We start from the raw sequence: 144,179 nt of genomic DNA on the forward strand, positions 1-144,179 counted from the left end.
TCAAACATTTGAACTCTATCAACTTTAAAGCGGCACCTTGGTGTAATCGTAGTTTTTTTTTCTCTCTGTGTCTTTGCATTCACTATCATATGATTTAAAAAACAAAATGAACCGGTTTCGTTGAGTTTCAGCTGAGAAGTTCTGCAACATCAAACCACTCCCAAATTGCCGACCCTATTTTTCTTGGGGATTTTTCCATTTTCCTATTTCAAATACATTTTATTTAAAGATTCTAAATATAAATCATAAATATCTTAGCAACAGAACTATGGATGAAACATGTAAACACTTCTATTATAGAGTAGAAAGTATACATTTTTAGTTTCGTTTATTCATTTTGAGGGTCAAGAAATACTAAAGTTTGATCATGACTTTTTTCAATGAAATATTCCGCTTTCATATCACTATTTCACAAGGTTGCAGCTTGAACATTGTTACAGATAAAGGCATTCTGTAAAATAGACGATTTTTCATTGTGACCCACATTTTGGGATCGGAGTAAAAATGCTCATCTAATTTGTATATTACAACTTGACACACAGTGAATTACATTGCTTTTTTTAAATGTTTATATGAGGTACTGAGATACTTTTCCTCATCGCTCAAGTAGAAGTCAGACTTGCATTCCAGGTGTTTTGCTCCTACACTACCAGCTGCCTCGTCTCCTCCACCAGGGGCGAGTTTTTAATATGAATTTACTCCAAACTTGGATAAAAACACGCCCTTAAGTGCTGCTCAGATCGAAGGTACAGGTGTCGCCATCTCTTTGTGTAAAGTAGTAACCACTTCAGGCTCCATATTAGCACCTTGACTTGCCTAAATATCACCATGCTGCCTGTCGCAGTTTTGCAATGGTAGAACAGAAAGGGTTCGTTTCAATGAAAAAAGAAAATTTGACATGAAATGGGAGCAAAGAAAACAAAGACTTATAACTAGTATTGAGAATTCAAATGCTTAAAAATGTTTAAAAGTGATATTTTCTTTGGTAGTTCCGCACAAATCGGCCGCGTGTGGCCGTACTTTGCGACGTCAGGAGGAGGTGTGGCGTGTTAGTGTCCGTTTAAATGCGAGACAGAACCATGACAATCACATGATCGTGTTGTCTGACATTGCAATTACGATCGCGATACTAAAAATACTATAAATGGTTGTAGAGTTCCAGAATTGAGGTCAAAAAAAGCAGGACGTGAAGAAGAAAGTACAGAGCTTGGGCTGCATTTTAGTCTCAGTTGAATCCTTTAAGGCTTTGTAGCTGACAATGGAACTCTGGAACACCATCAGTTCATTGGTCCATTTCCTATATTCCCTGAAAATATCACTGAGATCTGTACTTTTGTGTTCAAAACCTTCCTAGCGGACATTAAAAATAGGGCCTTGTCCACTTGGTCAAAAATGAAACATCTGCAATGATAAAATAAACAAGAACCACAATTCTTTTTATGACACAACTCAATATCTACAATCTCCTAAATGTTTTACAGATAAACTGTAAAAAAAAAAAAAGGTTGGTAGTAATATAAATACATAATGAATCCAGGCCAACAACACACATTCCTTCAGCTAACACCATGTAGAACACAAACACAATCTCAGGACGTCAGGATTCATTCGCTTGTTCTGGAGCACAATGTCACAGGCGACTTGTTAGGTTACCTCATGTTCCTCAGTTTTATCAGCCACCATGTGGCGCTGAGATGAGAGCTGCTCTGTGGAAGTGGTGCTGCGGCTGTTTATTGTCCTGTTAAACCACATGGGTCCCACTGCATGGTTGACTTAAGGATCTTTTCAAGAGAAACAGGAAGACATGTCTTCCCCTGCAGAGTGGAGTTTGATGCTTGTAAATGATCAGAGAAAGACGAGAACGGTGGAAGATGAATTATTTTGATTCAATGATGCAGTGTCTGTTTAGGCATTTTTATTTTAACAACTTGCAAAAATAAATCATGAATAATTGTATTTACATTTGTTTGAAGCAATGGCATTAGCATTCGGGCAAAATTTTAGTTTAGTTAAACACAAAATAAAAATGTCATGGTTATTTAGTAAATCAACAATAATAATAATCTACTACGCACATTGAACAACAAATTAAGCATATTTAAATAGTTATTTAACTTCACTTGTGGAATGTGAGTTGTCATCAGTATGCTGTAAAAATATTAGTCCAGTCAACATGAAATATATTTAGTCAACATAAAGTGCGTAGCTCGCGTCAGACGGATGTTTTTGTGCCAGAAATCACCAAAATTAAGTGATATTCTTTCAGTGTTACCACTTACTTACTGCTCCGTACTTATTTATTAGCTCTGGCTCTTTGAACAGCTTCGACTCCTACAGTGCATCATGGGACCTGCAGTTGGAGTGCTCCATTAATAATAGACATTATGAATATATGGCCTTGAGTTTGACACTGCTGGTCACCTCTTGGACTTTCAGGGTTTTGTTCAGAATGGTCTGGGGTCAACACCTAATTTCCTCTCTGCTCTGACCTTCATGTGTGGTCAAGCTCAGCTTTTTCTTGCAGCCCACCAATAATCCGGCCGAGGTAGGGGGGATGTAGGCAATTCCACTGAGGTCAGAGGTCAAGTTTGGCCCCCGAAATGGAAAGTTTTCCTTCGAGCTGCGAATCACACTCAGCCAATCACAACATCCTGCCTCTCCCACTGGAAATCGCACACAATTGTGGCGTGAGTGATGTCATGACGACAGAGAGAGGAGGAATGTGTAGGATGCAATATTGAATTATGGCAGTCTTACAGGCAGCGGACAGAGCGCCCAAGTGACGGCTGATATAAAATAACAGGTATGGTCAGTTATTTATTGAGCTTTTATTCGTGTGCATTCAATCTCAGCTGCACATTCTTTGACTTAAGCCTCTTACTCAGAGAGCCGCAACCCTCATGTTAAATCTTAAACTCAGCGGGGGTCTTTATAACAAAAGATAGGTTCAGCACCGGCATCAAGCATGTGGGATTAAGTTTCAGTAAAAGCAGCAGCATGGCGGGCCAAATATGTGACTCGCTGGTCTCATGTGTGTACGTGAGCAAATGTATCTCGCTTGTAAGAGAAGGCATCCTCCGAGGAGCCGAGATGGGAGTGAATTATCTGCTGCCAAATGATAACTCAATATTGCTTGGTTACGTTTGGAGCTAAAGTTTAGCATAATGTAAACAGGAGAGGGCCAGGGCCTTCTGCGATCGAGGGCCGGGGTGGAATATATTTGACAGAAAGTGTTGTTGAAACAGTATCTATTAGACTGGGGTTGAGTTCAGGGGTCACCTACATGTGAGATGCATAACAAGTGAAGAGGTTCGGAATTCTGTGCTGGGATCTTTCACGCTCAGACAGAGGGTTTCTCCCTCTCCTGAAAAGATCCAGCATCATGACACGCAGCAGGGATCTCAACAGTTGATCTGTATTTAATGATGACTCCAAAGCTGAAACTGGAGAAGCACCTGGAAAATCTAAGTGGAAGAGTGGGCTCCACCTGACTGTGGCGCGTGTGGGGCTTCACGAGTGTATACGCAGTGGAGGGAGCACTCGTGTCACACGCAGCGGTTCATATGGAAGTAATTGTCCTTAACCTGTGTCTCTTTAGAAGCCAAGATTTCCATTTATGATGATTTATAGCCCCTGATGGCGTCTTCCAATGACCCCCAACAGGAAAAGTACATTCATATAAATGCATGTAATAGAGGCGAAATTATGGTCAGAGAAATGTGTGCATTAGCTGTCTGGTTTGCATCAGGGACAATTGATTTGTGATATGTTTCAAGTGTTCTCTGTAATCTGGAGTGGAAGTGAGGAGCTGGTTATTAAGATTTAAACAGAGAAATGAACTAGAAAACTAGTACTGTGGCCCATCTCAAAGAAATTTCTGCCTAGCTTGTTCATTTGCTTTGGAAAATCAAATACATTTAAAGAATTTCTCTTAAAGCATCACAATATGAATCTTTAAACATGGAAAAACAAACTTTTTTGGAAGAGCAAATACATTCTGTAGTAGTAGTAAATAATTGAATAATGAATTATTATATATTATATAAGGCAATATATTTGGTCTTTCAAAAGTACAAATATGTCCCGACAAGCACTTAGAAGAAGACTTGGAACTCAATAGTGGGGAAATGAAATCCAGATTAAATAAGAGAAAAATGAAGAAGTATAGATTAAAGCAAAGTGGACCTTGTTGGACCCGAGACGCCAAAGTCTGTCTGCACCGCAGAGCTAACAAAACTTTATTGACACTCATGGACTGTCAGAGTTTGCTTTGTGGTTTAAAAGTTGGCAAAAAGCTATATGCACAACAACATAAATGTGCTCCAAAATGTGAAGAGAGAAAGAATAACTGCAAGTTCAGGCAAAGATTGCTAAGGATTTGTCTGGAAACTCAAAAACTACAATAAAATCAAAAGAGAAGTGAAATCATCGAAACAGTAAGTAGATAAATAAATAAATCATGATATATTTTGGCATCTTGCCCGCCCTTTTCTGAAGTCATTTGAAACAAATAGATTTTCTGCTATTTGTTTCTGCAACAAACAGCATGGCAAAATAGCAACGAGTGTCAGTAGCTACAGTTTTTCACAAATAAATAGGGATTTTCTAAAGGACTTTAAGCACAAGTGCGCTTTGGCTGAGGTTCTGTGGTGGTGTGACCCGGGATTTTTTCAATGAACCAGGGGTGCCATGGCTAGAAAAAGGTTGATAAACACTGGATTAAAGTAACATGTTCTCACAAACATGGATGAATTTAAACATATTTAAATGACAGTAAAATGTGCAAATACAAACCAAAAATGTTTAATAAAAATAGGGGATTAAATTCACTAACACTGCATCCATGTATGCATTCTTCAATGTTCTAACGGTTAATGTTTCCTGGGAGGAGAAAATGTGAATTAAAATCCCATGCACAATCTGAGTATCCAATTTTTGTCCATCTAGAAATTAAATCAACATGGTCTAACCACTCCGGTCCCCCTGGCCTGATATGTGGTCATTACATTTTTGCCTTTCAGCACCATGGTATTCAGCCAGAATTCAGGGACATAATGTGTCTTCATATGATGGGAATCTGCATTAGTTAATGTAGCATTATTATTAATAACTGTAGTCATAATAGTCCATATAAAAGGACGTTTTTTTATGAAAAAACAACTTTCCTTACAAGAAGTTACTAGCCCAAATTGCAAAAACTCAAACTCTAACACTTGGGGCTGAAGAGAGTAAATATTATATATGCATGACTGTGTGAGGTGAGGTGTCGTCACGTGTTTTTGGGGTTTAAATTCTGTTGATTCTGTTGCATCTCACCCTGCAGGAACAGTGACACTCCCAGTCTCTGATTTAAAGCTCCATCGATTTGTGCACCGTCTGTAGCCGTCATTTTAGGAGGTTTTCTGATCCAGTGGTCCGATCCACACCTTCACCTGCATTTTTGGCCATGGTTTACTCAGTAGATAAAGAGAATTAAAGCAGATGACTCCAATCATTTTGCACTCACAGTATGGTTTCATGATCAACCCTCCCTAAAGATAAGCACCTCACCTGCCATAATATTGTGAATGCTCCGGGTCTGTGATGGATTGTGGATCTATATACTGGTCATCCGTCCACACTGTCCATCGCCTCTCGCCTGCAGAAGTTGGGACAGACTCCAGCCCTCCTCAACCCCGGAGTACTGGGTGGAAATTTTATGTGGGGGCTCCCGAAAATAAATCCTCTTGTGTCCTGAGTTTCCTCCTCCGGTGCCAGCACTTGGTGTCATCGTGCCAGAAATGTATCAAACAGGTTATTGTGTTCTCTTTTTTCTTACCTGCCCTCGGACTTTCCCTCGGGATTTTGGATACACTCTCTCTGGACGCTGATCTGCTTTTGCCCGAGTCCAAGTCCTCCAGGTTCTAGACATGTTGGTCCCAGGCCCACTCGAAGACCATTAAAAGTCTCAGTATCTATTTAAAAAATATCACTCGGGGTCGATGGAAGGTCACCGCCACCCAGCTACACCGAACCTCCACCGCTCTTGTGTGTCTAGAAATGATGACAGATTGAAGGGTGGGGACGTGCGCACCACAACATTCACCCTCGATTACCATCTATCACTCTTACATTTGCTCAGAAAGTGGCTGTAAAATAAATAATTGGGAGAGGGAAAACCACCTCAGTTCCACTCCAGCGCCTCCAGATCTCCAGCTAACACGGGCGCCATCTGCTCACTCTGATTAAAACTGATGCTGATTTTATAGGAGCCAGCACTGGAACTGTTTGTCTCCCTCAATACTTAAACACAGGCAGGAAACTCAGCTTTTAATAGATACAGTTAAGGAATGCAACTGCAGAGGACTTTTACTGGGCGCGAATGCATTCAATCAAAAAGACAGGATTGCCAGCTTCAATATGAAGTCACTGCTTAAAATCTTATACTATATAAGGGCCACTATTTTCTTTTTTTATTTCAGATTTCAATCAATATTTAATCTTGATATTGTATGAGGAAGTCTGGAGTGGCAGAGAAGTATGTTGGAGTGGTGCAGGACATGTTTGCCAGGTGTGAGACGGTGGTGAGGTGTGCTGCAGGTGTAACAGAGGAGTTCAAGGTGGAGGTGGGACTATACCAAGGCTCAGCTCTGAGCCCCTTCTTGTTTGCCATGGTGATGGACAGGTTGACAGATGAGGTTAGACAAGAAGCCCCTTGGACCATGATGTTTGCACATGACATTGTGATCTGTGGTGAGAGCAGGGAGCAAGTGGAAGATAAGCTAGAAAGGGGAAGAATGAGGTTTAGCCGCAGTAAGACGGAATACATGTGTGTGAATGAGAGGGAGCCAAGTGGACAGGTGAAGTTACAGGATGCAGAGATAAAGAAGGTGGGGGGGGTTTAAGTACTTAGGCTCAACTGTCCAGGGTGATGGAGAGTGTGAGAAAGAGGTGAAGAAGAGGGTGCAGGCAGGATGGAATCATTGGAGAAAAGTGTCAGGTGTGACAAAAGGGTGTTGGCAAGGATGAAAGGGAAGGTGTCCAAAAGGGTGGTGAGGTCAGCAATGTTGTATGGTTTGGAAACAGTGGCACTGAGGAAAAGACAGGAGGCAGAGCTGGAGGTAGCAGAGATGAAGATGCTGAGCTTCTCTCTGGGAATGAACAGGATGGATAGATAGATAGATCAGAGGGACAGCACATGTGGTCAGGTGTTTAGGAGACAAAGTCAGAGAGGCTAGATGGAGATGGTTTGGACATGTACAGAGGAGAGAGAGCCAGTACATTGGTAGGAAGATGTTGAGGTTGGAACTGCCAGGCAGAAGGTGGAGAGGAAGGTCAAAGAGGAGGTTTATGGAGGCGGTGAAGGAGGACATGAGGTTTGTAGGTTTGAGAGAAGAGGAAGCAGAGGACAGGATGAGATGGAGGAAGATGATCTGCTGTGGCCACCCCTGAAGGGAGAAGCCGAAAGAAGAAAGAAGATTTTTTTTTTTATCTGAGTGACAGCAGCATACCTCAAGGGTCAATTTTAGGTTCATTTATTGTTGCCTATGCTCACCTCATACACACTGGTGCCAACTCTGCACAGGTTCACGTCACCATCTCTCCCTCAGCTCTGAACATGATCCTGGGAACAAAAAAAATGACTATGACATTGAATATTTTTAATACACCTCCCAGAACTGAAGTGCACAGTCGGATACCTACAGTATATCTTGTCCTGTTGTTTCCGGATGCAGAGCAGTAAAACCCTGTGAGAGAGAGCAGAGATGGGACCTGCTGCAGACGCTCATTCATCACCACTGCAGAAACATCATCTCCGTGTAGCTCAGAGTTGAAGTGGAGGTCTCTGGATACTGTTGGACCAACATACCAGCTGGTATTTGAAAGCACCAACTAAAAAAAAAAAAACCCTAGCGCTCTACAAATTTAATCATTGGTGCTCAGTGTCAATTGAAAAATAGAAAACAGGCAAGATGGAAACCAAATGCCCCTTAGGAGAAGGTCCCCGCTGGTGTGGCCTCCACTCTGACTCAGTCCAGATCTTTAAATAGTGTTCAGCGGCTCAAGCATGTTCATTCTGTTGGAACACTGATGAGCAGGATGCTTCATGTCATTATTGCTGCTGCACAGGAACAGTTTGTTTGTCAAGCTGCAGAACATTGTTTGGAGTCATTGTCTTGTGAGTCAATCCAACTCAAGATATCCATATTAAATGGTTGTCAACAAGGTAATATTTCAATTGACTTCAATGAAATATTTAATAATAACATATAAAAATATAAAACAAAAACATAAAAAAATATTTATATTTTTTAAATACATTTTAATAAAACCTAAAACTAATCCATGTGTCACTACAGTTACTGAGTAGATTCAGCACAGGCTGTTCTCCTTTCCTCAAGATTTCTCCTCTCAACCTCATGACGCTGCAGGCTCACCTGATAAACATGATCTGTCGTCTGCTGTCCACACACAGGATGACGTTAAGGTGGAAAACACTGACGGTTTTCCTCCGTCATCTCTCTCACCAAACAATCTGAATTGTAGTTTCTGGTGAGGCTACTTTTTCATTGGTGTATGACTGACAAAAAAGACAGGAAGCCTAGCTAGTAGTGTCTGAAATGAAGGTAGTGTGCTGGAAAGAAGAAGTTCGGAGACGGTGGATGGTGGATATGGCTGGCGGAGAGACAGGGGAAGACTGTTGGGGAAGATACCAGGTAAAAAGTGAAGGATAAAACAAACTGGCTTTGGTGTCACTGATTCATGTAGGCCATGCTGAAATGAAACTCATGATATATGGGACTTTTAAACTGCTGTAAGTAACTCATGTGGAGACACAAAGGAAAGGCTTGTGTTTCTCCTTCGATAGCAGCAGCGCTCTCTCATCGCTCATGAAGCTTCTCCGTCCAGGGAGTGTTGTTTATCAATCCCCCTACTTATTTACACAGAGGCTACAAAAACATCATGTGGTTCGGTGTGTGTAGTTCAAGTTTTATTTTCAGCGTCTATCAACTTCTGGACATCAGAGATTGTTTTCTCAATGGACCCGACGATCACAATTACACTTGTGCAATAATAGCCGCTCCTCCGTTTATTGCTGGCAGCCAAAGGTTTATGTGAGTTGTAAAGATCCGACGGAGCAGGGAGCTCAGCTGGTTTCCATTTTTCTGTCATCATGGTTTGGGGTTTGAACACAAAAGGCTACAGACGACAGCCAAATCAATACCTCATGACGGAACGCCGCGTCGGTTAATGGTTCTGTTTCTTTGTGCCGGTGACGGATACAAGATGGCCACTACGCTCCGGAGGGGACAATCTCCTGAGTGTGATTTCTGGATGTTGTGATATGAGTGTTACCATGGAGACGACATGATACTATAGTAGCCCACCCCGAGGACCAGTGAGTCCGACGAGCGCTTCACATTAATGTTATGAACGTTTATTTAATCGTACTAACAGATGAAAAACAGAGTTATGGTTCTGGATATGGCAGCCTCCATCTTGTTTTCATTTTGCTTAAACTTTTAGAGGAGAGTGAGGCACAACTCCAAAAGTCCAAAAGAGAGAAAGTTCTCTCTCTCTCTTTAAAACAATAGGGAGAGGGAACTAAACACAGGAATTAACAGCCCAAAAAAAGAAAGATAACATTATTTTTTTTAAAAAGATAAAATTCTCTTCATTTCATGTGAACCAGAAAACACTGAAAGTATGAGGTTGTTGATTATATTGTATAGATTTGGAGAAAACACCTCGGAAAAAAACATTATTTTAAATAAAGAAACTAAATATAATGGTTTATTTATAAAATCTAAAGTGTCTGGTCTCTCCCCTCTGGTGACAAATATATCAAAATAGGCGACGCAAGGGTTATAGATTCTACTGTAGTGGTAGATGGCTGTGTGAGAGTGAGATGCTGGAATACCAACCTGGTCTCAAGGCAATTTGTTCATGTGGTCACGAACATTTAATCTATTGAATCGTGCATGGGGTTGCGAGAAACGGCTTTTTTACGTGCTAGCGTATGAATGAGTCGCAATTTGAGCCCCATTCATTTTTTCGTGGTCCTCAGCACGTTAAAAAGGCGTTTTTCGTAACCCCCATGCGTGATTCAGTAGATTAAATATTCGTGACCACATGAACGATTCGCCTTGAGACCGGGTTGGGGATACTGTGCTGCCGTAACTGTACACATTGCCGGGCTGCTACGTGCTGCGGTGCCAGACATTGGATAAAAAAAAAAAAGCATCTGCTGGCCGTGGTCGTAAGTACGGGTGAACGTGAGTCGAGGAGGTCATAAGTTGGATGTTACTTGTAATAATATGCTAACAGAAACGTCATCTTTTTTGTAAGTTTGTTGTAGTTTTTTATTATATTAGAATATTGTTTTAACTACTTGGCTCTGCCTTGACCACTTGATGCCTAGCAACACCTTGCCTTACACCATAATAGCTTTTCATCCCTAAAAAAAAGGCTCTAATATGGTAGATAACTCTCCAAATCCCTGTACGATAAAATACATAAAATGTGTATAAACACTTCAATCTTGAATTTAATATTAATATTAATGTATACAAAACACATTTTGATGTTTTGATGTTTTCCAAAATCTCATGCAAATCTGGGATCTCTCTCTTCATGTTATTAAATTCAGCACAGTGTCATATATTGTGAAGTGTAAACGTTGTGTTGTGTGAGTGTAGCACACTCAGTGTCGGAGGGTCACCTCTCTCTCATCCTGCTCTCTTTAATCGATCACGTTTCCTCACCAACTCCTTCTATCTTGGGCCAGTTGTTTACGGCAGAGACTAATTTTGCCAAAGACATTCATCTCTGACCTTTTTACTTTTAAATATGACATTTGGCTGCCGCTGCAGGCTGCAGCGATGGAATTCAGACCACATTCCTCACCTTGTCAGCAAACAATGAAAGCAGGTCTGCACCGTCTCAGAACCCTTTTACAATGCTGTTTAAAAATAGAGCTCCTCCACAACAGCCATTAAAATGTAAGTCACATTTAGGTTGGTTCACGTACACCTGCCATCTCATGACCTATCAGCCTGTAAATACAGACTCGGTCCTCGTGATGACTGCTGCCCCACATGTGCAATTGATCCATGTAAGCTAAGACTTTCTATAAAGAATTGGTGGATATAACAAACAAGGAAGTCTGTCACTTATCAGTCTGATTTATTCACAGAACTTTAGCAGTGAACAAAAATCTTGTAGATATAAGTCATCTTCAGCAGCAGCCTCCAACTCAGCTTACGTGGGGGTCACTCGAGCTAGTGTCTGTGAGGCGGGGCTTCATCCACAAAACAAAGTTTCAGGTATTTGAGACTTCCCTGCACGCTCTGCTTCAACACCCTGTGGAGCTCAGGGCAAACCAACTGAGCATGTCAATAAACGCCGCTGGCAGCTGCCAAGAGTCTGAGTCTATAAACTATTTTTCTTATGGTGAAAAGAACGGTCTGCACCACGCTCGCGCCAAACTTTGATGGGGGCTGCAAAATAATGCCCACTGGGGCCACAGGGTCGAGTCCCTCAGATTAGAAAGAAGAAGAACAGTTTTGCCTGGGAGTAACTTTTAAGCAGGATATTTTGAGAATGTGGAGAGGGGTTGGTTTTGAGCATCTGACTCCATCAGGGTTGTTCAGCTCCATGTCAACATTGGGCCACAGTTCATATCTTCAAACTCAAAGCTTCTTTGAGGCCCTATCTGCAGCCACTTGGCTGGGGACCAAAGCAGAGGCCATAATGATCAAGGGCCTTGACTTGGCTGGACATTTGGACGTGTCTATAGAGCATGTAAACAACTGAAGCGTCTCTTCAACTGCCATAGTTTTGTAGGCTGAAAATGCTGTCAATATTGTTGAGGATAGAGCATATGAGTATGTTATCATAAATAAACCACTTATTCATATGTGTATCAACCAGTAAGTACTCATCATACAGTTCTATAAGCCTCTTATTTAGCTTTTACCCTGGAATAGTCACCAGATTTTACTCTAAATAACTATAATTTATGATTATTAACAGTAAACAGTCAAGTAATCCACTGCAGTTCACAAGTCACATGACCACACCAGGCCCGTCCAGGACCTCTCTTGTCCGCGGCTGCTTTTTTCACCCGTATATTCCCCGCCTGTCATCACGTCCCAGCGATTCTATAGTGACTTCATCCCTCACAGACATGTATAGCAACAGGATAAGCCGCCCATTGTAACGGTTTCTGACCGCTTCCTCCACTCGAACAATTACGCTCATAAAACTGTAGCCACCTTAGAGATTGTTGTCTGACATCATGGCTTTATCCTTCCAACAATTTCCTCCGTCCACAGCCTGATTGTTCACGCGGAGGCAGCAGGCCAGATGGAAACAACTTGTTAAGAGAATGAGGAAAAACATCGTGGTATATGAAGTGGGGCGTATTTGTTAAGGACATTCAGCCGCAGCCAAGCTTTGATAACCAGAACTGTGTTTGGGTGTAATGTAATATTCCCCTACACACACTCAGTGGAGAGGTTTTTATTCTATTGGAAATGTATCTTCACCACCGCAGACTCACTTGCCCTCATCTACATGCAGCTTTTCAAGACTTTTTCTCCTGTTTTGATTAATGACTGAGTTTAAATGATTTTGTTAGAACAGGCTGAGGCAAAGTGTGGGCAAATGCGGCCCTATATGTGGCCCTCCAGGAGTAAAACTATAAAAGTGACATTGTCTCTGACATTTTTTGTCTTTTGCATTGTTTTAAGGAGTATTTCTTGTCCTTTGTAATACATCAGAATCGAAAGTAGATTTGGAAATGTGTGCGACACATCGAGAATCTTTTGAAGTTAGACGCAGGTGCAATGAGCGCTGGACGACAGAAGGCGCAGAGTCCAGATTAAATTAATGATTTAATGGACAAAGACGAGGTTATACACAGACGAACAGGAACGAAGAACGAAAGACGCCGGAACCAGAACACGTCAGTTACACGTAAGGGCCGGGGAAAAACCTGGAACATAAAAGAGGCGAATTATAATCAAGCCTTAAAGACGGAGAGAACGAAAACGCACTCAAAAGTTACTTGCAAGACCCAATTAACATAAAACGCTCGGCGGTGGAAAACACACACGCACGAGGAAGTAAGTATATCAATGAGAAAACAAAAAGTGAGATCTACAAAATACTGACACGCGGAAGGAAAGTGAAAGGAAAGGAGAGTGAAAAGATGAGATCTTAGGAAGCGGCTGAAAAGAAAATCAAGCGTGCACAGACTTTAGAATATTCAGAAACACGAGAGGAGCGAGGGTCGAGAGAGTTTACCATGAGGACTCGAAGCAACCATCTGGCGACACAAGCTGGCGTCCAGGAGTTGATATCCGTGGACGTCCGATTATCAAATGCACATCAGCTGTGTCGCTCGTAAAGCTGGAGAGAGAACAGCAAATGGAAACGAAGGAACAACCTGGAATCACAAAAATGAAAGCATGGAAAAACGCGGACATGACCTCTTCAAATGGAATGTGGTTACAATTAAATAAATCACAACAAACCAACATTTTCTGTGCATTTTTAAAGTGTGATTTCATTTTGTCATCACTTGATTTCTATTTTCAATGTTCTCATACCCTCCTTTCTTTGGGTGTGACGGCCCCTTTCAACGGTCACAATATATAACCTGGCCCCAGAGGAAATTCAATTGCCCACCTCTGCGTTAGAAGAGTCATGAACAGGAAAAGGTTGTTTGAGTTTGAGGGCCGCTGATACATACATGTGTCAGCATTGACACGATAACCATCGGATAAATAAGAAGGTGACACATTGATGTTTCTCTGTGGTGAACGAAACAATGCATCATTAAGAAGCAGGAACACCCAGGACCGGTCCATTCACTTTCCTGCACGATCACGTGAGGCGTATTGCACTGTTCTACAGCTCATATAAGGCAGGTGACTTAGACTGTGGGAAGAAACCAGTGTTCATAAGCACGGAAACATGGTGCAAAAATGCCCCAGACTCTTAACTCAAACACAGCGTTTGTTTATTTGAATAACCAAACTATTCTGCTGGGTCTCGGTGAAAGCCGTGTCCTGATAAACCTTGGAATTCCAGGATGGATGTGTTTCTCTGGGCTCTCTGTAGGTGGTGACGTGCTGCTCAATTATCCATGAAGACAAATATGAACTCGGCAGATTAATCATCACAGACGCCCTGAAAAAACACTCGGAAAGTCAAATCCTCAGGCGTCTGTGCGACACTGTGGATTTAGTGGCTTTATCTCCAGAAGCTTGTTAAAGCTCCATGATGGCGCTGATGATAAAACTGTCACCAGAAGCCGCTGAGTCAGCAGTTTAGGCTGAAGCAGAACCAGTTATTCTGTCAAAGAAAAGTAAGCTTTTGAGGCAATTCAGCGGAAAGTCAGGGGGTTGATGCTAAACTATCACCTGACATTTTGGGGAAAATATTATAAAATAAAATGCTTTTTGAATATGGAAGTATTTTATACATCCAGAAATATTTTCTGTCACTTTATTAAAGAATATATATTAACTTGATATTCGTATTTTAACTTCAATTTATCAATCTACTACATACTATGCAAAATAATAATAAAGAAAAAAAATGCATGGACACATCTTTATATGGCATTTTTCTTTTTGTGTTATTGCCAGAAAAGAAAGAAGTGTATAAATAAGTTTGTGTAGTTTTGATTTAGGGGCAAAATAGGCAAATTCTGTTGAAAAAAATGCAATTTTGTCCTCAAAGGTCAACATTAAGTTCCGTTCCTCTTTGACTTAGTTCTATTATAAAATAATGAATTCCATCCATCACATGAACAAATGTCAAAATAGTCGATGTGTCAGTGACCTGCAGGGAACGCGGCTTTCCTCAAACACTATATGTTTTTAGTCATCACAGCGCTGCCAGTAATTCGGATCTCCAGAGATGTGAAAACAAAAACCTCCCTCTGTCCATGTTTCCACGCTTGAACGAAACAGACTCACCACTTTAAGAAAGGAAGTGTGTGATTTCAGTTGGACAGCGAGAAACTGGTGTCAAGAATTAAATAATGTCTATGTGAGAGCACATTAAATTTATGGTTTACGGAATAGATTGTGACAAACACCTCTTAAGAAAACAGCTGTGAGGCGTTGAATGACCATTTCATACAAGTAGTTTTCACAGATGTAGCTGGACGCCTTTCAAGTCGTGAGACGTGACATAAGACATATTTACTTGTCGTATAAAAACAAAATCTGCATGTAAAAAAAACTACAAAACAATAGTATTATTCTTTGTTTTCGTCATTATTATTGCCAACTCAGTTAGAACCAGGCAAGCTCATGACTTCCACCACTGTTTTTGCCACTCAGCACTTGTACAGTGTATACTTTAGGGCCTCTCATGAGTGGTGATGGACTCATGGCGCTTCATGAAGCGTCACATTCAGAGCCCACTAGATGGCGCTCTCTGCTCAATAACATTGAAAAACAATTCTCATTACACATCTTCAAAGCAAGCGCGCCTCCTACTGAGCCTCTGAAAATAAGTTTCGTCAGGTCCTCACAACCTCTGAGTACTGTGCTCCGGTCCATTGTTGACATGACTCATAATCCCTGGACATATATCTGAAGCTCCCTGGGGATGAACTCCACAGAAAAACTCTTCGATGGCTCCCAAGCGACGGGCCTGAGCGCCTCCAGTGGGTTCTGTTGCTTGTTTCCCGGGCTCCACTTCTAAAAACAAACATTGGGAAACCGCTCGTGTCGTCTCGTGTTAAAACTCTGGATGTATTTTGGGGCTCAACTGTGTCCCACACAAACTCATTTCCTCCAGGGGGATGAGGTTTTTCTTTTTTCCACAAGTCATCGCATGCATGAACAACTGTTTTTGGCAAGTTAGAAGGTCACACACTGATGGTAGTTTGTCAGGACAGAAGACTGTGTTCTACATTTTTAATCATAGTGTAGTGTAAAGAAATTCCACACACCGCACAGGAGATCACTTGTTGCTTCTGGCACATGATTCCGGAGCTTCTCCCTGGTTACTGAAGACTGAGCGCAGTCTGATCTCAGTTTTTCGGGAACAGAGCTGGAGCACAGTCCAGTGAAGCTTTAAAAATAATCAATAACTGTTCACTGGGTGAGCCAATGCAAAGAGTAAGAACAGCTGCTTTGTCATCGGTTTTGGGCTTCTTGGGTTCACCGCAGTTTCGTGAAGCTTTGTTTCAGATGGGGAAAGAAGCTGGTGATATTTCAGGATTTGGTCCCGTGACATGACAGCAGTGAGCCCACCATCTGTGTGTGTTCTTGAGAGAGTCCACGACGCAGCGACAGAGGGAAAAAAATCATGAGGGAGTTCAAGATATTGACATAGCACATTACAACTGCTTCTGCAGCGACATATAAAAACAGACGTGGGCAAAGTGCACTGTTAACTTGTTGTTCCTCATGCAGCTTCTTAATTTCTACCAATACTTGTGCTCTGACTTGGATCATTTCCGATTTCTTCCACTGCTGCTCAGAGTTTCAGAGAACTCATGTTTTGTGTGATGGAACTGTGGATCCAAGCACGACAATCTCCATGTTTGTTTAGCTGGCTTGACGTTGTTTGTCTGCACAAACAGAAAGAATGGAGCACTCGAGAGCAAAAAAGTGTGCCGGCTGAAAACTATAAACTTGTTTAGATGGGCCGCTCTGAAATGCAGCTCATTTGTTGGCGTGTTCTCTCAAACTGAGGGATCACGTCGGGGTTGTTGTTTTAGCTTCATATGCCGAGCAGATCTAGAGAACCCTGGAGGAGGAGAAGTCTCCGCAGGGTTGAGAAAAACCATGGTTCCGTGAAGGCACCCATCCTTCACTGAGCCAAAACTGTTTTGCTGCTCAGATAAGTGATCATGTGACCACATTAGGAGAGCATTTTAAAATAAACACAGACTTCTCCTTTGACTGAGATCAACAGAGCCACGGGAACATGGTGGGCTGGACACCAACAACCGCTGTTAGAAGACCTGCTATAGAGGGTTGACAGTTGTTGACAGCATATATGGACAGTAAATTAGCATTAGCACATTAGCACGCCGTAGGTGTGAATGGCGGTTGGTCTCTTCGGGCCCTGTGATAGACCAGATGTCCCTTGCCTCTCGCCCGAGGTAGCTGGGATAGGTCCAGACCCCATAAGCCCCAGGTAGAAGATGAACGAATGAGTGAATGGATGGATGGATTTATGAATGAATGACTTAAAAAAAAACATCCTCACATTCCAGAAAAATACATCCTGAAATTATGAACAATAAACAAAAAAAGCAGGACATCTTTATACATTTACTACATTTTTATTAAATCAGTTATCACCATTAATGGCAATACATGTTAAAATATTTTATTAAATTATAATAAAATAAGTCTTTTCATGATATTTTATCTTCCCTGTCGGGACATTTCTGGGTTTTATTTCTCGCAGTCATTGTCCAGCCAGAGATTGTTCTCTATTATTGTTTGATATTGGAGTGAAAATTCAGATCTAAGTCCCTTTCTTTGGATTATTCATGAGCCAGTAAAGGTTTTTTCTAAAATAAGAATAGAGACAATGTAAATGAAGCAAGTTAGTATCAATGTGTGAATGTCGCTCTTAGACATTGATTCTAATTATTTTCTTTAAAAAATAGAATTAAAATGTATTTAAAAAAAAAAAAACATTTTCAACTTTTGGAATTTTTTAAATCTCAACTCCCTTTCTTTAGATTATTTACAAGTTAACCACTAAAGGGTTTATCTAAAATAAGAATAGAGACAATGTAAATGTACCTAGCTAGAATCAATGTGTGAATGTCGTTTTTACACGTTGATTCTAATTATTTACTTTAAAAAATAGAATCGAAATATATATATTTTTTTTTTAAATTGGAACTTTTGGAATTTTTAAATCTCATTTATTCAATAGTTTATTTATTTAAATTGGAAGGAAAGTAAAGTTAACTGGGTCATTCATGAATAATCTGAAGAGTTTGGACCATTGAATCTCCTGGAGGCCTTTTACATTACAGCAAACTGTCACAGTGTTAAACCAGTTCCAACACAGAGCACTTTGATTCACTGTTGGTTCCAAGCCAAACGTCCATTTTAAAACCCCCAAACTTTAATGATCCTATCTTGCTCGGCTGTTTTCTTGAATTGGTGATGATTAATGCCCTGTCCGACCGGCAATGCCACATGTTGAACATAGTCTGAAACTAATGCGGTGTTAGCTTGGGTTAACACCAGATTCTGGCTTTTAAAAAAACACTACTCTATTATGTGTCTTTCCACAAAAGTGTCTGCTTGGGCTCAGCGCTCTGTTTTGGCGTCTCCTGTTCCTGGCCTGCAGAAACTTTGGCAACAGGAGGATATTTTTGCAGAAACCGTTTGGCTCGCTTGGTCACACACACACACACACACACACACACACACACACACACACACACACACACACACACACACACACACACACACACACACACACGCTCACACACACAGCAAGATGAATTGATACCTGATGGATAGATAAGGTGGAATTTCAGGAACTTTTTGGTGCATGAATACTTTCACTCTGGTATAGGCAGTGCTCAGCTCAGCAGGAAAGTACCTTTAAAATTATTTTATTACATGAACAAAAGCTGTGACACTTATACTTTTCCTTGTGTGACCTTGTGACTGAAGTTGCTGTTGCATGTTTCTGCCACTAGGAGGATTCGTAACTCACTGACCCCTCAATTTAGACTTGTACCAACAGTTCTACACTTGAATTTCTATAATATATAATAATGAATATTTATTTAAATCCCACATCAAACATACATACAACAACAACTCTTTCATCATCAACGTGATCTGAGGGATCGAAAAGGAACAATGAAAAGAACAGTCCTTATAATTCCTGCCCTTATTTGTATTTTCTTTTCCTAGACAGGTTTAGGTGTCTATTATTCCTAAAATGACAGTTAAAATTATCACAAATACTCCAACAAATATATATATATATATATATATATATATATATATATATATATATATATATATATATATATATATATATATATATATATATATATATATATATATATATATATCTGAATTATTATTTGTGCCACTTCTAAGTTCCTGGAAACATCTTGAGTACTGCATATGTGGGCCATAAATGTGATTCCAAAAAAAGATCTGAGCTTTTGTAGTGCTTCTTTGGTCAGCTGGAGCAAGATGAAAAGGCTTGGTCGAGAAGAAACAGAGTAGAGAAGGGAAAACATTTCATCAGGGTTTCCTCAGTGACATTGGTCAGCGCGTGCAGATGATTCTCATTTTAAAGCGTCATTGATGTTCCACACCATGTGTCAAACTGGCTTGACGTAGAGATGGTTGGTTTCTCAACCAATATAAGGTGTTCAATGTAATTCATTGCATTTGATATCTGTTTGGTGCATTGGACTGTGTTTTAAGTTTGAGTTGAGTTTTTGGTCCTTTTTTAAATTCTATATTTACATTTTCTGTTTTCTTCTCATCTCAATGGAGTACAAAATACATTTTCACGGCTCAATTACCTTTACCATGATTAGACACAGGTCTGTACTTTCTCCTCTCATATTCTTGATGTTGGTTTCAGATCCAACTTGGTGCCGTTTAAATTTGCCTGAGGTTATCCAGTGTCTCCATTCGACACAGTTAATGCTTTGTTTAAAGAAAGTGTAAGTAAGTAAGTGTGCGTGTGTGTTTAAGCATATCTGTCCTAGTGAGGACCAATTGTGGGGAAAACAAAGCACTTATGGCTTTGTGGGGCCCTTTTGTCGGACCCCACAAGGTTAAGACTCAATATGAGGATGAAGACTTCAAAATAACTGGGTCCTGGTTAAGGTGAGCCATGTGTTTTGGATGGTTTCGGTAAGGGTGAGAGGCTGGGGAAATCACTCAGGTGTCCTCATAAAAATAGCAATACAAACATGTGCGTGTGAGTGTGCACCTTGTTTAAAAGAATTCTTGGAAGCCCACCTTGCATAGTTAGGACTGTTGTGCCGCTCCAAACAAGTTCAACCCTGGTTACATGGATGGAGACTTCAAAATAACCGGCTCATTATAAAAGGTTCTATGTTTGGTTCATAGTCCTGGTCAAGGTGTTTTGGTTGGTTCTGTTTTGCATTACGTCAATGAGAAACCTCTGAAAGTCCTCACCAGGTTAGAAATACAAACTGGTTCTGCAGAGTTTCTTTGTTTTATGTCATATACAAACATACGTAAATACAGAATGGAATCTGCCTTCGATACATATAATCAACGAATGAAAGTACATCCAACCGCAGGAACGCATATTTACACACACAATGATCGGGAATTGTTTTTGTAAATATACAGAGGCTAGTCTGTCAGGCTCAGGTTCAATGTGAGGCTTCTCTTGAATGATCGATGGGAGATCGTGCTCTATACACAATGTTATTTTAAGTAAGCATTTATAGCTTCATTCACACAGCACACACATTATAACAATGGCTAGTTTCAGTTGTCTCACGCTCTGACCAGGTGGAAGAGTCAAACCAATCTGGAGAAACCCAGTCCTGACCAGGCTTTTAGCGAGGGGGCGTCTGGGCGTCCCATGGACTGCAAAATGTGAAAAATTGGACCCATTTCTCTTTCAGACAGACGCCCCAAATTTTTCATCCCTGCCTGCGTAATGGCCCAGTCGTAGTCTCATCATATTTCCGTCATAAATTCGCTGCGTCTCAACCATGCACCGGCACCGGAACCTTGGCCACCGCTGACGCCATATTTGTTCACGGGCCAAATCTTGCTGTTATTCACATCTCGCGATTTGCGACAGGTAAGGTCAAATCTTTTAACAATCGTTTACAAAACTAACTATAAGTCTTTTCATTGGTCGAGCGACATGGCGACAGCTTGAACTCCACAGCTGTGTGAGAACCGCGCTGGAGAGTTCATGCAGCATTTGTCGAACAATGCATGAACAATGTATGCATATTTTATATAGAAATATTTACAGTTGTTGCTGTACTTTTTTCATGTAAAGGCTATAAAACATTTTCCAAACCAAAGCTTTGTGTGAAAAATGAAAAACACAAGACAGACAACACGCTTCTTCCTGAAGGAAAAACAGGTCAGAATCATTGTTTTTGTTTGAATGTTTAAATGTGTGAAAGTTCAGAAAACCATCAGAGATTCACAGCTGATACAACTCTGTGCTTGTCTTGCACAACTACACGAAAGAAGATGAACAAAACTGTTGTTGAAATAGCATACAGTAAGAGTAATAATAATAATATTTTTTTTTTTTTACACAGCAAGTTATGTTTGTGGACAACATTCGTCCTGGTGTGTTGTGGAGGGGAATGGCCGGGGTTATGGGTTGGGGGCGGGGCATGTGGGCGTGGCTATGGACACCCTGTTTCAAAATCCTCGCTAAAAGCCTGGTCCTAACTGTGTGAAGTCTGTGTCACCTGTCTAAACACGTACAGAGGCTGATGGATGACTAAACTGTCTGCAGGTGTGAATATGTGCGAAGGTCTGTTTGCCTGTACGTGGCCCTGCCTCTCACCTCAGGTGACTGAGCCCTCCTGGCTCCATGGAGGGGGGACACTCAGAGAAGGACAGCTATTTTTACCTGAAAACATCAAGGGCAGCGATGAAGAGAGTGCAGGCAGGGCGGAACATGTAGAGACAACTGCCATGACGCATGTTGTCGACTGACCAAATGACAGGAAGCAGGTGGATACTGAAGGGGAATGAGCGATAGAGAGGATGAGAAATATGTCAGAGAGGAAGAGAAGATGCATTATTAAAGGAAACTGTCGTCTCATATGTCAACAGGCTTCAGTTGGAGCCTCTGAGATTTCAAATCGTCACAATGAAGTCCCTAGACTCAAATGTTCCAACCAGAGTTTATTTCCATCCAGTCTATTAATCTCATCGCTGATAAGCCGAGAGAGAGCGGGCCCCCCCCACACCTTTAATGTGTTTACACAGAGGTTGGTGAGGAATTAATGTCCTGGTGGGAAACATTTATCCTGATGTGGTTCAGCAGCGAGGTCCGGCTTTGATTTATGACACTTGTCAAGGAAGCAAGTCCACATCTGGGCCAGCACACCTCCGTCGGGTGCCTTGTTTTGGTTTGTTTGGTGTTTTTTCTGTCTTTTTTTTCCCCCTGACACCTGGTCATCGATATTGCTGTGTCACTGGATAACATCCAGGTCAGGTAGACTTGTCACTCTGGACCCGTTTCATTGATATAAACCCTTAAATTTGCTGATCACACTCACCAAGCCATTACAACAGAATTTACATGTCAGAATCCGCAGTATTATATGTTCAGACCGGATCAGGATTTGCATGAAAGAAGTTGAATTTCTTGTCATATGTTTCAGTTACTTTGCTGTAAAAATGCTTTGTATTTTCCCTGCAGAATTATTGCATAATTTATACAAAAATGATATGAGTTTACTTAAAAACAAAATACAAACACAATACTTACATGGCCTTTTTACTGCTGAAACGGGAAAAAACAAAAGAAAATTCTCGTTCAAAATGATCAACTTCAGCGAGCAATAATCGTTAGCCATTGTAAATAACAATGGATGCATTTCAGTGGAAAGCAAATTGAGACGAATGGGTCTTGTTCACCACTCAGCTAAGTTGTTGGTTGAACTTCGAGCAATTGGAAGATGAAGCCGCTACATGACGCGTTATCATGGACCGAGCCACGGATAACTCAGGTGAGTGCTGACACCTGGTGGTCAAAGAGCGCACCTACAGTCACGGACTCACGGCTATATCTCAATTCAGATTAAATTTGAAGTGCCGTTATTGATGTTCTCATTTTAAACTCTAAAAATGTAGACTAAAAACACTCCAAAATGAACGCTAAAACATACGTTTGTCCATTTTAAAATTCTCAAACCACTAAAATGAAATCCCATTTCTTAGTTTCACCTGTTCAGTGTCAGTAAAAGGCAGAAAGCGATTACTTTAAAGTGAAGTTCAATTATTGAATATGGGACATTTCTGTCAGTTATTGCTTTAATGTAGTGACAGGGAGCTGCAGCTGAAGGGACACCAAAGGAATCCGAGTTCATCCATAACCCAGCGTTGCCTCGGGCTCAACTTGACCCACGACCTTCTCGTTGCGCAGACTCTTATCTGGATTAAACCTCTCACTCACCAGTGGATTTGAACCCCTGACCCAAAGATGTGTCACCAAGTTTATCATCTCAGTCTGCTCGCCAGTTCCCTAGGATCAGCTTGACAGTATATTTCAGATTGACGCCTCAAAGGCGATGATGAGAACCTCCGATTTCGGGGCAAACTCCATTAGACTGAAGTAATTGGAAATTGTGTCCAGAGGGAAGCGGGGCGAGGCGAGGACGCAGAATGTGGTCTTTGTGTGAATGTTTTTGAGAGTCAATGGAGAGTCATTTGACGCACTGGTGAACCTAAAAAAAACCTCAATGGCAGCAGAATATGAAGGACTGAGTCGGTACAGTTGAACCATTGATGAGTGCGTCCAATCTTGTGTCATCAAGTGCAGTTTGCTCCTCTCATGTGGAGCTTCCCCTCGCTGGAGTTGCAGACATCCCTCATGCTTGAGTGTCGCCACAAAACAGAATAATGAGCAGTAAACAAGAGAGGGTGAGGGGGGGCGCCCAACTTGAAATAAGGGGGTGACAAAAGAGGGGGCGTCTCCACGGCGACCGAGACCAGCAGTTTGAGTCACATGACACAAGTTTCTGTTGGAGCCAATGACAGAAGCCTTGGCTTTTAGTTCAGTTTTTTTTTCGGGCGATGATGGTTGCAGCATGAGTGCTGAGCAAGATCACCGAGAAATGTCCCCGGACCAGCTCCCTCTGAACCAGACTTTGGAGGGAGCGCAGGAGCAGATCGACACGGCGTTTGGTATGATCTCATTCACCAGCTCTTCATCGCCGCTCGTAAATAACTGCCCCATCTCTCACGCAGAAGTCCGAGTCTTCAACATCGTCATCATCTCCCTGGCCTTGTGCGTCCTCACCATCACCGGCGTCTACTGCATCACCGTCTGCTACAGCCGCACCAGGTGAGGCGTCTTTGGCCCACAGAAGGGAATTCTCGGACTCTTTATGATCAAGAATATTGTCATTTGGATCCTTCAACTTTAACAAGAGCTTCAGTTGTTGCAGTGTATTATAGTACGAGTTGTTTTTTAAGGTTCCTTTATGGTTGTTTGAACATTGTCATGAAGACTGGAGCCCAACACAACCACGTAGGCCTGGAGTCTGAGGACACCCTAAACTAATGGTGGCCAGTTAAATGTCTCAAGAGGTTGCATGTCTTTTTTTTTTGTTTTTTTTTTAAGCTAACATAGTGGGTGTTATTTCCTTAAATATATATATAGTTTCACTAGCATGAGCGCATGAGGACAGTCGTGTTTTCCCAGGTGGCCAGTCCCTTACAATGAAGTTACCTATGCATGTAGTTGGACTGAAAACTAACCACCACAGTATTCCACTCACTGGATTGCCTTGGCTCACGGTCACCACCAGCTCTTAAAGTGTAGCTTGTTCCTGACTAGCGTCACCTTCCCCACCAGGCAGTCGAAAAGAGCTCAGGTGTATGAGAGTGCGGTGACCCGGGACGAGCCGGTGAACCCAGTCGCCGTCAAAGCCGTGAAGAGGTCGACCAGCTTCGTCAACCCGTTGGCCTTCTTCAGGAGAGGGGAGGAGGCGAGGGACAACTCCAGGATCTACTACATCTACAGCAACCCCTTACCTGTGGGGGTGAAGGAGGAGGAAGAGGCAGCGAGGCGCCCCGTACTCTCTCCCCCTCTGTCCATCGAGGAGTACGCCAAAGACCCCAACACAGGGATCGTCCTGGACCCTCCGGTTTTTTACATGCAGCTTTAGAAAGCAATAAAAAATGAATAAAATCTGCTGCACAAAATGACTTGTCTTTATGAATATGGTTTCAGTCAACAGTGATTTAATATTTGAAATATTTGGAAACTTTTAAGCATAAATTTGTGCACTTCCATAGTGTCAATGGGTCATATTTATTTCTCAAAATAATGTATTTTCCTCTCATTATTTTGCGTAGATTCTCCTGTGAAATTTGAAATACTTCAATGTTCCTTTTCAAAACTATTTTGCTTTCATGACATTATATTTTGTTGAGTGCGCTCCCACAGGTTACCACAGGGTGGTGACGAAGACTCACTGGCGCCGAGTCCCTGACTCAGGACGGGAACGGTGGGAACAGAGAGGCCCAGGGGAGGAAGATTCTTCATCGAATCATGCATAATTTAATGCAGCCATTTAACTTAGCTTCAAAAATATAATGTGCTGCAAAATTATCTCAGCCAATGTCAAGTATATTTAGTCAAAATAAAATATTTGATTTGTGCAAAGACGACAAGCTTAAACTATGGTTGTATATGGAGAACCAAAAACCGTTCTGTATGTAACAGAGTCAGTTAAAATCCATATTTAACCATGAACTTTAATAAAAGCGCTGACACAATGTGCTTTACAAAATCAAGCATGATACACAAACACGATGAGAGACATACAAATGATTATCACTGCACTGCAATCCGTACTTCCTCCGCCTCCTTCAGTGACAGGGATCGCTCAGGCAGTCCCGCCTCAGACGATGGGCTGCGTTTCCCGCTTCAGCCACTCCAGCGCCTCCATCCTGCCCTGGCGCTCCAGTTCGCCGCCGACCACTTCCAGACACGTTCGGTGGTACTCGTTCACCCAGTTACGCTGCAGCGAACACCAGGATCAGACTTGATCAAAATAAAAAAAAAATGTAAAAAGCCATGCACTGACCTCCTTCTGAGTGAGCAGTTGTGTGTCCATCATCTTCACTTGAATAGGAACCAGTGTGAGGGGCTCAAAAGTCAGACTGCCTCGGTTTCTGTAGTTGTACTGCACAGACAAACACTCGTGTCATAACTGTAAAACATTTCATTGTTCATAATCGTAAACTACCTTGGGCTTAGCAGGTACCACCAGCACCACGTTCTCCAGACGGATTCCAAAAGAGCCGTCCTCATAGTACCCAGGCTCTATCAAGAAATATCCCACAGTGAGCGCCTGAGAGAGTCTGAGTCCAAGTCTGAGTCAACATCTCTAGTACCATCACTGACGATCATGCCGGCTTCCAGGGGTTCATCGGCGAACGTCTTGTAGCTGATGCCGCACGGCCCCTCGTGGACATTGAGGAAGCAGCCAACACCGTGGCCTGTGCCATGAAGGTAGTCCAGGCCTGAATCCCACAGAGCTGCTCGGGCAAAGGAGTCCAAGAGATGACCTGAAAAAGATTGGATCAGAATTCAGCAAGGCTTTTATTAAAGAAGCACTTTGATCACACACAGGTTTGAGCCTATTGGCAGCAGAAGACGGCACTAGTTGGGTTTCATTTTAATGGCTGAAGAAAGTGCCCACGTCTCAATTGTTTATTGAAAGTTACATGAATGACAACCTTTTTTTGTTTAAATAACATCCATAAAATAACACTTGCATTATAAGAAAACCTGCTTCTGATTAGTCATAACTGTAGAACTGTAGAACCAAGTTGAATCTGTACACAAAACCTGCAGCATTATCTGTACATTTCATCATGTGGTGCACCTGGAGTTATGGTGATGAAAAATGTTCCCTGTGAAACAAACTTCAGACACCATCATTTGCATCAATACGTTTTTTTTCCTGTAATAATAAATAAAAACAAACACATTAAAGTCTCAGCCATACTTCGCAGTAATGTTATTTCCCTGACAGCAGCATAATAACGAAAAATGTGAGGAGCTTTGTACATTATTAAGCTACATTCAGTCCCTTTTATGCTCGATTTTAATCATCAGTCAAAGTATAGACAGTACACAATGCAAGTATATATAATATATATATAATGAAAAACTTAGCTAAATAATGTTATATTATCAGCTAAAAAGTTTGTATTGATTTGTTTCATAACTAACATTAAAATACTCCATCTGATGTATCCAAGCCACAACACTCTGCAGTACGAGGGTAGAAACGTACTGAAAGATATTGTAAATATGAGACGTTTATTTTTTTTAATATCTGTGCTCGTTTTACCAGTTAACCACTTGGGTGTGCTCAAGCACCAGTAGAAGTTTGCGAAGTAGCTTCGCAACAACTGCACAGAAAAGATCAAGCGCCAACATCACATAGTCATTTAACACGATCCGGATCAGGAACAGCTTCTTCCCCTCAGCCATCAGACTGTTGAATTCGTGAACAGCCTTTGTTGTTTATTTTATTTTATTTTATTATTTCTGTCAGCACTTCATTCCAAAACACTTTCCGAGTTGGTGGGCTCCGCACTGACCGTGGCAATAAATTTGATTCTGATTCCGACTCCTTTCATCAGTAAGAAATATTAATAATAATTCATATTTAAGAGTCTGATAACAGGGTTTACCTTTGGTTCCGTTGGGGAAAACAGCCGCACTGACGGCGATGTGTCCTTTCAACACATAGGTGAAGCATTCCTGCAGGAGTGCGAGGTTGAAATGATGAACAAATAAAACACGGTGATCTTGTTTCAAAGACTACTTTCTGAGGCTCAAAAACTGAACTTAGAATTGGAAAAATTGAGCGATAAAAACTCACAGCTAAACATTTTGGATTTGCCTTTTTTTATGCATTTACTAGTTAAACTTTACATGAAATGGAAGTCAAATCTTATAAAGTCTGTGAAGGAAAAGGAAAACATTTAATCTCTTTCTCTCAAGTATTACAAAAAATAAAGTGCTAATTGTGCTTTTTTCCTTATGTTTTTGCATGGAAGACTGCAACAACGCTGAAAACATACAACCGTTACAAAATCATCTTTTCCATGTGAAAATAAATCAAGTAAGAGACATCACATTCCTGTGACATACCAAACTCAGAAAAGTACCTTTTCGAACGCAGACGGCGTCCCAAAGTGCACGGTACGCGTGACATCGGTGGTGCCATCGCTGTCCGGGAACAGAGATCATATTTCAATAAAGCACCTGCACTTCCCTGATCATGACATAAAAGGACAAATTCTGTTTTAATCACATGTACTGAGCTCCAGAGTCGATCAGATAAACTTCGTTCACGGTGAGAGTTCTGTTGGTTTCGGGCAGCGGCCTGCAACAAGCAAAGAACACCATCACAATCTCTCTCTCAAGAGCGACATATGACTAAACAGCCCACCTGTAATGTATGATGGCTCCGTTCGGACCGACGCTTGAGATGGTGGGGAAACTCAGGCCGACAAAATTTTTCTGTTGACTGAAAAAAAAATATATATCTTATTATTATTCTTAAAAGTTTTGAAGGATTTGAAGAATACAGGTATAAAGGAAAACCCAAATTTAAAGATATTGGTTCCATTTCTACCCAAACAGGAGGATTTTCTTTTGAAAAATAGAACACGATGATATCTTATTATTATTACATTTACTTTGTAAAGCACATGCACGTTTCAGATGAAGGTTTAATTCTACTGTCATATCTCATAAATGAAGTACAGCAAGCAGGACATAAAGGGTGAACCATTTCATGACATGAATTCCTGGACTGGCACTTAAAAGCAACACACCTTCGAAACTCCTCAGCCTTGTCAGCAGCTGATATTTCTGTGACGTTTCCTTTTGGGATCTAAAACACAAGGAACACTTGATTTGGCAGATCACGTTAGTGAAGCCGAGCCAAGGCTTATACTCAGTTCTGTTTCCTGGTGAGCTACAAAAAGCCATTGTTCGTTACTGATGATCTAAAACATCAGCTGATGTGTAGTTGTAAGTATGAGCTTCGATAAGAAACCAAAATCGAAGAAAGTAGTTCTTTTAGAAGCCACATTTTACCTCCTTTTCCAACCAGGCAAAGAGTTCGCAAAGTGCAACTGCATCCTTGATCTGGTAACAACAAACAGAAGGTCAGTTCCAACATCACAAAATCGTCCGTTACCAATCGATTTGGAAAAACCGGACTCACATGGGCAGCTTTCATGCCCTGAATCTCTGTTGCGTTTTTCACTGCCTTGGCCAGGCAGAGGGGCGTGTAGGGGATTGGACTCCGATGGGCCTAGAACGATGGAAAGTGAAAACAACCGACTCTTTAGTCATCTAGCAGGTCGGATGCTTGACAAAAAAAGCAGCTCTAACAAGCAAAACACTGAGAGCTCAGGTTTCAGAAGCTGAAGACACCTGGGCCTCATTAATACCTGCATGGAAGCCATGTTAATCTGCTGCTGTTTACTGTGCCAAACCCAGATTAAGATAAGAAGATGTGATCTGACATGTTGCTGTCAGATTACTTGCTCGTGAACTCATCAAGATACAGAGGAGGACTGTCTACCCTGGGGATCACTTGTGTGAGGGCACAGCTGGCCTTGTCGCAGATCCACACTTTGTCCTTGGGTCCGAGTCCGGCACAGATGGCCTGGAGTTCCGTGTAGACCGCCTCGTATGGGAACGTCTGGATGCTGTGTTCCGGTTTGCCTGGAGAGTCCAGTTGTAGATGCGCTCGGAGCTCAGGATCAGACAAGCGCTTCAGGTCCACAAAAAGCCTGAGTCAGGGAGGAAAAAAAACAGTTGCAATATCTCCCTTTAGATGTACATGTTTAGCAACTTTGGACATCGTTCTTAAGATAAATAAATAAAAAAAAAGACTGAAGAAAAAGAGAAAAAAATCCAAAAAAGTCACCAGGAAACACAATGAAAAAGGCTGCACTCAGCTGTCGTCCCGGTGTGAGACAAAGAAACTCCTTAGGTAAATGCTCACTGCTGTTATTTATATGTCGTTTTAGGTATCAAAGTCCTCCAAACGAAATATTGAATTAATTACAGTTAATTTCACCTGAAATCATGTGACTTGGGACTAAAGCTACCAAAGTGAAGAAATGCAAGTTTTTAACAACTCAGCAGCTAAAAACAAGCTTTTTTTCGCCCCTGGCTGGAATGAGTTTCCATACTTTTAGTAACAAAAATGATTGACACCAATAGCTTTAAATTCAACGAAAAAAAACAGGTTAAAGCATTTAATTGTTTTAATTAAATTTAATTGAACAGTTTGCTCTCCAGACCACAGGGAACCTTTGTCAGTGCAGGAGTTCCTGGTCCACTGATCCCACTGATGCACAAGACACGTGGCAGCTAGGATGATAACAACAACAACAAACATGGAGGAATCCCTGAACAAAAGCTGGATGGATGGATGGATGGATAGATAGACCAGAAAAGTTTCTATACACATCACCTGATTGTGTTCATCCCCACTACAGCGTACACAAAAAACACTGGGTTGTACTCGATATCCGCACCACGGAGATTGAAGAGCCCTGAAGATAAAGAAATAAACATAAACTACAATAGAGGATAAAACAGTAGACATGGCTTGCAGCTAGAGAGCAAATGATTTGGGTGTAAATGATTATTACTCAAGTGGCCCACTACAACCCTCCAGTCCAAATGTTGGCGGAATTAGAATTCTGGTAATTAGCCCCAGCGCTCGGACTCGACAATCAGAACCGAGAGCTCATCGAGCTAACAAGGTGCTCCAACAGGCGTGGAGAGTCAAGCTCGTGCTGCCCTCGCTCCTTGGAGGCTGATCTCACTACAGAAACATGAGGGGCTTTGCCTTTGTGGAAAAATAATAACAGATATTAGCAATTTATTCAGGTGAGCGTAGAGCAGGCTTGGGTGAACCCCACCTTTTTAGGGGTGCATCACTCTCTCTATTTCAATGTTGCCCACAGGAGACAGGAAAGTCATTGCAGGACAATAAGATGATTCTGTAAACAAGTTCTGCCTTCATAGTCATGCTTCACTACCTCTTAAAACACCTATAAGTAATGAAAGCTTACAAGGAAATGAAACAACCTAAAAGTATTTCACATCTCAAAAAATAGTGCATAAACACTGTATATGTCATCTTCATATCTTAAAGAGGAAGAGGGCTTACATGCGACCTCGTCCAACGCTGTTGCGACAAACCAGGTGATCTTCCTCTCAGCCATCTTCCCTCGCAGCGCGGTGATCTTCTCCTGCCACGACAAACCTTCCAACACAAGATCATCTTTTTAGACGTGTAAACCTGAACATGTAAACGAATGTTAAATGACAAGATTTGTCTGTTATTACATAATTTGACAGACAGATAACTTAAAATGAGGAGAATTAAGGGTAAAATGTATTTTTAAAAAGAGAGAATACTGCTGTAATTGCATTTGCGCTGCTTTATGAAAGCAACTTCCGGAGTTACAAAGACATTTTTGTTCTCAAGTCATTAGTCAAAACAAGAGCACACTGACCAAGACAACATAATAAAAAAAGTAAAGCGTCAAACAGACAACTAGTATCCTTTCTTCTCAGAGTTAAACTCACACATCAGCAATGAGACAAAGTGATTTTACTGTCACAGTTAAACGTCACAGTTACCGGACAGAGTTAGTTATTTGACCCATTTAGCTGGAAGAGAATGTGTCCTGAACAAAAGGAAATAAAGCCCTTAATAACCCTTGCTGCCATTTTAATTGTCACTGTCATTTGCTGGATTCCCTGTTGTTCTTGGATTGTTGATGGACTGAATCAGGCGGGTGGGGCAGTGACCTGAAGCCGTCATTCCGCTTAATAAACAACGCAACAGATTTCGAGGAAACACAACATGAGGTGTCATTAAAGTCATTTGAAAAAAAACCCCAGACTAATGGGTGGCATTCTTATTGACAAAAAAAAAATCAATCAAAATACTAAAAAAAACTTTACAAGAAAACACTTGTCACAAGTGGAAACAGTTTGAAGACAATAACTTGAAATGACAATATGCAATTCCATACTAAAAATAAACGTTATCAATAATAAATCTCTTGCTTCTGGACTCACCGGTGTACTCCAGTCCCAAACTCCGCAGGCGAGTGCTTGGCCTCTCAGGACGGTCCGGCCAGACCGCATCGATCAGGTTGTCCTGCACCGCCACCAGAGAGTGACCGGCGCTGGCCAGAGCATTCGACATGTTCTTCCACTGATCTGAAAGATGAACGACTTATAAAGCAATTCATGAAGGATTTTTTTCAGTTCAATAAACAGTAAAATGTCAGAGCAGCTCAGAGTGAAGCTCTTTAATGCTCTTTCTAATCATCAGACTCACTTTAGTTAAGTTACATCAAGTTAAAGTTTACAAAATGGCTACCTTGCTCAAAATGCTCTTTTACATTGAAAGAGCAAGAGGAACTACTAAAATGGCAGACGTGACGTGCTTATTGCTCCGTTCTGGTTTCAACTGATGAAAACATCAAGCCTTTAGAGCTGCTGAGAGAAATCACTTTGTTCATCGGTTAATTCAGAATATGCCACAGTGACGTTTCATCTTGCTTACACAGCAGCCAACTCTTTAAACATAGGAAGGTTCCTGAACAAGGGAGGTAATTTGTTGGGCGTTTCCTGGAATGGTTCACTAGGCTGGGTTCACTTCTCGGTTATGCCGTTAAAATTAATTCTATGTTTGAGAAGTAACGCAGTTGCACTTCCTTATCTGTTCATTGTGTGTGCGTGTGTGTGTTTGCGTGCGTGTATTAATATTCTAGTGTGGATGAATCTTTGACAAGTCACTGATCTGATGAGGAGATTTTGCTTTGTGCGGACATTATGGCCAGTCCACATAGAGTTTTGAGGGTGACAATATCAAAATAAAGGGGTCACTATAACCGTGTTTCAATTTGTTTCAGAGTCCTGGTTAAGGTCAGCCATTGGTTTTGGATGATTAAGTTAAGGGAGAGAGGCTGAGAGTGTGTCTGTATGCACAGGCTTGTTTATCCTACTTTGGATGGACTAATTCTTGGCAAAACACCATCCTTGTGAGGACTGTAAGACTTTGTGGGGACATTTCAGGTTCAGCATGAATTTGAGGATCAAGACTAAATAATAATAACTATATAATCAAAATAACTCGGTCATTGTATGGTTATATTTCATGCATGCAGAGCAGTAGTCAAAGCGAAGAGTAGGTATCTTGAAAAATCTAAAATATGAAGAATTTCTGGAGTAATTTCATGCTTTTTTGATCACTACATCATTCCATATGTATTGATTCATAGCTTTGATACCTTCATCATGAAAATGGAATCATGGAAATAAAGCAGAACCTTGAAATGAGGAGGTGTGTCCAAACGTTTGAGTGGCAGTGCATCTATGACAGTGACAGAAGTCTGAGTCTACTTTGTTCTGAATGCCATGGCACCTTATGCCACAAATGCTACCTAGTTTAAATGAGCTCTATGGTGTGTCAGGGTTTGTTTGCCCGCGCAGACTGCTGGCATGTGTTTCAGAGATGAAAAAATTGTTGATCCAACAAAATGTTCACTCCATATAATGCTCATACAATTTAAAGTTCACTCTCAGTTGGAGATGTGACACAGAACAAAGGTGTCAATGTTGTTACAAACCTGCTGCAATGATCCACGGGTCGACTCCAACTTTGGAGTTTTCCGGCAGAACGCTGATCAGCCAGTCTTCCTGAGAGGGCGTCTCCTTTAACCCTGGGAGAACATTGGAAAATATGATGATGACTGGAGAGTGCCAGGGAACCAAACATGCCACCCATATATACATCAACTTCTTTACCCATTTTCATGAGAGTCCAGTTGTTGTCCATCTGCTGACTAGCCTGGAGAAAATACCGGCCATCGGTCCACAATGCAGCGTGCTGCTCGGTGACAATAGCCGTACCTGTGTGAAGACCATTCACGCTTAGTGCAAAGTCAGCATCAACAACTCTATTTTTTATTTTATTTTATTTTTTGAGTTCATGAACAACACAATTTAACTACTCATATCGCTAATGCTGGACGCTGGAGAACACTGAGTGTTGGTTCTGCTGGACCTTACTGCTGCTTTTGATACAGTCGATCACAAGATCTTAATTTCAGGCCTCATCCACTCGGTGGGCATCGCTAGGTCGTACTTGTCCAACAGGACCATGAGTGTAAAATTGTTGGACTGTGAATCCTCCACAGCGTCTGTTTCCTGTGGAGTTCCTCAGGGTTCCATCTAGGGCCCACTGCTGTTCTCACTCTACCTTCAGCCACTCGGAGCCATCATCAAGAAACACAGAGTTTCCTTCCACTGATACGTGGACGACTGTCAGCTATATCGCCCTTTGAAAAAGGATGACTGCCTCTCTGTGAATCCGCTTCTGGATTGTCTGACAGACGTTGAAGCATGGATAGCCCTAAACTTCCTGAATTGTAACGATAAAAAGACGGAAGTGATAGTTTTTAGACCCAGTAATGACTGTGATCCTCTGTCTTTTAACTTGGGTCCTCTGTCTGACTCTGTTAAACCCACCTTTTAAACCCATCTTTTATCTCCGTCCAGGCAGCATTTGGAAGCAGTGATTCATGCTTTTATCACGTGCCCACTGGACTACTGCAACTGTCTCCTATTAGGAGACAGAATGCTGCAGCCAGGTTCTTAACGGGGTCACACAAAAGTGAGCACATCACCCCCATTTTAGCTTCTCTCCACTGGCTGCCTGTGACTTTTAGAATTGATTTTATAGTTAGCTTAAAATGGTCTTGCCCCTCAGTACCTAGTGGAGCTTTTAACCCCCTATGTTCCTATGTTTTAAAACACTTCTTAAAACACACTTTTACTCTTTAACTTTTATACAACAGCACAGCTGATCTTTTTAGTATTTTTTAGTGTATCTGCCGTGTTTTTTATTTTTTGTATTTATAGTTTTTAATGTTTGTTTAATCCTGATTTTACTGTTGAACATCACTTAGTGACAATCTCGTGTTGCTTTTTAAGTGCTTTATAAATAAATCTGGTATGGTGTGGTATGGTATCTCTAGAAAAAGGCTGTCATCAACAAACCTCTGATATGAAATCATGAACAAGGGGACAACAGATCTGATCTGGAGTTAATCATTATCTTGTGTTTATGACCAACGTCAGCACATGGATGACAGATGTCAAACAGGATTTGGCAACCTGCAGGTAAGTGTTAAACAGACACCACGCTTCCTGTCATTTTAGTCCTATTTCAAACAGTCATTGTTATATTTCAGTGACACAATAAGTTTGCCTATATGTCAAACAAGAACATACCTGCTGACCCATTGAATCCACAGATGTATTCCCGTCTGCAGTCACACGGTGCGATGTACTCGCTCTGCAAGTCGTGAGGACAGGAGGAAGAAGAGAGTGAAAAGAGGGATCAGGTTCATTAACAATCAGTGGAAAGTGGTTTGTAACAAGTCAGTCCGACACGTAAATGGCACCTTTGCCGCTCTCCTAATGTCGTGACTTGGATATGGGGAGGGGTGGAGGAAGAGCAATAGACTGAGGGCTACAATTAAACATGAAGGTCAGACGGGTAGACTGGAGGTGAACAAACAAGACACCAAAGCAAAAGAGCAGCAGAAACCGACAAGCTTTTTTTGTCAAAAACTTATAGGAACCTTGCGCAAAGGAAGTGATCATGCAAATGTGGGCTAACTTATGAAGGGAAAACCAAGATTACACAACCACCGATAAGCAAACAAATGTAACTTCTTATTTTGACTTGAAATAGTTCAGAAACCTCTATAGAATTCACCTGGTGTGCGTCTCCAGAGGGGACAATGTAGGCCTGAATCGGCTCACAGTAGTATTTGCAATTCTTCATGGCTTGGCGAAGCTGCCGAAGCAGCTCTCCAGTGATTTTTGGAGACATTTCTAGACAAAGGAATGCAGTCATGAAACCTACAGTTTACACATAACAAGGCAAGTTTTCTTGACAGCCAGCTTTCAGCACAAAGGCAAACATATAAAAACGAGTGTACCTGAAGCCATGGTCAGACGCTGTGTGCACAACAGGACTCGGATCTACCTGCGTGCGATATCTCACCTGGATTTTAACCCTCTATGCTGACTACGCAATTTGACCATGGATGCAAGGTAATGATTGAATGAGTGAAATAAACTGCTCTTTGACCAACTTTCATAACTGTGATGACTGGGTAAGAAAGATAGGCAATCGTAACTACGGAAGCCGTAGAACTGGCACCGACCAATCGAAACTCAGCTTTGCCCCCCACTCAACTCTCCGATTGGCTGACCGCAGCTGTTGTTTACAATTTTGGCTTCTACTGAATTAAAAATGGGAAATAAACACTGAATCTAGTATCTGCTCATTTAGAATTGGTAACGTGACATATAAAATGAGTTACGATTCTGAGGAGTGAATTTTAGGGACCTGGTGATTCATTGTTGACAACAGGCCAAAACGATAACTGGTCACCGCTTTCTGAAGTGGGTGTGGTAGCAAGATGTGAATAAACCTGGCGGCGTGATCTTGTTACATTTAAAGCAGTTCCACAACAGCGCTGGCTCGCTACAGCCCAGCTAAGGGAGCTGCAGACTCGGGACGATCCGCCGTCGTCATCAAAACAGACTCAAGATTTCGCTATGTGGCACAGACAAACCGATCAAAGACCCTCCAAAAACGTTTTCACCCGACCAAAAAAGTACTCCGCGTGCAACCAAGGTAACGCCAGATATTCACCAGACAGTTTGGGCTCACAATACGGGTCCGCGGTCGAAGAAAATCAAGCCTTCCTTTTACCAATCGGACCTTGTGTCAATTTACAAAACAGGAGGCTGCCATGTCACATGTGACGTCACAATCACGTGACCACCGTCTCCTCCAGTGGTCGAGGCGGGAAGCAGACGCGCCTCTTTCCTATAAACAATTCATTCTTTTTTTCGCAACACAAAATGAGTCATGATTATTTTTTAATAATATCGAAAGTGTAACTTGTAGCTTGGAATGCGTGGTTAATCATCAAATATAAGGTTATAGTTACATTGCCTGAACAGCAGCAGTTAGAATTTCACACTCTGTTGCAGATCTTAAAGCTTTATGTTCAGTCCTTTGCATGCTCGTACTTCAGGACAACAGACACCAATTCACCTCTGGAAGAAACCCATCCAAGCCTCAAGGGAACCACGTATGAACCCCGTAAACCCAGTGTTTCCTCAACTGGATTCAAGCCTGAAGCTTAGTGCTACAGAAAAGTCGAAAAATTGTCTTGTTTTGAGGTATCACTTAGTACTTGCCTCTTTTCTAAAGTCTGTCCATGTTTATGAAATAATTGTGCACTCCGTACACTTGAACATATGACTTTTAAACTAATACAAACTATTATAAAATTCGAAAATGCGCTCAAATAGAAATTGGATACATAACCTATTAGTCTTAGACTTTTGTTGAACATTGCACTAAAGTCGTCAGTCTTCCTAAGAATATGAATAATCGAACAGAACGTAAGAACACCCTCCCATTAACTGGTTAAGAAAAGGTTTTTATATTTAGTTACTGCCCTCTGTCAGTTGTATAAGAATGTGAAATGATTGGGAATATATCAGACTCTGATGTCACTCAGACTGGATTACAAAACATATTTATTTCAATGACAACATGTTAGATGAAAAACAACACAATTAAAACCAACAGTGCAGTTATACGACCAGAAGTCAAAATACCGGAATGTAAGACAGTGACTTCATGCCACTTTTAAAGATTGTACAACAACAGTTAAGGAGCAGTGAAGCAGTCGAAACCCAATTTTGATTTATACAAAACCCAGAATTTGCACAGGAAAATATAACTTTTAAATTCATATTAAAAAATAAGGATCCATGAACCTTCATCTCATGGTTGCTACAAATGAAGAAGTCATCGGTAGAATGGCACCATGATGGAGATGGCGAACATCAGGCCAATGAGGGAATTTGTTGCCACCATCCGCAGACCTGCGTTTCCTAACAGAATGACAGTTTTCCAAGTTATTACTGGTGCAATAAGACACTACTGAAATGCAAGAGAGTCCATCGGCACAAAGTCTAATTGATGCTATGGACTGTTAACAGTACTCCATGTGAGATACTTACTAGTGCATGAGTCGGACTCCTTGTAGGGCCCCATCTGTTCACTTGTTTTCACTGACCTCAGAAGTTCCTCATTGACGTCCCCTTTAAAAGCAAAGCAAGCATGAAATTGTTTCAGTTTTTGCCTGACAAGTTTCATCAGTAGCAGTGTTTTGTTTGAAAATAAAAAATACTAAATAGGATGTATATTACAAGGCAAGAGAATTCATTGAAGAAACAGACAAATAAATGATTACTGTAAGCACACTAACACTTGAACTAGTCTAGTTTATGTTTGTTTCTTTAGGTCTGGGTACTGTTACAAATACTATTACAACTTGTTATGTTTCCCAGAATTATTAATGTGGTAGAATACAAGTCGGTATGTCGGTATTCTTTATATTTTAGGTATTTAACCTGTGTTTGTATCACTGACTGATTTTTCCTTCATGCCTTTCCTTCAAAGCAATGCGGCAGATAATTATTCGAGGGGTCAGCAGCCAGTGTTAAATTTGTTTGTCTGTTTCTTCTTGAAAATAATGAGTCAAAATTAGGATACAAACACTGAGCGCCATTTGTTTGTGTATTTGATATTAGACTTTAGTTTTTGAAATATGGAGACCTAATATGAACCAATATGAACAATATACTTCTAGGGGCCAGTGGTGATGAGAAATCATGAGCATATTTGTGATAAAAGTTAATTTCATTTTAATGTATTTTCCCAAAATATATTATATATAATATGTATAATAATCATATTCATGTCATAGTATTCCCTAATGTTGTTTTTCTAGGTTCAACAACAGTAGCTTGCATTGCCAGGACGAATGAATTCAGTCCAAGGCCTTCAGCAGCAACAGTGCAGGCGCAGGTGCACTCTGAGTGAACAGGCACATATAGCCGATGGATAGTTGCGATACCCAATCAGATCACAAGTTGGGGACAGCAAGGCCTTGTAGCTGGCAAGGGACACCCTGGACAGCAGTCCATCATTGTGTACAGACAGACAGACAACCACTCACACCTGTGGACAGTTTAGAGTCAAATGTTAACCTCTGTATGCTTGTTTTGTTGGACTTCCTACACCAAATTCAAACAAACACCAATGAAGCCCTTTTTAATTTTTAACAAAACAGTGGGAGTGGAGTCCTGACAAATACTGCTCAAGCAGGTCCTGGCAAACTTAACACAAATGGTGTCATTTGGTTACACTGGTTTTGTGTGACTGACACCACACTCACCTCACCTCACCTCACCGTTCTGTTTACGCATAGTTCCACACACTGGACTGACTGGACTACTAAATCAAAAATTCATCTTTAGTGTTCATCCCATGCCAAGTGGGTGGAACGTCTGAGAAAGACCGGTGACTGAAAGCTTAACAATGTTCTATAAATGCTTCTTTTGGCACGGCCTGTGGACACACAACTTGAATAATGAGGAAGTTTCATTCATGGATGGGAGTCAAGCATTGTTTTGAAAACGTTTTGGAGTGTGCTTGTGGTGACACGAGTAACCAGAATGAACTGACAAATCTAAAGAATATTTCCAAATTATGACGGAACCTGTGGACCTGTGGTTAGGTTAGCATGAATCTGTAAAACTGATTGTTATTTAGCATTTTTATTATTTCTTTCTATTTTCTTTAAATTCTAAATATAACTTGTTAAAGACCAGAGGCTGGGCAGAGAACAGAATGTTCACTTAAATCTCCCAACTCTCCAGTGTGCATCAGGGTCTACAGTGTTTATCTTGATAGCTATAGGAGGCAGTCTGAGTGGATAAAAACACTCCTCTGCTCAGCTGTGTGAAATCTCCACAGGTGCCTCTTTGTTTCAGTCTTGGACACAGGCATGGACTGAAAGCGATACACAGGGACACTCAGGTGCTGCGTCAAATTACTGAGCCATTTTTCTGGTTAGGGGATAAGATTTTCTATGCCTATAGTCATTCATTGTCTTGTGAGCACAACCTGAGCTCACACCACAACCAACTGGGGCGGCGAGTCCGACAAATAAATAACAAGATATGGTTGTTGAATAATAAAATTCAGGCCCCCAAGATTTCTACTGCATATTCACATTGTGATTTCTATAATAACGTTGGGGTGAACTAGAAGGATAGTCATTGATCTTTTATCTTCTTTTTTTTCTGTAGTATAGTGACAGAACCAGGCCGATAGGACGACCACTTTACGTTGTTGTCCGGTCTCTCATCAGCTGCTAACACGATGACTTTTTGTGAAAATTCGCTGTCAAAGGAAACCTGAAACTCTTTCTTCTCTATCTTCCAGTTAGTGAAACGTACCAGATATCATGAAGGTGACCTTTTGGCATGCCCCATTAGCCGCACGCTCAGGGGAATCTCCGAGGATGGTGACTCTTTGCAAATCGACCTGAACGATGTCAGCAACCCTCTTCCGAAAACCATAACTGAAAAAGAAACAGTGGAATTCAGTATGGGCAACAAGGTGTTGCGCCACAGTCCAACGGCACCGGCCGGGCCACGTTCTGCATTTCAAAAGATGGATAACATTGACGACTGTTTCTTTTATATCTTTGACATTTTCATTCCTTTTTTTTTAAACATTTACCTCCTCAAAATGCATTCATTTCCATGTCATACATTGATATTCCTGTCTTCCGCAACAGATCGCAGATAATTCTGATTTTATATTCAAATGTGCAGTATTAAGGGATAGAATACAGTTTTCAAACTGACCACTAGTAGGCGCCTGTTCACCACATATCTTTGAAACAGCTGAATTTGCCCTTCCTAAGGTTTCTTCATAAATGGACAACTTCACAATAAGAAAAAAAAATCCATGTTTTTCTTGTCTAGTTTGTCAAATATCTTCCTCCATCTTGAGAAGGACCCAATGAATGGAAGAAATTTGTAGTTTGCCTTTGTCAATTAACACCTCCAATAATATGTGCTATTTTCATTAGACACTTTCTCTGGGGCACGATCGAGATAGTTTGCACATGAGCAAATATTAAAACACCATGTTTAAGTTGATGTAGTTGAAGCACGTGGAAAAGCCTGTTTAATATTTATATATATTAATAAAACTTGCTCGTCTGTATTCACTTGCCAAGAAAGAATGGACCGACATCCTGTTGCTGAAAATATCCATGACAATATAAGGGATGCCTTACAGCTCTTTGACAGTGATTTCTACAGCTTACCGGCTAAACATGCTCACTGTGGGAAAAGTCTGATCCGCTGATGGAGACTCTGGAACGATGTCAGCACAGGCGATGATGTCGGTGCCATTCTTCAGCACGATGGCTCTGTGGACGACTGCGAACAGACCAGCAAAACCTGTTTATTGTGTGTCCTCTGGGTGCTAAAGAAATAAAATCATGGCTGCCTTCTTAAAATCCTAGATATGAACCAATACAGAAGCGGCTTAAACAGGACACACATCAAATGTACCCAAACAGCTCATTAACTTTTCCAACCTCACAGCAGAAGCATATTCATTTCAATTTGAGAACAGATTACAGTTATTCACTTCCTTCTAGTCTGCCACAACAAAACTGTGAGGCTTCATTTGGGTTCGTGGCTCTGCTTTCTGCGTTGTTTCAGGTTCATTTTAACTCTAATTATTTCAATTTCCAAAGCCTAGACAGTCTACGCAGACATTTAATAACATAGTTTCAAGCATCTTATCGCAGGTGTTTCGAACACTTTGAAACCATTTAGTAATGATGATTCTCAGCTCCATTTTCATTCCTTCCTTCACCATCTATTGTGCCAAAATCACATAAGGACTGCTGCTGTAACCCGAGGATGGAACTGAAATGGTTTCCCCTCTCACTGGTCTCGGCCGCAACTTGACTTCAAAGTCTTGGTCTTGTACCTGGTCTGTGTATGCTTTAGTCTTGGTTTATTTGGTCTTGAATACAACACTCTGCATTGGCATCAAAGAGCTGAGCCAAAAGGCAGTGTTCTTGATTTACTGGTTGCTCTACATTCACCTCTCAGAACCTCTCATCGCATGCTCAAAGATCAAGCTACAAGATGGGAGACGCTGAGATGCTGATGTGTTTCTCTCAAATCATGACTTCTCCATATCAGCCAGACACCATGCGTTTGGAACACCGGTGAAGTGATAAGTGAGTATTTACAAATGGGTGGAGGCCTAGGGCACCACCCATTTGTAAATGGGTGGTGCCCATTTACTGGGGCTGTTTAGGAAAGGGAAGTGTGAGCTTCTTTTCTAAGACTACTCACTTCCTGTATGTGTATGTGAGCTTGTATGTGCGTTTACGTAAGTATGATGAGTCAACATTACGCTTTACTTCTGAATTCAGTTTGAATGATTGACAAACAAACATACTGGTATTATCCCCGATGAGTTGGAGCCTGTTGTCAATAATCAACTGTCTCTGTGTGAGGCTGATGTCGCCATGTCTTCCAGAAAGCTCCCCCAAAATACAGGCGAAGGGCTTCTCCAGTGAACAGGTGAAGTTCTGAAGCGGAAGAGAAATGCAGAAACAGAATTGATCACAACCACTAAAGAAGTCACACCACTGGCAAGTTTTCTTTTCTCCAATGAAATACTTCAGCTTGCTCTTGCTTCTGTATTTTGGGATATATTTCACGTAATATGATACATCAAAATCCATGATAAAGAAAATGTTAATGCTACGTCACCTTTGATGTCATGTTGAAGGGATTGAATGTCTCCGACAGGCCACTGCACGTGCTGCTGTTGCCTACTCTTTGGCTTTGGATGAACAATGTCGCCTCTGCCATCTAAAAGAAATCACATTATTCAGCATGCTAACAAGGCAGGAGGTGGAGTTAGAAAAGTCAAAGGTAAATGTTTCAGATATGAATGTACAGTATAAGGTAGACCGCTCATTTGGACAGGTTTGGAGGCAGAGTTAGGGAAGCTGGGAAGATATTGTACTGCGGTGAAAGAGTGAAATGGGCGTGGTTGTTGGAATGGAGAAGTCAAGCTTTCATAAGTAGGTTAACTTTAATCTTGGTCATGTCTTCTTGTGTCTTTACCTGTCTTGTGGCTGAACGAAGGTCCACCTCCAAGGTTGTGTCGTGGCTGGCCCCTCTGGGAACCATCTGCTGCCGCTGTGAGGTGAAAATGTGTTAGCATGAAGATATATCCAACAGAGTGTGACATCGTATATGGTCATGTTCTCTGCTGGCAAGCTGGGATTGCTGCCTCATCCATTAGGTGGCGACTAGACGTCTAGACTAGTGGGTTAAACCTTTACAAGCGGATCACGTGTGCAGGCTACCATATTTCTCTCAGCTATCCATTCCTTCTCCTGCCGCCCCGTGTTTGAGATAATGAATTCAGTTAGTGTCTGGCCAGCAGAGGTACAGTGTCATGTTTTTGTGGCAGCTTTTGTGGCTGCTCTGCTGATACAAAGGGCATGAAAGGAAAGCAACTGATTCTTATCTCGCCTCTCTGTTGTCTTCAATTTTTCAATTCTGTACTGGGGATAAAATACTGCATTTTGATATGTAATAGATATATAATAGTATATAAAAGCAGCCCTCACCTCAAGCACATTTGACCAGTGTTCAGTATTAGTCACCTTACTATGAATCAGAACTCTCATGTGTAACATGAACCTAAGTTCTGAATGTTCTCAGTTATAAATGAATGAAATGAAACAGATGATTCAAAAAAGCAAAAATGTGTCAGGTCATAATGGGATGTTACTATGGGGTGTGTTGGTTGTAAACGTTTCTTTAAAAATACAGCACACAGTCGAATCAACAAAATAAATAACTTTCAAGTGACTTTCATGAAAGACTGCAACTGCTCTGGAACGTGGCTGTTCTAGCATTGTTCTAGCAAGGTTGGGTGGGTTATGAAAGTTTTTTGAATATAAGAAAATGTGCCATGTGTTTCTTGGCAGAGGTCTGTGCTGCTGTGTTCTGTTTTGTCTGAAAAGTGGAACACAAACACAGGTTCCTCCATTCACCTTTCACCGTCAGCATTTGCATGCCATGACTGCGAGCTACGTGCAACAGATAACGTGTGTTTGTGTAACCCCATTATTTAAGAGACAATTTTCTGCTGTCTTTTTTTTTTTCATTTCAAAATGTGTTTTGGATCCTGATTGGTGTAGCAACATTATCTTGTGCAACTAGCTCGAGCCACCACCAGATTATTGAGGTGGCGGTCGGGATCAGAGGTGTCAGATTGTGCAGTCACTTCTTCTTACCAGGGTAATGTTCCCCTCCACCACGCCGTTGAAAACAGCTTTGGCAAGAGTCCAGTGCCCACCTGGGTTAGTCTGAGCGGAGATGGTCGTACAGCGAATTCTACAGCAAATAATGGACCAGATTAAAGACTCAAATCCTCATGGATCGCATTCTAATCCAGTAATCATATGCATCTCTCTGCCAACAACACAATTCTGTGACACATTCACCACGTGTATCTGTCAAACACAGCATTCAGAACACATGCCGCTAACAATGTTTTTGTTTTCCTCTATGTTGGGTAAATGAGCAACGACACCTAGGAAGTATGAGACACTATATATGAGTTACTGTAGATGCTTCTTTCTTGTTTTATGAATCATTTTGAATAGCCTTGTTTTGGCAACTTTATCAAATCAGAATCAGAATCAGTTAAGCCTAGTCACTCCAGTACTGTCCTTTCACCCACTAAGGTCATGTAGAAAAATTCTGTGAGATACAAGGAATCGACTGATCCATGTCGACAGTCATACCCGACTGGGAATCACGCATGATCCGAGGATATGAACTCAAGACAAAGGCTGTTCTAAGTTTATCTGTGGCCCCGGCTAACCTCTTCTTTCTTTGCATAAATCATACGTGACCCTGGTGGTCCGTTCTACCCTTTTCCCAATGACCAAGTAAATTCATATTTTGTACCATCATGAGTTAAATGCTACAAGGTTGGCAAAACTACCTTCAACAGTAACATTTTAAGAGAGGGTGAACATATCCAGACGTGATATAAAAAACGACTCCTCACCTTGATCCATTTCTGTTGTTAATCACCACGGACCGTCCAGCGATGCTGCGGGGCCCAGTTATAGGTAGGTATTGGTCAACAAACTGTTTAACTATTTGGTCCAAGTCGTTAATCAACCCAAATTTTCCAGCCAGATCTCCAACTTGATACTGGTCAACAGTTCCACTGCCAGGCTCCGGGGACTCTGATATGTTCCAGCCACGGGGATTGTAGCGACCCTGAATCTCCGCACTAGAGCAGGGGTCAGTGCTGCCGGGTTTGAGAGGGAGCACACCAATGTAGTAGCTGTCCGCTGAATTATTCAGATTTGTCAGGGAGACATCTATGATTGTCGGGCCCCCTGGGATCGACTGTGAGAACTGGATTTGTCCGTCGGATTGTCCCGGCCCGTGCCAATTACCTGAGCTCACTTTAGGGATCTGAACCTCAGTTATGTTGGCACACGCAACCCTTGGACCGCCTCCCTCTGCCTCATGAATGACCACAGATCGGCCGATTGCGCCAGATGGAGGTAGCCACAAGAAGACATCAGTGAAGAAGTTCTTTGCTCCAAATCCGCCTACTGCAGTGTCTAGGTTGACTGTGGAATGTTTGTTGGAGAGATCTCCCACCTCACAGGCTAATGGGGAGGAAGGGCCACAGTGACTAGTGTAGTTTGGGTTTGCTGTGTCAACGCTAAAGGGGTTCCAGTGCCCTCTGGCAGTGTTGCAGTGATTTTCCTCATCATCCCGCTCGGAGCTGATGGGGTAAGTGTGAATATGCCAGTTGTGGTTTTTTGTTCCAGCCATTGATGGATTTCCATAGGACAGATCCACGAAGATAGAGACGTCAGACTGCGGGTTGTTTTTCTGCTGTATGAACACAATCTCACCCACCACAAGGTTCTCAAATCTTGCCCGACCAACGACCACTTCGTCGGGGTATCCGATGGAGGCGCACACGTACCTGGATCCATCAGGTCGATGTATCACAACTGAGCGACCGACAATGCTGTTCTTCCCAAAAAGAGGAAGGTTGAAGTCGGTGAACATCTCTGTGGTTCTGTTCTTACCAGCGAGTGACAAATGCTTTGCGCTGAGGTCACCAATTTCATAGCGGTCATGAGTTGATCCAGGCACTTTGGGGTAAGAGGGATCACTAGTGTCAACATTGAAAGGATTCCAGTGTCCTCCTACGTTATCATTTGAACACTCGACGGATGCTAGGGAATACGGAACAGGGAAATGGTGCACATGAAAAGGGCCGACTTTGCTCTGCAGGTTCTCCAACTCCAGCCGGATCTCGGTCACATCAAACGGTGACGCCTGGTGGAAGGTGAATTGTCCTTTGATTCCTTTCATGCTCACGACAGCGCTGACCCGTTTCTCTGGCATGTTATAGACCTGCGCGCACTGGAAACTGGAGTTGCGGCGAAGGAGAAGGAAACTAGTGTTCATGTTGAAGCCAGTCGGTTCAAGGCGGGACTTCTCACGACTTAAAGGTGATCCCACCCGGACAGTGCCAAGATTTGTCAATGCTGAGGCATTCAAGCTGCCAAGAAGAACTTCACAACTGGCGGCCGTGCTTGCTGAGCTGAACAGAGTGGTCTCCTCGTGCGAAGATCTGAGCAGATTGATGGTGAAGAGGTCTGAAAGGATCCTTGTGCTCCCGTTGTTCCGACGAATATAAACATCACCAGCAGTCGGACCTGTGAACCGGGACTGCTGAGTCATCGTTTTCTGACCTTGACTTACAACAGTGCACACCTTAGTGCCGTTGCAGGTCTGCAGGGACAGTGAGAGGTCATCCAGACTTGACCGATCAACAAACAGATGTGATACATTAACATTTGACACTGGGTCGGCGGTGAAGGTGAACATCGTCGAACCGATATTCGACTCTTCACACGGTTGGGCAAAATGGCCGTACATGACCGGAAACCCAGTGACAGTGAAGTTCAGAGCACCACATGATCCAGCGCCTGAGATGTTGACAGAGGCCATTGTAGAGTTGGAGTCAAAGTTCACTTGACCTGTGACCCCTCCCATGTTCAGTGTGGCCAGGAATTGAGTTGAAGATGAGACACCTGAGCGAGAAAATGGTAAAACAATTTACTCTCTATTGGTTTACATTAATGCAAAAGCACAACATGAATCACGAATGCATGAATTAACATAATTCTATGTTAATTCATTAATACATATTTCACATTATTTCACCAGTTCGTTGAAATTTGTTCCAATTTTTGTGTCAAGGTTTCATTTATTTATATGTTAATCATTCACTTCAGATTTTTTTGGCGCAGTACAATTCTAAATTAAAATTTTGATATAGGATATAGTTATGCGCATAAACTTTATTTACATTTTATCTAGTGGGAAAATAATATTTCAAGAATGCTTTTTGCATCTGCTGATTAATTTTAATTTTAACTGAATTTTAATTAGGGTTTTTTACGCTACCATTTCAATGTGTATAGATTATGTCGTTTTCATTTTGAAAATCTTTATACTCTTACGGAGAGATGTCATTGATGTCACGTAATTCATTTTCAGCTCATTCCACCATGAGGTTCAAAGTACAGGTCAGCTATGAAAACCCTGAACGGTCCACAGTGGGACACACAGACGGAAAACCCTCTCATACAGTCAGACTAACAGACAATTTGGAAATCATAAGTTAACCTCCCTTGTTTTTGGACAGTGGGAAGACACAGCACTAACCACAACAACGCTGTGCAACCAAGGGATTAATGAAAAATCCTAAAATGAAACAACAAGTATAGTAACAAGTACAAGTATAGTATAATTTTAAATATATTTTAACATAATATATTAACATTAATATTAACCGTTTATCAAGCGCTGTGAAGGTGCAGCAATTTGTTAGCTTTTTCTTCCCTCATGAATATGCGATTTCTCTGTATAAAGACTGTTAATACTTAACAAATCACTAAATAGTCTGACATGTACGGAACCAAGAATGTTATTTTTATTTATTTCATTGATTTATACACATACAGTGGTTGTTTTCTCGGAAAACCATTCTTTGAATTCAGTTTGGCATGATGATGAAATACAATATTTTACAGGGGAATAAAATGTAAATGAGTTTATCCAGCTTGGAATTTGGAACAGCTGACTCGAGTGACTTTGTGGATATAAAGTCTCAAATGTTTGCATTTGTACTCTCATGGCAGTGAGTGCAGAGAGAAGAAGAACTCTGAGTTGACTCACTGGATTCCTGCTGTGGCAAAACTCTTCCTAAGTTTGCTTTTCTTTTGCTTCTTAAAGCTTTTCACAGCTGAGAGTTGTAACAGCTGGCTGTATACTAATAACACTTGGACGTCTATGACATATCAATACCTTGTTCATTACCATATTTGCCCATTCTGCTGGAGTGATATGAGCCTAAACTCCAAAGCAGCTCCTCAGAACTGACAAAGACTTCTATCCATGGACAGAATGTCAAACGTTCTCCTTGACTGTTGGCTGGTCTGTTTGCCATATTCAAACCTCCACTTTTATGATGACCAGGATAGCTGAGCCCTCTCACAAACATTACTCCATCAGGTCAAATGTCACTTTGCGCCCGCATCTTTCTGAACTCATCATGCTACAAGCCCTGATCAGTTAAGATTTAAAGGTGTTTAGCTTGTCATTAGTTATGATTTCATCCATGGTTCTGCCGTCACAAACATCCAGAGCATACATACAGATCGAAAATGGGACATGACTAGTGAACTGCACCAGCTATTTGAGTTCATGACGGGTGGGAATGCCGAAAGGTCATTCATCAGAGGCAACAGTCACATAAAAATGTTTTTGAGTTTGACATGCCAGACACGTTTCCATATAGCTTTGTTGTGCTGTTTAGGAAGGACCGACAAATACGACTTTGATGTTTGGCATTAACTTACAAACATTACAAAAATCACACTAAAAGAATAAACCACTGATAATACACCACTAAGGTTAAAGCTCTTCTACAATTTAGGTGTGAATGATAAAAAAAGACTTATTTGTAATGTGTTTGCAGAGGGCTAGCATTGGGTAAATAAAAGTTTGAAATTTCCTGTAAAATGCCTGTTCAAACAAGCTCTGTTCTGCCGTATTCAGGGTCAAGTAACCTGCCACATAATACCTTAGTTTCTTACACATAAACTTATTTCACAGCTCGACAGGTTCAACAAAGAACGTGGAGAATGCTTTACTATTCCTGCAGTAGGATGACTGAACTGGATGATTGATGGCGCCTTTGAACATCAACTAGAGTGGAAACGATGTTTAACATCCTGCCTCTCTACATCCAAAGCACATGGTTTAAGACTGTTGGCTGCTAAATGAAGTTACTAGACTGATTAGATTTGAGAATACTCACCAAGCAGGGATGCGAACAGGAGGGCCCTCAGAAGACACATTTTCGCGGCGGGAAACCCCATCACGAAGGCAGGAAACAATCTTCCTCAACCTAAACCGAATGAGCGAGCAAAATCAAGGTCTATTTCAGTTGGAGAGGTAAACAGGAAAGATGGAGTGTGTTGTGTGTGTGTCATGAGTGGCTGGTTTGCAGATGTTATATATCAGCCCTCTGCTTGTTCATCTCCCTGTGATTGGTCAGGGGAGTGACTGGGGCTCGTGTTTGAAAGCAAAGGGGAGGGAAAATCATTTTTGGAGGCTGGCTCGGAGGATGTGGTCAGGAGGAAAAGGTGCAACATGGTGTGTGTGTCATAGCGTTTAGTTAGAAAATCACTCCTCTCAGGAAGCAGGCAAACTTTAGTTGTGAGGAATGTGGACGAAAATAGCCTCAAACATGGAAGCATTGACCACACTGTCTTGTCCTTTCATTTTAGTCTGGAATATTTGGGTTTTTCTCATCTGATTCATCACTGCTTACAGTCACATGAGTTTTGAATCCAAATCCTGTTCATGTTTTATCCTGCCTTCATAGACATATAATAAAATAACAAAGATTGTTTGATGAATTCAGTGATGTAGAGTGGTGTTCGCATTACTGTATCATGTTATTTGTGTACAAAACGTTTAGTTCCTCCAGGCACTCAGGTTTCCTCTAGTACACCATGGTGTGGTTTATCTTAAAATCAAATGAAAAAAAACCAACACAAAAAAGGAAGTACTAAGTTTCGTGATCTTATTATGGTGTCTCCGAGGTACAGCGAATAAACCCATTGGTCAGTGACTACAACCTGGACTCTCTTGAGGTACTACATTAAAACTACAGCAAGAACAGAAACCATCATGGAACATTAAACTAAGAACATAAATGGAGGGAGTATTGAAGGTGTATTACTGTACTCAATAATAACATTTCCGGTATCTCTTAAAGCTAACTATACATGAAAAAATAGGAACATTTGACATGATCGTAAATTAAATATTATACACTGTTTTTGTACAGATTTGTGTTTAAATGAATTGCAGATACTGCAACACATTATGTTCATTATTTATCATTTAAGGTGCCCTTAAAGCCTCAGTTTTAAGTAGAATTTGGAGGTCATATCTTGTGACATTCAAAGGTCACATATTTGGCATTCTAATTTTATATTCCTCTTCCACGCCCCATCATCTTCCCCAGCTGTCCTTGTGACATTGTTGCGACTACAGGGGAAAATAGCTGGCTCTATAAATAGAAAGTCATTCATTGCGGTAATTTTGGTTCTACTACACCGGAGCTGTGAAGTGGCCCAGACCCTTCACCGTTTTTAGATCACTGATTGAAGGAGATGCAGCTGTGAGGTGAAGACAGGTGACGCGTGGATTTTCTATTTGACTCGCTGGTCATGATATCATATCACATCTTCCTTAATTTAACGCTGCTGCATTCAAGCTATTTTGATCAGTATCTCCTCTTGCGTCGGAAGAACTGAAAGTGATAAAAAACCGTGCTCGATTCAGCGCACATGACTGGTGACAGCGGCTCCACCTAGTGACCGAGCAGAGCACTACACGTGACAAGATTTTTAAAAAGTGTTGTTAATGAATAAAAAGAAAAAACATGTAAGGAGAGGCTAGGAAGTCTGGTGGGGAAGCTCAGTTATAGATGTCTTCACTCACCAAGCATATCCAGCACGTAGCGGGCACATGTTGTAATAATGGTAATTGACCTGTAGATGGAAACGTTATACAACGTTGACCGCGTAGTGCCGTCCGCCAGAAGAAGAAAAGTCCACGAAGAAGTTGAATGGTGCCGTAGCAGAAAGCTGTTTACTAGCGTCATGGATCTATGTGTTAACAAATGTGTCACATTTATCCGTGTAGTTTGCAAGCAACACTTTCTCGCTTCCTGCAACATTGTGCACATGCACTTCCGCTTTGATCATAAATCCAGATCTACATAACATCCACACAGACGAGAGCGTTTGCCGTCAAGGGCTTGGCCTATCCGGATTGTTTGAGATCAGTAAAACGTGTTCCGCCTCTGGGAGTTCAAGTTGTGGAATTCGCACGTGAGTAGTAGTGGACAAAATTTGGATTGTTTTCTTTGCGGAGTGCTACGGCTCATCGAAACGCCACCAAAGGTAAACGTATATTTTTATATCTATGTTCCATAGCCGCATATTGACTGAAAGTTGCTGTATTCGTACGTCAGAAGTCACCAATGCGCTCTCACTGTTACAAGGTCATGAACGTGAACTTGGTGGGTACTGCCAAAAATGACACCTGTTAGTTGCTGATTTAGCTCTCAGCAGTGGTCAGTACCCATAGAAACTGGTCCTATTAAAGGAAGTCCAACTGGGCTGCACTTCTCGGGATTGAGAGAGAAACGTCTTAGAATACAGTTTGTCATTTACAGTAGAAACTGTGGCAAGTTTTATGTGTGATTATGGTGTGATTTTGAATAGCTAATGTTGAGAGCCTTTGTGAATACTTGCACCGCAAAGTCGCCCAACAAAAGCATAATGATACGATACAAATCATGACACATATATTGTAGTCATATTCAGTGGAGCTTTATTCTGAAAATACACATTAGAATCAAATGATACTTCCTGTGTGTCTTCATCTGGTCCGCTACTGCAAGTCTGTCTGTTTCATTGCTACCAAACTAAAACTCTGCCCAGGAAAAACATATTATTATACTAGCAATAATGATGCATATGGTCAATGGAGTGTAAGACTCTTTTATGGCTTCCAAACTCTGTTTTATTCACAAAAGTAGGAATTGTCTTTTCAAATCCTTGATAGTGCTTTTATTTTTTAAGTATTCTGCAAGGACCCTGCTGGATATGGTATTACGGTAAGTAGCAACGTATACGCGCAGGATAGAATTCTGCCTCTCCGAGAGGGTGTGGGCTTGACCGAAAAAAAATGATTGCTGCTTCTTTTCCAGCAATGAATAACTTCATGACTTATGTTTCTGTACTCGTTCGGTTGATTTTCGCCCCTCATTGGTCTTGGTCTCAACAGCAACATCACAAAATTCAACTGCTAAATAAATACAAGAAATTCAAATATAGACTCTTGACATCCTTACGTTTTGTCAGCCTTGAGTTTATTCTATATTAATATATGTGGCCATAGAAAAGTATAATATGGCATGCCATTTTAGATATCTATCTGAAATTTACTTTTATACACATATCTGCATCCCAAAGTTGTTCCCTTTAATCTGATCATTAGGGACGAACCTGCCACTCTCACAACTTCAACATCCACACATTTTTAACACACAAAAAGCCTTCGGTTTAGGAAGTCCAGAAACTACCCTTATATGCCTATCATGAGCTGTGAGGTTTGATGGCGTTTTGGTCAATATTCCATTCATTGATGTTGTGTGCCCGAAAATGTTTTGACTGTTCATTTCCCTCAGACTGCTGTTACTCCCAGATGAACTCTTCAGCACCACCTGCTCTTGGACACTTTGCGAATGCTGTTTGTGGATATTAATTTCCTCATGAAAACTTTGCAAATCTCATCACTAACCAAACTTTTTGAGTCTGTAGACCACCCATCATGGCAAGTCTCACTAAAGCGCTGTAAACCTTCTTCCATTTCAATCCACCTTCCTCTGCATCTATCTGTAAACTCCTCATTGTGAAGCAGAGCGAGACGTGTTCGGACACAGCGTGATATTCTACAGCGCCTCCCAAATGAAAATACTCCTTCCAAAAGTCTTCAGGGCATTTTTGGTTGCGCACAGCCCAGAAAACCTGTGCTGAGATGACTTCATCATGACCTCATGCAGCTCTGCTAGTACACTTATCAAAAACATGTGGCTCCACTCCTTCTGCACGCCGCAAAGCGATTGATTCTTGGACTCCAATGTTTTTCTTTTGTTTGTTCTCAAGCTGGAGTCATTTTATTATCTTGGCTTTTTCTCCCCACTCTGAGGGGATGACTTCATCTTTCATTTATTTGCTATGGGGATTTCCTGCCAGCAGTTCTGCATTTAGTCATTTGGGGCAGTCTTGATGTTAAACATGTTGGCTGTCTATTTCTTTAGATCATGGTTCCTGCAATGTAATTGCCATTGTCTTTCCAACATGAGGGCCCCTTCTCGTGATACTATTGAAATGGGGGCAGAGCCTACTGCAGTCTGACTAAATTATAATTACGAATATAAACATTATTGTACACCTTACTGGCCAAATCAGTGAAAATGTATTTAGCTGTCCTGAAATACTGAACACATGTCTTCCACTTTTCTTCTTCTCCTTTTGACAAGCTAGCATAAAGGGTTGTCAACAAGAGTGAACTTGGGAGTCGCACCCTGAAAGGGTCATTGTGTTAATGTGTCTCGTCCAGTGGAGAAACTCAGCCATTGCAAGTGAAAGGTTCCATGGCAGAGGAGTAAAAGTATCTCAGTGTTTTGTTTACCTGTGACAGAAGGATGGGAGATTGACACTGAAGCTGAGCCTGAGTCTTCAGTCATGACAATGCAGTTGCCAGGCTTGTCCTGCTGTGAGGAGATGCAGGACACACTTGAAAGATGTGTCCTTGAAACACATCAGTGTGCCCTCTCATTTTTGCCCGGGCCTCTTTGCTTGGACCTCATATAAGAGGATGACAATTGATAGATGAATTTCTTAGATTAAAAGGACGACCACACAGCACAAACTATGCTGCATTGGCCTCAGAGTCTTCCTTTCAGTCCACTGACTATGAACCTTCCTGAATATATTACCAGTCTTTTATTTTTTTTCTTACTTTGTACAACTTTTCATTGGATGTTTTCCTATATATATCGTCTTGCTTTGACCTTAACTCAATCTTTAAAAATATTTAAGAAACAATGGCTGGATGTAAAACGATTCCAACACGTAGCGGTTTACAGCAGGGTTGTGTCTCGAAATTGAGGATGAGCCTTCTCTTGTTTCATGCTATTGTGCGTCCACAGCGAGAGGGTTGTTTGATGTGATGCATGTGTGGGCCGAGTGTTTGGATTCCACAGTTGTTTGGTTGCCAGAGCCAAAGGTCCCAGCGGGGTGGGGTTAGAATAACTTTTATTATACACTTGAGAGTGGATGAATTACTGAGAGCATCCGGCCCGACAGGGAGAACAGATGACTTCTGTTTATCCGCCTGCATGTGACTTTCTATTTCTATATATAATGCAAATACATCACATTGCCACAATGTCCATTCAGATCAACAGTCAGCTGGAGTGAAGGTTATATTTCTGATGAATAGTCACAGCATGTGTCCAACTGCCAACATTTCAGTGCACAGCAGTAGTATTTTATATTGTCTGCTGCTATTGGCTGTTACTGTGTTGTATTTTGTGACGAGAATCTTCTTTGTGTCTTGGGCGTGTGGCACAGTACCTCTTTGTGTTGAAGTCATTTTCTTAAGTCATTCTATTTTCATTTTTTTATTAGACGCCTGGAGAATGAGCTTCATATTTCTTGTGTTGATTTTTTTGCTGCATTATTTCTTCAAAAATATATAATCTTTTGCTTAATATATTTTCCATTTTATTGTAACACTGTCTTTAGGATACACTAAAATGAGGAATGTAAGCAATATATTTTGATTAATGAATGACAAAAATAATCCATCCAAATGACACAGATTAATCACGGATAAACACACGTCTCTCACATTGACCATTTTTCAGTGCACCAATTCCAGGGTCACTGCATTAAACATAATGATGTCATCACAAAACATCCATGAAGTAGGAGCATGAATTAAGATTGCACTGAAACATAAATTATGCTGTTTTCACACATCTCTGGAGTACTTTCATCCTGATGTTATGCAGCCAGATTTTGTTTTTCATTCAGTTTTCTTTTCAAATGTATGTTGCCTTTGTTGTACTTTAAAAGAGCTATTGTTGCTGACCTGAATTACAATGTAGAATATGAATACGCACAACAGTGTCCAGGGGTTCATGTATTTATTGCCCACACCAGGTGCAGTTTAAAAACTGTGTTCACATATGTCACACCAGAACTCAGCAATTGTCACCTTTTTCATGTGTGTAGTTTGGTGGTGTGTGTGTTAAGATGACCATCAAAGCACCTTATCACTCAGTCAGTCTTTCTAAGCTGCCGGGATCCATTCACACTGATATTGTAGTCACCATGGTAATGAGGTCAGTGTTGGACCAGGCAGAATAGTGCCAGGATTTCAGTCAAATGAGCTTTTGAGGAAGCAGACAGCAGCTCTTTTGATAGCTCCAGTCGTCACCTTGTAGATTTATCTCCCTGAGGCAAGAGCGCTGAAGGTCCTGGCATGTGACAACTGAAATAAAGCAACATGGACCGAACAGCAATAATGCCTTTATTATGTGGTCTGGAAGTTTAGGGGCTGCAGCTGATCTAGTCACTTGAGTTCATGAATGCATAAATAGCAATAACACTGTCATGTGGCAATATCTGTGGTTCAGCACAGTCAGTTGTTTATGATTATATAACCTAAATCTGCAATTTGTTTTCTTCTTGGAAGCTCAATGCTCTGTGGCCAGGGTCAGTTAATAATGGATGTGAATCTTGGTAAACAATGAAATGGGTGGGCTGTGAGATGTCACAGTCGAATCCTGAAGAGAAGCTTTTGTCTTAAGTTAATGCAAGGTTTTGAAATGAAGATTCTTTTCATTACATTTGAAAAAGACTGTAATGCCCTCACAAGGTTGGAAACAAGAGCCTGGATTTCTATGATCAGGACACCAAGACACCAGCTTCTTGAGTCCTTAGGACAAGTCACAGCTCCCAATCTGCATTCCTACAGCCAGCTATGCTCAATAGCGTTTAGTAATGACCCAGAGAACAAGGTCAAGGGTGTCATGCTTGAGAGGCAGAGCTCGGCTCATCACGACTCCAGCACGGGCCCTCTGAGTGCAATTATGTTGCACTCTTGGAGTCAGAGTAAAACTGACCACGTTAAAATGTTTATGAACGTTATGACTCTCTTTGGAAAACAATAGCCACTCAAGTGTATGAAAATGTAAACCCTACTATTAGCAAATTATTATTGTCGCAACATTTGAAGTCTTTATCACTGTCTAATCCACTCCTGAAACATAATTTCTTATGCTGATATACAACATCCTGAGCCAGTCTGTGACTCTGAGGTGGTGGTTTGTTGTGGCAGCGATTGTCAAAGTTTGGGTTTTAGTTAATCTGTGTCAGGATGTAGCCTGTAGTCATGAGGTTCTAAATCTGTCTGGAAGGGAATCCCGCCTCTGGGCCTTCATTAATATGCAGATTGTATTCAGAATCTTCCAGGTCACAAACTTTTAATCAACTGCTCCACTGTCCCTTTCTGTACTGACAAAAGAGAACTGCAGCCTTTTTGTCGGCCGCAGCTCGTGGACCCAGTGGCAGCGCAGTTTAATTCAGCCGGTGCTAGTGGTGCGCTTTCTCATGATGGGGTCATATTGTCACTGTTTATTGCAGGATGCATTGTTGCTCTAAAATATGTCTAATACATCTTGTCAGTCCACTGCAGTCGAAATGTTCTTCCCTTCACTTTATAATGCCATGCTTTATTGCCCTCTGTAAAAGTCCTGCTGCGCTACACACAGACGCACACATAAAACACAAACTTCTCCTCTTGCAGAAGTCCTGTGGGAACATTCTGCGCAACACAGCTACTTGTTTTGGATTGAATCTCACTGTGTTTCAATGCCCTGGTGCTGTGTTTTAGATCAGTGGAACAGGAAGCTTCTCCGTATGTCTTTCTCCATGCTGTAGTGTCATGTATTTTAATGATATGCTTTAGAAAGACAGGTAAGGAGAGCAAAAATTAAGACTTGAGTGATTTTAGACATGTTTAGTTTACTAAAATTGCACACTCTATATCAATAAGATATTCAATACTATGGAGAAAGAAAATGACAAATTGTTAAAAGGGCTTAAAACAAGAAAAAAAAACATAATATGAAAAACAGATTTCTTGTTTTATTTATATTATTTATTTTCAAAGTTTGTGCTTGTATTTCTGGTTTTTTTTTTTAACAGCATAGATTGAGTCGGTTGTAATTTTCAGCATGCGTCCATACATGTTTCGGTGTCGCAGTTCATCATGAAGGCTAGAATCCTGGTGTCTGTTGCTGCACTGAATGGAGAAACTTGTATTAAATGGTTGCAGTGCTGGATCAATACCAGTGCTTTTCCGACTGTTGATATTTTTGTAGACCTGACATTTGCTTAATGCTTGGGTGACAATAATGTCGATCCAAATGTTTATCAAATATTCCTTCACACACCAGTTTTACATCAACCATAAAGGCATTTTGTTTCAGTGTTGAGCAATGCAAGCTTCGATCGAAGTAAAAATATTGAAGCGCATTTTGTGAAAATAAGAAAATGATAGGAAACATGGACATGACTCATCATCGTCAAACTTTTCACGTGTGACTTACCCACTTATTTTTTGATCGTCGGAATGAAAGGTGGAGGCAAGTACAAAAGGCAAATCTAAGCAAAATGTTCTCTTATTGTCATCCTCACTGATGCATGACGAAATGTAAGCAGCTGGTTTCCATATGTGTGTGTGAGTTTGGTCATCCTGCATCACGCTGTAATATTGGATTCCCTGCTGCTTTGGACATTTCTGCCTCACCTAGCCTGTTGATCTGAACTCGGCTGACCACAAGAGGAAACATGCTTTGATGATGCCATATCTACACTTGCAACATCATCAGCCAGTGGCAGACACACCCACACTCCGGTTCCTGTTTGTGGATGCACACTTGTATGTTGTCTCATCAACCTCACAGTGTCAAATCAAAGTTGGCAGCAGCGTGCTTGGCTGAATCCTGGCTTCGCCGTAGGTATGTGTTGTCTGTTCTCTAACTGGGTCACTGCCTGATGGTTCTCACCCTTCCCATCTCTTGACCATTGCGCTGTGTCAGTGATTTAGTGCACAACTGTAATATTTAGTTTCATTGTCTACGGCTGGTTGTTGTTGTTGTGTTGTTGTTCTTTAGGTGCCTATAAGTCACTTTATTTTCATTAGTTTTTTCCATTGGTTGACAGGAGAATGAGCATGAATGCGATTAGCTGTACACATGGTAATGTTAAAGCTTATCTAACTTTGTTTTTCGCTTGCTAGCGCCACCTGCTCCCCAGGTTTCCAAAGAGCATGATTGTATTATGACACAACATACTGTAGCTGTAAGACCAGCGGCCCTTCAACAACAAGTACATTTGTGTGAAACTCAAACTTCTCGACTCATACGTCTGATTTGTCCTTACGTTGGTGAGGCTGCTGCTGTAGGGCCAGCACATGATACCAGCGATACACTCAGCACAGCAACTGCTGTAGACTGTTCCTACACACTCTTCTCAAACAGGGCGTTTTCTTATTAGAGTTTCAACATATCTCTACAATCATCTGACGCAACAACCTCCACAACACATCATGCTGTCACCTTTTCTAACCTTCAATTTTCTGGAAACAGCTTTGATCGTTCACACTGTGAGCATGGCAGATCGTTTTTTTCTTTCTTTCCAGACCTTTCAGGCAGGATATTTCAGGGGTCAAGCTATGTGTAGTGCATGAAGTGCAGTAAAGATGTTTAGAATTTGAGTCAAATACATTGGCAACACAAAAAATGGTCATAAGAGCTACACTCTCTCCATCATCAAGCTGCTTTCTTCTATGTATATACAGTGGTACCTCGGTTTTCGAACGTCCCGGAATTCGAACAAAAATTTCGAGATTTTTTTGCTTTGTATTTCGAATGAAAATCCAGAACCCAAATGCCCCCGAAAAAATCCGGAAAAACATAACGTGCGCGGACCGATCAGCTGACCCACGACGCGCTTTGTTATTGTGTATAATGCAGCCTCTGTATGCAGACGTGTCCCATTAGCTACATTTACTGACTGTTTTTTCTTCATATTGAGGTGTAAAACCTTTCCTGTCTCCACACTGGACCGTGGTAGAGTGTCACTCTCGACACCTCCGAGGCTGGAGCGTGCACTCCAGGGTCTGATGTCCTGTTGTGGGCTGGAGCTGGGACAGGGATGAGGCGAGTCTGGGACAGAGCGTGACTTGGTTTATGACTTTGTCACAGCTAAACTGCACAGAAGCGCACATTCAGAGCTGGACACGCACCGGGCACCTCTTCACTTCTGGAGAGACGTCACTCACTCGGCAACCCCTCCCACATGCAGCGGCCACACACATAGAGGAACAGTGCACCTGCAGCAGACACTCTACATTCACTCCTACAAAAGACTATTTTAAGGCTTGGAACGCATTATTTATTTTTCCATTCATTGTAATGGGAAAAATCGATTCAGATTTCGAACAAATGCCTTCTCGAACGGCCGTCTGGAACGGATTGTGGTCGAGAACCGAGGTACCACTGTATTTCTCAGTGGCTTCCGCTGAGGATGCATCTGGAGGAGGTCAGATGGATGCATGTTCCCAGATGCATAGTGTCCTCACATTACTCGACTACAACGTTTGGAATGGCTGTATTTCCTTTACTTATAGCGTGCGTTGTTCTTTCCCTGAAGAGCAGACACTGATAGGCTTCAGCCAGGAAGTTAGACAAACATGACACATAGCGAAGGGTCATGTGATATCCCCATATGTTGGTGAAGACAAAACAAGCGTGTTATGGAGACAGTTCATGAGAGCTGTCACTGAATGGAATCCAAAAATGATCTAATAAGGTTGGTGGCAAAAGTCAGGGCAGGTTCCTCAATCTCAAGGTCAGGACACTCTGCTGTTAGCCTAAAATGGCTTAAATTCAATTTATTTTCTGGTTTATTGCCCATCTCAATAGCCAGAAATAAGTCTATTGATGAGAGACACTCAAGCTCTTTGTTTTTGTACTCAAACTTTATCGATATTATTGTTGTCAAGTTAGCAGTAGGCCGGTCACGAACATCAGAACAGTGTTATACCGCTGCTCTTTTGTCTAGTTCCTGATGGGATATTGGCTTTTATTTTTACCATATACAGGAAATTATTTATTTTCCACTAAACAAAAATCTTAGATTTTTTTTGCTACCACATGTTTTATTATGTACCTTGTGACAAATGTATCTTGAGAATTTCCTCCAATTAAATGTATGCAAGAGCAATTGGTTCATTTTTTTTCCCCCTCAGTGGCTCCACATAGTTTATTTCTGTGATCTTCAGTGAGACTTGTTGATACAGCTGTTTGGTTAATCCTCTCACTAATGTGCTGTAGTGTGACAGTCATGACTTCATAGAGATCTACATGGTCTGACAGCACAGTGGAGGACTGTCGACTCGCTGTCTGTCAAAACAAGTTTTGGAATTGTGATCGTTGGGGAGTAGGAGGAAGTTGTTCAAGTGGTTTATGCAATAAAAACTGACAAAGTATTAAACTGTTGAAATAAATGTTAGAAGCTCTTTTTATTTCAGCATGCTGCTCATGAAAAATGAATAATAATGGCAATGTCATTCTCCACAAAGTTCTCTGGAAGTGGGCAGTTTGTTTGATTAATGACATTTTAATGATTCAATTTTGCTGGTGTTTGCGATACATAAATCTTTGTAGAAATTACAGTCACTTGAGACTAGAGCCGCAGTCTGACCTCAACTGCTGTTCTTCTTAGTTTACTATGTTGAAGCAAGCTCCAGAACACTGCTTCCACTTGCTGTTGAAATCATGTTAGCACACTTTATTCATCTGCTGTCGCAGCGCTGTTGTAAAGGGCACTCTTCTTAAACACTACAGGTTTTCAGGTACAAAATTTCCTTTTATTTCTGACTACAAGACACACCACAAACCACAGTGAACAATACAAAAACCTATTGTTTCAATACATATATCCGTCCTCCTCCACTTGCCAGCAGCCGTCTGAACATGCTCGCTGGTGTGTTTAGGTGCGTGGGAATGCCTTGTTGGCACTTGTAAATAACAACATTAGTTTCTCACATATCCAATTTTAAATATTGACTTTTGTTGTGTTTGAGTTTCAAGTTCCATATGTATTGTTTATTTGGAATTATGTTGACTGGGAGTTAAGAGTAACCGGACTGCTGCCATCATTTGTTTTTTTTTTATTTTGTTTTGGAAAAAAAACAATAGAAAATAGGAAAAAAAAAAAGGTTTACATGAACTTCTAAATATTTTTAGACCTGACACCATTAGCTAATGTGTATATTACCTTCTTTCTTTACTCAATTTGTTCTTGCAAAATGAAACATGATTAAAGTAGAATAAAAGAGTGTCTTGTGACTTATTGAAATTAATCCACTACAACCCTGTGAGTCATTGAATTGTAATCGTTCGACAGCACTTTTTTTATAATTACACAGAACTATGTTCAATATTTAACTGCTTTGAATGGAGAGAATCTCACTAGAACTGCATCATTTGAGCTCGATTGTGATCTCATGCTTTAAGATATGGATATGATTTCACCTTTGACCTTTTTAGAGGTTGTGCAATGTTGTCAGGCTGCTGAATGTTAGACAGTAGCTGCAATACTGTATTTGTTTATATGTACATCTTCTGGACTAATATTTATCTATTAAATATTAGTCCATATATCTATCCATTTATTTATTTTTGGACGTATAGTTTTGTTTTTGGAAACTGTAGGCCTCAGACCTAAATTTCGTTGCCATCATATAGTGATATGTTTTTGTGCAATGACAATAAAGAAAGTCTAAGTCTAATGTTTTCCTACCAAGAGGCTTTGAGCCAGTCTAGAGTGTTGAACGTTTGAACTCGGATGTCCCTTTGATGTGACGCTAGTCCATCATGTTTGAGTTGAATCGCACTCAGAAATGAAGCACGATTAAACTCAGATGCTGTTGAGATTATGATGAGCTACAAACTTTTTTGGGGGTTAAAATGTAGTAGAAAATGTTTCTATGGCATCAGACTAGCCAGTGCCAACAAGAAATAGTGCTGTGGTTAGCCAGTCTTTTTTGCTCAATCACAACGACTGTCTAACCTGCCACCCACTGCCAAACCTAAAGAAGTGAGAAGAGAGAACTAGCTCCATTGATGAAGCGTGACAGATGTCTATTTGACCTTTCTCTGTCGACCTCCTGCTGTATCTGCCCAAGACCGTCATGACTAATGAGCCAGCGCTGCTCAGATGTTATCTTCATACATCTGGATTAACTTCCATAACAACCATGTGACCCTGCTTGTGCTGTTCTCACACCGTCTCTACCAGCCATTTGACAGAATCAGATTAATGTGATGCTGTTGTGTAACTCACAGCACTGCGGTTGAGTCAAGCTGCTGTGTTGTTTTCCAATTTTATTTAGCTGAGGCGGGGCAGATTTGTTTACTAGCGGATATAAATCTCTGAGTGTTGATCAGAATTTTCTCGTATGAGCTCAGTTATTCTTTCTGAAAGACAGCCGTCGCTTCTTTGAGTTGCTCCGAATTAAGAATAAGGGCAACAGAGAGCATGCTGTGTGCTTAGGCGGTCACATCCAACAAATCGCAGCGGTCATGACAGTGGTCAGCACAAAATGTTGTTATGTAACAGTGTTGGATGCTGCTGATTCAACCACAAAAGAGCTGAGTAGTTTCTCAAGAATGGCTACGGTGACTTTTCACTCACCCACGGTGTCTTTTTTTTTAAGTTTATTTGAGATTATGCCATCAGTTGAAAGGTATACTTTCTTACAGGTTGATGATCGGTCATTCACTGGGAGTGCATTTGCACATTTTCTGCAATAAATAAAGTCATGTATAATTTGCTCAGTCAATATAGTGTGATGTGTAATCTGATTTTAATTTAGCTCAGCTTACATTGACTCCAGTTAAGTTGTGTTTCATCTGAAGAATTTGGAATGGGAAATTTGATTGATGGTGGCCGGGAAAGGTCACAGCAAATGCAAAATGCCGCAACAAATGCACCAAAACACAACAACATTGCAAAAAGCACAAAAACTACATTGATTTATGTAGTTTCTCCTGTTTATCTGTGGCTGGGTTGTGGAGGCAGCAGCCAAGTGATACTTTTAATAGCATGTATTTATGTTGTTATCAACAATCGTTTGCTCCTTGTTATAACTAAAACGGTGCTGAAGACAACAGCAAAATTATTCTTTATTATTCAGTTCTACCCTGACCATGAACGATACCGTGTCTTCATGGCTGATGATGCCGCACCGATCCATCTGTCCATCTCAAGGTCCATTTATACTGTGAACTACACTTCACAAAGATGGTCAGGTTCTGCAGCCAAACAGCAGACTCCCGGCAAACCTACAGCCCCTCCCTTTTAATGGAGTCAGATCTCTGAGAGGTCACCTCAGAATTTATAATCAGCAGGCAGTCAGAGGTAAAGCTGTGGCCATTCAATATTGAACTTAATTCATTATTAAAATGTATGACTAAATGTAAAAACATTAACATTTCATTGCAGTTTCCTTTTGCTCCTTTGTTGTCCTGACAGTGCTTCACATTTCTCTCCTCAGGAAGTTCATTTTGAGTTCTGTAGTTCCTTTTTTTCTTACAGACGAGCTTGATATATTGCTTTTTATAGAATTAAATGCATGGATGCTTTTAAATTACAGAGCAAAAGGATAATAACCATCTTTTATTTTCACTCTGCACTTCTTATCTCGGGTACTTATTCAGGGATGTCTCCTCTGACTTAATCCATTTTTTCAAAAATTTAAATTTGTCCGGATAAATGGATTAAAGGCTCCTTAGAAGATTAATTGTGAGTTCTTCACCTCTTTGCTTAATTTAGAGGCCTTTATGGATCACAAGTCACAAGCTTTTTTTTTTTGGAAAATTCAATGATAAAAATCTGGCAGAGTTTGTCTTCCAGGCAGCTGTGGTGGATGAAGTCATTATTACAGTCTGAATAAACAGCAAGTGAGATCATATTGGATTTCTAATTTCTACCTGCAACTTTGGCAGACAAGGTGAAGGTAGTGAAGGTCATCCCTCACTAGAAGCAGGAGACAAACATGAAATGAGTATGAATATGGTATATGTGTGCATTGGATATTAATGGGCTTCATTGTGTTGCCAAACATGAAAGGTACTTCGAAGGTCAGACAACTTTTTGAAACAAGAATCGACCTCAACAGATTTTTGTTGAACAAAAAAAAAACTAAACAAAAACACACTCAATAATTAGCTATATTTCGGGATTCTAATGAAATGAAACTGCAAAGTTTACGGGAAAATGTGTGTGCATCTTCAGGGCGGGGGGTATGAGTGCGCCATTGAGTGATGCCATGAAAAAGTGAAAAGAAAAAATGCAGATCAAGTACCTCAGTACAGGATGCTCTCTGCAAGTCTGGTGCTTCGATACTAATACGTACTACACGTTATTGTTGTGTTGTGCAGACACTGCCACTGAAAGTTACTCAATGATGACAGCGTTCAGTGTGATGACGTAGGCGTCGACAGCACCTGTGCCATTGCGGAATAGTGTGACCACAGGCCTGATGGGGCTGTGGGGTGATCTCACCCTAAGAAGTGTTCAGACCCCAATAGACTACAGTATATCGACAGAACCAAATCATAAAAGAGTATAGAGTTCCGTGAGGATCACTTCTTGGCCCCAAATTGTTTATCTTACGTCAATGATATCTTTGATTTGTAGATAACATAATTATTTTTAGCTATTCGACCGATCATTAGCTAAGACAACAGGACAAAAAAAATCTGTAAATCGGCTGTTCTAGCTTGCCAAAAAGTCATCAATCGGCCAGAAGACTGCGATTGGTGCTTCACCAGTCATGATAATCTGCCGCTCGCTTTACAGACACACCAAGCCATCTGGCCAAGCCAGTGATGCTCCATTAACAAATTGTGCCACAATAGAAAGTGGATTAACAGCTGTTGATATAATTCCTGTGTTTGTATTGTCCTTTTCTGGTAGCCATGATCACCCTTTGATGTGAGTAAAATTAGGTTTGTAGGTAACAAAGACATCTAATACACACTGCATTAAATAAAACCAATAATGTTGATGTTGTCTGACCTTATTTCTGCATCACTTCCAATAAATTTAACGATAATATTGTATAATGACAGCGTTTATTTAATTTAAAATATTGTTTTATTCCTCCAGGCTTTTAAATGTGACCGTTACCTGGCAACTAAGTCACAATAAGAAAAAGCAGACATTCCAGAAAGCCTCCAGAGTTTTCAGCACAATGAGGAAGGCTGAGAGTTAAAAGAGCTAAAAGAGACTGAGGGAAAAAAAAGGGAAAATACAATTCCAGGAGTCGCTGCTAAAGCGTTCTCCAGGTCTGGTCAAAACTTTCCTCCATTAATTTTCTGGCCTTATTTTTTTTCTGTCTTCCGTTGTCTTTTTTTTTTTTTTTTAAGGCAGTCACCTACTTCTAAAATATTTCCAGGCAGCCTTTTCTCCTTTTGACATTTTCAAATGTTCCAGTAAGCACAATTTGTCTTAACTATATTTAGTTTTAGAATGATGTACGTCACTACGCCAGTCTGCTTCTCATACATCAGAATTAATTCATTTGTTTAGTGTCTTGTGGCACCTCTTCCAGCGAGGAGTGTGTATGTTCTCCCTGTGTCTTGTTAGTGTTTCCTTCTGGCTATCCTCTCACAAACCAAAAGCAAACAAAGGATTATTTATAATTAAATAGTTTGCGGGTGTGGGTGTCGTGCTCTGCGATGGACTACCTCCAGTGCAGGGTGTTTCCACCTTCAAATAGTTCTGACTGGTTTCCCTGCAACCTCGTGAAGAGCCGGAAAACCAATGAGAAGGTGTGTCGCAGATGTATCACACAGCAAAATCATTTTTCTGCTTGTCGTCCTGGCTCTCATCTGGCCACCATGGGGAGACTATTTTGAGTGTCATCAATGATGGGATTGGAGGACTGTAGTTCGCTGCCATGATTACAAAGGATTTCAAAAGTCCACTCACTGTGTGAGAAGTTGCTTTTTGAGATTTAGCCAAAAGCTTTGCACAAAGACTCAACAAGTAAAAGATTTTTTACTCCCCGGTATAATTCATGTTCTATTATGCGCAGTGGCCTGCAGAGCTGCAGTGCTGAAAGGCCACAAACGACAGCTTTGTGTGTTGGCGGACTGGGATAGTTGTGGTGCAACACACACACACATGCACATTCACACACACATTTTGGCAGTGTCAGCCCTGCGCACAAATCTGTCTGCCTCAATAGGCTGATTCATTAGTGACTCACCATGACACGAGAGAAGAAATCTGACTTGCTGGAGAGGGAGGAGGAGCACTGCTGTGGACAAACCACCCGACCGAGTCGCTCTGATCATCTTCATCTTACACTGGACATTTCAGCATCACAGTTGTGCAACGTGTATGGTCCCACAAGTCGCCTGGTTTATGCATTTTGCAAGTGAACTCAGGGGAAAATCTGTGCTTGGTCTGCTTCCCTGGTGACCAGACCTCATGGAAGCAGAAGAAAATGGATAGATGTAGAGAACTGGAGATTAGCAACAGCTGCGCTACATTAAGCAGGACGCCGTTGCACTAATAACTGCTTTCATGTTACAATGCATTTGTAGTTTCCAACTCAATTAATTCAGTTCATGCGATAATTAATGAATGCAATGCAGCAGCTGTTTTTTTTCTTGCTTTACAGCAGCATGATTATTGGTAAATAGCTGAAGAATATATGACCAAACGTGCGTGAAATTCTTACTTAAATCATTGTACAAAATGGTTGTCAGGGTCGCACGGGATGAAATAACTCAGCCATGATCAGTTATCTAGTGGAACTAGTTCCCATAGTTCCAAGCTGGTCGGGGTAGTCTGGGTTTTGAGCCTGCAACCATCCTTCCATTTTCAACCCTATCACATTTCGGCCTCCGTCAATAAAGCAGAAGTTGGTTCTGTCTGGACCCAAATAATTTCATGAGGCACTGGGAGGTCCTTTAATCATACAAAATTCCTCACAAACAAAGAATTCTGTACCTGGCAGCTAACCACGGAAAAAAAAGAAGTTGATGATGTAAATTAATGGTTCCTGGCAGCGTGCTCAGTTTCTGTCACTCAGCTGGAGTCGAGCTTAAAGCAGCGGCCTCCTGCAGCTGAGAAGCTTTGCCAGACAAAATTTATGTCTGGAGCTACTCAAAATATTCGATCGATTTAAAAAAAAAATGTATACCAAATTAGGTTGCATTCAATTGTTTCCCTGGAGACACACTGCTGTATAGAACCCAATTAACATGTCTCACTTTGATCCGGACAGAAAGTCTCATTACGAGAAACACTGTTTTCTTCTGTCACAAGTGCTTACAGTCATTGTCCCCTCCCCCCACAGACCAAAGGGACTGTGCACCCCATATTGCGAAGTGCACTTGCCTCAGGGCATCAGTAGTAAGAAAGAATTCTCATTATTAAGGTGCTTAAAGCCTTTTGTCCCAGTCTTGTCATGTTTAATTACAAAATGTTCGCTGGCCCCTAACTATTGCATTTGTTTTCTATATAAAAATGTGCTGAATGCATGAGGTCGTATTATCAGCAGTGTTTCCTGAGGTCACCGAGTATTTCACGTCTTCATGTGACACTTTTCCCACACGTCCTGGAACGTTTCCTATCGTAAATGAACCTAATCTACTGAGTGTGAAAGTACAAAACTAACCCTGCAGAGACTTCAGATTTCTGTTGTGATCTACATACTGTCTTGGTGTTCATTATGTCAATCCATACATTTGTTTTCAATTATTATTTTTGATGATTCAGTGTATGCTTAACCCTCTACTGCAAGACTTATTGATGTTGCAAGCCATAAACTCCTTTTTTTAAAGGCGTGGTGTGAGGCATAATATTGTGGTGTGTGGCCTCAGGGCAGTGCTACTGTTGCAGTAGAGGGATTACGTGCTTCTAATTTAATGATTTTTTTTATGGTAAATTATGTTAATAATGGACTACCTTGTATTATTATTTGAGTTATATGGTCTATATTAAATGATTTTATCATTTAGTACTTTATTATTAACATTAACATTTTGAAAATAAACTATTTTTTGTTCGGAGTAATGCGTTTAACAAGTAAATCTCTTTTTTACATGTACTGTACAACATGCCCCATTTGAGTGTTGTGTTGAACAAACACTGATCCAAACAGACCTCTCAGCATTATTTGTGGAAAACCTCATGGGCTTTTCTCGGTGTCAGTCATCTATGTTTAACATAAACTTATGTATGTTCTGGTATCCTATCTTGTAAGGTAATGTTGTAGTCATGACCACCAAACCCAAGAAGAAGCCCAAATGAGGGGCGAGACTAAGACGAATAACTCCCCCTCATAAATCTTGGTCTCGAGTTTGGTGGTTGTGACTACAAAACTACTGTAAGGTGATATTGTTTAGGCCAAGCTATCAGTCACAAGACATCTTAAATCTTGCCCAGTTAGAAGCCGTGCTGCTCGTGCTCCTGTATGTTTCACTCAAGTATGCGCTAATGTTAGAACAGCCACGCAGCCGAAGCTATGGTGTCGAGGACCTTGGGGTGAGGTTTATTCTGGGACAGGTATGCAATTCTGTTGGAATTGTGGTTGAATAATATGTAATTAATTTGGTGGAGTTCCAGTTCATCACGCCCGTTTTAATGACGGTGCAGAAAGTTTCCTGCTAGCATAAGCAGAAAGCTCTGACACGTATTTACCGCCAGCAGTGGCACCCCTCAAAATATATTCCATCCATCGGGATTTACAGCCTGAGCTGAGGTTGATTTACACAACGTAAATGTATTTAAAAACGCAGCAACAGCAGACAGGGCAAAACAGCCTCTAGAGGGCTAACAACAGCCAGATTTTACTGTCTCCATCTCGTCTTGAATAATTTATTCTGCAATGATCTAGCTCCAGCAAATTGTCGATCATGTGTCTTACAATTACGGTGTGCTGAGTTAAATGCTATTTGCATTGGATGAAATTGTGATTTGTTTGTATTTTGAACTGTACATATTTCTTATTGACTAAGAAGACATTTTTGTGGGATCTCCCTAAGAATGTGTTTGAGATTTGTATCACAAGTCGGTAAGAAATGTCTGTGTCAAGAGAACCCAGATCGCTCCGGCCTCTAGCACGTCCCACAGGGTGGAGACTGTGGCCCAAGACAAACTGAAGCTATATCTCTTGATAGATGACAATGCCTCAATAGTCACCTGATGCTGTAACGTCTATATCCGTAGATTACATTGAGCGCTGAGAAGACAGGTCACACCAACAGAAACAATATTCAGGTTCTCTGCCAGGAATTTTTTAACCCCTTCCTCAAATACATAAATAAAACTGAAATGCAAAGCAGCCAATCGAGAAGCAAATAAAAGTTTGGTGACAACAAAAACACTAGCAAATCTCTCTCCATTCTGCAGCCGTCCTCACACGGTCCCTCTCTTCATATGTCCGATCAGACGCATGACTTTAGTTCCGTAAGCCATGGGCGCATTCCCGTCATTTAGTTGTTTCTTTTGGGGTTTTTCCACTTTTTTTTAATATGTATCATCGCGTGACATTTTATCTTTAACAAAGGGATCATTATTTTGCAGGCATGGCAGCCCTCATTTAAGCCGTGGCAGTAATTACATGTAGCGGAAACCCTGATGGAAACGTGGATTACTCACAATATTTTTCAACTGGATGATACTTTTTCATGTATTAGATGCATTTTTACTGTTTTTTTTTACAATAATTTAATTGGTATTAGTGTAAATTCCTTAATGTTTAAGGACCACGCTATAGCCAGAGTCTTTACCCCTGACCCAACTGCATCAGAACATGCATGGTCAGTAGTCAGTGTTTCAGCCAAGAGGAGAAGAAAGCGTTTTTTGTGAACACAACTTTGAAATTCTTGCCACATTTTCATTCACGCACAGGTTTCAAAATACCTTTTATAAAGCCAAAATAGGGAGGACAGGTTCACTTTCATGTCAGCTGAAGTTGATCCACAACAGAACAGTTGAAAAAGCGCAAATATTTTTACGTTAAATGACCGATGCCTCCAATGGGGGGACATTGACATCTCACTTGTGTCATTTCAAATCACCGTTGCCCCTCCCCCTGTCCCCTCAACCCCTCCACCACAGCAAACACTGAATGGCCAGCATGCTGACCGCTCCTCTGCAGCCCGGGCAACTGATAAGTTGTGTCCTGCTTTGCAGAGAACCAGATAAAGCTGACTCACTGCTGCTTTAAAGAGCTGAGACTATCGCCAATTGGAAGAAAAAGGGGGAGAGGAGGAGCAAGTTGGAGCAGAGGCAGCTGGAGTAACTGCACTCAGCCAGAATGAGAGAGGCGTGCTAGAGGGAGAAGAGTGCTGGCACAGAAGTCGCTGCAGTGCAGGTGGATCCCATCCGTGGAGCAGGACAAGATTCAGTGGAGACTGCAGTGACATTCTGATCGTCCTACAGGTTTGAAGCCTCTTTATAGCAATGACGACGACGTGCAAGTCTGTGTTGTGGTGCCGGTGTGTTCTTCAGCTGCAGCCGACATAATGACTGCTGTGTTCCCAGCTGTCAGTGCTATCTCAACTCCCAGTGTGACTGATCTCAGAGCAGACTGTACCAGGAGAAAACTGTTCTCTAGAAACATATGGTTCTCACTCTTAAGTTTGTTCTGCTCCAAGAAACTTTGTCGAAGCAGAGTGGGTTTTCTGGGTCTGGATGCCTGAATAGTCTGAGCGTAGTGAATAAAGCAGCAGAGGCCCCCTTCCCTCCTTCCCAATTGTGGGCTCTTGCTTTGCAGAAGAATAGAGTTGGGAGCCGTGAATGGGCCTGAGATGGATTTCTGTGTGCAAGAGAGGTGCCGCCCTCTCGAGTGTCAGAAGTGGGTGGGTGGTGGGGGACACATAAGTTTGCAGTTTACATTCCATACATCAAGGCGACACTAATAAGAAATCATCTTCTCCACCTTCCAAATCAAGAAGCAACTCCTCTCTTATTCCCTGGATTTAACCCCTGAGGGAAGGGAGGAGCAGTGATCCTGATAAACTGCCTTTTCATTGGTGTCTGTTTACCATTGAGTGAGTGCTGCTGAGGACCCGCTAGGTGCATCTATTTCTGTACGGTCCCCTATGAAAGACCGTCTTTCACACCCGAATAATTGACTTTTCTCATGATGTTATTTGTTGACTTGTCTTAACCATGTTCACGTGCTTGCCTCTACCGTGGGTGAGGGTCCCTTTTGATCGTGTTCCTGAGGTAAAAACAGTTTGTTGATGACATCTTAGGTTTGTGATATTAACTAAAGATATGAGTTTGGGTTGGCTTAGATTCATTGTATGGGCTATTAGGTTTGGGATTCACATCATCAGTTTGAATGCAAGCTTTCTTAAGGTCTGAACCATGGGTCACTTGAGCGTGTTGTTGAACCATAACATAGAATATAGAATCATCAGCAGAAGTGTAGCAGCAACAGTGTTTTATGCGAGAAATATGACCTTGAGAGCATATTGTCTTGTGCTGAAAGAAAGTTGCACGAGCAGAAACAATGCTAATAAGGTCAGTTACATGGTTTTCAGTGGTCTTTCAACCTGCTTCTATTTTTAATTTCATTCTAATAGGATCTCTCTAAAAGTTTATTAGAATCGGACCTCATCATTGTGTCGCCTTTTGTTACAATGTCTTGTTTTAACCTGTAACTGTTTGGATGATGGATTTTAAGTTCATCTCTGTTGGACGCTTATGGTAAAGGCCATTAGAGTCGCGAAACGAAAGAGGCGCTCATGTGTTCACAGTTCAACTTCAGCACATGTAAATATGCTCAAAGAGCATGCAAGCAGTTGCCTTGGTGATGACTGTGAAGACGTTACATCAAATATTTGTTGAGCTCTTTTTAGGGAAGTAATAAAATCAGCATCCAGGCAGAGATTGGTTTAATATTGTTCTTATTGGTGTTCTCTTACTCTTAGTTTATCATTTTTGAAGTTCAGACCAGAGGCCTTGGAATTGAATTTTGTGGTTTCACTGGAGGCAACTTGATTTGCAGCTCTTCTGGTTTTGATTTCCTCTGCTGTCTGAATTTGAAAACAAGAGCCCATATCTCGCCACGTTGCGGAAAAATCTGTTCCTTATTGCGTTTGGCAGGAAAACTTGTTACAATGCAAACACTTGAGCTGAACACGGCGTGGTTAATGAATCACTGTGGTGCTGACTTAATTTCGGTGTCACTCCCAGTCCTCATGTTTGTACAGGAATGATTGAAGAGGATCTGTCTCCAATTGTTTGCTTTCCAAAAAAAAAAAAAAAGCAGAATCATATAATCAATCTTTAAAAAAAAACCACTTGGTCCATTACATAACCTTTTTTTTTTAGATGTGTACGTCCTTGCATGTGTTTGCGATTCCTCAGTCTCAGATTATGTCATGCAGCATGGGCTCCAGCTGTCAAAACCAGCTGCCTCTGGTTTGCTTTCAAGAAATCCTTTCCTGACATGCGTTGCTGTGTGTTTGTATACAAACTGTTGCTTTATAACTTCAACCTAGCAAGTGCTTTAAGCAGCATCAGCTATGAAAAAATATCCAGGCTTCAGATTGTGTTGAATGAAGCACTTTTTTTTTTGTCTGAGATTGGAGCAAGTGAGCACTGTTGCCCAGCTTAAGTGAAACCAAATGTATCTGTTAAGTCAAGCAGGGCTCCACTCTGTGCCAATATGTGCTTGCAAACTATGTGCGGACAAATAGCTGAACCTTGTTACTTTATTTTTATAGCGGACCCTGTTGCGTTTTTATTGGCAAAGCCTATTGGTGAGTTGCATGTCCTGAATCACTGTCGCTGGTATGCAACGGCACATGACCGGCACAAGCAGGTGTGTAGTGTAGAGGCTTGAACATTCTTTTCTGTACGATTTAATTTGAAATAAACCTTCTTAGGTTATGCTATGAATTTATTTTCTGTTGCTGCAGCTTCCATCTACTTTTCTTATATTTTATTTTATTATATTTGTTACTTTCTGCGTGTAGCTGCCAGTTAAGGTTGAAGGTACTTGACAAAGCAATGACACCCTTAAGTTATATCTGGTTAATGTTTGAGCCTTCAATCCACTGTGGGAATTTACTCACGATAGTACTCACAAGCCAAGTTGCTTTTATTGCCCATCCGATGTCCCACCTGTTGAAAACGTGATGGATGTATTGTCAATGCCACTGATCAATACATAAAACACAAAAGACACATCAAATGTGTTTGTGTATTTGACATGTATTTGTCACTGTGTTACTGGAAGATAACAACCACATGCACCACATCTGTAAAACTTTGTGTCAGATTGATTTAGCTTGAACAATTAGATTTAGTCACTCATGAACTGAGACACCTAGTGCTGGAGATCAAATAGCTCTGTCTGGTGACCTTGACTACACCAATGTTGGTCAGGTCAAACCAGTAAAGCCCTTGACTCCTCACACCTCAGAGTTCAAGGGAAAGCTATAGGAAGCCATCATTGTTGACATAGCTCTCTAGAACTTATCCACGCATCTAAATTCTGAGCCTTTATTGATTCTATTATTGAATTATCAACTATAACACTAGAGGGTGAAAGTTAGCGTTGATTTCTTCTTGGTGAATTGCTACATTCCGTAGTCAAGTGTAGCAAAATACTTTGAGAGAAATGCTGTTTACTTGTTTGTTTGATCACATGTGAGCCATTACACTGCAAAAGAACCAGTATGACTGTAACTACAACAGGCTTCTGTTACTTACCATCGCCGATGAAACAAACATTCTTATAGTCAGCTGGTCTTGTTCTCTGATTCCTTGTTGAGGGTCAGGGTTTTAAAGATGAATTATCTCAACTGCATTTTTCCTTTTATTTTTACTCAGTTTTACTCAGTTACTAACCCCCACAGAGGACATTGATAGAGCGTGCCGGCTGAGAACATTCATATGAGTATCTCAATGATTGAAGTGGTATTAAAGTCTGTTTCAGTTTTATAGTTATCTGTTGGTTTCTTATCTCCCACTCTGGCTTGGTTGTAAAAAATGTGCAGACTTCTGGGTTCAGCAGAGCAAACAATGAAGTTTACAGCCTGTCCTTATCTTGTTCTAGTTGACTCGGGCTGTCGCCAACAAGTATTCTTTGCCTTTTTCATTTCATATGGACGTAGTACTTGAGCTGCTTTTGGTACTGTACATTAAGTGCAACTCTGTGCTTGTATTTGCCTTCACCTGCTACTGAGTTGCTGTGTGTGTTTGACCGCACCACTCGATCTACAGTACTCCCAGGGTCATGCTACTAAATGCTTTCTCCTCGTTGATAACACTAAATTGACTGGCTGCGCTTTCTGAATTCTATGTTGTCACATCAGTTTCTTCACCAAACAACAACTGCTTTATTTTACTTTTGTTAAAAACTCCTGATGAAGGCTATCCTGACTGACAACAAATGACAACTAAGGTGCTGCTGTCAGACATTTAAGCACATCAGCATTGCTCCCTGTGGCTTATCTTAACCAATTGAGGTCTGTATCTGTGGGAGAACCAACAGTGTGCTATTAAGCGTCTCACTACAGTATGAAAGACAGATTTCTTGACAGAGAAATGTGAAAAGGAATCAACTCAAGTGGGTGTTCCCTTTGTATGCGGGGTCAAAATGAGTCATTGCGCCATGGATTTTTGGGAGTGTGCTTTATCAATCTTTGTTTTTCCCATGTTTTGTTATTGTCCCTCCAGCTGGTCCCTGATCGAGGGGGAAAGGAAAACAGTGGAAAGGTCAGAAATCTAAACACTCAGTCTGCCAAATAGTGGGGAGTATTTCTCTGTTGACACATCTGTAATGAAACTTTTTCTATCTCTAGTCTGTAATGTTTCCGGGGATTTAGTCTGGAGATGAACCTAATTTGAGAAATAGTAACACAACATATTGTTGCATACAACAGTATGAATACTGTATGTAGTCTTCTTTCCTGAGGTGGCATGTTAGTTTTATTCTGCCTGAGCTTTCAAATGAAGTTCATCCTGACATGATCAAGGTCATGCCCTCTTTAAAGATCCACTCCCTACATTCAGCAATCTTTGAGCAGACGTTGTCATCCACCCCTCTTCATCATTATATTGCTATCTCAACTAGATAACTAGATAAATACAGAAATAAATTAATAAATAAAGGGTCCTTGTCCTGCATTGCCAACCCTCCTGACTTTTGTGCTGCATGTGTGCGGAGCATTAAACTGTTGTACAGGTGCCCCACCGTACAGCTGGTACTTTGAATTTATCCTTGTTTTAATTCTGCGCTCTAATATGTCATCAGGTACAAGAACTTTTTCCATGAGATCTTGAATTTTTAACATCACAACATGTGTTTTTTTTTGCAGCGGGGAGAAAATCTAAGAGGCTTTGGTTCACTAACATGTCTTTAAAAGATCAAAGAAATAACAATACGACTGTCTAACTAACTTCTAACTAACCGAAAGAGTTTGAATCCATTTAGCAATCTCTTTTTAAAGTCTTCATCTTCCACCTGTTACTGTAGTTAGGATAGTTTCCTCAAAACTTTTTTTTTCCAAGAAAATACTGGATTTCTTTTAACAATAGCGTGGGACAAGGTCTGCCAATGCCTCATAAATCTTATTTTAATGTGGAATGTGTCCCCAGCTTTGACTCTCATAACCAGAACTGAGGCTTGATTGGTTTAACAGATAAGGTGGGTTACCTTTATAAAGAGGAGGGAAAGATTTTCACCTTTCTTTGGTTATTGGCATTTACATTAATATCTTCTTTAAAACATCTACTGTCTACTTTTGCGACCTATCTTTTAGAGTTGCCTTCTACTATATAGCAACAGGGATTTTTTTTTCCTTCAGCTGTATGAACGATGAAAGATTGGCTGAATACATCTTATCATCTCGATGCTGACCAAAGGTTAATCTGTTGTTCTTCAAACCTTTTAAGGTTCTTTCTGCTAATGCTGTTCTCTTGGTTTCCACCTACAGTCCAATATTCATGCCCATTTCCTTATACTGTATCTGGGCAATTCATCCGTAGGTGTCAATGTGAATCGCTCCTAGCTACAGATGACTGAATGAATAATGTAGGGGATTTAAGGGCAGGCCAGGGAGGATGGTTGAAGGATATGAATGTGTGTTGCTATGGTGTCAACTTGCACAGCTGAAAAATGTATCAGAATAATGATTCTCACCGCGCCCACGTCAGTGCTCCTCCTCAGGGCCCCGCAGACGATACTTTAGCTGGGTCATAGTAGCCTCTCTCCCAACTTCCCAGTCCCTCTGCGTTTGATCACTCTAACTGGGTCTGACACTGCAATGCCGACCCCGCGGTGATCGCAGCGGTCACCTGTGTTGCCAACAAATGGCTACTAATTGAGACGTAACATGAGAGTCTCCCACATACATGCTTGTTCCCCTGTGGTGCTAAGACGCTGATTTCAACTGTGATATTGGTGTGACTACATTAAGTCTCCTCTATGCAGCGGTGTCCAAACCTTTGAAAAAGCCTCGAGCCAAATGCTCTTCCTCATCATTATACAGTCAAATAAAGGAGGGTTCCACCGATTGCAAAAACTCTGACAGGCTGACTTTGTTTGTTTTCCTGTGATGTTTGACTACTATTTTATAGAAGAACAGTATCTGTTAACAGGCCAGTATTTTGCTTCTGAAAATAAAATGTTAAATGAACCTTAGAAAAATTTACTGGACAAACTAACAAAACTGAATGGAACTGAACTGGTGAATGTGAAACCACTAGTTTTTAACCATGAGAAGTAAATCTATCTCCAGTCAAACACAATCCGTCTCATATGTCATATGTCCAGCCGGAATGCGCGACTTGAGTTCCATGAGTAATGGACTTCAGTCTTTGTGATGTTTCTTTCTGGATGTTTCCATGTATAACAAAGCGACAACGGTCATGTTCATGTATACCTCGACATGCTATGTGTTTTCTGTTTGTTCAGATGTTTCCACATGAGAGTTCGTCTTGGAAAAGCAATGATTTTTCTGATGGTATGGTGTCTCTCATTTAAGCTGTGACGGTGGACCACGATTGTTTAGTGTTGCTTTGGATTACTGTTGTTCTGCAGGTGTGTGGTGATGGTGGCCTGTGAGTCTCTCAGCAGAGCAGAGGGGGGCAATGACAAGCGCTTCACAGGTAGATAAGATTGGTTTCAGAAGAAGAGTCAGTCACATAAATGGCTGCAACTAGCGATTATTTTGATAGTCGATAGATTGATATTCGACGAGTCACATGTATGGCTCAATGAACACGTCTGATTGTACTGCTAATAATAAATATTGATTAAAAAAGTAAGTACATTTTTGTAAACACTTCATGGTGTTATATGTTGTTTTGAAACTCTATATTCAGTCTTTCAATTTTAATTGCTCAAAATGTGGTGTGAAAGGGATGTGTCCCTTGATGTTTCCTTTGAAATGGTTCCACAGTTTCAACAGTTTGGGTCACAATGGTAATGTAGCGTTTCTCCTCTAACTGAGGATTGTGCGAGCAGAATGATGACATCACAGTTGTTGACTCATGAAGCGGTCAGCATCTCACTTAATAGTCGATTATAGTCAACTATGTTGACAAGTTGTTGCAGCCCGAAACCACATGCCATCTTTCAGATATGTGCCAATGGATTCTGCTATTCTGCTACATGTGTCTTTGTGATGATGACGACTCAGTTGAGTCAACGTAGAGACTTCACTCTGGTGTCATGTAGAGAAGTTAAATAAAATTAAATCAGCAAACATAGATGACAGTGCAATATATCTTAATTCATTCATACACTCGACTCTCCTGCTCCTCTCAAAGAACTGGGTAGTTTATTTGGATCAGATTTAAACTCTTGCACCATCACTGTCAATGTCTTCCTTATCAATTAAGAATAATTGTTCGTGCTAGTTTTATGTGCTAACTCATTCTTCAAGCTGTCCAGCCATCCAGCATGGCCCCTTAACATCTGCGCTTTCCTGTGGTCTACTCCAATGCTGACATCACTGATAGACCTGATACATGTATCTGTGCATGACACACCCTTCCCTTCTCACACACCTCTCTTGGGACCACCACAGCTGTTTGAGCATTCGTCTTTCCTTCCTCATTACATCACTGGTCCCCTTGGCGACCGTGAGTCACAGAAGTCACCGGTGGTCAAGAACAATGTCGTAAGTCTATTTACATTTCCTTTAAGCTCTTCCTGGTCAGGAAAGTAGGCTGGTGTCTGTTTGCCCTGAAGTGAAAGATAATACTGAGCTGCACCAGACAAATCTTCTCATCCAGGCCATTAAGTGAAGTTGTTGCTGAACTCCACCCACCTTCATTCTAGGTGGCAGGTTATTTATTCGTAGTGTTGAAGCTCTCTTAAAAAAATTACAATTCTGCAGCGCAGAATGTGGTGCATGCATAGATGCTGTATTGCGATTTTGGTCAAGCTAAGAAGAATCCATACGAAAACAAATGGCAAAACTGCGACAGCTTAACAGCACTAACTATTGTTTTGATGCCATTTTAGGTAACTCATAATTTTATTTCATCAAATTGCAGAGAGCCCCTTGTGATCGTCCCTATATTTTCAAAAATATATATTTAATTATTCAAGAGCAGAAAATTTTAGAAGTTGTTGTTCACTTATGTTTTTACTTCTATGCTTCTATGAGTTTTTTTGTTTCCTACATTTTCTGACATAGCGAAGAGAGGGAAGGGAGCTGGGTCACTGGGTTACGAAGGATATAAGAGGCCTGAGGGCCTCAGAGTTTATCTCTCATCATTGGTGGTCTCATTATCTAAACTGGTTCCAAATCTGAGAGACTTCCACAGCACTCATTGTGCTGAAGAGATAATGATCTTTTTGAGTTCATCCACCAATTTACTTTGGGAAAGTTGGACCTACTTTGAGATGTGTTTCCTTCATTTTTGATGAAATGACTTGTGTGAAATGGACTGTGCTCTGTGAGCGGACACAGCAATGAGGATGTGGACAATTGCACACGAATGAGGACGAATACTCACATGCACACGCTCATGCTGTGATCACACTCTGTATAGCTTGTTTTCCACAGAAAGTTGTCACTTGTGGCTTAATGCCACTGTCCCCCAGCTGGACCCTTCTTCCTGGCAGGAAGTCGGACCTTCCTCATTCAAACACACACACACACACACACACACACACACTTTGTGTGTCCCTTTTTTCCCTTGTTTATTTTGAAATTGTAAAATTTCAGATTTTTACAGAATATTCTGTGATTATCTCATTGACAGATTGGTAAAAAAAAAAAATAATAATAATAATTGTTGCGGCCCTTGTCTGAGTAAATATGTAAATTCAAAGGAAAAAAGCACATTTGCTAACTGACTTTTTCTGTTGAGACCCTGAAAACAAGATGCTCAATAGGCGGCTAATGAGGCGCGGAAGTGTCCTGGGATTGTTCATCTAGTGTGCCAGCAGCATCATTTGCCTCTTTCCTCTCTATGATGGATGTTGTGTATAGATTTGTGCCATGACCCCCGAGGCATGGGCTTGACAGGGCCGGATACATGGACACAGACACGAACACACATACTCTCTCGCTCTCTCTTTCCTCGGTTCAAAACCCCATCGAGCGGTCAGACGTGATGGAAAGGGTCACAGAGCAGTGACAGTGACTTGCTTTGAAGAGCTTTGTTTATTTCCCTTCCTGTCACAGCTGAAACACGCTGAGGATTTGGTTTAAATCAAAAGAGAACGTTTCAAAGATGCTTGGCCAAATTCCAGTCTGTTGCGACCAACCATTTCATAACCCGCCACATGGGTCCAAGCTGGGGCAGGAAGTCCCAGTGAGACTGGGGCCCTAGTGCAACTGTTGGAGGTTTGTAACATCATCCGTAACTCCATGGTTCAGGTTTGAGATCTGCTCAAGTGGCGTCTTTAGTCAGTTTGAAATTCATATTTCAAAGTGAACAGCGCAGTGAAAAGCAAGACTCAAACAGATGTTTTCTTTTAGCTTTTTTTTTTTTTTTTACTTGAATGTCAAATAACCTTATAACATGAAGCAAGTCGACGCTTGTTTGATATCCAGATTGGGACTGGTTTCGATCATGTAAATGTCGAAAGTTGAAACAGATACTTCTTTCGTGGACAGAGAATATTAATGCTAGTTTCTGTGTGAAATATGGCTTGTGAAAGTTTTAACCATCTAAAAGCTGTTTGGCTTCTTCTATATGTATACATAATATGAAGTACTGTGCTTTCATCCATGTGTTTCAGTAGAAATGAATGGCTTTAGTTTTGTCATTTTGACTGTTGGATTATACACCTACCTACATACCTGAATCTGCATTTTACAGTTAACAGTCTGTTTATTCCATAATTCCATCAAATTACCATACTTCTGCAAACTTGAATTATGTGCTGATCAATGAGGCCGTAATGAACAGTCAGTATTTATTAAAGTTACAGCCACTGTTCATACATTTTTCTTGTTTAAATTTGCACCAAAGTGATGTCAGCATTTTACGGTATAATTGTTGATTGTTCATATTGATCTTGTAATTTTCCTGTGGCCTTCAAAGATAGTCTGATGAAAATTAAGATTCGCTTTATACAGTATATACAGACGTGTGTATTATTATTATCAAATATCAAGTTGATTGCAGGATGTTGTATCTTGTTGTATGTTGTATTTTGCCTAAAATATCGCAATACTTGATTGTGTGATCCTGTCTTGGTATGTTAAGTAGGGTTATATGCATATTTAATACACAGAGTAGCTACTTGGAAACGCTGATGCTATTGTGACTTGTGTAACACCAATAATACTTCATCAGAGTTATTTTGTTGATTAAGGGAGCTTTTCTTTCCTTTTTTGGAGCGCAACATTTAATTGAAAGTCTAACTGCACTGCTGAGTTCATAACTTGTTTTCATGCTCATGATATTGCACTGCATTATCTGATTCCCCCCTTAAAATGATGGCTCATGTTAACAAATGACAATACATGTATGTTGCTGAAATTACAGTATCGCAATGTGTATCGGGACACGAATCATATCGCAAGATACCTGTCAATACACAGCCCTAGTGTGTATGTTCGAGTGGATCTCCATTGGCTGTACAATTTCACCCTTTTTTAAATGAAGCATTCTCTTAAAAAAAAAAAAAAAATCTGAGTCAGCTGTTTGTGACCCTTCTTCCTCTTAAAAAAAACAACAATCAAGCCCTCACTCTGGAACAAGGAAGGCTTCCGCTTCTTTGCTGTGGATGGAAGTTAATTACGCTGTAACAACGTTGGCAAAGAAAACAGCTAAAGATTCGGTCCTCAGACTAGGTTACATCTTTGCAATACTGACAAGCTAGAGAGTTCAGATTTTGCGCGCAGTTCTCTTCTCCATTACTAATTCATCTGCCCCATTTCCTTTTGTCTGTTTTTGTGCTCTTTCCTGTTGGGGTGTGGTGTCCGAATGTTTGTTTGAAGTTGCCATGGAAACTTATGTGAGCGTAGGCGTGTGAGCTCAGTATTAGTGTGTGGATGTGTGTGTTCTTCTGTAGCGGTTCTCCATGCAGAAATGACCTCATGCAGACATCGGACTGACACATTGCACCCGTCTGCCACTGTGGATTGTGTAACTCTGCCTGGACGGTGCACACTCAGTGATCTTGTGCAGCATATTTACATTTGTTTTGATACATTTCTGCTCTCATTGCTAAAGCAAGGAGGAAGTTCATGAACTCACAATGAACCCTTAAGCTTATTTCCCCCCCTCGCCCCATGTAATCTGTATCTTAGTGTTGCATGTTTTTGTGAAACCACCTCAACATTTCCACCAGACACTCTTCAGCTGCTAATCTTAATGTGAAAATCTGGACCACAGTTCACCAGTAAGATCAGCACTGGGAAATTGTTGCCAGACGAGTGCGGCAACCTCTGACTGGGAAAGGTTCTGCTTCATTTCCCGACGATTTGCCCAAGCTCTGGTTTCTAACCCAAAGCATAAATACACATGCTCTTTAAAGGCCCACTCATCGATCTGCCTTGTGACCGTGGTCTTCTGAGAAAAATGCTGTTTCCTGTTGTTAAAGAGCAGATTCTGAGCTGATGCCATTGACTTCGTCCGATGAATGAGCCCTCATGACCATGACTTCTAATCCCTTTACACCACCTTGAAATTGGAAGGTTCCACTCCCCTCTGGTGATTTTAAAAGGCATGGTGGTTGTCTTTTGAAAGCTATTACTTCATTTGTTTTCTTTGCCCCAAGATGAGCTTTTCTTCCTTGCTTTCAGAAGGTGAAACCTGGATCGGGGGCTTCAACCTTCAACCTTGAAATGTAGGGGTGTAAGAAGACATATCAATATCATCAAATAATTCGATACTTGATTCGACGATATTGTATCAATATTTTTGAAGGAATATCTGCTCTCTCTATTGACTGACATTTTCTCAATATTTTAAGTCGTCTGTATCGACATTTAATACGTAAATACTTGTACTGCATTATCTGATTTTGCTCTATTTAAATGATGCCTCTTGTAAACTTTCAGTATTGCAATATATCGCAATGTATCATATCGCCACTCCTCTATCGAGATATAAACCGTATTGCAAGATACCTCCCAATACTCCGCCCCCTTGTGAAGCACACACAATTCCCCATGTTTAATTGTAGGGAATTCTTTTTCTAATGTACTTGGTAATGTCTTCTGGTAGAGTTTTGTGTTTCTCCTGTCATGCATATAAATATGTGATTCTCTTTCTAGCAGCAACATTAAAAGCTATTCTCAAGTCTCTCAGTTTCGTCTGGTTAAGACGTGAGCGGACAGAGAGCATTTGTTGCCTCTGCTTTCATGTCCGGCTTTCAACCAAGTACTTTAATTCAGACTTTCACATACAGTTTTTGAACTTTCAGAAGTTCAGTTGAAGTCCTGCCAACTGTCTGACACTGCTCCTCACATCCCTGCTGAAAACATGGGTTCACAGGAAATTAAATTTGACGTTCAACTTTGACTCTTTGACTCTCAGCTCACAGAAAACTCACTTTCTGACCTTCCTATGCTTGAGATTTGGAAATGGTCTTCATGGCATAGCTGAAAATCCTTCTCAATGTAGCTTTTGTTCCGCTGATTTTGTTGACCCAAGGTGGTATTGTGTTGTCGAGCAGGAACAGAAAAGGTTATCTGATATAGGGAGTTGATCTGATTGCGTTGGGAGTGTCAAGTGCAGTGCAGGTACGAGAGAGAGACGATGTAAACCCTCTGATGGCTGGCGTTGATAAACACGTTCAGAGGAATGAGTTTGTTCCTGAAATCTGACTCTTGGTTCATGAGCAGTTTCTCCTGGATCTTAGGTCAACAACACTGGATGTCTTTAAAACTCTGTTCGTCCAGTAGAAAAAGAAAAACGTTTAAGATTTGCTCAGCTGTCTAAAGCAAACACCTGACTTCTCTCACAAGAGTCCAAAGAGTATTTTATTTATTTAAAAAACTCTTTGTATGAGCTGCGTTTCCTCCCATTATAGTTGGTTTGAAGCAACCTGACCCAGAATAGCACATCTGACCGAGCCACGTCTGGGAGGCTTCTTCCTTGATTCCAGGAATTAGTTTCTCTTTGTCAGTAATGGAAGTGACCATGAATTCACACCCACACTCACACAAAAGTTTCTTTCTTGGTCTGAGTCTTTAGTGAGCAGATTGATTTTCAGTGTCCTCGTAATTGTGTTGGAGCATGGATGTTCTAAATTGAGTGTGTGTCTGTGGACGCACGGCGACTATTCCCTCCTGACAGTAACAATATTGTTCTCTCCCTCAGCGCTCCAGGAAGTGAATGTGACTGCATCTCTGTGCGTTAAACATTAGCTTCTCTCTAAATGACTCCTCAGCCCTCAAACATGGATTAGCAGTACTTAGGCTCACTCCCATACAAGCGTAAAACTAGACAGGCTGTTAAGAGCCGGATAAACATCCCAGTGACAGCTTTACGGGTCTGTTGTGTGGTGAGTGTGTGTTTTTGTGTGCTGGTTTAACATCGTAATATGATATCGGGTGATTTTTCACCCTCAATGATATTAGCCTCTGGCACTGTACTTGTCATAGATATATTGATGATATTTTTTATTAACAAATAGATATTTATACCAGTCACATCACTAACAAAAGTACCCAATGAATTCCATAAATGCCAAACATTCCGTACAATCGGCTTGTTGTTAGAGCTGCTGTCCATTGTAACTAGCAAGTTTGATTCCAGATAATTTGCGTTTATATTAAACTATACCACTTTCCAAAAATGCCCTTTTTGTTACATATTCTTAAATTAATTTTATGTCATTGTTGCATATTCATAATACTATCTTTTATTTTGAAGGTTTTCTCTCCATACATCCTGTTTCTGCTATTTTTTTCTCTGCATGAAACTTTAAAATCCATTGGAATTGTAATGATATGTCTTCCTTTAGACAATATAAATCTAGTGAATCTATAGTCGCAGTTTGTTTTTAGTTTTTGCTTTTTGTATCCTGCTGGTTAAAAGCACTCTCAGTACTTGTACAACAAGTTTCATCTTACACTGGAACGAAGGCTTCAAAATAAATTCCTGAGCGATAAAACACGATCCATTGCTCATCTTGCAAAATCTGAAAAAGATGAAAAACCTGGAGCTGGAGGCGGATTTTCTTTTTGTTTTCCCTGAATTTCTTTATTTTCTCTCTGGTAATGGAAAAAGTCAGAAGTGACATAAAAGAAGTGAATGTCAAGTCAGTGACGTAAGTGAGCCATTCCCACTTCTGACATGTTTCGGCTGTGTCTTCCTTGTTCTTTGGGGGAAAGTACCCAATATTCAGTCCAGTGTTTCTGCATTCCACAATATTGGTCGTTGGAGAACCTCCGCCCCTCACTGACGGACTTGAACGACACGTGTGTTTCTGCTCTATAGATGTGCGACTGTTTTGCTTTTGTCTGCATCTTATCACTTACGACTTGGAGCGATGGTGAACGGAGAGCGTGCAAAGGCTTCATTTACCAACTGATAACTGTCTTATAGAAGCCAGCACAGCTCTTGACAACCTCATTTTTCATGTGTCACACAAGACCGACCGCAGAGCCAAAACAGTAATTTGGGGTTTTACAGGGTCATGATTAGCTGTTTTAAAGTGACAAGGCCACACTTATCACAGAGATGTTACTGGCTGTGTAATGACCTTTTGCATGTCTGCTGGGTCAGTGAGCTGTTATGACTTTGAGTGTTCTTCAAAGAGTTTCTGTGATTCTGTTTCTAAGGGGACGGTGACTTGTCATGACTTGCTTTTATTGCGGTTCATTGTAGATCATGGCTTGTTTCGCATGAGATCCAACACCAGACACCAAATGTCCCAGTTATAATTCACTGAAAATCAATTCTACAGGCGTCTCCTTATTTTAGTTCTAAGAGCTTACTTTTACTCTGCCCCTATACTGTACAACAAGACACTCAAAGCAACATTTTGACAGTTGTTTGTTTGTGTCACCCAGAAACCACTTCAGTTGTTTGCGACTCCAAAGTCACTCAACGTGAAAGTGAAAGTCTTCCTCATAACTGCTGACCTGGTAGTGACAGAACCTTGGCAGCCCAGGAGCAGTATCTGAGCCAAGAACTACAAGTGACGTGTGTGTGTGAGTTTGCATTTTGCATTGTGGCTGTCCCTTTCCTGGTTTGTAAAATGAATGTGTGAGCTGAATCTCGACAGATATTATATTTAAACATGCTGTTCATGGCGCAGTCTCCTCCACCATAACCTCAATCGTCCTCTCCAGTCACACTTACTATCTACATGTCCTTGTTTGTCTTCCTCCATCATGTTTACCGTCTCTCCTCTCAATCTGTCCAAACCATCTCTAAATCGCTTCCTCCACCTGTCTTAAAAAACCCTTTAGAGACGAGACCTACTGACTACCCCGAACTAACCACTCCATTCAAGCCTCTGGTTGTCTTCTTCAACCCACACAAACTACAGAACCCCACTAAAATCAAATCACGAGTGAAAACCATTCCCAACCTTCTGAGTTATGCTGTTGACAAACCCAACAGTCAACTTTTGGTAGTCTGGTTGCCATGTGGCGATGTCTGAATTAAATGTATTTGTTTTATTTTGTAAACATTTTGGAATGGTAATACATTTTTAGTTCAGACACTGGTGGTCATCCCTCAAATTTTGACATAGATTATGACTACAGATGTCTTAAACATTTTGTTTGGCCACTGCACTGCTTGTCCTTTAACAACGGATCAGTCCGATAAAGACTCATTTGTTGCTGTTGTTTGTTTTGCCTGCAGTTACCTTACCACACCTACCACCACTCATAACCTCTGACCTTTACTACAGACACCCAGAGGCAGAGTCAGAGCACCAATGAGAGATGAAAAGGAGGGAACATCCAGAATGTGAATGGATGAAAGGGAAAAAAAGCGACTCGGAGGGGAGGAGGAGGCATGTGTGTGTGAGAGCTCAGGATGTGATTGGACGAAGTTGCTCCCTCTTTCACAGTGTGTGTGCGTGTGTGTGTATGTCCCAGTGGGCGGGGGATTAGGCCATCACGTGGTTCCTTTAGCTTCTTTCCAAACACACACCCTCATTCGCAGAGGACAGAGTCCTACACACACACTCATGCACGCACTCATACATACACTCAAACAGACAAACTGATCCTCTCTCTCACACACACACAGACTCACATATACAGACTTCAAACTGGATTTAAATCAGACGGATAAATAGCACAAAGGAATTTGGAAGAAAGTCCATTGTGGTGTTTTTGTAGCTCCAGTGACGAGCATCTATTTGGAGGCTGTCAAGCGGATTGACCGGTTCCCACTGTCCGATCCCGATCTGCTGATTCTATCTGGCATCGACTTCTCACTCCGGGACTGTTTAAGAGCAGGCGACTACGGCTGGGACCAACAGAGACATGTGTTGTGCCTCAGCCGCCTTCTGCTACCGCATGTTCTCTTTCATCCAGTGATCAGAGGCGCAACACAAGGTTTGTGTGTTCATTCGCTCAGTGTGTCTTCTTCTCGGGATACAATTCAGTCGCCTGTAATTTGGTGTGATCGCAGCAGCCTCAGAGGCTACAACTGCTGCACTCCACTTGCTGAATTTGGGGAATTCCAGTCAAGTATAGCTGCATGTGTGTCACCCAGATGCAGTCCTGCTCTAACACGCTTGGCAGCAGGCATGTACAGAGCGTGAGCACCAGAAAAGATTAGCACTGGTTATTAAGTCTTTAAGCGTCCAACTGGGTTTTTAAGATGTGTCTGAGTATGTCAGGATCCAAACAGAGCAACCTGGTAGTTTCCCTCTCTCCTCACCACCATGAGGAAACAGCAGGCTGAGGTGGGATAGGGTCCTGCCAGCTTTGTAGTAAAGCTCCTGCCTGATCTGTAAACTGATATGTTTCACTGCTGTCATGCATGTAAGGTGGAGCACACCCACTACTCTGTTTATCTGTGCATGCGTACCAAATTAACCAGGCGAGTGAGTGTAAGTGTGTGTGTGTGTGTATTATTAGCCAGTTTATTTCCTGGTATTGTTGCTGTTGGGATTGTAACTCAATCTGAATAGCAGTTGGTCTATTTTAAGAGTGGAGGCATGTATATACAGTCTGGTGCCCATTGGCACTCAGGTGCCCTCCGCATGCTATCTGGTGTCCCTCGCGCTAGAAATGTGGCTATACTTGGACTGTAAAGCTTCTTTAAAGGCTGCAGTAAACCAGGCTGACACTTTCAAACTAGCTCTGTCTGTTTGGTATGGTTTGGGATACAGTCTGAGATGTAATGGAGAAGTCGTTAAACTGCGGTGAAGTTAAATCCATTGAAACATTTATTGAATCAAATTCAATAGGACTAATTTTATTTTTAAAAATGTATTCCACTGGACATGTAAAAGCATTATTATTAGAGAAGTAGATTAAGATTGGATTGACAGCTGATGCATGTGAAGATTTCAGCTTTATTCTGTTGTTACTGAGAACAGTAAGATTAGCTGTAAAGACGCAAACATGCGGTCACATGTTTAGGGGAGCTTTATCAGATGAAGATGGCATTGTGTCATCCGAGCCGCTGGCTTTGATCCAGCCCGAAATGTCAGAGGACCACTCGGGCATTAGACGCGCTCCGTCGGCTTATAGTTGCAGTCCGTTCCCATCACAGCCAGACACAGTGCCACAACAACTCTAATAATAATTAAGATGGGAAGGCACGCATGTCTTTCCCCAAATGTTCACGTGGCAGAATTGGTGCTATGTTTTGCTACGTGTGTCCTTACACGTGCACAGCTGTCACAGATGCACTTCCTTGGCTCCTTATCAATTCACTGACTTTAATTAACAGTGAATGATGCGGCTTCCGGCAGAGCAAAAAAGACATGGTCTGTGAGAGCTGGTGGCCCTTTATAGGCCAAGCATCTGCAAGATATGTGGATGTTTCTGGAGGAGCTGTGCATGAAGTGGACGCCACAAGCTGAGTTTCCCACAGGGATTGCACAGAATGGACTCCGAATGAAGGAGCGGAACAAATGCATTTCTCCTCGTGTCTTGACTTCCTGCTCCGTTCTCATTCATGTCTCATTCCGCATCATTATCCCATTGAACTATACACCTTTATTATGTTTGACTAATGCTCACAGTTTAGTCAAGGGTCTCGTGTTCATCTCTAAAAGCATTATAAGCATCAAAAAGGAACTCACCTCTCACATTGACATCTTCCACAATATCAAGTATGAAGATCGCTTGATAAATCTGAGCAAGGGAATGACAGGTTTCAGGACAAGGCAATCGCAGATTTGGGTTTCAGATGTTTCATCTTAAATCAGAAATGTTTTAAGCCCTTAGCAACTGGTGATGTGTTCACAATTTAAACCCAATTCAGTGCTACTTGTGTGTCAGTGTTATCCCCTGCCTCCCATCCCAAAACATCCACGGTTGACTCCATTTAGGAGAACAAAGCGAAAGCTAATGAATGGTTGCATCTAAAGATATTGAAATATGTGTTTCGAAACTTTCGATAGTCATATGTGACATTTGAGCTAAATATATCAATAGAATAAAAGACAGAATATATTCCTGAAGCACTCAGTCATGTCATATATCAGTTGGCAGACATAAAAAAGTTAAGTTGTCCTCACTTAAAGATCTCAACAGGGGAGTGAAATGCAGAACAGTTAGACCTAATGCAGGTGTTTTGCTGCAGACAATGTTGGTCAAGAAAGAAGAAGCTGCAGAAGCATGATTGTTAGTATTATTCAAAACATCTGCATACAGCTTGTATGACTTCCTGTTCTCTGTACATAGAATTTAGCCCCACCCTTCCTTATTTTACTGTCAGGTTTGTTTGCTTCCAGTCAATTTTAGAATTATACATTACCGGTAACTGTTTACCTTGAATTAGTGTCAACTGCATTCATTTCTTTAACTCACTGTGCTCACAAAATACATGTTAAAGGAGAGAAATACAGTACATATTATGTACATATTAAATACATATTAGAAGAAGCCAGACCCCTGCATACAATCCGGACAAAACAAAGTAATCTTTCGAGAGCGCTGTGAGGAGCGGTGTTCCTCATGGTTTTTGATCTATCGGCGATGACGTTAGTAACTAGTGTGATCATGCCTCACATGCAGCGAGACGCGCACAAGTTGCAACTGGTGCACAGAGAGTTCTGTCTCTGGATCTGTTAGTGTTTATTCTGGCAAATGGGAAGAGATGATGAATAACAGGAACTTGTGAGGAAGCGTGATGATGAAGCCCATGGGGGTATGTGTCTTTCACTGTCTTGTGCCGCACAGGACCGGTGGGACTTGCTCTGTTGAGCTTAAGAAAATGATTATTAGGTTCAGTAAGTCATGTTTTTTAACTGCTGTTTCTGCTCATCACATTTAGTTTTAGTGGTCAGACTTTTTTTCTTGAGGTTTTGAACTGTTTCTTTCAACATCTGTGTCACAAGACATTATTTAATGATTCACTCTCTCCTTTTGCTTTTGAAGAAGTGAGAACATCTCCGGACGTCAACAAGGATGTTGGTTTCCAAGCTGCTATTAAAACCAGAGTTCTGGGTCATGAAGGGTCATTGGGTGGGAGATAGCGGTCACTTGGCCTCGGGCTGTGGTCACAGTCTGGTGCCCTTTTGGTAAACACAGCCTGCCCGATCCATTGAGCACAAACCAATCCAGCCTGTCAGCGAGGACACAGTCCTCAGACTTATAAACAATTGCTGCTAACCATTGCATGTAAGTTTCAGGGTGAATACCTGGAGAGCATCTGTGCTCAGGCGTGAAATTTGGATTATTTGGATTAGGATGGTTTGCAGGAATGAGACTCTTTCTGAGATAAATCAGACGCTCTCTCACCATGTCTCTTGTTAAACCTAAACCTCAGTATTTTCTGGGATGTGACATATCAAGGGGCTAAAGAGACGAGACAAAGCTCTATTGAGAAGTCCTCTAGGGCGGGGGTTCTGCTGCTGGGAACTGCTGGAAATGTGAGGAGAATATATAGTGGTGTCACGAGAGAGGAGGTTGTCTGTGTCGCTTTTGGGTGTCTTTTCGACTTTGAATTCTGCTTATTCAGCAGTATTTGGCCAAAGTTAATCCCATCTCACACGGGAGGTGTCAGGTTTCGAACAATCTCAAGCACACGAGTATCACGAACATATCACATATGATATGCTTCTGACAAGCCATTTGACCACAGAACAAGGCAAGAAATTGTAACTTACGCGCCTCAGAAATGCAAAATCGCATTTAGCTCTACAGTATATAGTGTAATGTTGCTATTGACAGTGTACAGTAGAGCAGGATGGGTAACATGAAAACACGGTCATTCACGATGACAGAGATTAAATATAGTAGAAGCTAAAAAAAAATTGTTACAAATGCATGTTTAGAAAAAGTGGCGCTTATCTAGCGGAATATGAGGTAATTAATTCTCTTTGAAAAGTGCAGTCAGATTGAAAGAGAAACAGATATAAGTAAAAGAGAAACAGAAATGATGATAATAGTCATGTAATAAAAGGAAGAAAAGAAATGAAACGGAGAAAAATATAATGAAAGTCACGATCCATAGAAAAAGGTGATTAAAATCTTGAATGCAGAGTAAACAAAAATTAAAAAATGTTCTACTGAATGACAATTATGAAATAATTTGCAATATTTGACCAAAGAAGCGGATGTATGATGAAAAGCACAATGACAGTGTACCATACAGTTATGACACTTTGACTAATATGTACTCTTTCAGTGCAGAAAACTTGTTTTAGACACCGCATCTTCAAACTCCTTCTGTCCCACTGGTGTCAGCCTGAAGAAGAGATCCCCTGCTCTGTCGCCACATAATTTCTTTTCTCAGGTGCAGTTTATTTTTTTGTTGTCCATTGTGCCCTAAAGTAAACACATTTTATGTTTATTTACAGTCTTTGTTGTAACAGTTTCATTCACAAACTGTTTGCTGGCCACGTTGTGCTGAGCTTCTCACAGAGCGGGAATGCAGGAGGATGAATTCAATATCAGGTTACATAACTCCAGATGACCCATCTGCCTTCACTTACCCAGTACTTTTTGAAGAGCCTTTATTTACTCCCATGGCAGAAATTTCGGCTTCCGTTGCAGATAAGACGGGTCACTAAAATTCTAAGAGGACGCTAAGTTTCGGTATTCTATCCTAATTTTGTAACAAATAACTAAAGCATCATGTTTGTTTATTTGAGCGCTCAACACTGAGGCATGTGTGTCTCTTGTCTAATCATCTTCTAAGTGGCATTTGACCTGGATGAGTGGCTTAGAGACGTGTCAAACCAACTCATCTCTCCCAACTCCACGTTTCCCACCGAGGTAGCAGCACAAGAGGTCAAACGTGGACAAGAGGTCACGTCTTGATTCATAACCCCTGAGTTTCAGTCCAACCACCTGACAAATGACCACAGGGGCCTGGAGACAGAAAGCAACAGGATCTTTTTAACTATTACTTCCTGTCTCATACTCAAGCCAAGACACCATCTGGTGGAGCTCCAATAAGCCACGCCCCTCCTTAATACACCACCAGCTTATCCTCCACTAATGACCCATGGTGCAATTTTATTTATTCTATCTGCCTCTTACACTTTTCTGTTGCTTTGTCACCTACTATGAGTTCTTATTTCTTTAAAAAATTTAAATGCCCTCCCAGCCCTGAAACAATGTTCCAAGATATGAGTTAAAGCTCCTTCATTTGAAAACATTGTAAAAAGCAAATTACTGGTTTGCAGCAACTCATTCTTTGACAGTGAAGCGGGAAACACTGATCATCACACTCTCGCTCACGTCATGTGATCTGCCATTATAGTTTCTTTTTCTGACATTGTGCGTCATTAACTGAAATCTGAGAGGGAGTGAAACAAGATGACTCTCGATAACAATGTGAATCTACCCTGAATGAATGACCTAAATATTGACTTGAGTCCTGTGAGATTTGTCTATTTCATTTTTTATGTGAATTTATAGTTACATTGCTTTAGATTGCAGCGCTGAGTGAAACTAAATGAACTTTCTTGACAACAAAACGCAACGTGTACAGAAATAGTTACATGGCTACTTGGAGAGTTAACAGGTAACTTGTCTATCACACAGCACATATAAACAGGCAACGTCTCACACACACATCTATGGACTGAGTCTCCAGTTTCTCAACCTGGAATCTTGCTGTGAGGCAGCTACACTCACCGCTACACTACTCTGCTGCCCTGAATGAAGTGTTGTGTATTCGTAATGCAATATTAATTGTGGCACTGCCTAGAACCTTTTTCAAGCTGTTACTCATTCCACAGTTTAGGTAACTTGGTACAACATCAGTCGCACTTTCAGTGACACTATGACTCTAAGTGACCCATGAATGACTTGCGACAGTAAATATCTTAACGGTCAGATAGGTGCTGAGCAGACACGCCCTTGGTTGGTGCTCTGTTGGAACTGTGTCAGAGTGTATAGCTCGCATCACTGTGGGGCCAGTGGCAACATCCTGAGATTGGACAGAGTTGCTGATCAGGGCTGTTGACATCTCATGAGTCACGATTTAAGTCAACTGTAAATCTCCTTTCAGGTGAGCGTCGCCGCAGCAGACAGCTGAAGCAAGCATGAGCGTTGATGGCCACCAGGGGGTTGTGACCACCCCTCCCCCACCCACCAAGGAACGATACTTTGACCGGATTGACGTCAACGATCCAGAGTACATCAGAAGCCGAAACATGTCGCCCGATCTTCGACAGGACTTCAACGTTCTGGAGCAGAAGAAACGGGTCACGCAGATCCTCCAGAGCCCAGTGAGTGCTTCATGTCAGACCTACATTTGAAAGTGTTTTGTATTGTAAAATATTGCATGCATCTAACATAACCACATGTGGAAATAGCTTTATTCAAAAAAGCTACTTCACTTTCTGCAATAAAAATAACAGCACTGCAGGTGATTCATTACATTGCTAGTATACGATTAATGAGTTTGAAAAGTATTAAATATGACCTACTTATCAAATTAATTGATGACTTATTAAAGTAGTTCTGACTTCACACACCGAACAGTTCCATTAATTTATCGTCTTCCACTAAGTCGGAGGAAGGCTGGGTCATAGGTCACTGGAGGAAATCCCAGCTTACACCCAGCGGGAGATGGGAAGACCCTCCGTATGTGTACCGACCATAAAACTGGCAATGGCCCTATGGTTAGCCGCAGGGCATTCATCCTCAGAGTCAGAGCCCTGAGTCCTCTGAACTAAAGTGTAGGCACAGATCCTTTTGTTGCACCTCATTTGATTGTTCTCAGTTGTCTGATGTAGTGAGTCTGCTTCCACGTTCCAGACAGTCCGCAGCTAAATTCTTAATATAACCACCAGGGACCACACCCGCGCTGAGCTTGACTTGCCCTACAGGCCCTCATCTCTCAAGTTGGGTCAGGTTTTGCTGAGGTAAACAGCTCTGAGCTCACGGCACCGTCCAGTCAAATCACATACTGCTGTTGTTTAATTTTCTCTCCCCTGAAGGATTGTGTTCTTTTCAGTTACTTCCAGTCCCCTTTCCAGGCTCAGTTTCTCTGCAGCTTGCTGTTTAAACCTGTTAATATCTCACCACTATTTTGGGAATGTTCAGGTGCCGCCACTGTTACATAAGGCCATAGTTCAAGATCACCTGGAACTCCAGTCACTCGATAAAGATTCCACACTAAGCAGCCCCGTGTAAATTTTGTTTTCCAGTTTACTGAAATGATCAAGAAGGAAGGAAGACAGTAAATCAGTGAGATTGTGATTCAAGTCAGCTAGGACAGAATCAATGAATGTGCCTCGTAGGGAGTAACACGAGCTTGGCAGTGATTGATATCTCCGTCGTGTCTAAGGTGGTTTGGCTGGCTCTTTTTAAAGCTTTAATGTGATCCGCATTCTGAGCATGCCAGATTTTCTGGGTCCACTGTACTCCATGCCAGATGTCTGGGAGGGCAGGAACGTAGCGCTGCTGATGCAGGTTCTCACTTGATACTGCTCATGCACGTCTGTGTTGTGGTCCGCACTGTTTCTCATTTGACGCTGAGGAGGGGCAAATGTTGCGGCTTGGCTAGAGCACTAAGCTCATCAGGATCAAAGAGTTGGACCTGGGCATTTGTTACCTGTGACTTTTTTTGTTGCTTTTCTTTATGTACCATTCTTATTTTGTCTTTGATGAGGTGCTGTATATTTCTATAATGCTCTGCACAAAATTATCCATCAAGCTTCATATACCAGGTATTCAATTCTAACTTCAAAGTCATCCAAAAAATAGGCACATTTTGGCAATGGAATTGAACCCTAGCACCATCTACATAGACGTTTGTTTGAATAAAACAAAGGTTTTCTGTGCTATGTGCTAACTATGTCTGTTGTGTGGTTGGATAGGTCAACAAACAGCCATTATTACATCATCACCGTTGACAAACTGAATGGGTCTATTGGATGAAATCCGACTTCAAGGATACTGGTAAAGACTGAGCTGACAAACCTCTGGGTCATAAATGGCAAGACAAGAATCAATAGATCGCTCATTCAAGCAGTCCGGAGCTGTGTTCTCTGCATGGTTACTGGACTCTTATCTAAATAAGATAGCTAGGGTGAGAGCTTAGGTCATCCAGCTGAGGCACAACGCACATGGAGAAGTCCATAAAAGTGGCTTGAAGGTGGACTGTGTGGACTCCTGCTTAGAGAGGGCTTGACCAACTGACAAGCTTCAGGTGGTGGCAGTGTAGTACATTGGGTTGAGATTGTCTCAGGCTGTGTTCTGATTATTTATTATATTTTTCTGTTAAATTGTGGACATGAGGAAGTGAGTGACAATAACAGCACGTGGCTAGGATCTTTGTAACTCCTTGTGAAATAAAAGCAAGATGTGCCAAAGATGTATTAATGCTTGATAGCATCAACATGTTGTGGAGTAGGAATTTTTCAGGAGAACATCTTGTCAAGGCGACACAGCGCTGTGGGAAGCCCTGTGGTGGAGGTTTGTGGAGAGAGGAAGTCCAGGGCACTTGGCTTCAGCTCTGTGACCCATTGTCTCTACGCAGAAGAAAATGAATGGAAGCACAGTGAAAGAATGCTTTCTTGTCTAATGTTACCAACCGATTGGTCCTGGTGCTGTCTTCACCTACGTAAATAAAATCCATTTCTTAATGTTTATTTTGCTTGTTTGTTTTTGTTTGAAGAGCGTTTTCTGGGTTGGTATTCTCCGCTAGCCTCATCTGAATGACAAGGTCATGTTAAAGTTAAATTGTGCTATGCTTTGTTCATTCTTGTGCACATTTATTGGTCCCTTAGTGTTGTAAACACTGTTTGTTATTAGCAGTGAAACTGTCATTTTACTGCCTCACCATCGTAATTATGCGCAGCTACGTCTCACTGCGTCACACTGGAGGTCAGGCACTGGTATGTGTTTTATTCCCTGTGATGTGGTTTGAACCCGAGCCAGGACGCTCAGCCGAGGGTAACAGGTGTCTCGAAGCACGCTGCTCAGTGTTTCCATTCCTCACATCAGGATATTTGGCATCTGTGTCCTCTTATAAGCTCAACAGCAACAACATAGAGTGATACCAGATTGTTGAGGTTCACTGCTCTTCCAACATCATTATCACTGCTTTGGTTGTGTTAATGGAGCTTTTATGAAACTCTGTAAAGCAACTTTAATTCACACAAGCGTTTACTGATTTCAGTAGACGCAGAAGTGAGCTTTCATGATGAAAGTGTGAGATGAAACGACTCGATGGCACGTTTGAGTCAAGTCAGTGTGTACTGCAAGTGGTTGTGTTCACTGTAATGCACTCTGCCTAAGATGTATGTATTAAGATGTATTTTTCAGTCCATTGAGATGACTTTACCTTCAAGTTTTGCCACAGCATTCATTCAATTTCAATGCACATAGAATAGGTGTGTTAATGGAAGTAAAGCCGAACAGTCATTGCTCTCAAAGCACTGAAATTAGCTCTAAAATTAATCTTGAAACTGATGTGTTATAGCATTTGGTGTGACAAAAATTCATAAAAAAAACACCTCTTTGCTTTCTTCCCTGCTTCTGTTATCTTGTCAAACTCCCTTCCCTTGTTTCATTTTATGACAAGCTTTAGACATTATATTGCTGTGATTCACTTGCATTTATTTGGTTTTGTATCTTCAGTTCCTACAATATTTTTCCTCAGAAGCCGACGTTTGGGTTACATGAGGTCATAGTGAGGGATTACGCAGTAAGTGGAAAAATGAGGAAATGGACCTTGATGCTTTGTGGATCACTTCACTGCATTTGAAACCTTCTTTGATATCACTATGAATTATTCAGGAAGACTTTTTCAGAAAAAACAATCTGTTGTATTTATAATGCTTCCACACCAGCTCTGTTTGTCTCGTACTCATGTTAAAAAACGTCTTCCACTTATTTGCCTTTCCATTGTTTTCCGTCCTTCCTTCTCTCTCTCTCTCTGTTTATCTTCACTCCAGTGTTATGAGACTGGTGGCGGCTCCAGAATTACATGTTTCCTACGCTAAAATGGCAGGTTGTGTTTAAGTGAGACCAATATAGACCAAGACACAAAAATCTCCTACCACCCATTTCATTTACATGTCTGTTTACCTTCAGCCATCTTTGAGAGACATTTAAGTCAAAGTAAAAAGCAAGTCAAACGAAAAATAGATCATATTCAAGTATATGGCTGAATCTTACTCCAGCTGAGGTACAGTTACTGACCGCTGTCCCTTCTCTTCTTATCTCGTATCTGGTGGCAACAGCCCAAAAACAGCCCAAGAAGTGCAGCGTTTTTTTCTGTAGATTTTTTTTTTTTGACTGATAGTAGTGGGTGCCTCTTCAGGCAGCTGATATTGATCCTGCAGCTCCTCTTAGTTCATCCACTCTTCATGGCCTTGGCCTCACTGTATCATAGCTCAAGTCAATACTTCAGATTCTTCTTATTGCGAGGATTGCTTCATCTAGTCAAGCACATATTCTACTTCTAACCTCTGGCTATTTAGCTTAAATCCAGTGGATGAAAATGCACCAAGTTTCAAATCATCTTGTTTTGGCCATCAGTATTGTTTTGTCATCAGTGATTGGTATGACATGCAAGCACCTCGAGGGGATTTTTGGAGCATTCTGCTGATGATCATTGCTATGTTGCTGTGGTAAAGCAAAGCCTTTGTGTCTCTGACTACAGATGTTATTAGTGATTCTGTTTCTAGTCGAAAGAGTGAAAAGATAATCTAATGCAGAAGCTTGAGTCATTGTTTTGTTATTCCTTTATTCCTTCCAAATCCCCTCTTCTCTTTTTTTTTTATGCACAAGGAGTTTGTTACGAACGAAACCAGAATAACTTCTCAATAACTACAATTTCCTTCAGCTTTTCCTCAGATTTTGGTGAAGGAACTTTTCTTTTTCTTCCACCATCTTCAATCCCAAGTGCATTCTTTACTTTGTTCTTGCAGGTTCCAGTTAAAAAACACTCACAGGAGGCGAATGTCACGGCTGCTCTCTATTTTGTTTTTCCTTTCTTCTTTTCAAGTCCTGAAGGCCTCATTTGATAGAACATTAGTGGTCGGACCCGCTTCCAAGATTCTTGTAGGAAACCATCGCCTCTCCCCTCGGAGCTGTTTTGGCAGCTGTGTTTCTGTTTGGCATTTCGCAACATCTGTTGGGCGCTGAACTTAGCAAAACTTCAGCTGTGGAGTCGTGCCCACAGGATTAGAGGGCAACATGCTGAAAGTCTATTGCAAATCGGGGGCGACCTAAAAAATGAAAACAATTCTCCCGGTGCTTAAAGCAAACCACGGAAATTGAGGGAATTCCTTCTAAAAATGTGGATGTGGCCATAGTCATTTGTAACTGTCGTACTTCACCACAGGCCCTTCCTGAAGCCTCCACCTATTTGTATTTCAGTAGAGAGACAGACAGTGTGACTCTGGGGTTAACCACTACAGCCAGACTAAGCGGGTATCCCCCAGACCCTGCGGCAAGTGGTGTCACAAGTGGGATCTTCACATAGTCTGAAGCAGGGAGTTTGCTAACTGGACTTCCAAGTGGTGAACCTAAAAGAAAGAGATGCCCTTTTAAATGTAGATGTAAAGCAACAGATGGTCTTGTATGAAGGATGTTTGAGTCCATGTTTGCTTCCTTAAGAGAAGGAGGTTCAAGTGAGTACAGTGACTCGGTTGAGTTGGCTCCTTTACTGCATTACTAATGTGTGGTTTCAGGGTTCAAGGCTACCACACAGTGACGAGTCTTGCCGGTGGTAGTGTAGCTTAAACTATTCTAGAATTATTCTACTGTTACAAATGAGATATGATATTCATTTGGCTAATCAAAAAGAGGTGGAAATTTAAGTAAGCAACTCATAACGTCAAAACACTGGCTCAGAAATAAACTGAACTCACCAGAGTTTTCATCTGAAGGCCATTGATATTTCCACATCCATCGCGCAAACAGTCAGCAGAAACATTGACCATAAGGTGAAAGGTCACAAGGTCTTCAACTGTGGAAAGACCATGAATAAAAAAAATGTGCTGCCCATACTGGAATTGTTTTGAGTTGAGAAAGTTGGTGTGTCCAGGAGGATGTTAACTGAATGTGCTGGTATCTTGCATTACTATCGCTGTAGATCCCTTTGTGTTAATATCGCACAAAGGTGAAATGATCTGAGTTAGGAGACGTCATCAAAACACCTGAAAATGAAGGTCACTGTGTTCTCCCTAGTGTACCTGTGCAGGATATTTGTTACTGTGAGAGCGTAATCTTATCCTGCTGTAGGAAATGACCTCATACTCGGATAGTGCGACAGAAAACAGCAGTTTCAGCTCAACTAAGAAAAGAAATGTGCTATATGTCTCCAAGTTTCTGGCTGATACAGTTAACCACAGCATGCTCGGCGGGAATAGCCTTCTACACCTGGGCAAGCTGCGGCCCCTTGTCTGTACAATTAAAATTCTGAATATAAATTTTCAAAGTGTTTGTTTTCTGTTCTTCTTCCCCATAACTACATTGAAATTACATTTGACACATAACGTCACCCCATACACTTTCCCCTTATTTAATAATTATCAGTATTTATTAATTTAGATCATTCATATAACTTAAGTTAAATCTAACTGTCTTCTATTATAATCTAATTTCCCTTCAACAGTCACAGTATATAATGCAGCCCCTGATATATACTGTGACTCGCTCAGCAAGCTTTCAACATGTGGACAAGACTACGACTTGTTCCAGTATTGATTCAGAAGGGCGCTGGTGGTTATGACGAAAATGAAGCATGACGTTGCCTGAAGGTTGTCATGCGACTGCAGTAATGTGCTCCACAAACAGAAGATGCCTTTTGTGAATGCTTGGCCCCAGAATAAATGCAGAATAAACTGCTGGATTCCGAAATGTCTCCCGCTTGTTTTATTGGAGTTACATGTTGTGCTAGTGATATGTATGAAGTCATTTCTCCTATATACATTTTGGCTTTCAAAGACACTAACTTGGACGTGAGAAGAGCTGCGCAAAAACACATGGCGGGATGTTATTTTGGTCCAACAGATGTGGGGGGTTTTGACAGAAATATTAATGACGAAATCCACTTTCAGCCCCTCAAGTAATCTCTTTGGATGATGGAAATCAAATCCCTGATGTTGTAATCTTCTTGCCTTTGCTTGAATTGTGTACGTGTGTTGATGTGTACTGTACACGCTAGCTTACTGAGACAATATTCTCAGACATTTGGAGTTTCAATACAAGTCTGTCTTAGTCCCAGCAAGTCATTTATCTGTGGCGATGGGAAGCTCTTCCATAATGGGTGAGCAAACAATCCACAAAATGTGTTTTAATGTGTTAGAAATGCCTGAAAAAATACAGCCGAGTCCCCTTTTTGTTTTCCCCTCGAGGCTGCACTGTTGAGCTCTTCTTTGCCTCTCTTCCGCAACAGTCAAATGTCATTGCTGCTGGAGAGATACTGTTTTCAAATCTATATACAAATATACAGGGCATATGATATGTGTGATATACTTGCTTCTTGATCAGACATACACTAGCAAACTGTTGGCTTCTTACCTAAGTAACCAGGAGTTAAATGGTCCATGACATGGGTTCAACCAAAGCCACAATTAAAAGGAAGAAATACTGTTTTACTGTGGGGGCTTTTTTTTCAGATGGAATGGCTACATAGCATAACGCTTGAGACACTTGGGTAGACATCAGTAGTACCCCTTCCATCATGTGTGGTTAATAAGATCCACCACACTTTCCCCTCAGCAAGCGACATAGGTTCCATTTCCCTCATCTGGAATAAGACCTGTGGCTTGATGGGCAACAGCCTTGTCTTTGCCAGGGTGCAGAAGTGGCTGCTGAATGTGTTGCTCTATGTGTTCTCCAGGCTGGTCCTCGTCTCCAAGTATCTCTGTTGCTACATCAGCCGCATGGTGTGCCCAAAAAGAGTTCTGCTTCATTTTAGCTATGCTATTGTGACACATTTCTTGTATGCAACAAGGGGGGAAACCCCCAGAATTATTACCAGAAACATGTTTGAGTGGAAATACTGTTTGAATCAAATAATTTTTTATTTTTTATTTTTTTACAATGATGATCCACTCAGCTACTTGTCTTGCAGATGTAGTAGCTCATAATGTAGCTTATAAGTTTATTGCCTGCACATTTGACCTTAATAACAGCATGAATTGGTCTTCAAAGTGATTGAGCACACTGTGAAAGACTTCAAGTATAAATGTGTTTTCAGATGTGCATCAAAAGTTGTTGAAGACATAACCATCTGAAGTCTGTGAGGGAACAGGTTGCCTTTGTGTTGTTGGGTGTTGACAATATGGTTGAGCAGAGACCATTTTGCCACAATAACATCAGGCTGACCAGTAGGGACTGAGATCACTGGCCAGTCTAGGAAACTAAACCTAAGTTTGTTACGTCTGACCTGCTCTTCCGCAGCCAATTTTCCTATCTTTATTCCTTCTTTCTCCATGTGGCTGGCACTACCAACTTTATTACTCTGAACGCTCACAGACCTGCTTGAGTTCCTGATTTAAATTAGATGAAAAACACATTCTATTCAGCAGTCTCCTTTTTAAAACCCTTATTTCACTATTGTTCAAGTGCTGTGGGTCATTGAAACCACTATCTCCAGCAAGAACCAGTCTGTCATTCAGCTCACAAAGCTGCCAACAGTCAAGTTTGAGTGTGGCAAACTGCTAGGACCAGATAGTGTTGGCTGTGCCAGGAAAATGTCCTGGCTGAGATGATGGCCACAGTATGTTTGTGCACACACAAAGTGGCAGTTGACGTGCTTCCGGTTGGTACATATGTTTGGCTGATCCACAACAGAGAGGAGCCTGAAGCAATGAGCTCTGTGTAATTCTGGTTGTGTTTGTTTTGGTGAAAGATGATGCAAAATATGAGCAGTGGAAATACAGCAAATTTAGACCCAGATACCAACCAGTCAGTGGTGGGCCGTGCATTTTACACATAGGCCTTCAGTCAAGTCCATGACGTTATGAGTATCCAATCACAGGACGCGTACAAGTCACGTTCAACATGAGGCCAGTTAGAAGGCCTCGCTGTCCCCAACTGGTGATCTGATTGGCTATCGCAACTATCCATCAACTATATGTGTCCGGTCACTCTGAGGGCACCTGCGCCTGCACTGTTGCTGCTGAAGGCCTTGGACATGTCCACACAAGCTAGCTGGATTCTGATTGGATAAAAACGCTATCCTAGAAAAACAACACTAGGATACACGCTGACATGAGTATGATTATTATGTATACTACAGTCAATATTTTTTGGGAAAATGCATTAATAATGAATTTGACTTTTGTCATAAATATGCTCATGATTCCTGGTTATGTTAGGCCAGCAGAGAAGGCCTTGCTGGCCCTGACAGTCCGCCACTGCAACCAGTACACATATTTATTTTCTTCCCTATTTGATCTTGTGGAGTCCTGTGATTCTGGGCTGCAGGTCTTCTACTTTGCAGGTCCACGTCTGGTTCATGTGATACTTATGAGCTACCAAGTCTACAAAGTCTTGTAGCAAATTGTCTATGTAAAATACTGGTAACACTTTAGGTTGAGGGGCACATAATAACTACATTCCAGGGCAAAATCTAGTCAGTCTCAACAAGACACTAATCAGTACTGTGTATTTATTACTTGCCTGGTAACATGCTGCAAATACTCATATCAATAAGTAGTTTGTTTGTTTTGTTTCTTGTGCCGTTTTCTTATGTGTCTTGTACCCGCACATTCCTTCCACTGGGGCGGGACTGTGCACTTTGAGTATTCAAAAGATTCATTATGATGAAATGTATATTGTCACGTGTTGTTGTGTAATTTATTTTGTGGGATCAAAAATATGGAATCAAGTTCCGGAGAATTTCACATCGACGGTTGAAGAACAATCGCCTATTCTAAACTTAAAAGTGTCGAGCCATGTCCAATACACGATCATTTATGCGGCGATTACCTTCATAATGTGTAAATATTGTATTCGGATATTGTTTCTTGAAGATACTGTAGCTTCTGGAGTTAGATGGAGGAATTCAGAAACTATTTAATGGAGGCCAGAAGTACAGTTTGGAAATTCTTTGCTCTCATAGTCATCTTAACAAACACAGGGATTGTTTATGTATTTACAGCAAGTCTTGTTTATATCACTGGGCTACAAGTGAATATCTGTCTGACAGCACAAAAGTCACTGAAGCAAACGGCTGACAAATATCCGGACCCACCACCATGGCACATCCGCAGCTACTTGGTTGCCTGAGCAACTCAGTGGCCGAGTCAGAAGAATGTCTGGGTCAGTCCAGCATCGACTCTTGTGTTCTGACTTCGAGGGCCGCTGGAGCCAACTCACTTGATGAAGCACTGGTGAATCATCTCCGGGGCGATGGGGGGCACATGTGAGTGGAAGCTAACTGTCAGAGATGTTGGAGACTCCAGGGGAACTGAGACGGAGCATTAATATTGATAAAGGGCAGTGAACACCAAGTGGATGTCTCTCTGTGGCACAGGGAAGCTGGGAGCAGTTATCATGGAAAGATTAGTGTTTTTCACTTCACTTGAGACTTACTTTTTTCTTCCTGACTAGACACTTGAACCAGGGTTCAGTTCTGAGCCACGACCCATTCAAGTCTTAATTCTTAGTGCATGAATCTTCAGTTTATCCTTCAGACTTCAGTTTCCAAACCTTCAAGCGTAAATGTGTCACAAATGAAGTGAAGAAAACAGAAATGTCTTTTTTACTGCCGTAAATACAGACAGCTGTGTTTTTACGACCCCACATAATACACTGTTTCACAACCGTGGAGCCACACACTTTCTCCTCCCAACCGACCAGTGGTGGTGTGAGCCAATCTGCTTTCAGCAGCTCTCTTAGGATGATTTAGATTGACAACATAAGGTGCATGTCTAATCTGAGATTAACAACGCTTCCTTATTTTCCCTCCTGTTATCCATGTTTCCTGTCCCCCCCATTGCTAAACCCCTGATATGAAGTCCGTTTTTCTGATCCTCACATAACACACTTGCATAGCAATAAATATATCAATATATGTTGACTGTTTAGCTTTGGTTATTTGCAGACACTTATATACACACATGCACTTGAATTGTTGCTGTGAGGTTTGTGTCATTATGTGATGAATAAAAATAAAAAATGTCAATTTTTGTGCTGTAAAATACATGCTATTATTTTTGGTTTTGCAAAAGGGTTCATTACCAAACATTGGCTTCTCCCATCATAAATGACTATACTCTCAGTTGACCCCTGTTGTTGTCTTCTCGCAGGCCTTCAAAGAAGAGTTGGAGAGTCTGATCCAGGAGCAGCAGAACAAGGGGAACAACCCTACAGGTCTGCTGGCCCTCAGACAGATTGCAGACTTCTTCATGGCCAGCTCAGTCGCCGGCTTCAACAGCTCCCCGCTCAGTGAGTAACTGACCTCTTTGGTTGGCAACCAGATGCTGACATCCAGCATGGCATGTCTCCCTGCTCATGTGGGTGCGACTACTTTGAGCCACCCCCCAAACAATTTGAAAAACTATCTAAACACAGGAGTCCGGACTCCGGAAGAGGCACAAATACTTCTGCTCTTTCATGAATTCTGGTCCAGACGTCCATATGGAGCGCCTGCTTCCAATCACAGAACTGGCCCTGACTGTGTATAAGAAATTAAAGACACTCATTTATGCTCTTATTTGAAATCCAAGACGATGCAGTGTGGGTCTAGTAGACGTGTAGCAGGTCTTCTAATATTTCCCTGATGTCTTGCGTGCAGGTCTGGGAATGGTCACACCCATCAATGACATGTTCGGTGTGGATTCATCCACCATGGTGAAGGGAGAGAAGCTGACGCGCTGCAAACTGGCCAGTCTCTACAGACTGGTGGACCTGTTCAACTGGGCACACTTGGCCAACTCCTACATCTCGGTAAGACGTCAGCAGGGAGTTAAAAGCAGTTAGCGCTAAAAGGCTCTTTCCAAGACTCGTCTCTATTTTTACCCGCCATGCATTATTTAGATGGAACAAAGTTCAAAGTTAAGCAGTGTCTCTGCGAGAGAACCTTTGAGTCAGAAATAGTTCAGACACTTGAGGAGGAACTTGAAGTGAATGTTTGTAGTCGCTTAATTGTTTTTTACACATGTGAAGTTGTTTAAATCACTATCAGGTCACAGAAGATGATTTAAAAAGCCCATGTAAATGTATTTAAAAGACTGCCACTGAAGCCGGTCTGTTTCATTTTTGAAATTTCATGTCATTTATTTTTCCAGACTGCCCACAGTCACGCCTCTTCTCAACTGAGGTGATAAATAAGGACCTCATCTAAGCTCTCACTTCATGAGCCAAACAAGAATTTTGCAATATTCTTGACAAAGTTTAAATGATTATGATGATTATAAGTGACATTTCAGCATAGCTGTTGAGCATATGCTTGTTTCACTGCCTGAAGGTTATCAGCCAAAATAGAGCGTTATTATTTTAGGTGACATTTTTGCTTGAAGAGTTGTGTAAATATTTTGCGTAAAGAAATGTACTGAAGATGAGAAATGGAACTCATAAGTTTAGTTTTTTACATGTCAATGTCAAGGTTTTTGTCTCTCTTACTGTAAAAAATTCCTAGTGGGAAATGAAAACTACTGTATAATCCTCTGAATTCCTTTTTTATAATGTAAACCATGAAACTGTTTTAATTTCCTTACGATAAAGGTGTAAATTCCAGGCCGTAAGGCAACATTTTTTTGAGTTATGGTTTGGTTTGACTGACATGTTGTTTTGTCCTCCAGGCTCGAGTCAGCAAAGAGCAAGATCACATCCTCATCATCCCCAGAGGGCTTTCATTCGCTGAGGCATCCGCTTCAAATCTGGCAAGTTCCACCAGTTGATATTGTTTGCCTAAATATTAATTCTTTCACTTGCCAGGTTCCTGAATTTCTTGAGGTCTAAGATGCAAAAGTAACGGCTTTTACTGTCTGACGCAATTTCTTTTGCGGAGTTCAATATTTTAAAAACTATAAGATAATCATTTGAATATTTTTTTATGTCATTATGTGAAAGCAGTACTATTATTTTCTACCTCTGTTGGTTGGCGCCAATGGCACCTACTGAAGAACATTGTGTACTGTTTCATTTCAGTAGTCTGACTTCATCTGATGTTTGTTTTCAACCTTTAATATTCTTCTGATCTCACCGGGTTTAGGAGTCTTTACTGAGACACGATGTTGTTGAGCTGGAAGTTGCTCTGAAAGTGTGTGAAGGTTCACGTGCAGGTCGCCCTGGTGCCATCAGATAAAGACTCTCCTCCTCAAGTTCATACCATGTGCAGCAGCTCAAGCTAAATGATGTCATCATAATTGTTCTCTCCAATAATTTCAACATAATGATTGCGGAAAATGGAGCTTCAACAGGTGCCAGCTATAATCTGCTGTATCCACATATTTTTGCATTTGATTTTTGATTGTTTTCCCTGTGGACCACATGTGGTGGTGCTCTTGGTGTACGTGTGTAGTTTGTCCTGACATGCCACAGTGTTATTGTTAGAGTCACAACTGTCCTGATGGTGTTGACATCATGGCCACTGTGGCAAATACTTCTTTATTTCCATTATTGGGATGGTGAACATAAATTCCCTGTCGAATTCAAGGCACCGTGCTCCTCTTGAAGTATCTATTCTGGAACGTTCTTATCACCTTCAAACCGTCCAATCAGAATCCAGAGTCCTTCTAGCATGGCCTTTGGCATTCCCATTATATTTAGACGTGTGGTGTTTTGGGTCACAGAGGGTCTTTGTTCAGCCTCCGACTGAAGGACACGGGAGGGTGAAACAATAGTGGACCGGAGGGATTCCACCCAGTCCGTGCTGCTCCGTCCTGACAGCTGGCTACCACCATGTGTGGAGATAGGGCGGCGTGTTTGGGGTCGAATCAAATCAATCAATAAAGTCTCATTCGATGGATGTTTAAAGACAGTGCTGGACATGTTCCAGGATTTTCTGCCTGGATTCACGCAGGGGTCACCAGCAGGCTGTTTTCGGATTTTGTGCTTCATCATTTAGGAGTGGAATAATCGTGGAGGTGCGTGTGGGAATGAGACAGGATGGGCGGGTGTCTTCGCCTCAGTCTGAATGATGGATGCGCTTCCTGTTGTGATACACAGCATTGTGAGAGAGTTAAGTGAGCTTCTGTTTTCTATCACCGAGCAACATGTGGTTGCGTTCAGGTCCGGCGCAGCCAGTGAGGACTCTCTGTCTGTTATCAACCTCTTAACTGCGAGCGCTGACATCTGCACTCACTTTTCCTGACGCGATTCCTTCTGTTTCATGCTTCGGTCCCATCCAGCACTTATCTGTCTTTATTGTCCCTTTTATGGTCGTCCAGCTGTCTCTCCTCCAGCTATCAGCCTGGATCTCCGACGTCTCCCGTCCTGTAATCCAATAACCAGCCTGGGCCGCTGGTTTCACCGTTGTTGTTTTGTTTCCGTGCAGAGTCCGCCTAATGTGATTTCTGCTCAGGAATCATGACGTGTGTGTGAGGCCGTTTGCACTTGTTCACCTCCTCATTGCTCTCCCTGTCGTTTTTCAGGTCAAGGTCAATATCATCGGGGATGTTATTGAGCAAGGCTCCACCAATCTGAGACTAGACCCCACTGGTTTCAGCCCCCACGCTGCCATCTATTCCATGCGTCCAGACGTCCGCTGTGTCGTACACGTGCACACCCCCGCCACGGCAGCAGTGAGTCCTATATATTATTAATCTAACTGTAACTGTTTCTCACCAAATCAAATACGAAACTATACTAATATAATAATTTAAAATACTAAACCAGCGGGGGCGCTGTTTGGGGCATGTCATCAACTGACAGCGCCGTAATTGTTTTATGTGGTCAGACCTGCTGGTGGCACGTGCACCAAATGAGCCATCATTAAAATGTAAAAAGTCATGAAAGGGTGTCATCCAACCGAGCAACAAAATCCACTACTTCTAAAACTCTTGAACTTCACTATTAGTCATCAACAGCTTTAGGGATTAAGCTGCTTATTTAGCCCTTTGGTCCGCAAAAACATTGACATAAAGCTGAAGTTCAACTACCAGCAACGAAGAGCAGGTGAAGTCAGGCCCTCTCCTTGGACTGCAGTCGTCAACGGCTCTGCTCACTCTCGCCCCCTGCAGGTGTCGTGCATGAAGTGTGGCCTCCTGCCCATTTCCCAGGAGGCTTTAATTCTGGGTGAGATCTCCTACTACAACTATCACGGCAGTCTGGACGACCAAGACGAGCGCAAGGAGCTGCAGAAGGCTCTCGGTCCCACATCCAAGGTGAATCACACAACCTTTGGTTTGTTTGTTTTTCTATCAGTACAGTCTCTACTGTTCTTCAAGGAGAGTCAGTAGATCATTTAACACTTTGGGAAATAAAGGTGGAATTAAGTTTGTCAGTATTTCTGAGTTATTATTATTATTATTATTATTATTATTATTAGTATTATTAGTATTATTATTACAGGCATGGTTCAACCAAATTCTCTTTAGATTTAAAAAAAAAAATCATCTTATTCATGAACAGGCTTGTAGTAAGGAGGGTGTCTGGTCCGATGTTTGTTTAAAAAAAAGTTATTTTTGTACATATCAATGCTTACAGCTTGTTTTTCTACAGAGCAAGTAGTAAAGTCAGTCATTGACATTTCATGTCTGCAAGGGAATGGCCTGGGGGGGTGTCTTTAGACGCCCTGTTTCAAAATCCTTGCTAAAAGCCTGTTCATAAACAACAATAAAGTGGTTGAATAAAGATGAGAAATGAATTTTGTTGTATGTGTGTGTGTGTCCAAGGTGCTGGTGCTGAGGAATCATGGTATCGTTGCCCTGGGAGACTCAATAGAGGAGGCGTTTCATTACATCTACAACGCAGAGTTGGCCTGTGAAATCCAGGTGAATACACACACTGGAACGCAATCGTGAAAGCGCACGCATTGAGGCCTAAACCCGAGCACCAATAAAGACAATGTTGTCGTGCAGTTATGTATGTTGTTATACACACATGAACGTGTTCAAAACCACTCCTCAACTCATACTGTAAAACGCTCATATACAGAAATATATTTGTATGTATGCAAAACAAAGTGCATCCCTTAGTAAAGTTATTCAAGGACGATTTCAGAAGACTTGGGGAATACAGTGTTTCTAGTTTAGCGCTGCGGCTGGACGCAATTTACTGAGTGTTGATCACAAACAGTCATATTCAGAACGAGTCAATGTCTGAGGTGATTAATGACAGTTCAGCATCCTCCACTGTTGTGTTTTAGATGATGTTCTGCACCAAATCTCATGAGAAAACATTAATCCCCCCCCAGCAAAGCCAGCTTAATTTCTATAAATAAATCCCCTGCCATGTTTGTTGTCGGTGCTTTCGTGTGCTTTAATGCTTGCGACTGCGACCTTCTTTAAGCCTCGTGACCGTTTTTGGAAGCGCCGCTATTGTTTTGTTGATTGTCCCTCCCTGCATGTGGGCGTCAGGTGAACGCCATCTCATGTGCTGGCGGAGTGGACAACCTCATCGTGCTGGACCAGAAGACCTACAAGGCACGCGTCGCCGACGTCGCCGCAGCTGGCAAGGTGAACATGGGCGGTCAGTACAAGTGGAAGCTCGGCGAGCTGGAGTTTGAGTCTCTGATGAGGATGCTGGACAATCTGGTGAGTCTGCTCCCGCGACTCAATGAGTTTCATTTTTGGATTAAATACAGAGTTGAACTGTGATGTCATGACTACGTCGCCTCATGCATATTTAAAACAACTCCTGTTCCTCCAGGGTTACAGGACGGGCTACACCTATCGGCACCCAATTGTGCGGAACAAGCCGAGACACAAGAGCGACGTGGAGATTCCAGCCACTGTCACTGCCTTCATGTTCGAGGATGATGAGGACGCCGGCGCCACTCGCTTGCCCTTCAAGTTCCTGCAGCAGCGGCAGCAAAGGGAGAAGACGCGCTGGCTGAACTCACCCAACAGCTACACCAAAGTCAGCGTGGAGGGAGGAGAGGAGCGGCACAACAGCAGGACGACCACGGTGACTCAACCTTCTTTAGAATATTAGTGGTGCATATATATTACAGTAGCGATGCAATGGGTCCATCTTGTGGTGAGGCTAGGTATTGCGTCGTAAGCTTCAACTTCATATTCTTCAACTGATTTAGTCTGTTATCTGTATGTTGTTTGAATTTATTTCAGCCAAAGTAATATATTACACATGAAAGCAAACCGATGAACCAAGTGGGAGATCACCATGTCATTTCCTGTCAATCATCATGGTTTAAACGGTGGATGTTTACAGCCGTAAACAGTCAAAACACTAATGTTGTGTGTTAGCAGAGTAGCAATAATGTAATAATCATATTAATAATTGCTATTTTTAACCTGCACCCAAATTACTTATTTGTTATCCAAACTTTACCTTGTCCTTTTCCTTTATTTAGTGGAAGAAAGCAGATGAGACTGGAACTCCGATCCGTATCGAAGATCCAAATCAGTTTGTTCCTCTCAACACGAACCCAACCGAGGTGCTGGAGAAGCGGAATAAAGTGAGTGTTGAATTAACGACGAACTGCCTGAACTCTGAACCTTAATATTTTTAAACATATCATTTACTGCATGTGCTCTTTCTAATCCCACAGATCAGAGAGCAGAATCGGTACGATGTGACGACATCAGGGCCGCGATCTCAGCACCTCGCTGGCATCCCAATTGATCCTCCACGACGGGTGAGACAGAGGAACAGTGCATTTAGCCAAATATATCTATTAATAGTAATGTAATATATATAATTCATTTAGCTTTTTTAATTTTTTTATTTTTTTCATTGTTGCGCCAGTAAAAATGTGCAATGAAACTGCCATGTGTTCATAAAAATATTGAAGCTATTTTGTTCATAAAATGAATTGCACGTGATTTTTAATTTATACTTTTAAACATTTTAAAACGTTTTTTTAACTCAGTGATGTGAAATAGCTAATGTAATTACATTATATGCGCAGATGCTCCTTCCCTCCGCTAGATGGAGACATTTTCCATTATATTTAAACTCACACGGATGCGACTCTAGTCGGTTAAGTGAACAAACAGAAGTTGACTGCGCATTTTGTCTTTAAGGTGCAGATAAAAGTGACGGTAAATATCCACTAATAGTTCTGTGTGTTAATTTGTTTTCCTCATGAAAGGCCGCTGCACAAAATGTTGGCATTTTGGCATGTTTTTAATTATGTTTTTCAATGTGTGCATGGGAGTTTATAGACATTTGAGGGTGTTTCCTTCACTGGTGTGTGTTTCATGAGCATGCATCAGAATTGTTTCAGACATATTAAAGCTCTGTTCATCATTTGTGAGGTGTGATGTTTCTCATATCTGTTTTAAAGAGCTTGAAGTTTGTGGATAAGCAGCGTGAGATTTGTTTTGCAGACGTGATGGTTGTGTGATGTGGTCACCACCACTGGAACATGTTTATAGTCTGTTTTTTTTTTTTGCTGTACTCTTGTTAACATGTGTGTCTGGTTGTTACCATGCTCACGCCTCCTATCTGCTCCTCCTCAGCCATACGTGCCCACAGAGGAGGACCAGATGGCTCCCCAGCCTCCCAACCCCTTCACCGAGCTGTTAGAGAAGGACATGGATGAGTACCGCAAGAACATGGAGAGGCGGCAACTGGGTCTCAGTGGTACGGCAACTGACAACACACTCACACGCATCAGCGTGCACATACACTATAGTTAAATCAATGTTGTTCTGATCTGGAGGCACAAATACACACACAAACACCAGTGGCGGTTTAAGGTTTGAATTGGAAAATAAAAGGCTACTACTTGTATTTGTGTTTGACAACACACAAATTTGTACAAAGTTCATCTGACATTGTGTTATGAATATTACTTCCTGCCATCAGGTGCCTCTAATGTACATGGAATATTTCCAGAAGCTAAACATTAGATTGAGTCAAAAAGCCTGATGGAATTTAATTCCCAAACTTGTCACCTAAAAAAGAATCAGGATTTTCATTATTTTTACTTATTTATTTTCCTTTTTCTGGTGCTGGAAAAACCCCATAACCTCTCATGGGAATGTACATCTCTTTCAAATGTGACTTTAATGTCATGTAAGATACAAATAGGGGTGAGTGAAATCTGCGAATTGGAAGGTAATAAAAGAATCACTCACATGAGGGATCAGATCTGAGCCCCTTCTAGATTGCGATGGTGAGTAGTGATGTGTAGTGAGAGTAAAGGAGGAGATACTGGAGCTGCAGGACTGGCATCACTGAGGACCATGTGTGCAATAGGAAGAGGTTGGTTCTGAATGGAGCTGGTACACTTCAGCAGCAGAATGACCCAGAATGACCTTTGGATTGAACTATTGATTCTTGTTAACTTAATGGCTTGTGCTCATTATTCCAACACACACACACACGAGAGTCAGTGCTAATCATATCAGCCGTCTGCGCCCTCACCTTCTTCCAGAGTGGAGGAAGTGATCAATAATGAGGAGATACTTAAGGGTGGGGCTGTCACCGGGGGCAGATGAATATCTTCATTAAGGGTGTGTTGTTTTTAGGGTCACACCTCCCTTCCCTCCGTGGAAGGTTTGGCCCACGTGAGGGACGACATGACGACAGCGCCAACAGACAGCCGCTCTAATAACAGGCGCTGGTTGCTATGGCACTGGTGCCCACATGATTCCATGAATCCCCAGTGACCAATCTGGATTCAAGCTGGGGACCGTCTGGAACCGAGCGCACTCACACATTTAAACACACGCATATGTCACGCTCTGTCTTGTGTTCGTTTGAAATGTGCAAATTAGAGGCGCGAGTGGAATTCAAAGCGATGTGAGGAGAGCTGCAGCCACGGATGCTGTCAGCTGAAGTCCATTCAGTAATAGTGTGGTGCCGAATTCCTTATATGGCTCAGATGTTTCACTGAAACTGCACTTCACTGAAACTTTAGCACATCAAAGTAGCCTAGTCTGAGGCGTTTTGTGAGTCCTAATACTGAGGTAAATACCATACAGGGGACCAAAAGGCAGCTCTAGACGTGCCCTGAAAGAAATGTTAAATGCATAGGATTATTGACATGCACGTTATATGATGAGCAGCTTGAACATTCACAAAGAGACTGGAAACACAGTGATATAGTATATGTAGCAGGTAGTTTTGATGAAGAAATGATTCACAGCAACTTAGGACGCTCCTTTAATGCCTTTCACTGCGGAACCTGAACGCATCAGACTGACAAAATCTCTTCAGTGCATCATATCTGTTTAAAATTAGATTGTCTGGATGGATGGAGGCAGTGTCTCAATCCTCTCTGCCTGACCATCATTCGCTCCACTTTCTGCATGAAAACTTTCCGCTGTGGATTCTGGTCCTGGTGGAGAACAGGCGCTTACATAACTGTCGTCTGTCGGTGCGGCATGAGAACGGTTGTGAATGACGGCGACGCCTCCACTAACTCGATGTGCGAACGGACGTGTGAGTGTGGTACAAGAATATTACTCATTCACAGTGAGCGAAGTGACTCGTGATGAGATGAATCGTCCATTGTCCTCGCTGTCTTTCCTCTGACAAGCATTTGGGATGCAAGTGCAAAGTGGGCTCTGCCTTCATCGTTCCCCGCCATATCGAGTGTTCAAGTGTCGCGATGAAGTGGCCGATATATCGACCCGGAAACTTTTGAGTGGTGAACCAATTAACTATTTTAAAGAATTTTGGGCTGTGCAAAAAATGGAATTAATACAAGAAATTAGACTGAGAAAATTCACCAATAGTGTATCTAAAATCAGAGCTCGGTATTATTTTTGTTTTTTAAACTTCCTGTTTTTTCTGTCTATTAGCCAGTAGCAGTTATAACAAAATGTTCTCTTAAATTAGCATTACTCCTTAAAATAATCTAATTTAACAGTATTTTTAAAATAACCAAAATAAAGTGAAACATATAACTTTTATGATACATAGTATTATTGTGTATTATTTGAAGCATATAAGGTCATGGCGTAATTACACGTTTCCCTATTTTCCCAGAATTTAAGTCAATTTTAAGACTTGTTCTTCTGTCCTTTTAGCTCGACAGCGGCCCCACAACAATCCCAGTCTGTAATGTTGCCCCTGGACATTTTATTGTGTCTGCTATAAAGTGTATTTTGTTTGCTGATGATGTACACAGAGGACTAAAAGTCAGCAGTGGCACAAATGAAGACAACAGTGTGTCAACAGAAGTGAGGATGATAATGCGGAGGGAGTGAAAGCAGGAAAAATATTTGGGGTGTGTCATGGATTGAAATCTATGCAGGTAAAGAAGAGAGTGCAGGCAGGGTGAAGAGGCATAAAGAGTGGCAGAGAACCTTTGCAGGACAGTCATGAGACCTGATGTTTGGTTGAGAGACTGCAGCTCTGACACACATACAGGAAGCAGAGTTAGGGCTTGAAGATGCTCAGGTTTTCAGTGGGAAACGCTGGAGCTTGACTCCCAAGTAAACAAAGTCTGGCAGCTTCTGGGCTGATTGACCCATTTTTCCGATGTGATGGCCTATTTCTTTTTCCACTTCCTCTTCAACAACTGGAAATCTGCTTCAGTCTGAATGAAAACTGCAAATCATGCTCAGCGGTAGCATCTCTCATGCTGTGATACTGTCATACTTTTGATGAATCCATCCTGCTTTATGTGGACACCGACGTGTTATGTGTCGCCAAGGTTATGTGAGGGAACCGATAAAAGTCGTGGTCAATGAAAAGTGCTGATTGTGACCTAAATGTCAGGCTCAGAATCACATGATCAACAGCCGAGGATTTTGGAAATGTTTGAGGAAAAGCATCTGTGCATGGCCTGATTCTAACATGTGTGTGTTTCCACTAATCTCTCCCCCTCTTCACTCTTCATCCCAACCCCCTTTCGAACCCAAACCTCCACCCCTGCTGTCGTCCCGCTGCTCCAAAACCCCTTTGCCACCCTGCAATCCGCTCACCCGCCGACCCCCTCCCCATCCCTCACCCTGCAGATGGCGAGCATGAGCTAACCTCCGACGACGGCTCCACGCTCTCTCAGTGTCTGTCTCTGTCGCCGCAGAGCACCCCGGCGAAAGAAGGTATCACTCACTCGGACAGAGACGCTTCACTCCGCCGAGTCTCACTGTGTGTGTGTGTTGGCACGTGTGACTTAATGTGTCGGACTAATGCTGGGATTATGCTGCACTTAGGGGATCACTGCTACAACATGTTGTTTTCACACCAAATATTTTAAGAGTTGATCAGAGCCTTTCAAAAGAAAACTTTGTGTCATGCAGTGAAGTGGGAAGATCCACTGGTGGTGCGGTGTCCCTCACTGGTGTGTTCACAGCTACAGATCTGTTCACAAAAGCAACAGCCAAACATCAGTTTGTGGGCAGCCACGTTGGATTCTCTGGTTTTCTTTAATTCATGAGCGGTTTCTTAACAAGTCTTACATTCAAATCCCTCACTCTCAAGTGTTAAGCCTCAGATCTGCATAAACAAACCGAGAACGATCTGTTCTTTTATCAACAGTTAGCCTTTTTTCAAGGAGAACTTTTACACTCTGTGACACCAGTCTGCTGCACCCGCCGGCCTCTTTCTAGTCAGCGGGGCACGACAAGGAAGTGGGGAACTAAATCACAAAACCGGTTTCAACACATTTTTTATTTTCCGATTCGGACCATACAGTTTTGACTCTTGTGGAATAACCACCTGCCGCGGTGCTGTGGAGGGATATCTCTGCCATTAAGATTTCAATACAAAAAACAAATTGAATTTAAAAATAAATAAATAAAACAACTGCAGTGCTGAACCACTAGTGACGTTGCATTCAATGTTGTTGGAGGAAATTGGAAATGTGATGACAGAATCATACAGCGTGGCATTTTTTACCTCTTTTATATCGTGTTTGATGGCACCTTAAATAGCAAGTACATTGGAGCAGTGTGTTGTATCTGCACTTTTTTCCGACATCCACGTGACTCATCCACTTATTCATATGTTTTTACAGCATCACAATATCTGTGTTGCCTGTAAACATCATACCTGAAATTCTGCGGTTTGAGTGCTGCCTGTCTTGATTTGGCTCCGCCCACTGAGCAAGGACACGCTCCCAACGCCACTTCTCTGCCATCAGTGTTGAACTCGTAAAAAAAAGATTTAGAATTGTAAAAAAAAAGTTTCAAATCTGAAAAAAAAACTTTTGAATTCGTAAATACAGTCTGAAACCGATAAAAAACCTTTATATTACTAACTTAGATCAAATTATTAATTTTCAGGCTGTAATGAAAACTTTTTTAAATACAATGTTTTTTTTTAATTCAAACAGAGCATCAAAACATAGAATTTTTTAATTTTTATTTTTTTTATTCATTTTTTTTATTAAAATCTTAAAAACAAGGCATCAAAACATTTTTTGGAATTTTTTTTATTATTTGGATTTTTCTTTCTTTATTCAATTTGGGTTTTTTGTATTCAAACCTGGCGTGCAGAGATATCGACACAAGTGCGGACCAGATAAAGTACAATTCAATAGTAAGACTGTGATCCGTGAATGAAATCCTTCCAGTTCCAACACTCCACAGGATCACAGGGCGGTTTATCGTGCAGTGACTGACTGTGTCACTTGAAGACAATGCTGTTTGAACGCAGCATGGTGGAACACATTACATGCCCAATAAATCCTTGTACATGAATATTTTTTGAATGAATGTGTAGCAGAAATACGTACAACTTTATTTACAAAATATAACAAAATTATTCTACTTATAATAAAAGTGTTTGCCTCATTTGGCCACTATGAACACGTAAGAGTAAGAGTGGACACGCCTTCCTTCATTGGCCCCTTCTACTGTTGTGCTTCTGTGCTTGGGGTGGGTTGTGTTTCTGTTTGTACGCATGGCTTTAACACTGTTGTTATTTCTTGGCCTCTCTCGAGCACAAACACCAAGCTTTATGATACGCTCAGATCAGTTGCCACGCTGCAACACTACCCTGTTGTCCCCGACTCACCTGTCACAGACAGAGAGCGCAGCGTTACGTGAACAGTTATTCACCTGTCACAGTTTCAGAGGTGGAACCAGGACGCGGTCTCTGGGTCAAAAGGGTTTTTACGCAGGGAGATAAGTAGAGCACCGGGACACGGCGTCTGAGGGAGCACACGAAGAATGAAGCAGGGCGACGCCAGCAAGGAGTTGGTTTCACTTCTACAGGGCTTTGTGTTATGATAAGACACATTATGGTGCTGTAAACACACAGGCTCATCATGTCCTGACCCATTTAGGCTGCTCTCATGAGCTGATCCAGATTGGATATCTCACGAGGAAAAAAAATGTTTTAGCTGATGAGTGATAGTGTTATGGTGAGGAGGAGAGGGAACAGAGCCGCGGCAGCAGAAGCTGGTAACGTTTGTGGAAAGAAGGAGTGGATGGTCGATGGGAGCCGCTACGGTCTTCCGAGGAGTTTCCAGTAGGGATGGGCAATATGGACAAAAAAAGTTATCGCAATAAATGTTCTTATTTCGCCGATAACGATAATTATGACAATAAATTCATTTTCATTCTATTCCATGTGTTGGACACTACAGTCTCTCTTGAAACTGTTTTATGATGAAACTTATTAGTGGAGTTTGTCTCCAACATCATTATTTGTTTATGTTTAAATACAATAGTTAACTATGTGTTTCGCTAATACTTTGACCGCTTTAGAATTTGTTGTTCGTCCCTAACTGATGCTGGGGTGTAGCTTTAGCGCTGCCTGTGAGAGTGTGTCCGCGATCAGTGGACCCAAATGGGGACGCGGACAATGATACAGCTGCCAATACCGGAGCGGAGCTCCGTCCAATATCCAACTATTTTCGCCACGGTGTTTCGCCGTGCCGCCAGCGCAGCGTCACAGAACCTATGAGGACCACTCCATCTAATAAAATAAACACGGATCCAAAGACTCAGAGTGGACCGATGTCATTATCAATATTTTCCCTGTATAAAAATAAGTTTAAAACTACGATCGTGAACCAAAGTCCACCACACTCTCCACAACTGTCAAATACCGCGGAGCTGGACAGCGCGGCGCACCGTCACGGCCTCGTCATGTTCACGTGTACAAGTCCAATGCAGCCGTGTGTTTATCGAATTTATCGTGGAGATTATGTTTTTGGCGGTACATTGTGTACAATAAGTTATCGCCCACATGTCTAACTCCTCATCCTCTGTCCATTCCTCCCCTCCAGAGAACCACACGGGCCTGATGAACGGCAAGGACAACCACGGCGACGAGGAGCTGTCCAAGCGCATCAGCCAGCTGACCACCAGCGTCGAGAGCGTGGAGATCTCGGTGCGCTCCGGCGAGAAGATAGAAGAGGCCTTGACTCCCGAGAGCTCGCCTTCCAAGTCCCCCAACACCAAGAAGAAGAAGAAGTTCCGCACGCCGTCCTTCCTGAAGAAGAACAAGAAGAAAGAGAAGCTGGAGGCCTGAGCGGGGGGAGCAGCGTGAGAGCGGCCCGCCGCCACCTTTTCCTGTTTTTATTTTGTATGTTTTTATCGTCCTTTTATGATTTCTCTTCGTTTGTACGTTCATTCAAATGTTTCAACGGAAGGTGTCGGCAGCGGCAACAGCCAGGCGTTTGTTTTCAACCGTGGGAAATGTCGCTCGCCAAACCTGTCGGTCACTTCCTGTCAGTCTTCAATCCAGAGTAACTGGATCCACCTGAAAGATTTACAAACGATTTAAAGAAGAGTTCAAGTATCTCTTTTATCAACTCTCACGACTCGTGTGTGTGTGTGTGTGTGTGTGTGTGTGTGTGTGTGTGGGTGTGTGTGTTGCTGAGGGTCACCTGACTCTGCGCTGGGAACTGAAAGGCCGCATGAAATTTGAAGTCACACTGGAAAGTTGGTTTGAGACTAAACAGCCACAGGGCCTTGGGGTTTTCTCACCGTTCTCTGTTGTCGCAGACGTCAGCGCAGATCCCAGCACCAAACTGGAAGATGGAGACTGGCCGAACCTAAAGCAGTCACTTTGAGTATTTATGTAGCAGTCTTCCTTCCTACGCGTTTCCTTTTTGCCAAACTGAGAAGTCTGATGTCATCTCCGGAACATACGCTCTATTTTGTCTACGCTGGAACAGTGAAGCTTATTTTTGCTAAAAAAATGTAAACCTCTATATTCTAATCAGAGTAACACACACAGATAGAAGAACTGGATTGTGTTTTTTTAAAGACTGTATTTTTTAACAACGCTGCACTTTTCTTGTGGTAAAGTTGAACACTTGAGTTTGCAAGTGAAGGAGGTGGAGTGCAAGTGCTGTGAGGGGAGATATCGGCTGTTTTCGGGAGCGTTGGTGCCGTCTCTCATCACTTCGGCACCAAAACAACTCTGTATTTTCTTGCTCTGCCGGCTGCAGGTTTGAACTTCCCTTCATGTCAGCGCGAGGTCAGAGGATCGGGCAACGTCCTCCTCTTGCAGGTGAACCAGATGTACCAGAATCCCGGGTCGTAATGTGAAGCTCAGAGTTGTTGCAGGGATGGTACAAGGCCACATGTTTACTCAGTATTTGGCTGGGATCACTCAAAAGAGGGCGAGGAAGGTGCGCGATTGAAACTGGAACTGTACATGTGAGTCATAGTCGGATGAGAACGAATACACTGTGACATGAGCATGTTATTTTGATTTCTTTCTGCTTCTCTTTTCATCCTTTATTTGTATCACAGCCGTTTTTTTTTTTAGTTTGCAGATCAATAACCATTTCAAATCGCTCTCCAAGGAACATCCTTTTTATTTTTTTGTCTGCATCTTGCTTTACTAATAACTATCCATTTTTTTTCTCCCTCTGTCTCTTGTTTTTTTTTATGCGTGTTGCTTTGGCGTGCCAGAATGAGCCAAGCTACGTTGTGACCTGTGAAAAAAAAAAAATCCTATATAAATGGTTATCTAATGGAGTTGCTTTTAGCTGTACCGCTAATCACAAATAAACTGTACTTTAAGAACTCCGAGCTCATTTTCATCTTTGCGTCCCTCCATCTACATTTTTACTTTACATTGTTCTCATGGACAAACATCACTGTTATTGTTCATAAACCCCTCGGCTGCAGAGCCCAACACCACCTGTTGATATACAGTTGGGAATCAAATGCTAATATTTGAGTTGAGGGAAGCAGAATTCCTCATTTTCCGGGGAGAACTGTCACTGATGAGCAAACAATTTAATTTGTCCACATTCTGCAATGTATGCTTTCATCACCGTCTCTGTTGTCCATGTAAACACATGTTGCAGCGTTTTACTTGAGGAGTGTTGAAGTCAAAGTTTCCACTAGATATTATGATACTCTCGCAAATAGATAGTGAAAACTACTCAGGATGGAAGGGAACGAGTCCAAAAAGTTATAGGATCATCAGAAAATGTTTCAAGATGCATCATTAATTTTGTCCCAATGTTTGTTTATTTATTTTAGTTTAAAATTTGTTTCTTAAGTTCCATCTGTGTGACGTCTCGACACATTTTCGACTCAACTTTTTATGTTTGATTTAAATATTGATGACTACTGTTAATCTCATTTTTTTATTCTAAAAAATATATATCTTTTAAATACTTTTTTTTTTAATATATATGTATTTTGAGTCCAAACAAAGTGGCTAGAGGTGGCGCCGCTGACTTCCGCTCCGTAAAGAATGGCAGAAGAGGGTAACAAAATTGCACAAAGCCGATAAATGTAAAGTCAAACCTAATAAATAAAACATGGAAATTTGTTTTTGATGCCCAAGATATAAGTTGTAAGCGAATATATCCTCGTTTTACGCTACAATGCGAGAAGTAGAATGGCGGTTTCCGGTTTCAAAATAGAAGCCCGGGGACTTGTCTAGTACGGGTCCACCTGTCAGCGCGTGTGGACTGTTGAAGCACTTTAGGTAGGTAGCTAGTAAGTCGCCGGTGCGCCTGGATGTTCACCAGAGCTCGGATGCAAGACCTGCAAAACACGCTCCGGAGAACCGACGTGGTTGATTCCTCTCATGACACCGAGCGTGTTCGGGTCAACAGATGGCTCTGACGAGGAGTTTGTTTTGACAAACCATCGTTTTGCCTGACAACTAAATGCTCATAGGTGACGGGACAATCGGTGTGTTACGCGAGTGATGGTGACGTCATGGCAAAATACGATCAACTTTTTACCGTTTGACTAGCTTTGATTTTGTTTTTATTGAACAATATTTTGTATTTTGCTACATTTTATCAAACCTACTATGTCACAGATGTGCATTGTTTGAAACAACCAGTTATTGTTTAGTGCTTATCACATTTGTGACACACTAATATTCTTGTTTATCATTTTTTTTCTCCTGATTCTTTGAGGCTGCTGTTTCCTTGTCAACCAAACTGTGAACCTGGGATGAGCTCATGCACTTTGACCCGCCCGACGCCAGAATAAAGCCAAATAATAAAAACAAATGGCTGTAGATCTTCATTGAAAACACTTTATTTTTGCTGGCCAACACTGAATAAATAAGAAATGGACAGAAGAACTCAGATGTAACACTCAAACATGACCTTAAAGTCCAGGTATGTGAGTTTTTTTGCATAATGAGGATGTATTTTAAACAAGTTTAAGGCGATGAAGGTATGAAAACGTAACTACTGAAAACTCAAAGACAAAATGAGGCAGATAAATGCAAGTTTTTGTTTTCTTAAATAGATAACTGCATGTATTTGTTTAAATAAATGCAAATAGTAAATAGACCTATAAAAGACCTTTAATTCATTATAAAAGCTTCTGTCTAAAAAATATCATTATAGTAAACTCTCCTTCCATTGGAGAGACTAATATTATTAATATGTTATGGACTAATAGTGTGAAAAAAATGATTAATATTTTTCAATATTATGGACTGGAATTGAGATGTAGACTTCCAATAACCTGGTGGAGGCAGAGGATATTTTTACTTCTTGTCACCATGATTCATATTATCTACAGTGTTTTGCAACACGCTGATATTGTGACACTTCTGTCGCTCAATATTTAGCCCCAGCCCCACTGACCAGCGGGGGGATGCAGACGCACCTCTCTGGGTCTTATGAGTCATATCTAGCAATATGAAGTTGGCGGAGAAGGGTCTGGCTCCTGCAGACGACGCCCCGCTGTGACTGTCAAAACAATCTGCCTGCTCATGTTCACATGCAGCCTCTGCTCCAGCAGGGTGGGCACCATGATACGCTGGTTTTAAGCAGACGGCCCCCAAAGTTCTCCACACACACACACACACACATGCAACCTGGAGGAACCGCCGAGCCACCGGTGTGTGCTGACACTGTTGTGATGCCGGCAGATGAATTATGGGCCCAAAACAAGGTCAGTAAAGTCTGATTCCACAGTCCAGACCACACGCACACACATTCTTGTATTTTGATCCTTGTGAGGACTTTTGTTTCTCATTGCTGTAATGCTTTTTAAACCTGACCAACCAAAAACACATGGCTAACCCTAGTCAGGACTCAACAATGACCCAGTTATTTTGAAGTTTTAACCCTCTAATTTAGGCTCACCCTTGTTAGGATCGGCAAAACTAAGTCCTCACAAGGTAGTTTTGCCTAAAATTGTCCCCCCAACACACACTCACACACACAGGTTTATCACATCATCTTTGTGAGGACGTCTCATTGACATAATGCTTTTCCCAGCCTCTCGCTCTCCAACAAAACAAATGGCTAAACTTGGCTAAACCAGGACTCTGAACCAAACTTACACCCAATTACAATAAACTGCTTTTACTGACGTTTTAACCCTCCAAACCTTGTGAGAACAGGCAAAAATGTGGCAACACAGACATGCACACATATTCTTGAATTTCTATCCTTGTTTGGACTTTCGGAGATTTCTCATTGCTGTAATGCTTGTCAAACCTAACCAACCAAAAACACATGGCTGACCCTAGTCAGGACTTGACAATGACCCGGTTATTTTGAAGTTTTAACCCTCTAATTTAGGCTCACCCTCGTTAGGATCGGCAAAACTAAGTCCTCACAAGGTGTTTTCTCCCAAAATTGATCCTCCCTCACACACGTTTGTATCTCTCTCTATCCTTGTGGGGTCGTCTTATTGCAAGTATTAAAGTTTTATTCCTCAAATTGAGGCTTAACCTCATGGGGACTGACAAACGGTCCTCATTAGGAGGTGTGTTTCCAAGAAAAATAACTGATTGTTCCAAGTTTCAAAGAAAACAGCTTTTTTTAAAACCGAAATACAATCCTCCACCATACATGAGCAAACACTTTTTAAACGCCACCACAAACTTACCTTGGCAGTAATCGCTGCTTGTTTTGGAGTCTACAACTTGAGCCCTCCTTTTGGCTGCGTCAAAACAGAACCAACAAAGGTCCAACAAACAACCCCAACCGGCAGCACCAGCCACAGCAGCTGTGCGCCGCCTGCCTCTGATGCATTCGCGCACACAGCGATCACATACGAGTGGTTTACCAATCCTCAGCGAATCCACTACAAGCGTGAAACACAATTCTCTGCTTATGTTGTAAAGATCCCGGCGAAGCTGAATTATTAAATCTACTGCAGGCACATCTCGTGACGGCGTAATGGATATCTCAATAAATTATGGTGTAATGGGAGCGGGCCGCTTCAGTGCGCTCAGGTCCCCACGAAACACAACCATGCATCACAAAGCAGAAGACCCGGGGTCGCTCAGTTCACATTTATTAGCTTGAATATGCTCCTCTCTCTGTGCTATTGATCATGTCAAGTTTGTGGTATAAATCTGTGCCGTATAAACTCTATACTATTAGGACATCATTTGATTTAAAAGCAGCCTATTCTCTTGTGAAAACTCAAGGATTCCACCGCCGTTTTGTCTCTCCTTGGCCCATGGGCCGGTGGTAGCGCACGTCCTGCTGGGTTATTATTATTGACCCCATGCTGGAGGTGAAACGAAGAGTCAGTACCAGTGTGAAAGAGACCTTCATTCCTCAGATATTGGAAATGTAATCTGCATTGGAGATCAATAACGCGCTACTAGCTTGTCGATAGCAGCTCGCGTAGCTGCTGTCTCGCCCACTAGATTTATCTGTCATGGAGTCATGTATGATGACTCAGCATTACGACGCCATCTCTAATTGTTCAGATCAGAGCGATTTAAGTCGCCCGATTGGTTCAACCCAAACAGCCCTGTTGGGACTCGGTCTGATGAGAAACGCAGGAGCTGTGTCTCCAGTGTTTGCACTCGTAAGAGCAGATTTGGTAAAGGTTTGCGTGTTTTCTTGGAAGAGAAAATGTCCTATTGTAGTTAGTTTGAAGTGACCTGTGTGTCAAATGTGCTTTTGTGACTCCTTCCTGAGCCAGAGACAAAGCAGCAGAGACAGAAGACAATGAGAGAGCATTTTGTTATCCGCTGTTAAGAGACTGTTTTCGAGCTGCCAGAGGAATGAAGTCAGCCCAACACACAGCAGCTGTTACACCCAATTGTCTCAATCCTGTTGAAGTGATTTTCTAAGTGCTGTGTTGTTCAGAGTGGGGGGTTTGTAAAGATTTTAAATTGTGCGTGCAATCTCGCTAAATTATTGACAATAAGACAAAATTCTGGATTAGCAAATTAGCACACGCAAACCCCATTAAATCAGCCAATTGGAGTTCAGCTTTAGTGGCAGTGATGTGGAGTGACACTTTCGTGGAGAGTAGAGGGCAACGTGTCGCTCACAGTGCGGCTCCAAGTGGGTGTTGACGGAAGGTTACATTCATTTGATTGACATCCCAATAGAGGTGACTCAGCGGATTATGACAAACTGAACACACTGTATGTCGTCAAGCGTTTTGGAAACTCACTTGACAAAATGATGGTGAAAATTTCCAGCTCAGGAAAACTCCATTCAAACGTTGGTTAGCTTGACATGCGGCCGCTGCCCCTCCCAGCTCTTCATTGTGAATGAAGAGGCAGCGATTATTATTTCATCTTGGAATTTCCCTGCTTCAACCAGGTCCAGATCAGAAGGTGACCCTGAAACAAGTGGTGCTAGAAACAGGTTGGTTGGTTCTTCCTCCAGAATCTAACTGGGCCGCACAATCCAAGATAGTTTCCCCTCACGGAAGTTTTGAATGGATGAAATACACTGAAAGAAACAAACATATTCATTAAATTTAGTTTCCTCTTCCTCCGTCAGATTGTATGGTTTCAAAGGGTGAGTTGTTTTTCGACTTCAAAGACTAGAATGCGCTGACCTTGGCAACAGTATTCCCAGCACTGACTTCCCACTTCCAAGGTAAGTGGAACGAAAACAAAACCTTTAAGGTTCAGAACATCAGAGCTTAAGCAACCTGAGATGCTAAGCTAGTCATGAGCGTAAATTAGCTCTGCGTGTCAATTTGCATGTCAGTTGTTTAAAGGTTTTCTAGTTCATGTTAATTGGAGACTCGGTCTGTTTGAGAGGTGCTTCAACAATGTAAGGTCATAAAAACCCAGCGTCCTAAACTCTCATTTGAATGTGCTTCCATGATGATGTTGATCAAACACCACGGTCTCAAAATCAAACGTTCAACAAGAACTTTCTCGCCCTGAGCAGTGAGCATCTAGTTTGCTCTTCTTGTTTTGCTTCTTTTGACCCGTTTTCTGTGTCAACACACCCCTACTGACACTTTGACTTCCAGGATGTGAATCAGCAGTTGTGCTCCATGTGCGTATTGGTGTGACTCTTGTGTGTCCTGTGGCTTCTTCCCTGTTTAGCGTGGCCCTCTGTAGGTAGTGAGCACATCTTCCTCACTCTAGGTGGCTACTGGGAGTCTCGTGTCGCAGACTGTCTCTTCAGACGTTAATGGAGGATGACCCCTGATGAATGTTGCTGTTATGAGTGCAGGAACACGAGGAGAGGATGAAGAAAGGAGTTCATTTTGGTGCCTCGTGACAGTGAGCATAAACCTATGATTTAAAAAATGTGCTTGGATCCGATGCTATAAAGCAGCAGAGATGTCAGCAGGGTGCCTTCAAACAGACGCAGTGTCCTGCTCCTGACACATAAAATTAAAGGGTCCACGTTGCTGCTTTGAAGATTTAAAACGCCATGAAGTCATTTCTCTTCACCATCTTCATAGAAGTTCAAGTTTTGCTTTCATAGTGTGGTGACAGACCATCTTACAGACAGATAGACGGAGGAACGGATGGACATATGGATGGGGAGGTAGTTAGACAGGCAGACAGGCGGGGAGGCAGATAAATGGTTGGACAAGTAGCTTGACAGATGGAAGGACAGACAGGAGGACGGGCAAGGAGACAGAGAGAATGGGAGGTAGGTAAATGGACAGACAGGTAGAAAGACAAAAAAGACAGAGGGACAGGGAGGATGGTGAAAGGACAAGCTGACAGGTAGAAAGACAGACAGAGAGGCAGACAGACGGGAGGAAGGTGAATGGCCAGACAGACAGGTAGAAAGACAAAAAAGACAGAGAGACAGGGAGGATGGTGAAAGGACAAGTTGACAGGCAGAAAGACAGACAGAGAGGCAGAAAGAGAGATGGGCTGGCTGATAGACAGACTAACAGGGAGGCAGACAGACAGACAGACAGACAGACAGACAGGTAGAAAGACAAAAAAGACAGACGGAGAGACAGGGAGGATGGTGAAAGAACAAGCTGACAGGTAGAAAGACAGACAGACGGGCAGAAAGAGAATGATAAGGCAGGTAGGCAGAAAGACAGACAGTTTCCCAGTATGTTCAATATGTTTCTTCCGTTCCGAGAAACTCCAAAAGTAGGTGGGCAACGTTCTCACTGGGCGAGCCAGCAGTTATTAAACCTACCAGACGCCCCACCGGGAGGATTTTCTGGCTAAATTAATTAGGAGACAGGTGGCTGAGTTTTTTTTTTCTTTTTTTTTTCCTGGAATCAAACAATGTCCTGAATCAGAAAAAAAAAATGGAGTGTGTGGTCTTTTTGATTCTGGAACGTTCTGCCTGCTAATGTTGCTCCACTTGAGACGTGTGTTGTGTACACACAGACACCACCACGTCCACCCCCCTCCCACCCCCCCGGGAGCCGCCAATCGTTTTGTCTGGCCTGGTTCCCTTCTTTTGTATATCTTCATCTCTTTCTTCCCTGTTTCTGCCCCTTCAGTCTCTGCCCCGGCCGTGGCTCCAAACCCTAGATATTAAAAAAGGATTACAGAAAATCAACATGAGCAATTTCCTTCTCCTCTCGTGCTTCCTCTCTCCGTCTCCCACTCCACTCTCCTCTTCCACTGCTCGCCAGCAGCGATTTGGAGGAGCAACCACAACAACAACAGTGGGAGGTGGGTGAGGTTTGGAGCGTTCAGGGGGTGCAGAAGTCCTTGTCATCCTGTCTGTATCATCTGCCAGCAGAGATCTGGAGGGCAGCAACAACAGTGGGGTGTTCTGGAGGGAAGGAGGGGGGGAGGTGGGCTCCCCAATGACCAGCTCCTGCCAAAGCAGCAGAGCAAGATAAAGTGGATCAGGTTTGAAGTCCAGGCAGCACTTACTGTCTTTAACCAAATCATCCCGGGCCAGGTGATCAGTCACTGCTGAGACGGCCATCTAAGAGGGTGACAGTAAACCATCCCACTCATCCTATGCTCTTTGAATTTCTACACACATTAGTACAAGATATAATACTGTGCTTTATAAGCATCATGTCGACGAGATCCTGTCAAAATTTAAATTCCACACTTAGTGTTACTTTAGTTCAAGACTTTGGTAACTTTGCATCACTCACATGTCTCATGACCTGTTTTCTTCTTTCTCTTTTGGCTTCTCAGAACAGAAAGAGAAAGAGCTGTGGAGGATCATCCTCCTCCATCTCACCCTGTCCTCTGCTTCCTCTTTTCTCAAACCTACAAACCTCATGCGTGAGTTTGATCAGTGAAGAGTGTGGTCCTTAACAGTGACCTCTATTGGCGTATTGGCACTTAACTGGTTCTCCACTGCACCAAGTAGATCTTGCGCATTTTTTAACCAAACAGTGATGATTTTCATCCCTGGTTCTACAGAGGGAGGCTGAAGTACTCTCCAACTTCCCTGCCTGGTCAGTAAAGCCATGCGTCTTCCGTGAGACTTGAGAGATGCTGATGATGTTTGTCATCACAGAGACATCCACTAGTTGTCACAAGGTTTTTCAATAAACTTTTTAAGGTGACTTACTGACCTGTACCTCCATGGTCCAGGAGGTGTGGACCTCTCTTGCACATGCAAAAGTTGAAAACTACCGCTCCCACACAGGATCCATCCAACCCTCCCACGCTGACGTCATTGAACATGGTCTACCTCACAAATCTCTCCATGAATTCCAACTGGTCCGTCACCAGAACATTCTCAAGGCAGCACTGCCTCCAGGCCCTTCTCAGAATCCAATATCCTACTGCTCCCTTCCCTTGAAAACTCTGTCAAACCCCACCTCACCTGTCTGTAAACCATGTCTCAAAAGCTCTTTGCACTTGTTGTGTTTGAGTGGTATTTGCTTGTTTTGTCTGGTTGGTTATATTGCTTTGTTTGTTTAACCATTTTAATTCTCGCTTGTTTCCAGTAAGGTGAGCTTGACAGCCTTGAAAGAGGACTGTTATTAAAATGGCACGTGCAGTTATTGTATATTGTATATATGAGCTGTATTTTGCTGACACAGCAGTATAGATCATGGGCAAGCCAAACCTAAAGTGATTCTTTGTACATTCAAGTAAGCATGCAAAATCCAAAATCAATAGTTTCCCTCCCCCCGACTTTACTCTATGTGTGTCTCTTTCATGCTACAACTGCTCAGTGAAAACACAAGCAAGTCAATAACATGAACAAGCCAAGCGCTAATAGTTCTGTCACTGTTCTGCAAAATTAAACGGAAGTCCTTTACGTCTTGTTGTACAGTACTTCATGCATTTTTTAAAATTTAATGTAGCAGAGACAGTAGAAAGTCATTCAACGTCTCATATAAACTGAACCCCGGTTCAAAAAGCAAACTACATTCTCTCCGCGCACAATGAAATTCATCCCCAAAGCCTCACTCTTCTACACGCTACACAACACATGCTTTCTTTGACTGACACATACTTTCTCTTGTCTTTTATTCCATGGCTGCACACACGCTTGCATATGCAAGCCTCCCACCCTTTCTTTCTCCATCACTGCACACACACATGCCAAGATACACACACTCCTCTTTCTGTACAGCGTATGGGACGTCTGTGCTTACATACATCCCACTGTCTGTTATAATACGCACATTGTGGTCCAATCCCTCGGAACGGAGTGGGCCGACAAGCGTCTCACTGTGCCTGAGGTCCCTCCAGATAAGCCATTGTAAGCCTTTCACTGTTACAATATCGGCTTCCCCCTTCGACAAGACAGGATATGGGTCATTGGGTCAAAGGGACTAAGTGCTGCATATAACATAGGAATTATGAATGTGGCTCCGTCTCTTTTACTCGGCTCCACCAGATTATCACCTGCAGATTACCCTGCATCAAATGTTGCCCTTAATCAACCTGGGAAAGCGACACAATATGTTGACATGAAACATGAGCGGGATCAAGTTATCTGTCTGAACAAGGAACTGGCTGGATCTGAAGTGGATTAGAGGCGCCGTGGTTGGGGATGTGCCATGAGGAGTTGAGCTTGTCGTATGCCGGTGAAGCGGCAGCCAAACATCAGACATGAAAACCTCTGTTGGGTGGGATTTTATTTGTGTTGGAGAATATTATTTTTTAGCTATTGAGAGAATAAGGCCACGTCATTGAAGGCGCATGAAAGGCCTAAACTAGTGGCTGGCCTATACAGGCTAAGGCTGAAGAATGTAGATGCGGAGGAGTGACTCGAGAGTTTGGAGTCTGGGTGAGAAGCTTGGTCATCTCCACTTAAGGAGGCGCCAGCATGACTCAGGGTGTGTCCTGGAGGCCTGGTGAGGTGTTGTCCTGGGAACTCCCTGGTATTTCCACAGGAGCGCTGGAGGAGTTGAAGGAAGCATGTGCTGTTTTTTGATCCTGGGACAGATCTGTAGGAGACTGGAGAAAAGTCTGACCGACCAGCCTTGTAAGTCTGCCAGCTCACCTATCGGCTCTCAGCTGAGTCTTACTTGGACATGCCCTTCTCCTCAAATCTCAGATGCAAGAACTTCCCGTCAATGTGTCAGATATATTTGTAGGAGTCGTATAATATAAAAGGTTGGAGGTTTGTCCATCAAAACTGAATAAAGGGTCTACTTTCCCCCCTCCCAGTGCACTTGATAGTTTCCCTCAAGTATTGCTCCAGAAGCTGGGTTTTCAGCTACCAGTCAGACTTATTGTCTTTTACATATTCTGTATCAAAGGGCTGCATTAGACCCTGCATGAGTGGATGACAAATGGGTGAATTATAGGAGAACAAAGCATGAGGTGTGACTCATGACTTCACCTAAGATGAACCCACCTGACCTGAGCTTTCACTTTCCTTTCGTCAGTAGGACTTTGAAGCACAATAAAATATACTGGGATGGTGACAGCACTCTGCTCAAAGTGTTTAAAGATTAGATAACAGACTTTGTTTTCCTCAAATTGTTATAGACCTATGTGAGGTTCTGAAATGTCGCCACAATAATGTAGAATCAAACTGTGAGAATGTAAAATAATTCACGAGCCACCAGTCGAAGTATACTTTGTGTATCATAAAAACCAAAATATGTCATCCAAACTGCAATGAAAACAAGTGGCCCTGGACTTTAGAACAGATTAAACTGTAAGAACGTTTCACCTAGGCTCAAAGTGTGCTGAGATATGAGATTAAGCAGGTAGGGGAGGTGTTACATCAGCACACCAGCCAGCAAGAGGTGAACATAACAACCCAGATGAATTGAAACTAGACCTGAGCAAAGTGTGGGTTGGGGGCCACACGCGGCCCTTTGCCTGCGTTATTCGGCCCTACTGTGGTCAGAGCAAACTTACAAAATAAATACCACTTTTTCCATCGATCATTACTATTACAATTCTAAATGAGAGTCACTTATTTTTAGGTCCTTATATTGTTTTTATGTATCTGCTTTTCTTCCCCCATAGCCATTAATGTTTACATTGAAACCCTCAATTCTTTTAATGATTCATTTTGGCATTATTTTTTGTCTCTTGAAATAAATATTATAATATTGTCATAGATTGGGAAAAAATGCCACGTAATAAAGTGGCTGGATTTTTTTTTAATAGTTGCGATATCAAGATATATACCATTTTAAAAGATCTTCACGTCACATGTATGATTTATTCTGAGAATCTTTAATGAAAATGAAACAATATGATCGAATACCACATTTAATATCGCAATCTAAGATAAATACTATTAATTATTATTATTATTATTATTATTATTAGTAGTAGTAGTAGTAGTAGTATTGATAATAAACATCCAAACAAAGAGAAAAAAAATATTATAATGAAAAATCATGAAGAATTCACAGAGTGATTTTTGACTCTTGGATTGACTGCGTGTGGTTGTGTGGTTTACTGCGGTCAGATTCAAACACACACCTAACCCTCTCTCTTTGCAAAAGTTATCATCAAACATGACTATATACAAGCACTTCAATAGTCACACAGCATTATGGGACTCGGAGGGTGTGCGGCCATTAATAGTGAACATTATGAAACTATGCTACAGGCCATTCGTGATCACATTGCAGGCTTCATCTGGACCCACATACCTGATCAGGCGGGGAATACAATGTACTAGAGCTATTTAACTTTTGACCTCAACTTTAGGGTGATATTTTGGAAGAAAAAACCCACTCGTGTCCCTAGTCAAGTGCTGAGAAAATGTGTGTATTGTCCATGTTTTGTGAAAATCTGGCCTCCTCCAGATCTGCATTGGCATTCTTGACTCCATCGTAACCGTGCATGTGACCTGGTGAGGAGCAAGGGTCATGAGGAGGCGTTCAGAGCCCAGGAGGTGGGGGTCTCTAAGCCGTCTTGTTATAAGCGGCACCCCCCCCTCCAGCCATTTCTTTCATTGGAGAACTAAAATGAACTCTGTGGGAGGGCAGGACACCCTGTTGCAGGCGTCTGGTCACACCACCCCACCCCAAAGCTGAGGAGGGTCAGCCATCTGCGCCCTTTGTCTGAGGAGGAGGACATCTACACCAATTCTTTTCTCTGCACTTTTCCAAACACAAACGCACTGAGACCAGCAACTCCAGCCGGAGAAGCGGCCTAAGAGATGTTCAAGGTGGCTGCTACCGACGCGCCACCAAAGAAAAAGACCTCTTTATGCGCCTCCACCTTCCACTTGCTCCGCACCATATATCAAATTTGCACTTGCCTTTCATTCCCTTCCATTCCACTGGCGCACAATAAGAGGCTGTGTTTGGCGGGGAGTTGCCGATTGACTTGCTAAAATTGTTCTCATAGCTCATTGTCCCTGCCCATACTTTTCGGGTCCAGACAGGAAGGAAAGTAATGACCCAGTCAGAGAAAACGCTTGAATAATGCAACATCATCCAACCATAGACAGTTACCCTATACAACTAAAAAATGCAGGATTGTCAACATGACGTAAAGAATAGAGAGAAGTCTTTGTGCCACATGATGTGCATAAATCACTTTTTATATTGACTGAGGCACAGAAGAATGTTGGCATGTAAATGGTAAAGTTATTTTCCCCGTCCTTCTGTGAGTAAACATCTACAAAGTGAAGTTCACGTCCAGTGGCATGAACCGTTTCAAGTGACCACCTCGGTGTTGGGGCAGCGGAGGAAGAGTCGCCTTTGATGCCGCACAGATGTTTAATTTTAGATTTCAAAGGCTGCAGCTTTTATGTGGAGTGCGCTTCAGGGTGAATGGATGAGCACTTATTTGCATTTGTGCTTGGAATGATTATGCATGCGCAAGCATTGTGCAACTCCCATGATTCATAAAACACTCACTCGTTCATTCGCCGCTCACTCACTCACTCACTCACTCACATCCAGCTCTATTGTCTTTGAACCACGTCTGTGAAAGGAAGACCTAGTTTTGTCTCTGGAGGCTGGAGGAGCCTCTCGGCCACTCTTTCCTCGGGGTATCCATTGTTCAGCGTGGGGCCTCCACCCCTCATGAGGCCCATCGCAGACCTACTTACCCACAAACGGCCAACTGCTACGGTCACCCTGTTTTGGCTGATGGTCAGTCACAGAAAGTTAAACTTCACCATCCTGATCAGTGAAAATCCAGAGAGAAGGATGATATGGTTTTATTTAATTCCATCGGATTATGGTGTGAAACCTGCACTTCTGAGTGGTTGAAAATTGAAATCCTACCTATAGAGAACATAAACTAAGGGGTTGGGAAGGCCTTTTTTGATTCTTATATTCAAAAGAATATGAGACCCAAATTCAATGATTGATTTTCTGCATCTTATTTTGTGGCATCAATTTTTGGACTGTGGGAACAAACCAAAGTGCCCCTGACTAAACCCATTAAAAAGCAGCGAGCAGGAAGGGAGGTTCAGCCCCAAAGATCGATTTACCTCAAGCTGGATTCAAACCTTTGCTATGACACCATGCCACCAGTCTCAAGTCTAGTCCAAGGCCCGTATGATTCAGCTTAGAAAGACTTGGATAGCATAAGAATTATCCTTCCATTCAGTGGTCTTTCCCCTACTTTTCCATTGGGATTCAGGCCTCAAAGAGGGTGGAGGTTATCCTCGCCAGAGCTGGACACAGTGCTGTAAAACTATGACAACATTTACAGGACAAATACTAGAGGCATCGTGTCAAGAAAGCAGAGTGAAGCTCTGTAGTCGGCCGCCACATGGACATAATCCTTGTGGATTGGTAGCTGACAGATTTATTATTATGGGAGTGAATTGAAATGACAAGATAAATGAGGACAAGAATGTATAGAGGGAGTAAATGTCAGAGCAACAAGTTTGAATTGAGGGTTGGACTGCAGACGTTTGCAGATACATGTACATGTATGCAAGTTTTACTTTAGGAATCCAGCTTTCAAGGACAATTTGGTTTGGGTGGACATAACTCTTGGAGACAAACAGTGTTGAAAGTCAGATGGAGGTGTCAGTACAGCCAAGTACGAGGGACTAATTGAACGCAAAGGTGGGGAACTACGAACAGCGTTGTGTGAGGTCTCAAATGTTGAATATGACATCTTAAAAAAGTGCTACATTTCAACATGGCTGACAGCAGCACTGATCTAACACAACTTTTGTTTACAGTATTATCTTGTTTCCATGGCTAAATCTGGATTTGGGACGACAAGACAGCTTCTTACATCGAGCCTGGTCAGTTTATGTGAGTTTTAAGGGATAAAGTCAATCGATGTGGTTGGTAGGGGGCCTCTACTTGGACAGAAGCCCGTGTGTGTGTGTGTGTGTGTGTTCAGTAACACTGATGACACTTGATCTTAATCTCCAAGGTTATCGAGAGGTCCCAAAGCAGCATGTTGTCGTCAAAGTCATTATTCAGCCCTTTTCTGTGCACGCAAGTCCGCAGGTCTTACCGGCCCCGTTTGGATGTCCACTCAGCCAAATACAGGATTAGAGGTTTTGAGTGGCAGAGTACATTCAGAAGGTGGCTAACATGACCCAGGCTACATGGACCACCTCCTTTTACTGTGACACACTGATCTGTTATCCTCATTCAAGCCTAGCACAGCACATGAAGCTGATGTGGGTGGCAGCCACAGATACATTAGGAGTGTTATAAACTATTTCCCACCAGACCAAAAAGATAAATAAATAAAGATGGTTTATTTTATTCTATTTCATGAAAGCAAAGTGTCATTCCGCTTCCTTGCCGGACCTCATTTCAGGTTGTAGTTGGGTGGAGCTGGGTGGGGCTGATGCTTCCACCCTCAACAAAACGTAAACAACAGTTCAGCCATTTCCTGGGAGGAAGTCTGGGAAAGCAATTGACACCTGTGTGGGCACAAAAGCAAGTTTAAGAGCTCATTTACCATTCCCCCAGTAACAGAACTGAGAGTTTGAAATATTTACTGCATGAGGCACCTTTTGTTCTTTCCAAACGCTGCGGTTGAAAATGACGTTTCAATGGCACTCGGAATCAGTGGCTACAGTACTGCGCATGTGAAGCTGATATCCAGTCAAATTGTTGACTTGTCTGAAAATTATTTTTAGATTTTGAACCCACCACCTTCTCGTACTAGTCCATTCCCTTATCTTGGGTTATCACGCAAACACAGGACGGGAGCAGCGTGCCTTCCCAAGCCTGGCCTGTCGTCTTCTAATGGGATTGCCATGGTGGAAGTATCTCAACAATGAGAATAATTAAATCAGCAAGAACCCCCCCCAAACTGTGGCTGGTGCTACAGCAGACTGCATCCCCAAACCTGCCGCCCTTCCCCCGCCGCTGAAAACAGACAGAAAAACGAGGAAAGCAGATGGATTGCAAGGTGAATGAGTCTGATAGAGACGCGAGGACATCACAAGTGTCTTGAAAAGAATGAGAAAACTTTGATGCTTGTTCGAGAAAAGCTTCTCATGTGGTGCTAGAAAATAGATCGAGTGAGAAACACCAGCACTAACTGAGCGCAGGGGCGCTGACTGTTGTTACTCTTCTGCTGCTCACATCCTCAGCCTGCCTCACCTATACCTCTCAGACCTCAACAACTCCTTCCTGTAGCCACCTCACCAACAGCTTGCAGCCCCTCTCCTCCCTGGTTTGGGAAGTCACTACCACCTCAGCTCTGTGAGCATTGGTCTCAACTACATTTCATAACAGGCCTTCCCACCCCTCACCTTTTCAGCGTTATCAGCTTTGTTTATTTGTATAAAACATATTTCTTCTTTCATCCTGTGGTCAGGCTGAAAGGCACCATACGAATAAAATGCATTATTATTACAGCTTATTACCGTGATGGCCAACAGAAAACATCTCACTAGCCAAGTCTTGTACAGCAGAAAATAGCTGGAGGAAGTGTTTCTATTTAATTGTTGTATTTCCTTGTACTCCCACTCTCTGTATTTGCTTGTCAGACAGCACCTTATCATCGAGCCGGGATTCCCCCTGACAGTGAAGTCGTAAAAGAGGCGTGAGCTCTTCATGCATGCTTAACTCTTCATAAAATAATGTGAGACAAGTCACTGTACACAGAATGCTCTTGAATCTATTTGGAATAGATGAAGATTTTTCGTTTTTCATCAGTACATCTCCAGACGTTGCTCTGCTGTGAGCCATGATAGGAGCCAATCCCTCCTGTTACGAGGTGCACTTGCAAAAAGAAAAAAAAAAGGTAGCTCTGAGAGACACTCTGAATGAGGCTCTTTGTGAGGATCAATAAACCCTTCTTTGGCACTGTACAGATCAAGATGAGTTTTGCAGTCTGGAGAAGTCATTTTCCTTTTTAGTTGCCTCATATTTTCCAAGTCATTGCCGCTTCTTTATGAGCATATTGAACAGAAAACTGGACCTTAACTGCCATAATGAATATGCACAAAGCAAGCAAGCTTCAGAGTAGCGTGTCTTCAATGTTTAATAAGCACTTCAAAGCCAGCAGACAAACTATGTAACAAGGCTGTGTAAATGAGTGGTGTCTTGACTCGGGACACTCTCTGGCACAGACATGCTGAGCAAGCGAAAGAGATGAGCTCATCTGTCTTTTTGCCTCGCGGTTTCAGCGCCGGCTCCCTCAAAATGACCCCCTTTTTTTTTTACCCCCTGCCCTCTGACTATGCAGGTCATGGAGCCTTTAAAACATCCATCCCTTGCAAACATTTCTGTCTTTTCTCTGTCCCGTTGAGCTCTAATTTGCAGCGGAGACACAGAGCCCCAAGGTCCATCTGGGTAATTTGGCAGTGCACATCAGAGCGAGTTGATTGAAGGACGGGATGGAGTCGTTTTAGTGTTTCCAGCAGAGTCCTGGAGACAGAGAGGCCCTCAGCTAAATGACACAGCAGTCGAGAACTGCCGACGTTTTTCCACAAATATTGCTTCAGAGGTTTTCCTAACCTACTAACCCCACCATCTATTAACCTGTTTCACTGTCATCTCAAGGGCTCATGTGCTATTTTATTTCAATATTGGTGCAGAGTATTTTCACCCAAATTTGGTGGGTTTGTTTAGTATTTACACCCTGGGAACATAAATATGCCGATAGCTTAAGGTGCCATCGTGCTGTTGATGGGTTTCGTGCGATTGCTCAACATTTGATTTGCCGTGTTTGTTTTTGTACGTGTGGTTAATTTCTGCTTGTGTGCACATGCTGGCTCTTTCCTCTTTCCCGCTGTGGCTATTGTCAGCAGATGTCAGAGCCTGGGAACGGGGCAAACAATGGTTACTGTGAGCCAAAGGGCAGTTGTCCTGGGAGGGCTTGAGTCATTCTCTGGTCTAACAGGTTTATATTTCACTCACCCTATCATTTCAACAAAAGAACGCCACCGATGGCGACCTGGGAGTGTTGCACGCGTCCATCGTAGCCCAGCAATTTGGCAAACAAATAAGAAGACGGTGATGGAGAAAACAGTTGTCAAACTTAAAGGGTCGAGCAAAAACCATTGCATTGTTTTGATGCTGTATCACTGGGAAGGGCTTGAGAATATCCTGGAGGGGAGATAATAGCCAGGAAGCCTTTCCCCAATGGTCACGTGTTTTGAGCCAAACAAAAAAGGTCTTTCTGAAATCTGGATGGAACTCAGATTAGCATCTTAGCTGGAAACAGCTGACAATGCAGTGAGCACCACCGTTGAGGGGGGAAAGGAACACTGACTGTAGCCTGCATGTGAACGTGAGGTCAGTTGAAGAAGCTCCCTTGGAAAAAAAAAAATGCTTTGTCATTCTCAACCACCGCTTTCCTAAAGCAAGCGAGCTCTCAGTGGGATTGATGGCAGAGCAGGGAGCAAATACACCTGTGTTAGCAGGCTGTACATTTGCCTGGTGAGTTTTGTAAATAGCATCTTATGCGGCAACTATTGTTCCTTCGCCGAGGTGAATCAGCGCATGAGAAGAGTCACCCGGGCTGGGTCACATGTAAAGCCGGGAGCTTACAGTAGTGGAGCGACAGAGGAACCAAAAAGCAGGGGCATGAATTCATTGTTTGTGTGTTTAGGCTTGACCTCCCATGGAGGAGCAGTGGTGAGGAGAGGAAATAAAGGCTGAGGCCTGCTTTCACAGACTTTGTTCATCACACCAGTAAACAAAGACCAAAACAAAAGAGAACGATTTAGGGCCTCAGTCACATGTCCCTACTAAGGGACTGACCGCAATAATGGAAAATGGAAATTGAGTTTTCACATGATACCTGCAACGCAATATTTGTGTTCAGAAAACAGCCCTTTTAATACGTGACATCTTTATGAAGGATATCCGCCTCTGATTCTCATCTCTCAGGTAAAATTCCTCCGGAGATTTATCCTCCTTGGTGTATATGGGTGTTGCCTTTTCATTTAAACAGCATGGTTCTCCCTTTAATCAGGAAATAGCCTGAGGAGAAATCGAGGGCGGGGACAGAAGAATGAGGTCCCCCGACATCAGAAAGAGCCGGAGTGCCCCGACTGCTGCACTGCTACTGCCTGAAAGGGCATCATCCGCCCTCCCGCCTGCCAGCACATGGGCATGGGCCTACACTACAGTACAAGCATGTGACCGGCTGGGGACACATTTGTCAGGAAAAATCAAACAGATCGTCTTTATAGCATCAAGCTATTCAGGGGAAAACACATATTTGAGTGCAATGCTAAGATTATTTGATCACCAAAATGGTCCCACCACCAGTTTTTACCATTAGCAATGTGAGCTTCACCCGACTGTGACGCAACATGTGACCCAGTGGCCTTTCACACTGCAGTTTTCATCTACATGAAAAAGCAGACCCCGACCTGGTGGCATGTGATGCACCCCGTGCTGAATCTTTAATGGAGTGGATCGGAGATTGTTGGAGTATGTCTGGACACAGACGTATGATTGAGAGGTCACTGACTATTTCAGAATGTCACTCTCAAAGTCAAGCAATAGAAAGAGAAGAGAAGGTGAAGTAAGAGACTGAGAAAATCTCACTGCTTGGCTCAGTTTCTTCTCTCTGCTTGTGAAATCTTAAGTGTCCATCAGTGCTTAGATTTAATGCGGAGTGAAAGGCACTTCTGCAAAATGAGCGATCTATCGATGGATCGGACGTGGTCAGACATGCTGGGCTGCGACTGTAATGGTAAGCACAGTTAGAGCCAAGAATATAAAAATACACAGCACACTAGCCATATAACTTTGCCAAATCCACAGGTGACTTTTATATTTTTCATCAACTCTATTGTCAAATGGACTCGCTTCCTCTACAGTGACCCTTCAGAGAGGGTGGAGCAGGGGCGGCGGGGACGTTGAGAGATTCCCCTGTGAGTTAGACTTTTAAGTTTCTCTCGCTGTGAACTTTACTTCAAACGATCATGGGCTTCTACTGACTCTTTGAAGTAGCAGGAGGGGCGTATCAGTGCTGAACACAGACTCTGCCTTGACATGTTCTGGCTGAAAACGGACACAGCTTAAGGTTCGGTGAGACTGGTGCTGGATCAAGGCGAGGGTCTTATCACACGCACTTCCTCTTGCACACGAGACGATTTACAGACACTGCGGCCCTGCACTTCTCTAAACACTATCAATTCTCTTTCACACAGACTATGGGACACCAATTCTTGATCGCCTTGGTTGTGATGGAGGTGGAACTGCACCCAAGTTTAAATGCTTCCTGACCACAATTTATGACAGAGTCATTGAAATATGCCACAGGGCATCAACAGAAGCAACAAAAATGCCATTTTGGCTTTGCTCCCAGACATCAAGGAAGTTGAACATGGGTTTGTCACACACCGTCCAACCCTCAACCGAGACCAGAGGACTTTGCTGTTACCTTCCGAGACAACCATGTCACCCTCCACGACTCTACGGATGCATGATATTCAACAGCAATATTGCTGACATCATCAGGCAGATACACCCACTTCAAAGGCCAGACTTTCCATTTCACATCTCGACTTCAGTGACTTGTTCCTGTGCGACCCACAGACCTCTGCAGCCAACCAAAATACAGTTGCCCTGCAGGTTAAAACACCACTCCTCCACTCTTAGCCTGGCTTTCATTAGCTGCCCATACCTGTTCCATGACTCTAGCAACCGGATTGTTTCCCAGTTTGATGTGTCCTTTCATCTATTATTCAGTACCATCGCACCTCAATCTCTTCCGCTCAATCCCTAAATGAAGTGGAGGGGTGTGTGAGGGAGCTACGGTGAGAGGCGAGGGACACACTGAGGAGGTTCACCTGCAGACATTTAACAGTCACCTGCGTGTGTTTGGGATGGGTTCTCAAGGGGCCCAGCTATGTGGGACAAGGCATCAAAGGGCACGTGCAGACAGACAAGACAGAAACTCACACCTCCAGACCATCTAAATTTACCGATTGGCCTCTTCATGTTTTTGATCAATGGGAGGAAGTGCCTGGCGTAAAGAGTGCACACAAACTACACACAGAGATGTATTAATTGAAGAGGTCTGAAGAGGAACATCTCATTATTAAAGGCTCCCATCTGAAGTATGATGGTTGTGCTCATGGTGTCATGGTGCCAACAGGTGCGGCAGGCATTAGGAGGCTAGTTTAAAAGGTACTTCCCATTTTTTGAAGGAAGAATTCAAAGGAAACAAAAATGTAGCTTAACTTCTTACCTATTATATCTGGAATTAAGACATGAGGATGTGTAGTTGTAGTTTTTACAGTGCTAATATGACGCTCTGAAAAAGGGCGAGCATTAGGACCATGCGGAAGCCCTCGTGCTGGGGGGGCGGGCTCCGGTTCTCCCGTGCGCTAGCGTCGCCTGACATTGGCCACAGTTCCACCTCGCGTACAGGAAAATCAGGAGCCGCCTGAGCAGCGACTGGTCTCAGCGTCCACTGGTCCCAGCAGCGCATTCACCTCCCAACTCGGAGCAAAGATGGCCAAAAGTGAGAAGCCGATCACTTTGAAGAGTGAGGACTTCTTCTTTGACTCGGACGCGTCCCTCTTGGACCCGCGCGACTTGGACATGTCCAGTTGTTCTCTGGATGACGTCTTCAACTCCGATAACTCCCACATGAAGCATCTCAACACTTTTCTGAAAAACGTACACGTTCTGCTGGAGGCTGCGAGGTTTCTCGACAGCGCCGACAGGAAGGACGGAAGTGAGTTGATTTTTGTGCTGAATCTCTCTCTCCCTCTCTGAATTCCGACTCCCAGTTCACGCAACTTAAGCACCTCTGCCGGCCAGAAGCGCAGCTTCCTGTGTCTGGGTACCAGACCCTGGTCATCGGTGCGGATATCTCGAATACATGTTTTGCAGCTGGATCGCGTTCAAGTCTCCAAATGTGCAACCACGCAGGGATTTTGGAGAAGCAGCTTGCATGCACGCGCTGGCGTCACTCGGTTCTGACCGATGTGAGCACATTGCAGTGCCCTCCAACTCAGTTTTAGGATGATGTCATTGTTAGAGCAGAAACCTCGCTGTCTCGCTGCTCTCTCGCTTTCTTCGCCTCCCATATAAGGACGGACGGAAGAGGTGACCGTCTAGTTATGATACCGTTCTGACGCGTCATGATAGTCGAGAAATCTTCTTATCGTTAGATTGTGCTTTATGGACGAACTGACCAAATGACATGTCCCACCACCAACGGTCGTTGGTGGCCACACCTTTCAGTGAGTACTCGGGAAATGTCGCTCTCAAAAAAGTTGTGCCCTGAAAATGATTTTTACCAGAAGCAGCGTCCACAGTTCGGCCTCTCTCCAGATTGTTTGCTTCCTGCTGCCTGTGGGCGTGTTTCGCTGCTTCCACATGGCGCAGGCGCTCTCGTTCATTGGTCAGACTCGCGCTCAACCCACGGGCTCTGTCAAAGCCATCGGCCAATGAGAGGATGGGTCGTCGGTGACGTCACATGTTGCTGGGCCTAGCTTCAGCCGGCAAGTCCACCCCCAGGCCTAGATGGATTGTGGGACTTGTAGGCTGAATAGAATTTGGATTGTTGAACGAGACCGTTCCCGGGCACAGGGTGCCCTGTATTTGTGGGGCTGTCATGCGGTCCGCGTCAAATGTTCAGTAAAATTTAGTTTGCAAACTTTGACCTGCACATAAAACCTGGTTCATAAGAATCATTAGTCCTGCAAGGGAAAATTCCAAATGTAGGACTGTTTATTAATATTATTATTTTAAATGTAGTAAAAAAAAATCATTCTACCTGTATCCAAAGACTTAGCTTTTTAAATTATTGAAATAATGTCCCCAAATTAATGATGCAGTTTTCCATATTATGCAGTTTTAAGCGAGTGACCGTTTTGATGATTATTGTCATTCAAATTGATTGATTTACATGAGAATTAAAAGTGATAAATTTGAGTCCTTTATTATGTGGCATACATTTAGTTACTTGTATTTTGATCACATTAATTGATGATTATAGGATTTACATTTGAAACCTTTGTTTTATTACTTTTATTGTTAGAATACCTTTATTTATAAGTGACAGTCTGCGTCATTACTTACTTAATAAACTTGATACATAACATATTAAAAAATGACTGAATGTCACTTGTATTAGCAACTTAGTTCGCTCTCATGACAGTGTCTAACAAGATTCTACCCAAAAGCTTCTCAAGTGTGATATGAGCACTAATATTTCCCAGGAATGTGATATGATTTCTCATGGGAAATTATTTATGGTGATGTTATCACATGGCAGCGAGTTATTAATATAATGTTGTGATTGGAACTATGCATCATATGAATATTGTATTATACTGCAAACACATTTTATTAGATTAAAAAATGCATTTTCGACGGGTTTTAGTCGCATGTTAAAGTACTCTGTTTCCCAGAATGCTTTGCGCGTGGGTTGGGCTCTCCCAGCTCTGTCCCGCCCCTCAGCTGTGCTGCTAGGTAAACAAACAGCAGCGTAGAGGAGAGAGCAGTCGAGGGCAGTTTGCTGTCCCGGCTTTTATATGATTTATATTATTTTGTAAAGCTTTCATATAGAACTTGCGTGTATCCCTCGTTGATTTAATTGACATCCTTTTGCATGTTGTGTATCAACGAAACACGACAGCTACCGTCCAGCGAAAGCTAGCTGAAGAACACGGGATTTCCTTTCTTTTTTCCCTTGACGGTTGTTTTTTTCCGCTTCCACCCGAATATTTTTGGTTACTTGAGTGTAAAAAACAACTGATGCACTGCTTAAGTTGTGTGTCAAAGCGACTCGTCGTGTTTGCTGCTAAGGATAAGAGCCGAGGGAAGCGTAGCTAACGTTCACCGCCGCCAGCCTCCGGACAGAATGACTGCTGTTCAGCTCATAAATATCCAGCTCATATTGGAAGCGGCGGAATATCTCGAAAGGAGAGACAGAGGTGATGTTGTCACGTGTATCCAGCGTTTTGCCATTGTATGAATCTCTTCATAATGGAGCACCATCCCTGATTGATTGAACTGATTGACAATTGTCGACATCTTTTAAAATTATGTCGTGTTCAAAGTGCTCCGTCTGTTGACGACATTTGTGTTTTTTCCGTTTCCCTCAGAGTGTGAACATGGTTATGCTTCAACATTTCCATCAAATCAAAGCCCAAACTACCAGAGGCAAAAAAAATTCCGGAGTAAGAAATTCACCAGTAACCACAATAGGTAAGAACCCTTTCTCTTTAAGTGTTTTTTGTTGGCTGCAGGCATCTTGTTGTGTTTGTTAGAAGGACGGCTAAATTCTAGATAACACTCGGACACTGGGGCTGCATGAATCATTCATTTGAGGGCACCATGTCCAATGGAGGTTCACCGTGAACATGGGAGTCGGGGGTGGCTCCCGCTTTTCACTGAGCTTTTCATCAGCTGATAGTCAAAAGGGACTGCAGCGAATGAGGTTAGGGATCATGGACAAAGTGACTGCATCTTAAAGGGGAATGTCCTCACTCATAAAGGAGACATCCTTCTACCCAGTCATGCTTAGCTTTTGGAAAATCTGGGACGGCTGTTTATATAAAGAGGTGAAGTCTTGCTCTCACACCGATGCTTTGTTATTTGTTTAACGCGAAGCATGTTTTAAAAGCTAATCGGTGACATTTATTTTGTTAAGC

The 144,179-nt window shown here is 42.0% G+C and overlaps 4 protein-coding genes across 11 annotated transcripts in view; 2 read left to right on the forward strand and 2 right to left on the reverse strand.

Annotated features, from left to right (window-relative positions):
* Positions 1 to 25,468: 25,468 nt before the first annotated feature.
* LOC128754803 (xaa-Pro aminopeptidase 1-like) lies at positions 25,469 to 36,645 on the reverse strand. The gene is made up of 20 exons (XM_053857700.1): positions 36,521 to 36,645; positions 35,573 to 35,691; positions 35,083 to 35,146; positions 33,595 to 33,699; positions 33,417 to 33,509; positions 31,858 to 32,001; positions 30,938 to 31,033; positions 30,233 to 30,314; positions 29,333 to 29,543; positions 28,970 to 29,059; positions 28,840 to 28,890; positions 28,575 to 28,633; positions 28,187 to 28,264; positions 28,049 to 28,120; positions 27,903 to 27,963; positions 27,423 to 27,492; positions 26,112 to 26,285; positions 25,964 to 26,040; positions 25,802 to 25,900; positions 25,469 to 25,735 (listed from the first exon to the last, which is right to left on the reverse strand). Exons 2-20 carry the CDS (start codon positions 35,687 to 35,689, stop codon positions 25,616 to 25,618), a joined length of 1,863 nt encoding a protein of 620 aa, XP_053713675.1. The 5' UTR covers positions 35,690 to 35,691; positions 36,521 to 36,645; the 3' UTR covers positions 25,469 to 25,615.
* Positions 36,646 to 37,454: 809 nt separating this feature from the next.
* On the reverse strand, positions 37,455 to 51,026 carry LOC128754802 (uncharacterized). The gene is made up of 11 exons (XM_053857699.1): positions 50,932 to 51,026; positions 49,235 to 49,324; positions 44,876 to 46,940; positions 44,094 to 44,193; positions 42,910 to 42,984; positions 42,550 to 42,651; positions 42,233 to 42,365; positions 41,076 to 41,190; positions 40,195 to 40,319; positions 37,909 to 37,989; positions 37,455 to 37,779 (listed from the first exon to the last, which is right to left on the reverse strand). The coding sequence occupies exons 2-11, from the start codon at positions 49,293 to 49,295 to the stop codon at positions 37,694 to 37,696; spliced, it is 2,943 nt and encodes a 980-aa protein (XP_053713674.1). The 5' UTR covers positions 49,296 to 49,324; positions 50,932 to 51,026; the 3' UTR covers positions 37,455 to 37,693.
* A 278-nt stretch (positions 51,027 to 51,304) lies between these two features.
* Positions 51,305 to 119,891, forward strand: LOC128753506 (gamma-adducin-like). Of its 7 annotated transcripts, none has more exons than XM_053855279.1 (17): positions 51,324 to 51,395; positions 70,365 to 70,613; positions 93,225 to 93,444; positions 104,440 to 104,578; positions 104,928 to 105,079; positions 105,934 to 106,014; positions 107,728 to 107,877; positions 108,316 to 108,459; positions 108,970 to 109,068; positions 109,654 to 109,830; positions 109,946 to 110,203; positions 110,610 to 110,714; positions 110,808 to 110,894; positions 111,283 to 111,300; positions 111,721 to 111,844; positions 115,174 to 115,260; positions 118,395 to 119,891. In XM_053855279.1, exons 3-17 carry the CDS (start codon positions 93,259 to 93,261, stop codon positions 118,637 to 118,639), a joined length of 2,052 nt encoding a protein of 683 aa, XP_053711254.1. In that variant the 5' UTR covers positions 51,324 to 51,395; positions 70,365 to 70,613; positions 93,225 to 93,258; the 3' UTR covers positions 118,640 to 119,891. The 7 variants fall into 7 exon arrangements, with proteins under 7 accessions (XP_053711257.1, XP_053711259.1, XP_053711254.1 ...); XM_053855281.1 differs by lacking the exons at positions 51,324 to 51,395; positions 70,365 to 70,613 and adding exons at positions 86,712 to 87,136; positions 91,392 to 91,499; XM_053855282.1 differs by lacking the exon at positions 70,365 to 70,613 and having other exon boundaries at positions 51,305 to 51,395.
* A 21,037-nt stretch (positions 119,892 to 140,928) lies between these two features.
* The window catches only part of LOC128754432 (max-interacting protein 1-like), a 22,535-nt gene continuing 19,284 nt past the window's right edge, over positions 140,929 to 144,179 (forward strand). The window contains exons 1-2 of one of the 2 annotated variants that reach the window (XM_053857043.1): positions 140,929 to 141,250; positions 143,631 to 143,733. In XM_053857043.1, the coding sequence (XP_053713018.1) occupies positions 141,025 to 141,250; positions 143,631 to 143,733 (329 nt within the window). In that variant the 5' untranslated portion in view covers positions 140,929 to 141,024. Of the gene's footprint in view, positions 141,251 to 142,989; positions 143,460 to 143,630; positions 143,734 to 144,179 lie in introns of those variants that run through there. The other variant, XM_053857045.1, reaches the window with a different exon arrangement.

The sequence above is a fragment of the Synchiropus splendidus genome, chromosome 2, assembly GCF_027744825.2.
Source record: "Synchiropus splendidus isolate RoL2022-P1 chromosome 2, RoL_Sspl_1.0, whole genome shotgun sequence".
Taxonomy (NCBI): domain Eukaryota; kingdom Metazoa; phylum Chordata; class Actinopteri; order Syngnathiformes; family Callionymidae; genus Synchiropus; species Synchiropus splendidus.

Coding starts and splice junctions, on each gene's coding strand:
- LOC128753506 (XM_053855282.1), top strand. CDS start 93,259: ATGAGCGTTGATGGCCACCAGGGGGTTGTGACCACCCCTCCCCCACCC. Junction 108,460..108,969: donor CTCTCGGTCCCACATCCAAG/GTGAATCACACA, acceptor TGTGTGTCCAAG/GTGCTGGTGCTGAGGAATCA. Junction 110,715..110,807: donor TGCTGGAGAAGCGGAATAAA/GTGAGTGTTGAA, acceptor CTAATCCCACAG/ATCAGAGAGCAGAATCGGTA.
- LOC128754803 (XM_053857700.1), bottom strand. CDS start 35,689: ATGTCTCCAAAAATCACTGGAGAGCTGCTTCGGCAGCTTCGCCAAGCC. Junction 32,002..33,416: donor CCCGTGGATCATTGCAGCAG/GTTTGTAACAAC, acceptor TTCATCTTTCAG/ATCAGTGGAAGAACATGTCG. Junction 27,493..27,902: donor CGCCGTCTGCGTTCGAAAAG/GTACTTTTCTGA, acceptor GCACTCCTGCAG/GAATGCTTCACCTATGTGTT.
- LOC128754802 (XM_053857699.1), bottom strand. CDS start 49,295: ATGGGGTTTCCCGCCGCGAAAATGTGTCTTCTGAGGGCCCTCCTGTTC. Junction 46,941..49,234: donor CCTGTTCGCATCCCTGCTTG/GTGAGTATTCTC, acceptor TTTCTCGCTCAG/GTGTCTCATCTTCAACTCAA. Junction 40,320..41,075: donor ACAGTGAGCATGTTTAGCCG/GTAAGCTGTAGA, acceptor TTTCTTTTTCAG/TTATGGTTTTCGGAAGAGGG.